The sequence below is a fragment of the Cucumis sativus genome, chromosome 5, assembly GCF_000004075.3.
Source record: "Cucumis sativus cultivar 9930 chromosome 5, Cucumber_9930_V3, whole genome shotgun sequence".
Lineage (NCBI taxonomy): Eukaryota > Viridiplantae > Streptophyta > Magnoliopsida > Cucurbitales > Cucurbitaceae > Cucumis > Cucumis sativus.
The window spans coordinates 19,851,021-19,995,199 of NC_026659.2; the positions used below are offsets into that span (position 1 = coordinate 19,851,021).

General features: G+C 32.7%; 9 protein-coding genes and 3 long non-coding RNA genes across 20 annotated transcripts; 6 read left to right on the forward strand and 6 right to left on the reverse strand.

The window, feature by feature from the left end:
• The first annotated feature begins 1,863 nt into the window (after nucleotides 1-1,863).
• LOC101222479 (protein PXR1) lies at nucleotides 1,864-2,683 on the forward strand. The gene has a single exon (XM_004143713.3). The coding sequence runs from the start codon at nucleotides 1,932-1,934 to the stop codon at nucleotides 2,505-2,507; it is 576 nt and encodes a 191-aa protein (XP_004143761.1). The 5' UTR covers nucleotides 1,864-1,931; the 3' UTR covers nucleotides 2,508-2,683.
• A 1,964-nt stretch (nucleotides 2,684-4,647) lies between these two features.
• Nucleotides 4,648-19,562, reverse strand: LOC101222242 (probable alpha-mannosidase At5g13980). Its single transcript, XM_004143712.3, has 28 exons — nucleotides 19,100-19,562; nucleotides 18,901-18,984; nucleotides 18,147-18,235; nucleotides 17,841-18,015; nucleotides 17,581-17,700; nucleotides 17,306-17,389; nucleotides 17,131-17,202; nucleotides 16,146-16,259; nucleotides 13,887-13,987; nucleotides 13,713-13,806; nucleotides 13,455-13,622; nucleotides 13,279-13,368; nucleotides 12,612-12,677; nucleotides 12,440-12,496; nucleotides 10,901-11,120; nucleotides 10,666-10,802; nucleotides 9,948-10,019; nucleotides 9,781-9,840; nucleotides 9,628-9,699; nucleotides 8,643-8,690; nucleotides 8,357-8,476; nucleotides 8,108-8,173; nucleotides 7,204-7,316; nucleotides 6,893-6,977; nucleotides 5,762-5,968; nucleotides 5,612-5,659; nucleotides 5,260-5,328; nucleotides 4,648-5,176 (listed from the first exon to the last, which is right to left on the reverse strand). Exons 1-28 carry the CDS (start codon nucleotides 19,301-19,303, stop codon nucleotides 4,949-4,951), a joined length of 3,063 nt encoding a protein of 1,020 aa, XP_004143760.1. The 5' UTR covers nucleotides 19,304-19,562; the 3' UTR covers nucleotides 4,648-4,948.
• Nucleotides 19,563-23,302: 3,740 nt separating this feature from the next.
• On the forward strand, nucleotides 23,303-31,490 carry LOC116403656. The gene is made up of 3 exons (XR_004216408.1): nucleotides 23,303-23,458; nucleotides 29,517-29,586; nucleotides 30,847-31,490. It is a non-coding gene; the product is annotated as an uncharacterized LOC116403656 (long non-coding RNA).
• A 738-nt stretch (nucleotides 31,491-32,228) lies between these two features.
• On the reverse strand, nucleotides 32,229-36,641 carry LOC116404028. 2 transcript variants are annotated; one of them, XR_004216961.1, is made up of 6 exons: nucleotides 36,620-36,639; nucleotides 36,222-36,292; nucleotides 36,060-36,105; nucleotides 35,057-35,123; nucleotides 33,350-33,454; nucleotides 32,229-32,267 (listed from the first exon to the last, which is right to left on the reverse strand). It is a non-coding gene; the product is annotated as an uncharacterized LOC116404028 (long non-coding RNA). The 2 variants fall into 2 exon arrangements; XR_004216960.1 differs by lacking the exon at nucleotides 32,229-32,267 and having other exon boundaries at nucleotides 33,393-33,454; nucleotides 36,620-36,641.
• Nucleotides 36,642-41,789: 5,148 nt separating this feature from the next.
• On the forward strand, nucleotides 41,790-43,749 carry LOC116403776. The gene is made up of 2 exons (XR_004216605.1): nucleotides 41,790-42,384; nucleotides 43,586-43,749. It is a non-coding gene; the product is annotated as an uncharacterized LOC116403776 (long non-coding RNA).
• Nucleotides 43,750-50,183: 6,434 nt separating this feature from the next.
• LOC101222717 (cytochrome b-c1 complex subunit Rieske-4, mitochondrial) lies at nucleotides 50,184-53,979 on the forward strand. The gene is made up of 2 exons (XM_004143714.3): nucleotides 50,184-50,511; nucleotides 53,066-53,979. The coding sequence occupies exons 1-2, from the start codon at nucleotides 50,331-50,333 to the stop codon at nucleotides 53,707-53,709; spliced, it is 825 nt and encodes a 274-aa protein (XP_004143762.1). The 5' UTR covers nucleotides 50,184-50,330; the 3' UTR covers nucleotides 53,710-53,979.
• Nucleotides 53,980-59,196: 5,217 nt separating this feature from the next.
• Nucleotides 59,197-62,833, forward strand: LOC101222955 (cytochrome b-c1 complex subunit Rieske-4, mitochondrial). Its single transcript, XM_004143715.3, has 2 exons — nucleotides 59,197-59,552; nucleotides 61,984-62,833. The coding sequence occupies exons 1-2, from the start codon at nucleotides 59,372-59,374 to the stop codon at nucleotides 62,625-62,627; spliced, it is 825 nt and encodes a 274-aa protein (XP_004143763.1). The 5' UTR covers nucleotides 59,197-59,371; the 3' UTR covers nucleotides 62,628-62,833.
• Nucleotides 62,834-62,908: 75 nt separating this feature from the next.
• On the reverse strand, nucleotides 62,909-65,748 carry LOC101223187 (protein COFACTOR ASSEMBLY OF COMPLEX C SUBUNIT B CCB1, chloroplastic). Its single transcript, XM_004143716.3, has 4 exons — nucleotides 65,331-65,748; nucleotides 65,112-65,236; nucleotides 64,845-64,997; nucleotides 62,909-63,269 (listed from the first exon to the last, which is right to left on the reverse strand). The coding sequence occupies exons 1-4, from the start codon at nucleotides 65,631-65,633 to the stop codon at nucleotides 63,083-63,085; spliced, it is 768 nt and encodes a 255-aa protein (XP_004143764.1). The 5' UTR covers nucleotides 65,634-65,748; the 3' UTR covers nucleotides 62,909-63,082.
• A 3,561-nt stretch (nucleotides 65,749-69,309) lies between these two features.
• Nucleotides 69,310-77,966, forward strand: LOC101215764 (hypothetical protein). The gene is made up of 10 exons (XM_011656970.2): nucleotides 69,310-69,604; nucleotides 70,529-70,910; nucleotides 71,013-71,152; nucleotides 71,743-71,856; nucleotides 72,027-72,110; nucleotides 72,660-72,830; nucleotides 73,061-73,211; nucleotides 75,382-75,524; nucleotides 75,611-75,734; nucleotides 75,904-77,966. The coding sequence occupies exons 2-10, from the start codon at nucleotides 70,593-70,595 to the stop codon at nucleotides 77,482-77,484; spliced, it is 2,826 nt and encodes a 941-aa protein (XP_011655272.1). The 5' UTR covers nucleotides 69,310-69,604; nucleotides 70,529-70,592; the 3' UTR covers nucleotides 77,485-77,966.
• Nucleotides 77,967-80,941: 2,975 nt separating this feature from the next.
• On the reverse strand, nucleotides 80,942-84,956 carry LOC101202920 (LRR receptor-like serine/threonine-protein kinase RPK2). Its single transcript, XM_004143717.3, has one exon. The coding sequence runs from the start codon at nucleotides 84,575-84,577 to the stop codon at nucleotides 81,452-81,454; it is 3,126 nt and encodes a 1,041-aa protein (XP_004143765.1). The 5' UTR covers nucleotides 84,578-84,956; the 3' UTR covers nucleotides 80,942-81,451.
• A 23,328-nt stretch (nucleotides 84,957-108,284) lies between these two features.
• Nucleotides 108,285-114,275, reverse strand: LOC101203154 (rRNA-processing protein UTP23 homolog). 8 transcript variants are annotated; one of them, XM_031886337.1, is made up of 9 exons: nucleotides 113,897-114,270; nucleotides 113,691-113,774; nucleotides 112,148-112,245; nucleotides 111,387-111,577; nucleotides 111,232-111,312; nucleotides 110,941-111,061; nucleotides 109,973-110,263; nucleotides 109,239-109,304; nucleotides 108,285-108,777 (listed from the first exon to the last, which is right to left on the reverse strand). In XM_031886337.1, the coding sequence occupies exons 4-9, from the start codon at nucleotides 111,575-111,577 to the stop codon at nucleotides 108,685-108,687; spliced, it is 843 nt and encodes a 280-aa protein (XP_031742197.1). In that variant the 5' UTR covers nucleotides 112,148-112,245; nucleotides 113,691-113,774; nucleotides 113,897-114,270; the 3' UTR covers nucleotides 108,285-108,684. The 8 variants fall into 8 exon arrangements, with proteins under 8 accessions (XP_031742197.1, XP_031742195.1, XP_011655274.1 ...); XM_031886335.1 differs by having other exon boundaries at nucleotides 113,691-113,794; XM_011656972.2 differs by lacking the exon at nucleotides 112,148-112,245 and having other exon boundaries at nucleotides 113,691-113,794; nucleotides 113,897-114,029; nucleotides 114,106-114,267.
• Nucleotides 114,276-126,992: 12,717 nt separating this feature from the next.
• Nucleotides 126,993-131,660, reverse strand: LOC101203399 (proline-rich receptor-like protein kinase PERK10). Its single transcript, XM_004143719.3, has 8 exons — nucleotides 130,390-131,660; nucleotides 129,755-129,980; nucleotides 129,445-129,653; nucleotides 128,710-128,836; nucleotides 128,529-128,600; nucleotides 128,193-128,379; nucleotides 127,974-128,106; nucleotides 126,993-127,571 (listed from the first exon to the last, which is right to left on the reverse strand). The coding sequence occupies exons 2-8, from the start codon at nucleotides 129,900-129,902 to the stop codon at nucleotides 127,308-127,310; spliced, it is 1,140 nt and encodes a 379-aa protein (XP_004143767.1). The 5' UTR covers nucleotides 129,903-129,980; nucleotides 130,390-131,660; the 3' UTR covers nucleotides 126,993-127,307.
• Between the last annotated feature and the right edge of the window lie 12,519 nt (nucleotides 131,661-144,179).

Genomic DNA, 144,179 nt, shown 5'->3' on the forward strand with positions numbered 1-144,179 from the left:
TTTAGAACTACTAATACTCAACTTAACTATTCAAACCTCAGTATCGTTGTCAAACAAATAATGCATTTGAAGGGAGCAAATTAATGCAAAAGAATTCTACAGGAAATGTGTTATAACTTTAAACCTATCATTTGAGGAACACAGTTAAAACCATATTTTAATCACTGATTAAAAGTCAATCAAATCTTTGATTTTACTGTCATCGAAATTTCCATAGCATCACAAAAATGATTTTCAGGATTCTCTTCAGAACTTTACCATATTGTTTTTAATTCTTAATTCTTAATTTATAGTTAGTTTTTTCTGGTTTGGATGATCTTTTAGATTATGTTAATTTATAAGTACATAAAAGGAGCAATACAGACAAAGTGAGAAAAGAATGGTACACCAAAATTTGTGAGATGGAGAAGATTTTGAATAAACAATGTGATTGGAGGAAAAACAAAGATAGCGAAAGCCATTGTTGATATTTAAAAACGACACAAAAAATGGATGAATGCAAAGGAGAAAAGGTGTTTGGGATAACATTTAAAGCAATCAACCAAAATCTTTGTTGAAAACTTGTTGCCACCAATTAAATAAGGAAAATGGTAATTGATTTTTACCCATATTATATTAATTAAGTGTGTAATCACCCAAGTTAATATACCATACATATACCAAAATTATCATATAATAGGCTTCTACCATTGCTATAATTTATCATTGTCTATAGTTATATGATTTGTCACTGAGTACTTTTAGAACTTGATCTATAGTTTACCATATTTACAATTTTTTTGCATTTTGTTGTATTTAACATATACTTTGAGTTTAATTGTTATATTTACAATATCAATAATGAAAATAAATACTCAAATCATTGAGATTGAATTGAAACCTTTGTTTTTTTAGTCCAACCAGATTGTAACTTCTTACCCATTAGCAATATGAAAATCATGAGTATAAAATTGTTAGAAAGCAAGTTTAATTTTTTATTTTTCAAAAACATTAGATGGTTATCAATTGAGCCTAACTATAAATACTTAAAAGGCCTTACAAATTTGTAAGGTAATTAGAATAGATAACACTTTTATGACCGAGGTTTAAGTGTATAATAAATTTTATAAGTGAAACTATATCATTAGTAAACGTCTATCAGTGATGGACTACAAAGTATATTTGAAATACATTTTAAATACTTTCCTTTTGAAAATAAGTCATTTTAAAACAAATATAAGTGTTTTGCAAATAGTTTTTCTCTAGTCAATCAAAATGAATCTTATATTGATAATAATTTTTATGAGCGATATAATATTTTACTTTAGACTAAACTTTAGGGACAGTTGTAAATATTGTTACTATTCGCACACATATATAAATATATATGTATATATATGAATACTTTTTTTTTTAAATTATAAAAATAACAAAATTTTTCAAAATTCTAATCTAGTATCGTTTTACGAATATAGTCTTAATTTTAGTTATATTTCAAGGAAGTAGTTGCAAATTTAGCAATTAGATTCAAAATAATTAAATATATAACAACATTTAAATTTTTTTGTAAATATAGCAAAATTTGTCAAATTCTATCAATGATAGAAGTCTATCACTGATAGAGCATGTTGTAAATATTGGTCTATCACTAATAAACTGATCTATCAGTAATAATTTTGCTATATTTATAATTTTTTTAAATGTTGCTATATCGCTCGATATTATTTGTAAATATTATTTGTAAAATGAGTTTGATTACGATAACCCTATTTCAAATGTAAAGGTATTGAGTCCAATAGTATTGATATAAAAGGCTCATTGAATTTTGGAAGCGAGCCCAATTGTTTTGGCCCATTATGTATAATATAAATAGGATAAAAGCGCCCTCATAAATTTCCTTTTTCACTCTCAGCAGCTTCAAGCTCTGAAACCCTAATCCCCAAATCTCTTCCATGGCGTGCACAATCGACTTCCGCCGCCTGGATGAGGGCTTTGGTGGAAAAACCTATAAGAGAAAGCGTGAAGAAGCTGAGAAAAGCCTCATCATCACTGAATCTGAAAATGCCGACACCGGAATGGAGATTGACGACTCACTTCCACCACCACCTGCCAAGCGATCCGCTATTCCTTCGTCGGAAAATCCTGATAAACCGACTTACGGAAACCCCACGTACGACGGCGTGATCGGGGGAAAAGTCTCCGGACGGAAGTGGAAACAGGCGCGGAAGCACAGGACGTCGGCTATGCAGGTGAGCCGTAAAGGCACGACGTTCGAGGAGAGGGAGAGGCAGAAGATGATTAAGGCGGCGTTTAAGGAACGGAAGGAGGAATTGAAGGAGCAGATTAGGTTAAATAAGGTGGAGAAGAGAAAGAAGAGGGAGGAGAGAGAGAAGAAGAAGAAGGAAAACATATTGAGATCTGGAACTAAGCTACAAAAGATTACAAATCCCAAAACGCTGAAGAAGATTGCTAAGTCTAAGCAAAAGAAGCTCCTCAAGGTTGTTCCTGAGGATTACATCAAAAAATAGGTCCGTCGCTTTTGTTCTAAGGTTTTCCCACCATCTTTAAATAGATTTATCAGTTTTGAATCTTGGAATTTTGACTGTAATCATAAAAATGTTAGCATAACAATATTAAAATTTTTGATTAAACATCTTATTCCGATCATTTATAAGGCACAGCGATGGTACGTAATCTTAATGTTCGATGTTTCCGTAGTTCTCATTCGTTTTCTCACCATATAAAATTGGGTAGCAATTGGGTGTATAAAAGTTTGAAGAAAACTATGAAAGAGAGTTCATAGCTCATCGCATGTGATCATTAGGAAGTTTAAATCTTCACTTTGAAAAAACATAGATTAGACAAATAAATTTGAGCAACTGGGTTCATCATTTAGTGGGGACTTTTGTATTCAAACTCATTTGTTTTTTCAACAATGATTTCGTTTTGTTAGAATTTTACTGTCCTTTTTTTTCCTGAAAGAATATTTGAATTCACATCTTTTGAAGGCCAATGCTTATGCTTATGGCTAAGGCTAAAGGCTAAAGGCTGAAGGCCAATGCTTCCGTGAGGGGATGTGGGATTGGGTGACACCTACTATCTTTACCCTAACAATATTAACAATATTATGACGTTTATTGTTATTAACACTAAAATGTGATAGATTCGTTGGCCACATTTACGACAATAAACTATCAGGTTAGCATTTCTTTTATGCACCGTTTCTTCGCCATTTCTTTGGCTCATTTAGGTGGATAATTGTTTCTTCTCTCATAAAAAAAATCTCATTCTCGTCACCATTGAAGCCCGCAATTTTGATTACATATGTGTCAAAAACGACCTTACCGTGAAGATAAAGAAGTAATGAAAGTTTAGTTGATCTACATGTGACTTAAATAGTAAGTGAAAATTTAAAAGTTATTGGAAATACTGTAAATTGATACAGTTACTAAGGTTTATTCAACAATCTTGAAGTTTATAAATGAGAATTTATATTTGCTAAAAATTAAAGTAAGTGGAAAAAAATGAAAGTTATATATCATTAACTAGTAAAGAACGGCTAGATATTGCTTCATATGGATGCAAATGTATGGAGTAATTAATGTTTGGAAGTTAAATATTCATTCGAAATGACTACTCAACTTAGCAAGGAAGTTTAAATAATGTACTTGTTGAGCAAAATTGGTGGTGATTATAATTTGGTTGGATGGTGGTGATTATAATTTGGTTGGATTTTAGATAATCAAGTTTTTTTATACCCAACTAAATTCGTAAGTAGACCCAAATCCATCGGTTAGGTTTTTTTATATTCAATTAAATGCGGGGTTAGGTTTTTTTATATTCAATTAAATGCGTAAACAGATCCAAATTCGTAGATAGACCCAAATCCATCAATCAAGTTTTTTTTTTATATCCAATTAAATGCGTAAATAGACCAAAATTTATTCAGAGTCCATGAAAATTCTTTATAAGTATATTTAGGGAATCTTGGAATTGAAAGAAGAATTTAAAAGAATTGAAGATTCAACTTTCAAGATGTGCAAGTTTGTATTAATCTTGAGATCAATGTGCAAGTTCGTATTTGAGATAAATATCTTCAAAAAGACTTAAGACTTGGAAATTAAACTTTTTCTTACATTTTAGAAGATTAAAGTTTAAATCGACTTGTAACTACAACATCAAGTTCTAATTAGAGAGAAAATAAGTAAATACATTTATTTGAAATCTCATGTTATATTAATAGTTAATTAAAAGTTAAAACGCACCTAAAATGACAATAATGGGCTTGGGGTGTTTTCCACATGTTGGTTATTACTCTATCATACAAAATTTATATTAGAGACTAAATTCTAATTAATAAACTTAGACCCTAACTGTCTCCATATCAAAAATTCAATTTAAGCATATAATGTTTATCGAGATTAAGTAAAATGCAACTTTAAAAGTGTGTTACTTTATAATATATTAGAAAAATCTATTAATCTTATTATGAATGTATTTACATTTTAAAGTATTTGTGCAGTTATAACTGAAAAATTAATAATTTCAAAATAATGTGCAATTAATTTTAAAAAAGAATCAAAATGTGTATTCTTTTATCAAATCAGTTCATAATGTTTTTTCTGTTTTTTCTATGGTAATTTAACCTAAGTATAAAGATTGTTAATATAGGGCAACCCAAACACAATTTAAGCATTTATGAAGATCGAATCAAATATCAATCATCAAACAGTTTCTATCTGCATTATATACAGGATTGAAGCATCTAATACATTACACTCTCTAATCATCAACATGAACATGAACATGAACTCGAACTCGACCATAAAATTAAGGTTAACCTCTCAAATTATTCATATAAGTGTTCTTTTTCTTTTTATTTTTCTTCCATTCAATTGGAAGAAACTGAAAGGCTAACCCCAATTATGAGATAATAGAAAATAAAAAGAACTTACTTGAGAGTTAATTGTTAGGCATCAAAAAGCAGTTTGCGATTGAACTTCTCACCCAAGTCAATGAGAAAGGTTCGAATTTCCATAGGAGAGAGTTCCACCACCAACTTTTTAGGATCGACAGGGCCTCCTCTCTTAGCTTTAATTTCATTTGAACTATTCTCTACCTTCCACACCTTCCTTTTCTTCTCCATATCTGTTCTTTTTTGATTTGCAGACAAGTTCATTTCTGTTACCTTCTTGATCTGAAATGGAGGGGAGAATTAGAAGTTATGAAAAGAGAAGCCGAATGATTAGCAGCTAGTTTTGAAGTATTTGTTGTTCTTACCTCCTTCCCTGGAAATAGCTTCCTTAGTTCTACTCTAGTATTCACTGAATATTCCTTTTCCTCTCCAGTCTTTGCAATTCCAAAAGAACCGCATATTAGTACTTTGGGTAAAGAAGATTGATTGTTTGATGACGATTGAAACATACAGCAGGTTTTCTAAAACTTTGCAGCTCAGATAGAAGATTATATTGTTTCCATGCTCTCTTAAAAGTAGCATGGATACGTTCAACAGTGCTAATAAATGAACTTCAACATCATAATCTAGATGCAGAGCACTGAAAAAGGAATACTTATATATGGTATTTCATTAAGAGAAAGTGGAACTACTTCTTGAGCATGGATAGATTAGCACCTCATATAGATGAGCCAATCGAAGCAGAATGTTTCCATCGTGAAGTTCCTGTTTAAAATTAAAGGAACGATAAAAGAAAAGGTCACAAATGGAAAAAGAAAAAGAAAAAGAAAACCATCAAGTTTAAAGAGGTTAAAAAAAGGATTGCACCTGTAAAGTTATCACAGCAACATTTTTGGGTAAACTGTATGAGGAATCAATTCCGGAGAAAGTAAGTTTGTGAGAATTTGCCCAATTATCTCCGTCCTGTTCAGCAAAGGCTAGGAGAAGTGGAGAATAAATCTCCTGACCAAAAGAACGTCTCCATTTTGCACCTTCCCCTAAAGGGTCAATTCTGTAGTACAATTTTCCTTGAATCTGCACACCACAATGCAAAATGTGAGAACAGGGCAGCAAGCAGAGAGGAAGAGGGAAAAGAGGGAAAAGAGGGAAAATGAATACGAGAAGAATATATGAGACAGATTGTGGGTGATGGGAGAACAAGAATGGTTTTTTGGTTTTTGGTCTTGATCCAAAATCCATTAGCCATCGAGAGGGGTAGGAGAGAAAAATGAAGTACAAGTAGTCTTACTAGAGTTACAAAGAAAAATGGGATAGTTACAAATTTAGCAATTACATTCAAAATAATTAAGTATATAGCAACAAGCAACATTTTAAAAAATTTGTAAATATAGCAAAATTTGTCAAATTCTATCAGTGATATAAGTGTATCACTGATAGACTATGTTGCAAATATTGGTCTATCATTGATAGACCATACGAAGTCTATCAGCGATACAAGTACCTTAGTGATAGTTTTGCTATATTTGCAATTTTTTTAAAATGGTGCTATATCCTTAATTATTATTCCTAAAATGGTCATCAATTGCAATTTCTCAAGAAAAATCCATGTTTCTTATAAAAAAAATTTACATCAAAATATTGAGAAAAAAAGTCAGATTAACAGAGATAAAAATGTGAGTTCACTTGAAGCAAACCAACTAAGCGCATGCTGAGAATGTCTTGTGCAGTTTTTCCTGTAGTTTTCTTATTTCGTGCAATTGATTCTCTTTTTCTCTCTAAGAAACAATTAAACAGTTTCATGATCAGAAGAAATTAGCAAGCCTGATCGGCACTAATATCTAACATGAACTAACACTACCATTTCAAAGCAAAGTTGATCTGTACAGAAACTGCAGACCCCAACCCCAGCTTCAATTCCGCATATAGGAGGATAAAGAAGAAAAGAAAAAAAAGCTATAAGTGCCATAGATTTTGAAGAGTTAGGTGCAGGGCACTTACGATTAGTCCTTTGCAGTCATTATTAACACAAACTGTTTCATTTAAAGCCTCATCAACACCTCTGGAATCATCTAGTAACAGCCTCCTATTTAGTAAAAAACAATATAAATTAGGACGGACAACATATGCATAAAGAAAAAATTCACCAGTGCCAATTAGCTATCTTGTGAATTTTGATTATATCAACCAACAACCAAGTCAATTATCGAAGCACATAGACAAACCTCCGGCAGGCTGCTCTTAGCATGTTTAAAAAGGAGCAGAAGGAACTATACATTTTCGGAAAAAAGAATATATATATAACCATGCACCTGTGAAGCATCAACTCTAACTGCCCATCAACTAGGCTGGATCCCCCAACAGCACGATCCACCAAAACTGAAAATTCTTTCTCATTGTCTTGTGTATAGATCCCAAGATTTATCTGAAACAACATTTCCACGTAATTAAACAACTATAGAATTCAATGTTAACGTGGGACTAAGAAGCAACGGGAATAAGATAAGAAATCATGTTCATCTAGTAAGTGTGAAATTCGTGGATTCTTTTGAAGGAATTGCCTTAACTTACATATACACTTTCATTTTCACTATGTGGGGTAGAGATTCAAGCCTTTGACATATATGTGGAGAATAAAATAACTTAACAATTAAGTTAGTTTAGGTTGGTTACACATTCATTAGCACATTATAAGGTACCTAAATAAGTATATCAGTATGGTATTAGTAAGGGGTATAAGGGAAATTAGTAGGAAGTTAGTTACTGAATCTTGTTATAAATAGAGAGAGAATGAGTGCGTGAAGGTAGTCATTAGTCAAGTGGTTAAGGCTTGGGTTAGTGTATGCTCAAGAGAGGGGTTCCCAAGTGCCTTGAACTTGGTTTATCTTATATTTCTTCATAGTCATGTTTCAATATATTCAGACCTTGTTCATTTTAGGAAGTATCCTAACGCACATATTTGCTATGTGGGTCCTCTTGAGATGGTGGCCACCCCAGAAGGGATGGCCCATCTTTCAAACCCTTATCTTGCTTGGAAGATAAAGTGCCAATGGTTTGAAGAAATCTTCTAACAAAGACTGAGAAAGGTTTCAGAAAAAATCACTCATTGTTTTTCTATTCATTCTGAGTTGTTACAATAAAGATTGCCATAAAATGGATAGAGTTGTTACAGAAGAAAATGCTCCAAAAAGGCTACAGGGACATAAATACACTTACTGGATAATAATTTCCTGCAACAGGCTGGTTCACTTCCAGATTCCAGTCATCTCTATAGTCACGAATCTGCAAAATAATAATAATAATAATAATAATCAGATGGTATAAATCAGAGGCCCATATCAACTCATCAAGGAAATCATCACATCCAAATGATGGCCAAGTAATTACAACGCAAAGAAAATTCTTACATTGAGACAACGTCAATTCTAAAGTTTAATAAAGTAAAAAAGAAATAGGTCGACATACCCTTTTGATGAAATCTCTACCGTTGGAATCTGTATAAAATATTTTGTTGGTTTTCATAGTAGTAGTAATTTGAGTTACTATTTCTTTGCCAACTCCATCATCAATAGGTACGGGCCCAACCTAAAAGCCACATATAGTCAGCACCAGGAGTGGTACTAAATGCAGAAATTCCACTAAGACGGATGTTTGTGGGGGTGGGGCGGAAGGAATAAGATAAATAGTGGAAACAAATTGGAGAGAGGTGCTTATATCTAAATAAGAGTATAAAAGAGCGTGATAAGCTTACAGTAAATTCTACTTCAACGTGCTCTTTTTCCTTTTGAAGTCTGGTAACCTGGAAATGTCAAAATAACAATAACTGAACATCTCATTCCCCGTGTATACCAAACATATGATGACTTACGGTCTAGGGCTTCAATTTTACAACAACGAGATTGTGAGTGACCCAAGAGAACTTTTCTCAGTTGTGCAATTCTTAAACCACTTGACCAAAACAATGATTCAGCGAATACAGCAAATCTTCTTGTACCTTTCACAACTTTCTTATCTCATTTATCTTTTTGGTTCTTGAGTCTAGAGATATATTTTATTAATTATTCTCTTTCTACTCCAGATAATTGCTGATTTTTTTTTTTTTTTTTTGTAACTCAGGGTCATATGTTCACTATTTATTTTCATGAAATTCAGTATATTATTTAATTTAACAAAATTAAAAGGCACCAGGATTTGGAAGAATACAAGAAGAAAATACTAACCATGACAGTTAACCAACCAAATCCCATATCAAATCTTGCCAAAAGAACTACTTCCCAGCATAATTTTATAAAAAAGAACAACGTTGTACTTATTTCTAGAAGTGAAGGTAAATAGTAATACTAATACAAAGCCCACCTATTTAATAGAAATAAGAAAAAGAAAAACTAACATAATTTTATTATTCTCATCAATATGGACAGCCAAAATTCTCAGCAATATGAAGAATATTACCTGACTTTTTGTTTTGTTATGTTTTTTTATTTTGATAAAAAGGGGGAAAAAATGAAAGAATACTAGAGCTATAAAAAAATAAGTAAGCCCACAAAAGGAAGCAATCCTGAAGGAAGGGGATTCGATCAAGCAAAATAAGACCTTACAAATAACTATAAAAAGAATCTGTCATTGACGCCCTGAAAAAACAAAAACGTAGCCATAAAGGGCCAAATACTAAAGATTTCCTGTCCATCCCTCAGAAAGTTCTATTATTTCTTCCAGCCCACATTAAAGAATATTACCTGAGATATCCAGGGATTTATCTGTTGATGTACTTCTTCAATCAAAGGTCCTCGCATAACTGTCAAGGGAATCTGAAAATTTGAAGAAAAGTTTTTTAATTCATGAGACTTGTGACTGATGTTAAAGCCCACGTTCTCGGTGAGAAAACATACCTGCTTACTGGGTGCTATGGGAAATGTCCCATTTGGACGGAATATATAAGCTCCAGCATTCTGAAAATATTATCAACTCAATATTGCGAAATTTGTATAACAAATAACAATTTTCAAGTTAGAACATTAAACAGCTGAAACAAACATTTTGAAATAACAGAATCTACCTGCGGAGCTTTGTCATGTCTTCCATCATATCCTGGATAGTAGCTGTATGATTGATCAACCAATTCATTAACCTTCAATTATTAAAAATAGGTATGTCAGCCACATAAGCTCACCGGTTCTTCCATTCTTTCTTCAGTTTTGTTTTTTTAAAAGGCTGAAAATGAAGGACAATTTGGAGTGTTGCACAAGATTATTATTAAAAAAAAAAAAAAAAAAAAAACTCCTATAGTTATCAAAGAAAACATTTCGGCTTGTCCTAATGAAGAAATGACGACAAGGATGGATTGATGCTTTCTGCATTTTGTGATGCAAGCTCTTCAGGAGCAGCAGTTGAAGGAGAAAGCTAAATCTCTTTGGCAAAAAATGGTCAGACAAATTGATACTTTTCTGAGCATGAAGAGAAGTTTTAAGCAATTTAGTGGACATACTTGATCTTTTATTTAGCATCCAGATGGAGTACATTGTCTAAATAATTTTATTAGAAGTCGACTAGAAGAGTTCCATGTAATTTGTCAGTCTTGCAGCAGGATTAAACAGTTGTAAGTTGGTTCAAGAGAAAAACAAAGAAAGAAAAGCTGTTCTCTTATTACACATTTGTCACCTACTGGAAAAACCTGCTATTCGGTCACACATTTCACGGCTAAAAATAAAGAATCCAAGAGTTAAGAACTTCAGCATCAAATAATATTGAAAATTAATGTTGGCTAGATTACATACCGAACTCTTGCTGTTGCCATAAATAATTTTTCCTTGATCCGAAGAAAATTTAAGCTGAAGGTCTCCGTTACCAACTTGAAATGTGGATAATTCAGCACTTGGAAATATATGAATGGACGATTTTATTGAATTAACGCCTGCATCAAAGAAGTAACAGTGAATGACATAAGTTCCAGTGTTCCAACTACCACCTTCAATTTTGTTCAAACGTGAAATAACCCCCATATAAGCTGACCTGCCTTCCTGGAGATTGAGATTATATATGTACTGAAGCCCAATGGTGGAACTGAAACTGGAAATGCAAGCCAAAATTTTGGAGTTGCAGTAGGTACGTAGCCTAAGTAGGCCTTTACATGATAATTTCTCAAGCGCATGCTTGCATCACCAAGAGGAAGGAGCTGTGACTCGATTACTTTCCCTTCAGAATCTTTAACCGCAACATCTTCACTGATGACCTGTAGCCAATAAATTGGTCAATACATTTAATTGGAAAAGAAATTAGGTGGTACAACCGCCAACAAGGTGCAGGTCTTGTAGAGTAAAAGGCCATATATCGTCACAAGGCAAGTATTCACATTCAATGGACTATAAGAGAGGATAAATGTCAGAAAGATCGATGGTTATCAAGATGTGGATAATAAAACATTTTAAGATAAAAGAAGATATTAAGGAAGTACAAAAGATTTACACAATCGTTATAACATAATGAACCCTACATGATATTGAACTCTTGCCAGAGTGGAATACAGAAATGTTAGTGATACATAATTAAATTTACCTTCACCCATAAGCTTAAGCTTTTTGGTCAATGAATGATTAAAGATCTCTGATACCATCTTAAATCACAAATCAAAAGCTTAAGCTTTAAGTGAAGGTAAATTTAATTATACATCATTGACACTCCCCTCATTTGTGGCCTTGAAATATTTGAAAAACCCAATAAATGGAAATCAATTTTAATTAGGGAGGAAACGACAGTGCAAGGGCTTAAATAGAGAACCTTTCTGGATTACTTGCTCTATACAATGATGATTTTATATAATATATTGAATAAATCAAAAGTGTACATAATAACCTATTGCATTGGTGAATAAATAGAGACCAAAATACTAATAAAGGAAAAATGTAAATATGGAAAATATTAAATAAGAATAAACCAATAAACCCTAATTTCCTTTAACAAGAAGAAACCATTAAAAAGAGAGATGTATCAACATTCAAGAACATGTTTCAATGATAAAATCCCACTCATATTGGTGTAGTGATACTGTGATAGATGGTGACATTTGCAGAAAACATCGTGGATCATCCATCTAATTCCATAATTGGTCCATTGCTTCACTATTCAAGAATGGACCATAAATACATCCAATATCATGCACAAGCCAAAAACGAGCCATTACTTCCCTGCTATGAATGCAATTGCACCGTCCATTAACACATCCAAACAAAAAAGAACAAAAAACGGGGAAAAAAGAAGAATGGCTGATGACATGCATAAAAACCCTCCGGTGAGATGTAGTCCCTTGTTAAATTTCACCTATCCTTCAGCCTCGGTGTGTAAAGCATTTTGTAATTAACCCTTTAATTCTTATTTTTTGCTTGAACCCCTGTTAAGTCAAAGTCAATTGGTCTCTTTCTGTTTTTTTTTCCTTTTTTTTTTGGCGTTCCCCTTAATTCCTTCCATCTTAACAAAAGTTTGGTTTTTCATTTGAAACAAATGTTCAAGTAGAGTAAAAAACTACAGCAGTCTGAGAAATTTGGTGGCACTCACAGGTATACGTATGATATCATTCCTAGTCCATCCAAGAGAGTTGTAGATAACAACAACCTAAACATGGTTAAGAAACACAAAAATAGATTAGATTGTGGATTAAACATCACAGAACAGAGCCTTTTCTATTTAAGAAAAACACTAGAATATGGAATTTTAACAAGTCCCGTACCAAATCTTTTCCCTGAGATAGATCAAGTTCTGATGCAGGGCAGTAGCTTATATTCAGAAGGGGGCACTAGAAAACCAGAGAGAAACAAACTCAGTTAACAAGTCAAAACCACTCTATCATGACTAATGATATAACTTGATCTGCTAAATAGAGATGAGCTAGAGAGCTATGATGAAACAGATTTGTCTGCTAATTTGTTTTACGATAGACTTAAGTTTAACAGGAACACCCTCAATTTAATTCTACACAAATACTTCAGTGGAAAGTTCCTCAATCATACTTATAACTAACTGAAGGTCCATAAACAGTTGAAATCAGTTGAAAACTATCAATGAAGAACAAATTATCGATTTCATTTTAGGAACATTTATGGTGAGCCTTGAAATTTTGGACAACAACCATTTTAGCTACCATCAGAATTTATTACTTTCTTTTTATTCGATGTACTGCAAATATTGACCTCTGAAAATATGCCTTAGAGCAGAATTCTTATCCTTCCTCTATGGTCTCTTTTCTCACTTTACTTTCTCTAGATGCCAGATTTTCTTTCTCGATAGTTTTCCCCAATTTTTCATGCTTAATCATCCAAGTTTCTGAACCAACAGCCAGAAGCCATCATAATTTTCAAAACAACAAATAAGGCTTCTAAGGTGCTTTTGATCATTACCTGTTGGAACTTTGTGGTCGGGTTACCACATTCAGAATACGGAGTGGACTCCACTAAGCAAGCAAGTGCAGATGCCGCTAACTTCTCAGCCTGCAGAAATGCAGTTGAGTAGATCAGTTAATAAAAAAATAAGCTCAAACGTATAAAGTATTTCTCGAACAAAACCAATACTGCACCTCCTTATAGCCTATCCACAGACGTTTTGCATAATCATTTGCCACATGTTGCTTTTCTGTACCGGTAACGGCATCGTGATGTTGAGCAATTGCTAAGGCATCAGCCAAATAATCTGTATTTGGCCCTGCGCTACTCCTTCCAATGAAGAACTCCAGTTGTCTTGCTGCCTGATGACCCATCAGAACATTATGGTCACAACTTATGTTAAACTCATAGATCTGTAGAAGTAAATGTAGGCAAAGCTACATCGCAGATACCAGATAATAACCACTCATCATTCTGACAAAGTACTTGATGGATGGCCTACTTGTGAAATATCCTGTCCAGTAAGCATTTACACGATCTGCATAGCTGATATAAAAAATCTTCAACTTTAAGAGATTGAATTTGAGAACATAGACTCCTTATACCTTAACTTCAATCAAACTTACGGAAAAAAGTCATCAGTCTTGACTGGCCAAAAACTATTTGTAGCATATTTCGCAGAAGTGTAAACAGATGGAGTAGAGTACAATGCATTCACACGTCCATCCTGTAGTTGTACAATATGAAATCAGTAACAGAAAAACTTAAAAAAATAGTCAAAATGGTTATATATTTCCAGAATAATACCTATAGCACTCACACGCTCACCATGGAACAGTACAAATATGAAATCAGTATGAGAAAAACTATAAAGCCCTTTTGAACTCAAGGACATAGTTGCACAACTACAACCTACAGAACAAATCCAAGTAAAGTCATATCCCAAAATAATGCCAACAAACTGTTAACAATTGCCAAATTTCTAACAAACAAGCTTTATTTTTATTCCATTTTATGAACTTTTTATGAGAAACAAATAAAAATGCCATCCAATGAAGACGAACAGAAAAGGGATGATGGATAAGGCATCACTCAGAATGGCTGAAAGAACTTACAATAAGGTCTGTGAATAGGTATTAATCTAAGAGGGAAAATCTTAGTTACAAAATATACAATCTTTCCCTCCTCCTAATAGGCTATTCTACCTTCTTTTACTACTCTCCACCCCCAACACTTATTCCTCCTATCTCCAGTCAGATGGCAGAGACCCTTCCTGGATATTGAACCTTGCAAACTATTAAATGGACCCACAATACTTATTGCTCCAACATTAGCCCCTTCAATCCCATGGTAGATACCCTTGTTCTCTGAAAACCAACCACAACCAGAGTCTTTGGGAACTATTTCACTCATTGAGCCACCCACCATTGAAGACATATCACCAATCTTCTGACAGTATTGCCCCCACCCCTTTTGAGTTTGGCCTCTGCATTTCATAGTCCCATTTCATTAGAAGGGCAAAAAAGGATTGACAAGGAAGCTAAAAAACCAAATAGCGGAACCAATTACCCAAAAACCAGAAACTCTTTTCTTCCTTAACTATGATAATTTCCCGTGAAGGTTTTAGGGATGGCTCTTCGAGCCATTGAGGAAATCCTTCCCTCGTTCACGGTCTTGATTCAAAAGAAGAGATTAATTTTATAATCCTTTCAGAAAAAAAAAAAAAAGCTAAGTAGCACTGAGAATTTCTTATTAAATCTGTTCAGAGCTCCTCTTGCATTGAACAAAAGCTTAAATAATGGAGTGTTCCCTTGAAAGCTTAAACAATCAACTAAATACCCTTCAAGCACACCTCAGATTCATTCCGTTCAATTGAAGGCAAATAGGTTTCCCGTTCTTGGAGGAGCATGGAAATCTAGCGTGTGGAAACTATTGATGGAAATTTAGAAACATCAGCCATTCTTTGATGATCCAATTGCTTTAGCGAAGTTAGATAGGATGTCAACACATTCTCCAGAAGAGTGACTAATAAAGACTTTAAAGAGGTTGTCGATCAATCTTCCCTTCTAAAAAGAAATTTTGGTTTATTCAAGAAAGATCTATTTGATTTGGTTTATTCAAGAAAGATCTATTTGGAGGATGAAATATATATATATATATCACTCGCAACTTATTGCTATGACTATGTGAACGAAATGAACAAAAAAGGCAAACTGATCAGGAAGAAATAGATGCATTCTAGGTCACTGTGAGCACCCAAGAACTGACTTCCTAATTGCTTGTGATTGAACTCTTACAGGGAGAAAATCAGCCACTTTGGAAGTCCATTTTCTTGGGGATAAAACCAATGTAGGTCTCATTGATCACAAGATTCTCAAGAAAGTTCAGCAGATCTTAAGGAGGACTATTTTGAAAGTATATTCCAGCATTTTCTTTTAGCTATTCTGCAAAATAATCATCTATCCCTAAGACTTATAGAGCCAACTAGCAATGATTGTTCAGATCTCCAACTTAGAGGGTCTTTCAAGTTGAAATATATTTTGATCAGAAAACAATACATTAATGTCAACTGCTTTGACTGAGGTTCTCACCTCCCTATTTTGGATCTCATAAATCAGACCTCATGGAACATTTTGTGGAGAAGTAAAGAGTAAGAGGTCTAAACATGGTCACATTTGTCCCATGAACTGTGCGACAAGATGAAACTTCCAAAAGCAATCTACCAATAATTACCAATTAGAGAAGACATACCACAAGATCACAAGACAACCATATAAGCACAAGGAACTTTAAATTTAATAGTAAGAATCACCCTATAATATAAAATCGCAACTTATAATAGTTTAAAATCTAACTAAAAGATGTCTCAATACAACTCATACTACCTTGTTCACGTAATGAATGAGCTTGTCCAACTGCCTGAACCAGGTGTGTGCATATTGATATTTGAAATCAGTTCCCATTGTCCACATTATATGATTTGTTCGAGTTATCTTTGCCTGAGAATCCAGAATGATCACCATCAATTAATAGGAACTCTTAAACAAAAAGGAATTCAGCTTACAGCTTGCATGCACCCTCAAACAAGCAAAATCTTGAAGGTGTACTCAAGTCAGAGAAAGATAATTATTTTTTTTGCTTGTCTTCCTTTCTCTCTCTCTCTCTCTCTTTTTGGGATAAGAAATAAATTTCAACCCTTCCTTTTTCACTAGAGGGAAGGTTCAAGAGGACCTTCCCAAACGTTGAACAAGGAACAAAAGAAATGACAGTGCCTACTTTGGATCTCGGAAATCCTATGGTTCCATAAGGAACTAACGAAATGACAATCCCAAAATAATGCTGCATTTATTAAACTATATTACTTATTAATTTTTTTGGCTAATATATTTTTCACAATTATTTTGCTGAGCTTTTATATTTAAATTAATTGTATTAAGAAAAAGTTTAATAGGATTTGAAGTAAAATTAGAAGCTTGGTTTCGTTGTGACCTTGTGGGTCAATAAAATATTGCATGTACATGTTTTGTAAAATGGACATATTACATGAAAGACTGTGTGCTTAATGATTGGGATTTAATAATCAACATAAATCAAAAGAAAGTATTGCAATATAATTTAATGACACGTTAGCATTCAACTTGTACTGAAGGGGAAAGTTACGTTAATACAAGAAAATTGTAGAAAACAATGCTAAATCTTCATTCAACTGTAATCAATGACTTTTAACGCAAATGTCTATAACAATTGTAAGATTTGTAACATTCTTGATAATACCACATAGTCTAATTTTCCGCACTATAAAGAGTTAATATCGCATAGTCTACATAAAGAGGTTAATCCAAATAAACAAAGTTGACTTTAATTGTTTACCTGCGCTACTGCAGCAGCAACAAAATCATTCACTCGATCTTGAACATTGTAATCAAACAAGTTAATATCATCCTTCATATCAGAAATGAAATTTGGTATCACAATTATCAACTATTATAATAAACAAATAATTAACCAAATATGGAAATCAAGGGGATAAAAAATAAAAGATTACTTGAACTATTGGGGAAGCATCATTAACTTCAAAGTAAAAACCAGATGGAGGTTCATAGTTCTCAGGGAAAGCACCAGCAAAAATCTGCAAGGATCAAAATGGTAATCACAAAGATGAAGCAACCTGACATCCTTCAAATGGATTTTAAAGAAAACAAAATAAAATAAGATTGAAAACATGTCGTGAACAGTAGATTCTCATTATATCTGTACAGTTAGCAACTTGTCCAAATTATCATTTGCTGGTTTACATGCCAACTGCTATCATAATTTTACCTGAGCAGATGAACCAAGGCTTTTAGATCCCTGCCAAACAACTTCAAGACTCTTCTCAATTTTACGCTTGGCCCTGTCTTGGTAATCTATCCGACCGAAGAAAAATGAATCGAATCCAACCTAAAGTAACATTAACTTGTCAATAATTCATACAGTATTTATTGAAGCTTCCCTTTGAAAAGTATCTCTACTTGTACTGTGATGTAAATGTTCTTTGCTGCCACAAAAAGAATTTCAAGATCAAAAGAAGTGTAGCTTACTTCTGCTCCCAGTAGGTAAGCCTGCACGGCAGAATGACCAAATGGATCAATTTGCCAACCAACTGTGGGAGTAACATCAAATTCCTCCTTTATAAACCTATGCCCAAGGGTTGTTTGATCAATCATATCAATGTAGTGGGTTGTTGCCTCATCATGCATACACATGCCTCCATTACTACATTGGAAAATTAAGTTTAAGACTTCAAAATGGAATGGTAATATCAAATATTTACATTGAAAATGTAGTAGAAACCATCAACAATAAGCTCGTGAGATTAATATGGACACAAAAAGCAATAGCTATACATGAATTCTAATTGACCCGAGTTAACTAGTTTCCTGACTACATCCTGAACAGTCTCACTCTGATCTCTCCACCATCTTTGGAAAAATGCCTGCAGTACAAAGACAAGTAAAAGTGTAAATATTAGCATGCAGAAGATGGACTATAGTACGAACATGAACTATATTTTTTAAAAATTCCCAGAATAAGAAACATGAGTTTATCATGTGTTTAACAAATGGTCCAGTTACCTACCACCGTGCCAGTCTTGATAATAACGACCATGAATTTTACTTGTGACATAAGATTTGATTAGAAAAGTACACTAATACCTAATACCCCCAATCACTATTTGTAGGCAATAACGCACTTCAGCAATCCACTTGATAAATCTAGAGAAAAATGGTTCTTGATTTCCCCAGACATTGTCACAAAATAAAAATAATTCATAATCTCTTACACACTTACAAGTTGGTAGAATACGGAAGAAATAAAAACCCTTACAATCAATAACTTTTCTATCAACATTAAACATCGAGATTCATCCTGTAGCAACAGTAATCAAGAAAAAGACAGGCAATAAAAAAAAAAAAATGCCACCAAATAAAGCGTTAGTTTTCAACAGCTGAAGAGCTAAAAGAAAATGTCTCAACGACATCCTCTTTCTTTCGCACTATTGATACTTTTCCAATGTCATGGATTATTTCCTCAAAACCCCAAAAAAAATATCATCCTGATACTAATTTGCAGAACTAGAAGAAAGAAGAAACAACGCACCTGCTCGACATATATAAATTTTCGATTCTTGTCAGCCAGTAACGCAGAAACCATAGAATCCAACACATTCTGCACGCAAGCTCCCTGCGTTGACAAAAAAAAAAAAAAAAAACGGGGGTCAAATTTCGAAACGAAAAAAAAAAGAAGAAAAAAACCATTTCACGATCATTTCAAACGGAGAGACAGAAAAGAAACAAACCTGAATAGAGTTATTAGAGCCAACATAATACTGATCAACCGTCTTCAACCATCCAACATCATCATGCGTATGCGCGACCAAGTGGACATTAAGCTTCTCAGGAACAAGAGTCTGAGAGGTATTATACACCATAAACTTGGACTCAGCGCCAAAAAGCACGGATAGAAGAATCGCAAGGAAAAACAAGCGAAGTGTGGTGGCCATTAAGCCCAATTAAAAACTCAAAAACAGAAAATAAAGAAGATCTCAGGAGTGACACTTTCAGTTAAATTGAAGAAACAGGAGCAGTGAAGCTGGATTTGAAGTGCATTTCGAGAGAGCGTAATGGGTTGAAAAGTGAGTAGAAATGGGGGAAGTTGAGTGGAGGTTGCTTTGGAGTAGAGATACAGATTGTTTTCACTGATGACTTCGATGGATAGAGGGAGAGGGTGAGGGAGGGCCCCGAAGGAGATGATCGAGATTGAATTAGATAAATACTATCCATTTTTCCAAAGAAAAGAAAAAGAAATTTGTTTATCATTTATTTTTTTGCTTTTCTTTCCATTTTAAAATAACCTTTTTAGATAATATTCGGTATCGGGAGGATGCGACCGATATTCACTAGAAAAGTTGTAAGAACTAAAAGATGAAAGTTTTATTATTTCCTTACATTTTTATGTAAAAGTAAACTATAATTAAAAAGTTCGTTGATTCCACGTGGAAATTGCAGCTTTAATTTTTTTTTTAAAGGACAATGGCAGCTTTTATTCAAAACGCACAAAACATAAACATTTTATCAACTATCCAAATTTTAAATAAGAAAAATTTTAAGTGTGGAGCATAGTTGCTGTGTTCTAGATACTGTTGTTCTACTTTGAAACCAATTTCAATACAACTCTTATTGTAGATGCTATCCAAGGTTAATACAACTTCTCTCCATTAGATATTGAGTAGAGGTCTGCAATTAGATTAGATAAAGTTTTTGCTCATAATCACAAAACAAGATCGATAGAGAGAATGATAAGATAAATTTTTAGATGAATTCATGTTTTAAAAAATTTTAATTTAACAATAATTAATTAACATATTACAAATAAAAAGAAATAAATTTATTTTTAGAAATTTAATTAAAGTATTATAAATCAAAAGAAATAAAATTATTGTATAAGTTCTTAGAATAATTCTCTCTGTATACTAACATTTCCACTTCTAAATTCTCCAATGTGGGACAAGGGGATAGGAAAAACAGTGTTTTCTCTCGTGCCTTTTGTAAGCCTTGGGACATGGGGTCACTCTCAATAGTTCCACACAAATGACCTACACACATCAAAATAAAAGATAGGAGGAAGAAAATGATAATGAGCCAGGGAATGATAGTAAACTTAAGCATCAATATCTTGAGGTTTGAACTGATGTGTAATGAAGTAGAACAACAAATGTATTTACACAAGTTACCTCTCAAACTTTGTAAATTTAGGTTGAAACCCCCAAAACATGTTCCAATCCTTTTGATTTTTCTCTTGATTTTGGGTTAATGTGTCAATTTTTATTTGAGCTATTCACATGAAAGCTTGAGTCGTCGTGAATGCTTTAGAAAGGGACCCTTGAACACTTTCATAGAAGACAACCCACACATTCAATTTCATGTTATATGTTACATCAAGTCTATCACAATAGACCACTCAAAACTGAGCTATGAACACTTTACAGATTATCCATCAAGTTTAAATAGACCACCACTCAAAATAAGGGTTATGGATCACTCACAAATTATCCATCAGATTTGGTTTTGTAGAGCACCCAAATGAAGGACTATAGATCACACTAAGGGTGTGTTTGGGCCACTAGTAGAAAAGTGGTCTACGACGACAGTTATTTACTGTCGTAAACGAAATTCGCGACAATTATTTTCAGTCATAGAAGCGGGAGTCATGGAAAGTCCTTCGATGACAGTTTTTAAAAACTGTCGCAATAAGTTATTTTATGACATGAAATAAATGTCGTTAATCAAAATTCAACGACGTCAAATAACTGTCATATTTTATTTTATTACAACAAATAACTATCATCATTTGTGTATTAATGACAATTAAATAAATGTCGCGAATTCATTTATTGTGACATTTTTTAATTGTCATGAATATGTTAATCGCGATAGTTTTTTTTTTTTGTATAAAAATGTCATTGTTTTGCTATTGACGACATTTTTTTTTCTGTCACATATAGGGCAATCGTGACAATTTATTTTATTAAACAACTGTCATCATTTTCGGATTGACAACAATTAATAACTGTCACAAATTCATTTATTACGTCATTTATTTTATGTTGCAAATTTCTCAATTTACTACCGTTTTTTCCTATTCTCCTTGTCGCTCCACCATTACACGAACCATTTGAATGACAATAATGTAGCTGAGAATGACAATTTTGAATTTATAATATTGACACCCATATAGAAAAAAGTAGCCAACACTTTAATATATATTCGATATAATACAATTTATAATATTCGTACATTTCCAATCAAGTGTCAACAATTTACAAGTACGGAATCCCAACCCTTAATCAAAAAATATTTTAAATAGCATTAGAATACATCTAACAAGATTTTTTGCAGAAGCATAAACGACCAACCGAGAATGTTCGTCTCTGAAAATGTTCTTTGAAAGAAAACTCATGAAGTTGTCGACTCCGGTTGAACCTACAAAGACAACATGAATATAAGCATCCATAACACATACATTTGTGAACCAACATTACCACAACAAAGAAGAAAATGGAGGACTACCATGTAGTAATGTGAATGTAAAAGAAACATTATATATATTATGAATCTTGTTTCTAATCAAGAACTTATTTCCTAACCATGTACTTGATGAGCGTTTGTAGAATTTAATATCAGCAACCAAAATCTATAAACTAATTCAAGATAGAGCGAGCTTATGTTGTAAAAGAACACCTTAGAATAAATATAATAGAGGAACATATGAATTTCAACACACATGACAAAGTAAACTTTTTGAAGGCAGGAATCCTATATAAAATTCCCTAAACCTTGGAGTCGTCTCCCAATTTCTTTTCACTACTACAAAATCTACTTTACTTGACACTATGTACTTTTACATACTTGACATTTTTATTAAAAAAACGTCAAGTAATGATCATTTCAAAAGAAAAGCGTCAAGTATAGTTTAAAAAAGGGGAAACTTTCACGAAAGTTTTCAAACTATTTTACATTAGTTTTTACTTGACGTTTTTTTCGCGTCAAGTATAAGAGAGATTTTACTTGACGTTTTATTCGCATCAAGTATAACGAACTTTTACTTGACGAGAACAAAATGTCAAGTATAACGAACTTTTACTTGACATGAACAAAACGTCAAATATAACGAACTTTTACTTGACGCGAACAAAACATCAAGTATAGTTTGAATACAGCAAAATTTCATGAAATTTTGAATTATTTTACGTTAGCTTTTACTTGACGTTTTTTTCCACGTCAAGTATAATGCATAATTTACTTGACGGTCTTTTAGTGTCAAGTATAATGCAACTTTTACTTGACATCTTTTTCATGTCAAGTATAAAAATATAAAAATACTTTTTATTTCCCTCTTTTAAATTTTTTTAGTTGGATTTCTACCAACGTTTATTTTAATTTATGGTCAAGTATCATGTGTGGATAAATATTTTAAACATTTGTCGACTTAATTTACGTGGCGAAAGATCCCACGCCTTTTAGACATATTTATGCCAACGTAATTTACGTGACGAAAGACCCTAAATTTTTTATATGCATTTATGACGACTCAAAATTTATACATATGACAACGAAAATAACATGAGCATATGTTTTTTTTAAAAAAATATATATAATTTCAGTTTTTTATGTTCTTTAAAAAAAAAAAAAACATAATCATTTTTTTATGTTTTTTTTTTAAAAAAACATAATTTCTTTTTTACTTCTTCCTCATTTTTTACTATTTCCCTCCAACATTTCCCTCCCACTTTTCTCTCTACCATACAACATTTCCCCCCAATTTGCCGCCTCCTCTTCTCACAGAACGCAACCCAACCACTATCCTTCCGATTTCCCTCTTCCTCTTCTCACAACCTACCATCTGAACGCCGCCACTACCCTTTCTCGATTTCCCTCTTCCTCTTATCGCAACCCACCATGCAAATGTCGCCGCTATCCTCCCCATTTCCCTCTTTCTCTTCTCGCAACCCACCATTCGAACGTCGCTGCTACTTGCTACCATCTGAATGTCGCCGAACGCCACTGCTATCTGCTAGCATCTGAACGTCGTTGGAGGCCGCCACTCCTTTGCTCACCAAACTCGTCGTAAGTGCTCCATTCGTTGCAGCTCACCCTAAGTAAGTTTAACTTTAGTTTATTTATCAAGATTTCAAAGCCTCCAACATTTTGCTTGATTGTATAAGATATTGATATAGATTAGTATATTGTTATTCTGTGTGAAACCAAGGTTAATGTATTCCTATAATTGAATTGTATTTTTTTTCAAGATTACTTTGCTATATGTTTTTTAAGATTACATTGTGTGTGTGGAAGGATATGCTGAAGAATATTCCCTCATATTGTTTATTGACCAAAGTTGTGTATTTATACAAGGGTAATTACCCAAATTAACCAAGCCTACTTTATTTACATTAACATCATTACCCAAATTAACTAAGCCTAATTTATTTACATTAATACCCTCCCTCAAACTCAAGGTGGTAGAGTAGCGATCAACTTGAGTTTGGTAAGTAAGTGACAAAATCGATTAGATGGCAAGGCTTTGGTGAAGATATCCGCAGGTTGTTCAATAGTAGAAACAGAACGTAAGAGGAGGGTGTTGCTTAAGAGGTGGTGACGAACAAAGTGACAGTCATTTTCAATGTGTTTTGTACGTTCATGAAACACATCATTGTGAGCAATCTGAATGGCACTACGATTGTCACAATGGAGGAGGGTAGGACCCTGTTGAGGGACACCCATATCGGCAAGGAGCCACCGAAGCCATATAAGTTCAGATGTAGCATCGGCCAGAGCACGATATTCAGATTCCGTACTGGAACGAGATATAACACTTTGTTTCTTACTACGCCATGAGATGAGAGAATCACCTAAGTAAAAACAGTATCCTGTAGTGGATCGTCGATCAGTAGGATCCCCCGCCCAATCAACATCAGAATATCCCGACAACACAAGGGAAGACTGAGATGAGAATTGAAGACCATGTCCCAAGGTGCCTTTGACATAGCGAAGTATGCGTAGAACAGCAGTGAAATGAATTGTTCGAGGAGCAGCCATAAATTGACTGACAATATGAACAGCATATGCAATATCTGGGCGAGTTACTGTTAGGTATATAAGACTGCCAACAAGTTGCCGATACAAGCTTGCATCGTCAAGAGGAACACCATCAAACGGAGTTAGATGGACATGAGGATCTAACGGTGTTGAAGATGTGGTGGAGTCTGTAATTCCTGAGCGTGCTATTAGATCAGATGCATATTTCGCTTGAGATAACAGATAACCATCTGAACGGTGAGAGACTTCAAGACCGAGAAAGTAATTGAGAGATCCAAGGTCTTTCATCTCAAAATGTTGACCAAGATATTGTTGTAGGTCGGATATGGCCTGTTGATCATTACCAGTAATAATCATATCATCAACATAAAGAAGGAGAAGAACAATACCATGAGTTGTCTGTCGTGTAAAAAGGGCATTGTCGTGAGAGCTGGAGGTAAATCCAAGTTGAGTAATGGTGGAGCTAAACGTGGCAAACCAAGCTCGTGGAGCCTGTTTTAGACCGTATAGAGCGCGACGAAGGAGACACACCTTGTTGGGAGGAGGAGAAGTTCCCTGAGGTGGCTTCATATACACTTCTTCAGATAGGTTGCCGTTAAGAAATGCATTTTTGACATCCATCTGAAAAAGAGGCCACTGTTTGGCAGCAGCAACAGCTAACAAGCTGCGAACAGATGTCATCCGGGCAACAGGGGCAAATGTTTCTTCATAGTCAATCCCATATTCTTGTGAGTATCCTTTTGCAACAAGCCGAGCTTTATAACGTTCAATAGTTCCATCAGAGTGAGTTTTGATTTTGTAAATCCATTTGCAACCAATGGGTCTTTTACCGGGAGGTAAATCAACATAGTCCCAAGTGTGCGTCTTTTCAAGAGCCTGTAATTCTTCATCCATTGCTTTCTGCCATACTGGGTTAATACTGGCCTCTTGATAAGAGGTGGGTTCAACAAGGGAAACAATGGTAGAAAAACAATGGTAATCAGTGAGATGAGGGGGAGGTTCTCTTACCCGGGTAGAGCGACGAAGAGGAGTAGCAGGTGGCGATTCAGGAACATCATCGGAGACAGACGGTGGATCCAGATTTGCAGTAGCAGGTGAAGATTGTGCAAGCTCAGTATCCAAGGTGGGTTCAGAGAGAGGAAAAAGGTCAACAGATGTGTTTGTAAAGAAAGATTGAGGACTAGAGAAGGAGGTGTGGAAGGAGGACAAACGAGAGAACATAGTGTGTTCCCAAAAAGTGACATGCCGAGATATCCGGAGTCGGTTGGAAAGAGGGTCCCAACAACGAAATCCTTTGTGTTCGGTGCCATAGCCAAGGAAGCAACAGAGACGGGCACGTGGTTCAAGTTTATTGTGTTCATGAGGATGTAACAGAACGAAGCAGGCACTACCAAAAACTTTGAGTTTAGAATAGTCGGGAGAAATACCATATAGTTTTTCGAACGGAGAGGTATTTTGAAGGACAGAGGAAGGGAGACGATTGATTGTATATACTGATGTAAGGGCAGCTTCACCCCAGAATTTTTCTGGACAAGAGGCAGAAAGAAGGAGGGCACGTACTGAGTCAAGAATGTGACGATGTTTGCGCTCAGCACGTCCATTTTGTTGAGAGGTATGAGGGCAAGAGCGCTGAACAATAGTGCCCTGTTGGGAAAGAAAAGAAAGAAGGATGGAATCTTTATATTCCAAAGCATTATCAGTGCGAAGAATTTTGATGGGAGAGGAAAATTGAGTGCGAATCATGTTAGCAAACTCAATATATGTGCGAGATAATTCAGAACGATGTTTTAGAAAGTAAATCCATGTAAATCGAGAGTAGTCATCAATGAATAAAACATAGTAGCGATAACCATGAACAGTAGTAATTGGGGCAGGACCCCAAATATCAGAATGCACTAAATCAAAAGGTTTATCACAATTAGAGATGGATTGAGAAAAAGATAAGGCAGGTTGTTTAGCAAGTTTACAATTCAAACAATTAAAAGGAACAAATTTAGTAAGATTAGTCAAATTGTTAACAGAAATTAAATGACGAAGTTTTTCAGAGGAAGCATGACCAAGACGAAGATGCCACTGATATGTGTCAGAATCAGTGACCGAAGCAGAGATGGAAGAAGGAGATGAAATCCGAAGTGATGTGAGCTCAAACAATCTTCCCACTTTGCGACCCGTTCCAATCGTCTGTCCCGTCTGCGGATCCTGAACCTGACAACCATTGGGAGAAAATGAAACATTTAAGCCCAGATCACATAATTGACCAACAGACACTAGATTAAAGGTCAGGTTAGGAACACAGTAAGTATGGGGAAGATGTACACTGGGAGTATCAATGGTACCAGTATGAGAGATGTTCATACAATTACCATCAGCAGCATAAATAGGAGGTAAAGATTTTGTAGGGCTAGAAGTAGACATAAGAGAAGAGTCAGAGGTCATATGATTACAACAGGCAGAATCAAGAAGCCATCGATTACCTGATGAAACAGCCAGAGCGGAGGATGATGAAATTAGTTGATTCAATAAGCTCTGAAGATCACTTATCTGAATGAGGGATGAATCATCCGAGGTCGCAGCAACAACAGATGAGGAACCATGTTTGGTAAAAATTTTCTCTTTTGTGGAAGTGCTAGGAGGTCGGGGTGGTCTGGTAGGGCAGTTATCCAGAATGTGGCCATGTTTATGGCAGTACCTGCACTCTATTTTAGGACAGTTACTAAATTTGTGACCAGAGAGCTTACAATTCTTACAAAACATATTTGCGGCTCTGTTGGGAGTGTATGTGCTAGCAAGGACAACATCAGATTGTTTAGTAGAGTTGATGCCAAGACGCTTTTCTTCAAACAGAATTTCTTGAATAGCTGCATCTAATGAGGGTAAGGGATTCCGGTGTAGTAAAGCAGCTCTAACAGATTCATATTCTGGACGTAATCCCATAAGGACTTTAATAAGGCGAAGATGATCTTTGCTGATGTTCGCTTGGTCAAGTTGAGTCCAAATGGGTTGAAGAACTGCCAAATATTCATTAACAGACTGACCAGAATCTTGATTTAGATTTACAAGTGTACTGTGCAGTTGGTAATAATGGGCTAAACCAATAGACTTGAAGCGTGTAGACAAAAAATCCCATAATATTTTAGCATCATCAAAGGCATCAAACTGTGCATGTATAGCGGGAATAGAGGTGTTACCAAGCCAGGTGATAATTTGATGATTTTTACTGTCCCAATCTTCGAGACGTTCAATGAATGTGTTATCCCCTTCCTTTGCAGTTGGTTTGGTGATGTCGCCAGTTACAATGCGCCATAGTTTTCTTCCAATAAGAAAACTTTTCATTTGATTTGCCCATGTGATATAATTTGTACCATCAAGTATGGTAGAAATGGGTCTAAAGATATGGTCTCTCTCCATTTTGATTTGGGGTTAACAATGCGGATTTTCGGCCGAGTTTTGACTGATTCGTGACTGGATTCGTCAGATCTGGGTTTCACTGTATTGGGCGACTGGATTCAGGGGTGCACGGCTGGGTTGCGGCGACTGGATTCAGGGGTGCACGGCTGGGAACGGAGACAAAAAAAAAACTTGAAGACAAACGGCTGAAAGATTCGTCAGATCTGAAGACAAACGGTTGAAGGATTCTGATCATTCTCGACGTCTCCGACCATCTCCGCTCATTCCTGGTCTCGTTTCCACTCACCCCCGTGTCCTGTAAGTGACTTCCTTAGGGGACTTGGCTTAAGCTTGAAGAGAGAGTGGTTGGATGCCTGTATCCGCTCTCTACAAGGGTCTGTACCAGGTTTCTTCAGCCTCAACCATTCGGAGAAAGGAAAGCTGTGTTTCGAGCAGTTTTTGGTTTCTGATATGAATTATGTGGGTGCTGGTGTCCTGCCTGAAAATGTTGTTCGTCGTCGTCGGAATCGGGAACTTGGACGGGTTCAGAAACGTTGGGATTCGTCAGATCTGGTGGGCGGCGTCGGACGGTAGACGTCGTCTTGCACTCACGGCTGGAAGAGAAGTCGCGTGCGGCTTGGAACGACAGAGGAAGACTGGTGCTTCGCGGATGGAGACGAATCGGAGCGGAAACGGACACCTGCGATGCCGAGGCTGCGACTAATCGGCGCGACGCCGATGCTGTGGTGGAATGGCTGGAGACAGATCGGAGCTGTCTGCGAGGCGCGCCACGTCGATGCTGTGGTGGAGGGGCTGGAGACAGATCGGAGCTGTCTGCGAGGCGCGAGGCGCGATGAGGATGACGATGACGGAACGGCTGCGAGGCGCGATGAGGATGACGGAGACGGTTCGAGACGTCTGCGATGCGCGATGAGGATTCGGGATGGAGACTCACGGGTGGTTGGCGGCGGCGGCGGCGGAGATGAAGTCTGAAAACCCTAGCTCTGATACCATGTGGAAGGATATGCTGAAGAATATTCCCTCATATTGTTTATTGACCAAAGTTGTGTATTTATACAAGGGTAATTACCCAAATTAACCAAGCCTACTTTATTTACATTAACATCATTACCCAAATTAACTAAGCCTAATTTATTTACATTAATAGTGTGCAAGGATATATCGATTTTGCAAAGCTATAGTTTTTCTAATTTTCTTTCTTCACTACTAATTGGAAACATTATTTGTATTCCCATACTTTGAATTTTTTGAAGAACATAACTTGGTTATGATATTTGATGTCTAGTAAATTAGTGATTTGAAGCACAGAAGCCCTGAGTCGTGTCAGTTTGTTTTGTTTATTTGTTTTTCTTTTAAATTATATTCTTTATTCTTTTAGAAACCAAGCAACAATAAAGTCATAGTTTGCGACGAGAAATTGAAGAACATATTTGGAGGGAAAAATGAGGTTGGATTTTTGGAGATTGTAGGTTTGATAAGTACTCCACACTTTCTATAATTATTCAAAGTATGGAAGATAAACATAATATGGACCTTCTTTTTAGTCCATGAAGATTAACTTTTTGTTTTGTACAAGGGAAGAGTACTAACTATTGCTATTGGAAAATGTTTGCTTGGTTCTAAAATCTTGGTTTGTTCCATTCAACGTGACTAACAATTTTTAATATGTAGGATGAATTTATTTTTCATGTATTTTGTTACATAACTTAGGTTCACTCGTGAGGGATTAATATCAAGCTAGTGGATGAATACTTATTGGATCTTGAAAGGAGATTTAAAGGTATAGATGTTTACATCTTTAACTAGCCCTTCTTTTTTTTCTTCTTTTTTTGTGCTTTTAACTACCCTTCTTAACAATGTTAATTGTTCCAAATTAAGCAATCGGTTATATTTCTCTCATAAGTAAAAGACATTTTAAGTTGTTGTGTTAATTAGGGTCATGGCTTTTTAGATTTTCTTGGCAGATGATGCAAAAGCCTATAGAATACTAGAATTCACATCTTATATTTTATTGGTTGCTATTAGTTGGACTGGTCATTAATTGTTGCATAAGACAGATTTATCTTGTACAACCTTTCTAGATCTTGTACGAATTTTCTCAATTTGCTACACGAACTTTAGAATTTTTGTCGATTGGAGTTCTTTTGCTTGTTTGATTATTTGATCGACTAGTTATTTTGTTTTTCACATTTTGAATTGTTTTGTAATGAAGGCAAAAAGGTGAATTAATAGTTTTGAGTAGATATGGTTTCCTTCAAAATGATTGACCGCAAGAGTGAGTTTAAATTTTCTCTTAAGGATATATTATTTTTTTTATTTTGTTTAGTGGATCGGTTTCATATTTGAAATATTTAGTTATTGGTTTAGGGTTAAGCTACTTGGTTAGTACAATCTTATTGGTTTATTTTGTTTGTTTTTTGGTATTTAGAATGATTAGGACAGAGTGTTGTTCGTTTAAGGGGTTGAATATTGTGAATCGGGCTTTAGTCATTAATCGTTATGTAATTACGATGTTAATCTAGTAGTTTTGCTTCTCATCTTTGCCTCGATACTTGGAGTTTCATTATGGTCATCAACTCATTCACTTAGTTTAGAGTGTAGTTATGTGAGCCCTAGGTTTCTTAGAGATTATGTGTTGCATATTTTGTTAGGATTTCTACGTCTACGCTTAGCAATGCTCATGCATAAAAGAGAGAAGGTACGTGATTTTTTCTAATCATTTTGTTTCTTATATGAATTGTTTTAGTAATGGCATTAATGATAAATTTGGCTTAAGACTACGAGGATTTGTGCTCATTTTTTGGTTTGTGCTCATTTTCAAATCCATAAAATAAGTGCATTAAGAATTTTTATAAATGGTTATATATATTATTTAACTAATTAAACTTGTTGATTTAGTGGTGATCCAATATTTGAGCCATGAAATTAATAGTGTTTAGACTAGATTTGTGTTCAAGTATGTGAATTATCATCACTTGTTGTGGCTGAGAGAAAAATGCAATGATCCTTTCTCTTGAATCTTGATTGTTGTATTGTGTAGGAAGAGAAGGCTATTGATCGTGGAATTCTTTCCTTGCTCCAACCTGCAACTTTGGTTCGAACTTTTGGACAAAGGAACCATGTTTGCTTGAACGAGGGTCCATCATTGTTCCTCCATACTGTCCTCCCTAGAAAATGAAAACCCACCTAATCCCCCTTGAAACTCCTTGCTCTATCATCGTCTATTTTCGTGGATTGTTTTATGATGTTAACAATGACCCAGAAGGTGGTTATTACATAAGGTGCATGTTGGTTATGTCATTATTAGTTTTTTACATTCCTAGAATAGAACAGGGTTGAATACAACACTAATAGGGTATAGAAGTTTGACTTTGTTGTGTTTTGACAATTTAATTGAACCTACAGAGGTGCAAGAGCAGTTGTGTGGGAGAACTTGAAAAACAATCCTCTCTTTAATATCTTTACCGACCATCCAACGACGTATTATGAAGATATGCACAGGGAAATATTTTGTTTATGTCCTCTTGGACATCTCTATCGACCATCCAACGACATATTATGAAGATAGCTATTATTATTGATTTAGAACATGCCACATATAGTAAATTTTAGCTAACTATATTGGATTGAAATTGTGTAATTGTTGATGACATTGTTGAGATTAATGAAATTATTGTTGGTTTATTAATTATACTAAATTATTCATCATTTTTTTGTTGTAAATCTACTAGTTGAATAATTTATTTTGTTGATGGATCTGTTTTATTGAAATGAATGTACCTAATGCAAGAAATGAAAAATTGTGTATTAAATATATTAATAAATGATATACTTAACATTAAATACATGTCAAATATACTATTTCACTTGAATTAAATATAAAAATTTACTTGATGGATAAATAGTGTCAAGTATACTATCTTACTTGATGGGTAAATAGTGTCAAGTATATTATCTTATTTGACATGTAAATAGTGTCAAGTATATAATCTTACTTGACGTACAAAAACCGTCAATTATAGGACTTTATTTGACACGTAAAATGCGTCATTTATATGACCTTACTTGACACGTAATAAGCGTCCAATGCGATAGATTACTTGACGTTAATACAATGTCAAGTAAATGTATACTTAACATTTTTTTAGTGTCAAGTAATGCGACTATACTTGACAGTCGATTACTTGACGCTTTTAAAAACGTCAAGTATACGTTTACTTGACAATGTATTCACGTCAAGTAAACCAATTTTTGTAGTAGTGTTTTTAAGTTTCCGAATCCAAAACAATGCAATTTAAATTTTTTGAAGAGAATTATTAGTGACGTAAACGAATAAATATAAGTGATATAAGAATTTTTAGGGATATAAGCATTTAAGAATACCTCCATCTCCATTTTTTATGAAGTTAATCTTGCCACAACAACTGCAGCAGCCTCTTGATCAAACCTTTGCACCAATTCCTGAAATCAATGCCTCAAATATTTAGCTTTTCCCCAACATCGAGATAGAGAAAGAGAACCAACCAGAGAATTCATCTGTTTGTATTGGCTTCTCATTATTCATGGAGACAAAAGGAGACAAATACAGAGAGTTCAAGTGTGTGTGTATGTGTGCATAAAGCACTAGATAGGGTTGAGGTTTAGGGCACATCAAACCAATATATATACAACCACTCTTGAATATTTTTCATGAATAGAAATGATGGTGTTCATTTGTATGTGCAAAATGTCAATTGCAAAATGTCAACCATGAAATATATAATCCTGTTCTCACAAGTAATTCCCACAAACTAATTTTTCCTAGTTACTTGAGTTGAGGTTTCTTCAGACATATACACGATGGAAGAAGTGAGATGAGATCGAAGCTTAGCATGACAAGCAGATAAGCAAGAAGTGAGATGAGATCGAAGCTTCAAGTATAAGAATGCAAAGCACTCTCTCACCCCTGTTTCTTGCAATAAAACTCTCAAAATTAAATATAGTAACAAACATTAGCTATTCTTTGGTTAACTCTTCTCCGATGAAATTTAGTTTATTATCCCATTGTAAATACTAGCTCTGAGAATCTGTACATACTCTACTCTTAAGTTAAAACCTATTACATTGAAAAATGTGAGATCGACCAAAGAAGAAGTTTCCTCCTCCCTAGGCTTACTGCACTGTTGTCCATGGTAAGAAAGGTACTTCAAAAAGAAAATGTCCAAGGTATGCAAATTTCATCAATGAAAAGTTCACAATGTTTAAAGTAGAGCAAAATGACCATTTGTAGTCCTTAAAGTTGGGTCGTTCCTAGTCCTTACAACAAAAATACTACGACAATACATGTATGACAATTTGTAGTCCTTAAAGTTGAACAATTTGACATATCCTTAAGGGACCAAAGAAACGTAGTTAGAAAAACTTAATAAGAATGAGAATAAATACAAGTAAGGAGGGTGGTATTGTCCCAAATTCCCACAACTCTTCTCAAACCTTCAAAATTCTATGGAAACTCATCAATAAACAATAGAGCTTTAGGTAAACTTTTGAAATTGGAAACTTACCATGGCTCTATTCGGTGCAAGTCCACATACTTTACTTTTTTTTACCTTTGAGTTAAACAAACAATAGAGCTTTAGGTAGACTTTTGAAATTGGAAACTCATCAACCTAGCCATATAATTAAAGATCAAATTTGCTTTAACAAAACGTACGTTGAAGTCCTTTCAACCCGATTAAAAAAAAAAAAAACAGATAAGTCTAACACTTTAACAAATTTCTAGTGCATATTATGCATCTCAATTGATCACAACAAAATAAGATTGAACATAAATACCCATAAGTAATACCTTTTCAATATTGCATTTTCATAAAACTTACAAGGGTGAGTATATAAATTATACCACCAATACTTATCTAGAAAGTCTAGTAGAGCAGATAGCTAAATAAGATTTGAATTTGTAGCTAAATTTAAAACACGAAAACTATAGTCTCTGCAATACAATAGCAATAGCAAAATTATCAACATAGTGCAGCAAGTATCTCTGATATAATTTAATTAAGCATGTATTGCTAATACAGTAATACTAAATATGGAAAATATCTAGAATCCCATAGCATACAACACCAAATTTTATATGTTGTAAACAAAAGGACATGGTGTCTTCATGAGAATAAACTAGAGTAACAGTGCCTCATGTAAAATTATATCAAAACCTCACATACCAGACAAATATATCCTTGATAAAAATAGAAATTAGAAACTAAAAAATGTTGTTTAAATCCAAGTTATAAATGAAAACTAATGAAATCCACAGCTAATAACAATATAAAAATGCTTAACTAGATACAAATAAGTTCTTTCTGTTGTCTAACTCTAAAACAACAAATACTCATCATTACCTCTGAATATCCCTGCAGCTGGTACAACATTCAAAAATGTTTCAATAGCTCCCAACACATAACTGAACCACCAAATTGAGGAGAAGACAGAAGTTAAGATACACAGAAGTAGTGCACATTTTGACTTAAAAAAATAAAACACAACAAAAACGCTGCTGGACAATGAAAGAATGATAAGACAAAAACTTGGTGGTTAGAATTTATATGCTCGCCTTTGTAAAAACTTGTTAATTCAACCATTTCTTCTTGAAGGTGAAGACAATACTAAAGAAATGATTATGAACCTAACCTAAATTAAATGCCCCAAACTAAAAACGATATGGTTATAATGGGGGCTAATTCTAAATCTTTTCAAATCCCTTCCCTTCACTCTTCTTTACTAATACAAAGAGTTTATAATATTTTAATCTACTGTTGATCATTAAACCAAGATATATATATACACACCTTATATAGGACATTATGTAATGGGACAATGAAGAATAAGTTCAATAAACTTTAATGTACTTCAATCTACCATAAACTTGAGTTCACTCAAAACCTTTAAGAAAATGGACAAATAGAAATATAATCAAGCAAACATAATCATTTTGTTAGGTACATGCAAGATAAACTATTCCACACCAACATATATAATCAGTATACAAATGAAATCTTTGAGTTTCACAAGCTAAACTCAATTTAAACTTTGAACTAACAAGTCCAAACAATTTTCATTGTAATTCAATAGTTAAAAACGTACCTTGGAGTCTTTCCAACCCTATCAAAAAAACATATAAGTCTAGCACTTTAACAAATTTCTAGTGCATATTATACATCTCAATTGATCACAACAAAATAAGATTGAACATAAATACTCATAAGTAATACCTTTTCAATGTTGCATTTTCATAAAAATTCAACAAGCATTGTCACTCTCTCGAGGATTCTTCAAGCCCTAAGTATGAAAAAATGTTCAATGATTAAATCATACTCCATTTACATGACAATTTGACAAAGTTGAGTTGATAACTCTCATAAAGCCCTTAATTCCCCCTCCCCCAATTTCCAACACTATTGTTGGAAAGGAACAACAAGATATTTCAAAGTAAGGAAAGAACTACTATGGAGATTTTGGATGATATTAATTCAAGCAAACGTTGATGTACTACTAATATACCATACTAACTAGACTAAAACACTTTCAACGAGACTAAAATTATACAAAATATACTTTAAACCACAATAGTTGAATATGTATTTTGGTAGGGAGGTAGACACTACTTACTTGAACAAATAACGACAATGTCCTTGAAGTAAGAGAACTTTCAACGAGACTAGAATTATACAAAATATACTTTAAACCACAATAGTTGAATATGTATTTTGGTAGGGAGGTAGACACTACTTACTTGAACAAATAACGACAATATCCTTGAAGTAAGAGAACTTTCTGCTAATCCTCAATTCAATCAATTATTCAAAATGTCATAAGGTAGTCATAGGAAGAAAATATGTTTAAAAACGTTGATAAAAAGTAGAGGTAAAAAAAGTGTATAGGCTTAAATTTCAAAAACTTAAAGCCAAAAATCAAATAGATAACATACAGAAATTCTCTTAGAAAGTGTATAGGCTTAAATTTCAACATACACATTCATACATTTCCCATGTGTATAACATACATCGCGGTTTATGTTTCAAGCAGAGGGTGTATTTCGACATTTTCAAATTTACTCCTCTTGGAAAGATCTAGCATGGTAAGTGGCAAATAAAATTCTACCATACAAAATAAATCTTAATTCACCATCATTTTTTTGTCTTTCCTTTCAATATAGAACATGTAGTAATTTTTGTTGCTACTATCCTTATTGTAAGAAAAGGAGAGAGAACATACCTATAATTATCAATAATCACTTCCCTCTATCCTTCAATCAAAGCAACTCAATAGCAACCATAAACAAAATATCAATAGAAAAATCAAAAGTAATAAAATTCAATTGGAAAATGCATAGACAAACAAAAAGACCCTACACACCATAAAAGTTTAAAATCTCACATTTCATTTTTCATTCTCTTTTTCTCAAAGCTTCAGCCCATAGCCATGACATCTCCCTTGGCCTTGATTTCCTAATTCGAGCGAACAAAAATCAATCAAAAATCAACCAAATGCTTCATTGAGGCATTTCATCAAACACATTGTAAGCTACCAAAATGTTTCATCACATAGCCAATCAAAAAGAAAAAATGTAGATTCAAATTAGAAAAATGATTGTAAACAACAATATTGAATAGGATGGTAGACAAAACAAACACATATCTCATATAAAAGCAAAACCATGAGGGATGTTTTTCATAAAAAGAACCATCAATATATCACATTGTGGGTAAAATGAAAGCATTTGAAGTTAATATATTGTATAAATACAAACAATAGAAATAATGGTTGAGATTCACCAGTGAGTTCAGCGGTGCAAGGGGTGTTGAGTGGTTGCGTCGGCTGAAAGAGAGAAAGAGAGGGATTTCGCGCGTTGTTGACCAAAAGTCTAGTCTTTTCTGACGTGCGTGAGAGAGGGAGAGAGATGGTTAGCGGAAGGGAGGAAAAATCGAAGAGGGGCGACGTGTGGATCTTCCACAAAGAAGAAGAAGAGAAGAAGAAGAGAAGAAGAAGAGGAGGAGGAGGAGGTAAAGAAAGAGTTTTGGAAATGTTTTATTTTAATAAATAAATTATTTAATGTTTTTAGAAGTAGGAAAAAATCTGATTTTAATAAATCTTTTATTTAAAATAAATTTTATTTTAATAAATTAAATAAAATATTTTTTTGTAACTTTTATGACACCAAATAACTGTCGCGGAAAGTAAAATCTGAAAAATTCCGTCTTTTCCCGCCAAAAACGCAGTTTTTTAGCTTTTGTGACAGTTTTTTCTCTTCTCCTTTCAATTTGGGACGTATACAACTGTCATAGTAGATCACTTTTGTACTAGTGGGGGAAGGGTTAGGTTATAGAGGGTTAGAGTTATGATAAACTTAGTGTTATGATAAACTTAGGATTATGATAAGATGTGTTTGGGGAAAAGGTTATGGAGAAAGTGTTATGATAAGATGTGTTTGAGGGAAGGGTTATGTGGGTAGCGTTATGATAATGTTATAATAAGATATGTTTGAGGGAAGGGTTATATGGGTAGTGTTATGAAGTTTTTTATTTTTTATTTTTTTAAATTCATATTATAGATCCAATACACAAATTTTTATACTTAATTTCCTCAATCGTCTTAGTTTTCGTAAAATAATTTGCCTAAATTTCTTTAAGTACGACGCTCATTTTCAACATTTGTTTTAGTAATCCTTACTTGTGAATAAATTTGTTTTTTTTAAAAAAATTCACATTCTAAATCTAATACACAAATTTCGTGTATTTAATTTACCAAATTGTTGTAGTTTTCGTAAAATAATTTGCTTTAATTTCTTTAAATACAATGTTCATTTTTCAACCTTTGTAGAATTTGTTTTTTTTTAAAAAATCATATTCTAAATCCATTTACACAAATTTCGTATATTTAATTTACCAAATTATCATCCTAGTTTTCGTAAACAAAATTCCTTCATTCCTTTAAATATGACGATCATTTTCAATCTTTTTTATGTAGTCGTTAGGTGCGAATATTTTTATTTTTTAATTCATATTCTAAATTTAATAACACAAATTTTGTATATTTAATGTACCAAATTATCCTAGTTTTTGTAAAATAACCTGTCTTAATTTATTTAACTACGATGTTTATTTTCAACATTTTGTAAGTATACGTTACGTACTTACAAAACATGTAAAGAAGTGTAAATTACGTACTTGGTAATTTTAATAAATTGGTTTTTATGAATGCGACACGCAACCCATAAACATGTAAAGAAGTGTAAATAACCATTGAAATTACCAAGTCCTGAAAACAGAAAAAAACAATCATGGCTTTTACCAACTCTAGTTTTGTTTTCTGGTGAGAAATTACAATGAATCTAGTTTTAGGCTTCTCTTCAATTTATTTTAGGCTACTTTTAAAATATCAACTTTAATTTAACGGTGATTTATATACCTTCAAAATATTTATTTTAGTCTTTCGACAATAATTATTGGGTAAAAAAAGGATGAACCTACCATCTCTATAACAAAAGATTGTTATGTTAATTTAACAAAACTTAATTTAATAACCAAAATAACATTATGAAAGTGGCAAAATATAGACAAACCACCTCTAGATTTGTTGAAATTACGGCCCCACTAATTTTTAATTTAATCAAATAGTCCTTATAGTTTGCTAATTGTTGTAATCAATTTATTGTAATTTGTTAAAATTGTACCTTTTTTTTTTTTTTTATTGAATTGACATTCCTTAGATATTTAAGCTAATTAACAAAATACAATAAGGTTGAGATTGATATCAAAATCTTAATTTCACAAATATATTGATATGAATTCTGACATAGAGTTGATGGAAGGTAATTAAATTAAAATTTTAATTGTGTAATTTACAATAAATTATTTAATGAAGAGTACAGAAAAGAATTAAAATTTTAATAATGTAATTGTACCAAATTTATAACTTAAAAATGAGTGTTTTTAAAATAAAAAGACTATAATTAACACAACTGATAAGTATATAGAAACTATAAATGAGAAAAAAAATAGTATTTAAACTTAAATGAATTAATTATAAATGAGGGAGAGTTGAGAAAGGGTTGTGAAGAGTTGAATAAGGGTTAAGGGTTGAGGGGAGAGGTTAGGGGTAAAACTAAGGTTATGGTAACTCTTCCCCCAAACACACCCTAAGGGTTTGAGTCCCATATCAATTGAGATTCTAAGATTACTCCACTTATTAAGGCTGTAGTGAGATCATCTACTAAATTCCTCTAAGACCTCACACACTCCAAGGAGATGATTTCTTCTTCAACAACTATTTCATGGCTCCATGTCTTAGTCGAAAATGTCATTTTTTACATTGTACACTTGTTCTTGACAATACCTATAACAACATGTGAATCGCAATGCATAGATATTGATATAGATGTCCTTCATAGTGGAATGTCTCCTAGTAGACTTCTTAGTGACTCTGCTTCTTGTTCAGCTAGTTGAAGTGTTATAAACCATGACTCCATGGTGATCATGATATACATGTTTGATTAGCTATTTTCATAAAATGACTTCTTTCTTAGTATAAATATGTATCCACTAGTTGAGCTCATTTCACCATTATCTATTACCTACCTTGCATCAAATATCCTTCTAACACTTCATAATTTTTTTTTTTGAAATGCCAACAAAAGTTCATTGCATCTACCTTAGCAAATAACGAAGTGTTGTCCAATGAACTTTATCAAGATTATGAATATATCTATTCAATCTACCCACAACATATGCAATATCAAGTCTAGTATAATTCATTAAAAACATAACAATACTAATTATATTTGTATATCCAGATTGCGAGATACTTTCGCACTATTAATCTTAAGACTCGTGTTTGGATCATAGACTGTGTTCTTACAAGAGTAAAATCAAAGCTTTGAATCTCTTTAACAATTTTGAAATATCGTGTGATTGATAAAAAGAGAAATCATTTTTAGTTTTTCTTATTTTAAGACCACGTATCGCATTAATCTCACCTAAATCTTTCATTTCAAAATTGTGAGGATGTAAATATGTCGGTGTTATTAATTATATCTATGTTTATACAAAAATCAACATATCATCGACATACAAACATATTGATATGAAAACCCAAGATTTGAAAATTAGGAATCCAATCGGTAAATCCCTAATATCAAATTAAATTCTAAAATCTTCAAATCAATTTGACAACAACCCAACGGAATGAGTTAGAATTGGTTTACCCTTTGATCGAAGACCAATATATAGATAAGGAGAACTAGTTCTTCACTCCAAATTCAAATACTCATAAGCAAGGTGATCAAACTTATCCAAATGTTCTTGACATGCAATCTTGAGCCAATAATAGCAAAAATATAGTGACGAGACTTTGTATCTACTGGAGAATTTCTATTGCTAGAAAGCCCTAAACTTCAATTATAAAAAACTTTCTTGAAACAACCTAAATGCAAGGCTTAAATAGCCTTCCAATAAAAATCCTAATAAATTGTGAAAAGACTAAATTAGCCATACTAAATATGATTAAAAATGATAAAACTGGAAAATATTAAAATTACATCATAATTACTAAATATAATTTAATTGATAATTTTTTATTTGTTCGGTTCATATCATCGTCTCATTCTTTTGATTGATCGAATTCAAATCAAACCTTGTAATGCAGTTTTGAAGTCATGAGTTGCCAAAGAGTAATTGGTTCCCTCATGTAGCGTCAACTAACTCAAATATTGCATCTCTATATTCACTCAACAATTTTATCACTTAATGACATAAAACTATATGCAACACTATTATTTGTATATCCAATAGAAACACAATCAAAAGTTGTAGATCCAATCATAGGTTTTTTGACTTATGAATATGCTACCTTGGCTAATGTCACACCTTCACTCGGAACACATCCCTCCTTCGCGTTCCAAGACATGGAAGCAACTTGAGCAACTTCAATGCCTCCAACGAAGTGTCAGAACATTCGAACTTAATCTTAGCTTCTTACTTGAAGCTTACTGAAGGAGAATGTCGAAACGCCTAATTCTTAAGACTTAAAAACTTGTCATATGACATAAGAATGCAACACTTACGAATTAGAGAAAACTTAACAAATTTATTCATTCCTTAACAAACTTAGTATAATTACAAGGTTATGATTTAAAAACTTAAAACTTTTGAACTTAAACTCCAATGCCTTATCCAACTTTTAATTCCTCACATAACGCAATGGCTCCCATTTTCTCCCAACCTACTCGATTTCACTTACCCGAGGAAAGAAAAACTTAAGAAGTAAGCCTATTGCTTAGTGATTGACATTTTAAGAAAAACTTTGAGTCATACAAGTACATGCATAAATTTATTATGCAAAATCAATTTCATAACACTTCATCATGCGTTAAAAACATTAAACACCACATTAGCCTCTACTTATTCATTTTGTCAAGAGATTAAACCATCCCCACTTACAGACTATTGTAACAACACATTTCATCAATGTCATTAGAGATTTACATGTTTATTTAAGAAAAATTTCATATATTCATAATTTTTTAATTTAAATTACAAGGATAAAAAAAATATACTTTACATATTCCTCTTTATATACATAGAATATAAAATAAATACATAGTATATTTTTTCTAAACTTAGAGTGTATTTGGGTTTCGACTTTCTAAATGTTTAAATAAGTGTTTATACGAGCAAAATAACTAAGAGAATGAAAATATAATTTGAGTTTTAAAATACACATAAATATTACACATGTTTTTCAAACATAACAAAATAAGTAAAAATATTTACAAATGTAGCGAAGTTTCATTGTCTATCAAACGATAAAACATCTATCATTGTCTATCGCTAATGTCATTTTGTTAAATAATTTGTTAGGGGCTGTTTGGGCCCCGGGTAATTACTGCGGGCTTGGGTTATAATAACCCAAACCCACGTTTGGGGCCCGTATAATGGAAACCCTAGTTTTAGGGTTTCCATTATGCGTCTTCACTTCATCTTCCATTCGTTTTTCTCTCCGGTTTACTTCCTCTCAACGCGTCTTCATCCTTCGCAACTCGTCTTCAATCTCTGTACACTACTCGTCCTTTAAGCCGTTTAATCCTTCCAATCGAAATCATCCCCTCTCTTCAATCCTTGTAACGACATTGATTTTTCTTTCATTTCGAAAATTTTTTTTCCCTTTTTTCGTCAACTCACCTTCAACATATTCCGGTTTAGGTTTGGCCGTCGTTTTCTTCTCAGCAATTTTTACTTCTTCTATCTTCCTTTCTCTCACACTCTTCGTCCTCCCAGTTATCGTTAGGCTTCGCTCACCGTGTTGCCTTCGAAACAAATGGGTCTTCTTTCGGTTTCGTTGATCGGCTGTGTTTTACATTTTGCCTCCGAAACCTTTTCGTTATTGGTGAACATGCAATCCAACTCGGTTTTCCCCTTTCAGAAGACCTTGCCGCTTGGACTCCCACTTGCCGATCATGTAATTTTTTTCCCTCTGATTTGGACACATTCTAAACCACGAATACTATCTGCAGTTGGGATGTTCGAGCAAGGTATGGTCCGAGGTAAGTGGTTGGATTTCGAGTTTCTTTCTTTGCCGATGATGAGGATTAGGGTTATGCACTGTTTGAATAATTTTTTTTTCTGATTAGTTCGTTTCTGTGCATAATTATTTGTAATCGTTTTTGTTTTTTACTTCTATTGTTTTTCATATTCGGTCATCCCAATCTGTTTACTTTCGACGTTTTTTATTACAATTGTTCCTGTAGTTTTTTGAAGTCAGTTCTGTGTATGTGTATCTGTGAAAATTTTTGTCTATGTGCTTCAACATATATCCCTGTCTATGTGAAAATTTTTGTTGGTTTCACTTTGTAATCTGAACATATTTTGTACCATTTTTTTAATATTATCCCTCATAAATATGTTGACATATTTATTTCATTTGGAACTTTGACTAACTATGTTGACACTGCCCGTTTACTTGCAATCAATATGACTTATGAATTTGCTTTGCTGACAAGTCTTTTCTCTTTACTTGCAAGCAACTGTTCTGTTTCTTTCTCTTTATTTCTAAGCAAATCTCACTCATCCATCCATAAACTGCACTGTCTGTGTTCATTTCATTTTTTGGTTATTTATTTGTCTACTCATAGGTTATCTTTATCTTAGTTGTAGGTTTTGACCATTTGCTTCCCTTTTCTGTACACTTATGTAATTTGCAGAGATTCTTTTTTTTTTTTTTTGTTTGAGTGAATAAAGACATACTTTATTCACTCCCTTTGTTGTATTTTATTGTGTTGTTTTCCTTGCTTTCTCCTCTGTGCTTTCTTTATTTGGTATGTAACTTAACTTTGTTTTCTTCTTTTCAACTTCTATTTCGCCTTTTTTTTTCTTTTGCCATATCTATGTTAAGTAGATTCGCTTATGTTTAAAGCATATTTGTGTCGATGTTTTATGCTTATTTGGTTGCATTTGTATAGCTATATATGTTTTGTTGCACATCCTATTGTTGCTTCTTTTTGTATTATTGTTTGTAATAGTTGATCCAGTTCGTTACATCGAACGGATTCAATTCCTCTGAGGCACAACGTTTTTTTAAATAACATGGCCTAAATTGCTCATTCATTTTAATCAATCTTCTTTTTTCAATTTCACCTTGACATTCGTCCAAACAATACGGTATGTAATCAATACACCTCATCCTTATACTATTTGTACTTGTACTTTTCTTATGTCGGTACACTAATTTCATTTCTTTATTTGCAGGATATCTGACTTCCTACTTCGTTCGTTAGAGGTACGAGGCATTGGAGCTTTATATTGTACTACTTTATTTTCAAGTATTGTCAGTTAATACTTTTGCATTCTTCTATATTGTACTTCGGACTTTAGTCAGTATATTTGGTAATAAAGAATTCTATTTTTTTTCATGATTCCAAATGTAACTGTAATTTTTTACTTGAAACTTTGTTTCGGTTTAAAAAAAGGTCTTCATTTTTAAAATTTTGACTATACAAAGTGTATACCCACACAACCATATTAGTAGTATGAAACTGGAAAGATCGTTTGAATCTATTCAAATTGAAAAAGTTGTTTTTCCAATAACTATTTAAAAAAATTTGCATAAAAAATGCTATTTTTGGTTAACAAAGCCTATTGTGAACATCAAATCTCATTTTCTAGAATTTTATTACTTTTTTTTTTCGTACCAAGGTTATGTAATTTTACCATCAATTTCTATTTGAGAAAACGTGTATAATTTGTTATAAAATAAATACAATGACATCAACATTTGTAAAAAGAATACATTTCCAACTGAAAATAAACAAAATTTTCACGGGCATTTATATGCAATTGTAAACAAATACATTTCCAACCGGAAATTTTCAAGAACATTTGTAAGCAATTGAAAGTCTTTTCTGAAAATTTGGAAGAAATAATTTTTAAAAAAAAGATAAAGAGAAAATATGGCTGAAACAAATTTTAAAATAAAAGGAAAAATAATAACACTTTCGATATTAGCCAACTAATAGACCACATCGTACTTCTTTTTAAAAATATAGCCAACTGTTTTCTTTCGATATTAGTCACACTTTTTAAATTGAACAACATGAATCTGGAACAGTTTGTTTTGGTTTACGGTTCGAACATACTCATACTAGTAACATATTGTTGATCCATAAGTTCATTTTACATAAGTATATGTTAGAAGTACATAAATATTTATATTAATGTATGCATTTAAGGTATACTAGCATTACAGTGCTAAAAATAGATTGTGTGGTTTGTAGGCGCTACCCTGAAATGGATAACCAAAACATTCGCACTATACTAGCTGTCTTCACATCCACCCATAATCAATTAATACTGCTATTGGATGCACTAATGAATGACAATAAGCGGGTGACCCATATACCGTACGAATTTAGGCATCAAATTAGACAACTTTCATACTTCCGTATGATACACTCCTCCGACCTCGTTTGTCGTGAAAGTACCAGAATGGACAGACGAACTTTTCCCATTCTATGTGACTTACTGAGGACGATTGTTGGTCTAACGTCGACCGAAATCGTCGATGTCGAGGAGATGGTCGCCATGTTTTTGCATATTTTGGCCCACGATGTGAAGAATAGAGTCATCCAGCGGGATTTCGTGCGATCAGGAGAGACTGTTTCCTGTCACTTTAACCTCGTACTGTTGGCGGTGTTGCGATTGCACGATGAGTTGTTGAAGAAACCTCAGCCAGTGACTACCACATGCACTGATTCACGATGGAGTTGCTTCGAGGTCCGCATATTACTATATCATGTTACTTATCAATCACCACGTCCAATGACTAACTGGGTGGTATTTCATTCTGCAGAATTGCCTTGGGGCATTGGATGGCACGTATATCAAGGTGAACGTGCCGCAAACCGATAGGCCTAGGTATAGAACACGTAAGGGAGAAGTTGCAACAAACGTCCTCGGTGTGTGTGATACGAAAGGCGACTTCGTCTTCGTATTGGCTGGTTGAGAAGGATTCGCAGCAGATTCGCACATTCTTCGAGATGCTATTGCACGACCAAATGGGCTGCATGTTCATCAGGGTAATCAAATGTTTTATGCCTCGAACATATACTTCCTACAACGTCAATCAAATTAGGTCGATCTGACGCATTCGTCACAGATTATTACTATCTATGTGATGTCGGATATCCCAATGCAGAGGGATTTCAAGCTCCCTATAGAGGACAAAGATACCACTTGCAAGAGTGGCGAGGAGTGGGAAATGCCCCTGCCACCGCGAAAGAGTACTTCAACATGAAACATTCTACCGCTAGGAATGTTATTGAACGAGCGTTCGAGTTGTTGAAGGGTCGATGAGCAATCCTTCGAGGGAAATCGTACTATCCCGTGCAAATTCAATGTCGAACAATTCTAGCGTGTTGCCTACTACACAATCTCATCAACCGCGAGATGACGAATGTCGATTTCGTTGACGAAGGAGACTCCACGTACGCCACGATTGAAGGTGATGACATTCAGTTCGTGGAGAACTCAAACGAATGGACGCAGTGGAGGGATGATTTGGCCCCATAGATGTTCAAAGAATGGCAGTTGCATAACGAATAGGCTTTCGTGTTAATTTTGTATTCTTGTACTTGTATTTAGTTACTATTGGGTGTGTCTTCCTGTACGCTTAAATGTATGCATGCAGTATCAAAAACGAATTTGACAATTTTGCCTTCTTGTGTATTTTAATAATTATTCCTTCCTGTTTATTAAAGATACTTAAACAAATGCATGGTTGTATGGTTGTTAGTATGGCAAGTTCATCACGTGCTCCTAAGCATGTATGGACGAAGGAGGAGGAGGCAACCCTCGTCGAGTGTATGGTCGAGTTAGTGTCCGCTGGTGGATGGAAGTCAGCCAATGGCACATTCAGACCTGGGTATCTGGCACAACTTCTGCGAATGATGGCTGCGAAGTTGCCGGGATGCAATGTACATGCGACCACAGTGATCGACTGCCGCATAAAGACGTTGAAGCGCTCATACCAGGCAATCGCAGAAATGCGAGGCCCGTCATGCAGTGGGTTTGGTTGGAATGACGATGCGAAACGTATAATTGTACACTGATGTAATTTTTACTTCAATATGAAACAAGTCTAATATTTGATTTTTCTTTCCTATGCAGACTCATCCTGCAGCGAAGGGGCTGCTAAATAAGCCTTTCCCATATTACAACGAGTTGGCGTATGTATTCGGGAAAGATCATACAACGGGCGCCCATGCAAAGACCTTTGCCGATGTCGGATCCAACGTTCCTCCTGGGTCTGAGGAATTTCCTCCAGTGGATCTCAATGATATAGAAATTCCTTCCATGTCCAGCCATAAGTTTAACATGTCACAAGACGACATCGCACGACCAAGTTGAGGAACCGATAGTAGGACGACTTCAAGTGGCTCGAAGCGTAGGTGGGGAGGGCAGACTTCGAAAACAGCTGATGTGATTAAGGATGCCATGGCTCTTCGAATTGACTAGCTGAGACTCATTGCAGAGTGGCCGCGGTTGGCACTGGAGGATGAAAGTAGGGTTCGTAGAGAGGTGGTTCGCGCATTGCGTGCCATACTTGAGCTCAATAGGTTGGACAAGGCTCAATGTAATCGAATACTAATGAACAATTTAACGGACATGAAGGGTTTCCTCGAAGTGTCAATGAGATATATATAAATAATTAAAAAAATTGTCTAACTATATAACAATGAGAGAGACCAAGAATGTGACCGACCTGCACATATTAAAAAAATTGTCCAACTATATAACAATGAGAGAGACCAAGAATGTGACCAGCCTGCACCTTTAGTTACTTCGTTTCAAACAATAGAGTTAACGGTATAAGTATGACTATATTTGTTTGAGTTCCTTTAAAACTAAACATAACAACAAGACTCAAAATAGAGGATGAAACATTTCGGTAAGAATAATAAAGTATTTGCATTGAATCATAACAACAATCATTCTTATAAAAAAAAATTAAATATTTGTGTTCGTTTAGTTCCTTTGTTTCACAACATCCGAATAAATTTGAATTTCAAATACCATAATAACACGAGTACACATTCCTAGGTTATCTTAAATTTCTACTAAAGTAGAACATAAAACTTTAATTGTTTTATGTTATCAGATTGATACAAGGAGGAGGAGAATGAATATAATATTTGTAGTTTAGCAACTTTGTGTGATCTCAAAGGCTTTACTTATGTGTTGTTTGAGTTGTGTGTCATTGTTAGACTTCAGAACAGATTCAATATAATTACATTAGCTTTTCAAATTTGTACAAATTTTCATTTGGAAAAAAAAAATCTTGATATGTAAAACATGTCAAAAATTAACTCAATTGTCAATTTTTAAGCGCCAATAAAAGTTTTCATTTAACGGGTAATAAGTGTTAAGGTTAAATATTCTATATGAATAATACACATCAAGAATAAACAAATTTGACACATAAAACATGTCATCTGATTTTATATATTACTTGACATTTATAAAGTGTAGGGCCAAAAAGAATAAATTAATTAAGAATTTTGAATTTAATTATCTTGATTTCATTTTAGTTATCTAAAATTATTGGGTGTTATTTTGGATATGTGATTTATAATTGATATTTTCGTGGAATTAGAATTAATTTAGAATTGATGCTTAAATTTTGGGTCATAATTTCAAAGAAAATCATGGGCATATATACTACAGACGATGAGTGGAAGTCTGCTTTCAAATAAATCAGTTCTTCAAGTGCACCTAATGTTCCTATCATGATTTACTGATGTTTATGGAGCATAATAGTATTTCTTAGTTGAAGCTTGTTTGGCATTGTTGTACAGACAACTATGCAAGACATCAAAACAAAGTGTTCGTGAAATTGTTGACCATTGATACTTTTATAAATATAGGCTTGAAAACAATTTCTAATGGTGGCTTCGTAGATTAGAAGTGTCAACGAACATCAACTAGTTGGAAAACCCTATTGTTCACGGTAAGTTGTTTGAACTTAATTTAGATTAACCAATATTTTTTGTACGAATAATTATAGTTAATTATAAATCTAAATATTGATTGAATGGAGAGATTAATTTTGTGTGACTAGGTTAGTTACACTTGTCGTGTGTCAGTATATGTACATGTTTGACCTTCTTCAACATGACCATATATGTGAATGTCGTGCATGAATATTGTGTTTCATATTATTTGTTTTGATATAATATGTTATGTTTCAAATTATTTAGGAGTCATACAAAAATGTTACGAATGGTTTGCCCAATTTCTGTAACAACAGTCAAGACATACGATAAACAATTAGTTGTCTCATATGTTTTCACATTGGTGAGTGACATAATCCTAATAGAATCATCAAGACAATTTGGTCTCAGACAAAATGTTCCACCAAATTGTAATATTGAGCCATTGTTATATGATATTGACTTGAGAACTACGAATTGGTCGGAAAAAGTTGCACATTTGGTGATATGATGGCTAAATCGCAGAAGACTTATTGTTATGGGGCTTACAATTGTTCAATTTGATATGGATGTAACTCGGAAATAGATCAATTGGTATAAAAATATTACGAGGCTCTACATTTTAGATCGGAAGGTGATCCAGTACATATTTATATATTGAATTTTTAATATGAATTTATTTTGAATATTTTATAATTTATTTAAATATTTCACAGAGATCAAATAATAGTAGACTTCGTGATATACCCATTGTATCAAGTGCAAGAGGCTGAGTTTAATGGAGTTGACCATTACATGGAATAAAGTGTCTCATGTGACACAAACACAAAATGACCATTACATGGAATAAAGTGTCCCATTATACGATTTATTATGATTGAAGGGTTGGTCAATTGTCACACTTCAAATAAGATATTACAATTTAGAGGTTGGTTCATCATCGTCAAACTTTGAAACAAAATATAACGATTTAGGAATCGACCAATCATCTTCATACATGCATCGACACAATGCGGTTGTAGAGAGCATAACGAATATTTATACAATGAAGCGCCTACAGAGGTATGTAAACAACAAGAGGAACAAAAACAATCATAGAATTAAGATGGACTAAAGCATTAGAATTTAGAGTCGATGATAACAACCAACTCGAAATCAACGACATCCAAGTCGTGCAACACGTAGTTTTTCTTTTAATTTTTAAATTAATAAGAACTATTAAATTGTTGTAATAATACAAACATTCTAATTTGTGTTTAATTATTTTTCAAGTATAACAAATTACTAAAAAAATGAGTAAATGTCTAAGAAATTAATTCAGTATAAATAAGATGAATTACAATTGCAAATTTTCAACTACAAAATCAATATTTCACCTAAATTGATAATCAATATTTTACTAATTAAAAAACATATTATACATAAAAAATAAAATTAGAAAAAAATTTATATAAATGACTTACCAATTAATTTAAGTTAGAAATTTAAAATAAATATAATATTAATTTTTAAAAAGTAAATTACAATATGAATTAGGAAAAAAAATACAACACTTAGTCCATTAAATTTTAAAAAAGAAAAATAAGGTGAACGAGTTTTTCACTTAAAAACATTATATTATAAAATATAGCGATATATTATAAATGTAGATATAACTCTTATTCAAATTAATTTCTTATTATTTAGTTTGTTATTGTTATTATTTATTTTATAACACATTATATTTTGTTAAATAGTTTCCAAAGTATAATGTCATTAATTAGTTTTATCAATTTTTCCTTTTTTCAACCTAAACTTTAGTAATAAAAGATTTTTTAAGAAGGAAAAAAAATTGAAGAAAAAGAAGAAAAGGAAAGGAAAGGAAAGGAAAGGTGAAAAACAACTTAACGATGGCCGAAGAAGCAAAAACAAAAATTGAGGTCAAATAGACGAGTCTTGTACCCTATGCGTTTCTTCTTCTGAGTTCTCGTTATCCCTCCCAAACTCAAACCTGAAGCCTTACGAAGATGTTGAGGGTTGCTGCTCGAAGGCTCTCGTCACTCTCTTCTTCGCATTTCAGGCCTACAATTGCTTCTTCTTTGCCCCTTTCTCACAACATCATTGATTCCACTGATTCCAATGATTTCAGATCCGCTGGATTCTTCCACACTTTTCCCATCCGACCTCACTTTGATCGCAACTCTAGAGGTTATCTTCTTACTTCTTTATTTCTTAATTCCTGCTCCTTCTTCATTAGTTTCCTTTTTTTAGGGTTTGTTTTTTCTAGCGACGCGATGCGATTCCTTTTTCGCTCTTTTAGAGCGCAAAATCATATCTGGATTGCACTTGCTATTGCCGCGTTATAGGTTTTCATCTTTGTTGTTCTACTGTTCGATCTCTATTTTATTATTTTGATTCATGTTTTTTGTATATTGGTTTCTCGTTTTGTAAATAATTTCAATTTGTGAACAAGTTGTTTTCTGGTACTTTTGTGGCGTTTTAACGATATCAATCTTCACCGAACAATCGCTTCTTCTTCTTCTCCTTTCGTTTCTAAATCTTCCACTGTGAAATGTTTCTTCATCCCAAAAAAAACTTCTACCATTTCAGCTCATACTTTTAACTTTATTTTGATCTTTTATGTTATATCTACTTCAAACTACGTGATATCATTCATATGCTATATTGCCGAGAATTATTCTGTTAGTACAGAAGTTTTTGTGTGAATTGGTCGGTGGGATTATATGTTACTTTAATTCCATATTTTATGTGCTTAGAAAATTTTGAATTGGTTCTGGTGAAAGCCCACCAATATCAATATGAGGTATTTCGATTAGCAGATTTATTTTAGTTTTTCTTTTATTTGGCTGTTCGTTGGGTATAATTTATTGTTGTTGAAAGAGTGTTGTTAGATGTTTAAGCCATTGTCTTCCCTGTGTAGAGTGTTTATGTTATTATCGGGAAGAATTTTGATCAATTTTCTGAATTTGAATACACTATCAATAAAGTTTGCTAACAGTATTTTACCGTTTTGTTGCAAGAAATAATGTAGTACGAGTATAAGAATAGACGAACTAGGCTATAATTGCAAACTAACTTCTTATATACCACAAGGAAGTGACTGGAATTGCTATAATTACAAAATAACTTCTTATGTACCATAAAGAAGAAGTGATTGGAGAATTCCAGACACTGGGTAGACTTTTGAGAAAGATGCCTTCGGTAATGGGTCCTTTTTGTTGTCTCCTTTGTGGGAAGGCGGAGAAAAACCTAGATCACCTTCTGGGAGTGTTAGTATGCTAGTTATGTGAGAAATTTCTATTTTAGGACTTTGATTTTGTGTTAGCTCACCAGAGGGATATTTGTATTGTGATTGGAGAGTTCCTTCATCCACCTTTCAAAGAGAAAGGCTGTTTTTGTGGTTTGTGGGTGTGTTCGTTTTGCTGTGGGATCTTCGGGGGAAGAGGAAAAACGTGTTTAGAGTTGTAGATTGGGTCGCTATTGAGGTTTGATCCTTGGTGAGGTTCCATGTTACTCGTTGGGTTTCAGTTTTGAAGAATTTTTATAATTGTTCTCTAGGCAAGATCTTACTTAGTTGTGGGGTTGGAGTTTTTCCTGTGGGTTTTGGTTTTTTTTATGCACTTGTATTCTCTAGTTTTTTTTCTCAATGAAAGCAGGTGTTTCTATAAAAAAGGAATATCTTTTTACAATATGGTATTGTAGTGTTTCAATTAGATGGTGACATATTTCACTTCTAATTAAAAACTTTGTACACTCTGTTGTTCAACTTGTTTTTTTATTCATTCCTTCCTTCAATTTAAAGAAGGTTCATTCATTGTACAGTCGCACAGAAAATACAGATCCCTATTTCTATCGTTTTACATTCATTTGAAATACTGACCCTGGACACCCCAAAGAAGATGTATTTGTATATTGTTACAAAAGAACCGAAAAGTGTAGGAGTTATCTTTAAAGACCTGGTTTCTCCTTCCAGGTTCCACCCATTTGTCTCTAAAAAAAATTAATCCTCCCCCTACTTTTAGTTTTAGTCTTGAAGTTAATTTGAAGAAAAACACGCTAGTTCTTGCAACGTCGAAACAAGGTCTGCCTTTCATTTTGATGGATGGAAAGTCCTCCCTAAAGGCTCACACCCGTGAATATTAAAGACAATCCTGCTCCATTGGCCCTGAAGTTAAATCTATTCGAACTCAGTTGAAAATTCTTAAGATTTGTTCTAGAAATTTGGGATAACAAGAACAATTACACAACCTGGCTTGAACAGGGTCTGTTCTACAGGTTGTACATCTGTATCTTTGAGTTCTAAGGATAACAAAAACAATTACAGAATACTTTTGTTATCTTGAGAATTTGTCTTCTATGCCTCTTTGATGATTGGTTTGTATTCTTCTGCAAAATTGACTGGCCATTGTGGCTGAAGTTTTTATTTCTGGATGCTTTATACAAATTAGTTGTGTATGCACAACTAATTTCTGGATATTTTATACATGTATTACTGCTCTAGAAGTTGTCAAAACTTTAATCCTGCATATAGGTTATAGCGACAAAATCGTTCATCACTAAATTTTGTACCAATAAGCAGGCAACATAAATTTAAGGAAGAGTGCATTCTGGCTAAGGTGATTGATCTGGGTGATTGCGTTCAGTTATATTTGTAACTCAGTCCTTTTATTATGACTATTGAGTGATTTTTCCTTTCTCCTATGGTGAAGTTTTATGATTTTATACAAATATCTCTTTGCAGGTTTCGCGTCTGATGCATTGACTTCAACAAAGGAAAACAACTTAGTTCCAGATGTTCCTGCTACTATAGCAGCCGTTAAGAACCCTACTTCAAAGATAGTCTATGACGAATACAATCATGAGCGATTTCCACCGGGTGACCCCAGCAAGCGTGCGTTTGCTTACTTCGTCTTGTCAGGTGGTCGGTTTGTCTATGCTTCTTTGATCCGTCTCCTTGTTCTCAAGTTTGTTCTTAGCATGTCTGCCAGTAAGGACGTTCTAGCCCTTGCCTCGCTTGAGGTCGACCTCTCTAGCATTGAGCCTGGTGCTACTGTGACGGTTAAGTGGCGTGGAAAACCAGTATTCATCAGAAGACGAACGGAGGAGGATATTAAGTTAGCCAACAGCGTCGATATTGGAACTCTTCGTGACCCTCAACAGGATGGGGAGAGAGTTAAAGATCCAGAATGGCTTGTTGTGGTTGGCGTCTGCACGCATCTTGGTTGCATTCCCTTGCCCAATGCTGGTGATTTTGGTGGGTGGTTCTGTCCGTGCCATGGTTCCCACTACGATGTGTCCGGTAGGATCCGTAAAGGACCAGCACCCTACAATTTGGAGGTACCTACTTACACCTTTTTGGAAGATAACAAGCTTTTGATTGGTTAAGATGAGAAGAAGAAATGAAGCTCTTTTTTCAGGGTTTGTGTAGTAGTGATTTTGAAACCTTCATCAAATGATAATGTCGAAGATTTATTGCAGACATAATTTTATTATTTTATTTCTTTGAGTTCATCTTTTTCTTTATGCAATGAGAATACTGTAACACTCCCGTATCTTGGTGCATTAATGTATCTGAATAAGTTGCTTCACAATGGGTGGTTGCCCCATTAAGTGATTGGAGACCATCTTTTTTATTATGGATGCTAAATTGCTTTATTTACTTTTTGCTTTTTATAATTGGTAGCAATTTATAGGTACATTTGAGCATCTTGATAAAAACATATATGGGGTATACATGTCACATATGAATTGCCAATGCTCTGTAGATGTGTTTGAGTAATGCCAAAGCTCTTTTGAAAATAAAATGAAGGTTAGAATTTTAATGTCAAGAAATTCAGAATCTTTTTGTATCCAATGGAAATAAAGATAGCATTGGAAATACCAAGAGATACACTGGAAATAGCAACGATACTAAAAGTTAGTAGTCCAGTGTGTGATAATAGTCCAATCTTGTCTTTTCTCAAATTCATTATTTGTCATTTTTAAGTTCTGTGGGAATATTGTAATTTTGGAATTTTATGGTTTAAAAGAGAGTATCTATGAGAATATATATATAAATATACAATTTGTCTTGAACAAAAAGTAAGAGTATTAGTGCAAATGCGAATGTTGGAAGTTCAATATAACATTTATTAATAGTATGGATGTTTTTAAATGTTTTTTTTAATGATTTAAAGGTATTTATTTTTTAAACTTTTGAAAGGTTATGAACATGTTTTAAAGAAAATAGTAATTGTTTTCATCCTCCCAAATGAATAGCAAGGAGTATTTTCAGACTCTTTATAAAGATGGTATATTTGAAACTTTAAAAGTAAGGTATTTCTTTTTTTGCACAAATGATATAATTTAGGGTATTCAAAGAATAAGTAGATGACATTGATCGTAGTTTGTTGTCGATAGTTTTTGTCTGAAGAGTCGTTCTAGAGATAGTTTTTTTTTTTTTTCATTAAATAACATTATTTTTATTTCTAAAAATTTATAGAATTAATTAGGGACTAAATTAAACTTAGAGGACTTAATCATAGAATTTGAAATTTAGGATTAAAGTGACATATTCTCCAAATCACATAAAAAAGTAATTTGATAAGATCATAATTGAACAAACATATAGCATCGACTCAAGAGGAACTTTTAGGCGTAATGGCCCTTTAATAGGCTCTTTGTCAGCCCACTCTTTTGGTCTGACCTCCAAACTTGAGTACAAGTGTGATGGGAAGCCAACTACATTTTAATGGTTAAGTTAGTGTATAGTTTAATTGAATACATATAGTAAAATTAGAGTTTTTGATCGTTTGGAATTTTCTTATTTTTCTATCTCTTTTGGGTTGTCGAATAAAACTATTTATGATGTTCTTCCTCTGACTTATAGTTATGTGTAGCATTGACGATATAAAAAATGGTGGCAGTCCTTGAGCTTGCCGAGTGATAGGGTCGAGCTCGGTTAAGTTATTTCCAGTTTTTTAGCTTTTTTTTGGCGTTCGAAATCTAAGGGTCTGAATTTTCCTTTTGTTACACGTTGTTTTCATGTCCCATCCCAATTTTCCTTGGCTTGCGTCTTGCATGGGAAATTCCTCAATCGATATTATAAATATCATATTATTTAACTTTAAAAACGAAAAAAAAAGTATGAAATTTGGAGTAGTGTTTATTTAGTTAATGAAGTTTCGTACTTGGAATTATAGTTGTCGAAGTTTGGAAAATTTCTTAATGGTTACTAAAGTCGTCATTAGTTGACTAACGAAATAATGACATGGCTAATTGAATTATGATTATATGGCAACAATTTTAATATGCTAAGCCCGTTGTTTTCTTCAAGAGTCAAGTAAAGACTTATTGATGTTAAGAACTATTTATATTTTTTTCCTCGAACTTTGAGGATTATAAAATGTTTACTTCGAAATCTAGAGACCAAATACACACATTTAGGCCACATTTATCAATCCGTAATAAAACGTACGGTGTAATCGTAATAAGATTCCATTGATAAATCGATTGTAATAGAACTCAATCACAAACATAATCAAATTGTATTTGATCACTTTTACCTAAATATTTTCCAAATAAAATATGTCTTCTTACCTTTATTGTTTAGTGTCAATCAACAACGATAACTATACAACTATAATTGTGACATTTTCATGATTCTCTAGTTGTAATAGTAACATTAACGGTAATGAAAGTGATATCTCCAAATAAGTTTCAACCGCATTTGAATTGAGCACCATTTGTTGCTTTGCAATTTGATTACAAATTTGGAAGTAGACACCATATCTCATTACGTTTATAGAACACTGATAAACAACAAACGAAATCAAATAGTCCACATTTTCATATTACATTTAATTGTGATAAACATATCCTTAACAATAAAAAAAATTTATACTTCGAATCAACTATTCAATAGCATTAAAATAAAAAAAATTTAGGAAAGGAAGAAAAAACATAACGATGATAGAAGAAACGTTCAATTGGAAAATTATCAAAAATAGGATTATTTTTAGAGATATAAAGAATTTTGGGATGAGTTTTTTTTTTTTTTTAAAAAAGATTTTTTAGGACAAATAAGCAAATGAAAAGTCTATATTGTCCTTAAGTTAAAAAAAACCCATAAAAAAACTTCATTCAATTTTTCTCCTTCTTTCTCACTTTTGTGAAGTCTCTTCGAATATCCACACATTCATTTGTGAGTTTGGACCTTAAGGAGTATCCATGTTTTGGAGAGAGAGAAAATAGGCAAAACTTACTTTGTTGATATCTCCACACGTCGTCTATCTGATCTTTTTTGTTTAAAACGGTCGGATTTAATTACTAGCAATTTTTTTTTATTGTTTCGTCATAAATTCATTACCATTGCAAGGCTCCCTCATCCGCTATATATAATATGTGCCTTCCCTTCTCATTTTATTATACATCAAAAACACTCATTCTGTTTTTCTTCTTTTTGAGTTTGTTGAGCAACTAAGCATCTAGTGAGTGTTGGTATACCAGTTGGTTCCAGTGTAGTTTCTACCAATGAATTAGAGATTGTTTTATCATGAAGACGACGAGACACTGCACATCTGTTTGCACATCCAAGTAGAGTTGCGAAACGTCTTAAAGAGAGTGAGATCCACGACTCAGACATTTTGTTAATGTGTTTCTGTTTTGTGGGTTTTCCTACTACGATGCTTAGCTCTACCGAAGTACAACAATAAAAATTGAAGGTAACCTCATTTGGTAGTGCATGAACCATCGGATGAAGTTGGCCACTTCAACACCAACAACAATGGTTTTGACGACTTGGATGCAACTATTTTATTTCTTTATTTTTGCTTTATTTTAGATTTTCATATCCAATTTTTTAAATCTAAAATTATTTTAACAGAATCATGTAACAATCTAAAAAAAGAATATCCATCTTCCACGTGAATAACCTAAAACAAATATATAATTGATTTGGAGTTGAGTATTTCAAATTTGGACAATGCAAGATATTTGTGAGATGTGTACGAGATGAGTTGGGTCGCGAGATTAAAAAAAATAGCTAAAAATAACTCCATCAAACATGTTGTAAGATCACCTTAAGTCATCTAAAACAAGTATATAATGGATTTGGAATTGGGTATTTCAAATTTGAACATTGTATAAGATGTCGACTAGACTAAAAAAATAGCTAAAATTGAAATCAAAGAGGTTGTAAAATCACCCTACATTACCTAAAACAAGTATATAATTGATGTGGAGTTGAGTATTTCAATTTTGGATGTTGTAAGATATTTGTGAGATGTGTGAAATTAAAAATATTAGCTAAAAAAACTCCATTGAACATGTAAAATCATCACAAATGACCTAAAACAAGTATATAATTGATTTGAAGTTGGATATTTCAAATTTGGACACCGTGAGGTATTTGCTAGGTGTGCATAAGATGTTTGGGAGATACAAGAGCAGTGGCTAAAACTTCCTAAAACATATGGAAGCACCATAAATCACACCAAAGTACACAATTAATTTAAGATTAAACATTTGAAGTTTGGAAGCTGGGTGATGTTTGCGAGATTAAAAAAAGTAACAAAATACTTGCTAAAATATGTGTAAAACGACCCTAAATCACTCAAAACAATTATAAAATTGATTTTGAATTGTACATTTAAGGTTTAAATGTTTCATCAAGAGGAGAACAAAAATGACTTAACTCAACCCAACATCAAAGATTAAGGGGCGTTCGAGGGACAATGTGGGTTATTATAATACGTAGTTATTATCTTGTAAGAGTCTATGAGTTATTATAGTCCGTGTTTTTGGCGTGTAGACTATCATAGTTTTGATTAATTAAGTTGTTCATTTAATAAATTTAACTACAATATTCATATATGACTATTAACAAGTTTAACAAATAGATAAAATAATTTTTCATGGAAAAAAGGGCGAGAAAGTATATTTTAAAAAGTATTATTATAATTAAACTAAAAGTGTATTTGGAATGACTTACAAAAAGGTTTTTCATTTTATTTTTATTTAAACACTTTTGATAAAAACTTCTTAAAATAAAAACACATTTTAAAAATATATGTATATACAAGTTTCTGTTGTTTGTTATATATACTAAAAATGTTTTTCTTAAAAATTTTTAAGATTGATAAGTGGTGACGGTTGCTGAAGTTGGTTGTCGAAAGTTCACCGATATAGTCATTAGAGGTGGTGGTCGAAGATTGGCCGCTAACAATCACTGGTGAATTGCCTAAACCCTAAAAATGTTTTATTAGAAAACTTTAGTTTGATTGGTGGCAACGATCGCCAAAATTGGTTGTCAGAAGTTCGTCGGTGGAGTCACCAAAGGTGATGGTCAAAGACTGGCCAACGATCATTGAAGATTAGCCTAAAACCTAAAAAATTTTAATAAATGTTTTTACCAAAATTTTTCAAGGTATGATCGGTGGCAATCAGAAATTGGTTGGCAACAATCGCCAGAGTTGGTTGTCGAAAGTTTGCTAGTAGAGTAATCGGAGTGATGATCACTAGGTGGTGTCCAAAAGTTGGTTGATGAACTTTTTAACTCTTGAAACAAATTCCTCTAGGGTTAAAGAATAGTAATGAGATATGAGTTATTTTAGATCATAAACGTCAATTAAAACTAAACATTTCCCTAAAGAATAGGTGGACTAATAGCTCACTTTACTCCTAGCCTCGAACAATTGTGAACATGACTAATAAAGAGCTTGTTCAAGAGTGGATAAAAATTATGGTTGAGAAGTTAATAGAGTAAATAATTTGTGAATTTTGTATATATATTTTAAAAAAAATTAAATTCAAAAGAGAAAAAAATAAAAATAAAGAAGAATTGAAGGGAAGGGCATTTTGGAATATTAACACCCAAAATTGTACTAAAACTTAATCTCTAGTTTTTGAATACGGACGACCTAAAACCCTCAAAATTCAACTATTTTTTTTCCTTTTGGTAATTTCCTAAACAAGTTGTGAGGTTATAGATACGAGTCTTGCGCCCTATGCGTCTCTTCTTCTGAGTTTTCGTTGTCCCTCCAAAATCCAAACCTGAAGCTTGGCGAAGATGTTGAGGATTGCAGCTCGAAGGCTCTCGTCACTCTCTTCTTCGCATTTCAGGCCCACCATTGCTTCTTCTTTCCCCGCTTCTCACAACATCATTGATTCCACTGATTCCAATGATTTCAGATCCGCTGGATTCTTCAACACTTTTCCCATCCGATCTCAATTTGATCGCCACTCTAGAGGTTTTCTTCTTACCTCTTTATTTCTTCATTCATTGCCTTTTCTTTTAGGGTTTTTTTTTTTTTTTTTTTCTGGCGATGCGATGCGATTCCTTTTTCCCTCTTTTAGCCCGCCAAATCAGTATCTGGATTGCACTTGCTGTTGCCGCGTTATTGATATTCGTAATTGTTGATCTACTGTTCGATCTCTTTTGGTTATTATGATTCATGGTTTTTGTATATTGGTTTCTCGTTTTGTAAATAATTTCAATTTGTGAACAGGTTGTTTTCTGGTACTTTTGGGGCATTTTAACGATATCAATCTTCACCCAAACAATCGCTTCTTCTTCTTATTCTTTCGTTTCTAAATCTTCCACTGTGAAATGTTTCTTCTTTTTTTTTAAAAAATAAAATCTACTATTTCAGCTCATACTTTTAACATTATTTTGATCTTTCATGATATATCTACTTGAAACTACGTGATAGCATTCATATGCTATAGTACAGAAGTTTTTGTGTGAATTGGTCAGTGGGATCATATCTTACTTTAATTCCATATTTTATGTGCTTAGAAAATTTTGAATTGGTTCTGGTGAAAGCTCACCAGTATCAATATGAGGTATTTCGAATAGCAGATTTATTATAGTTCTTTTTTTTGGGCTGTTCGTTAGGTATAATTTATTGTTGTTGTTATCCACAATGTCTAAGCCATTCTCTTCCCCGTGTAGAGTGTTCATGTTATTATCAGGAAGAATTTTGATCAATTTCCTGAATTTGAATATACTATCAATAAAATTTGCTAACAGTATTTTACCTTTTTGTTGTACGAAATAATGTAGTATGAGCATAAGAATAAACGAACTAGACTATAATTACAAAATAACTTCTTCTTATGCACCATAAACAAAAAATGATTGGAGAATTCCAGACAATGGATAGACTTTTGAGAAAGATGCCTTCGATAATGGGTCCTTTCTGTTGTGTCCTTTGTCAGAAGGTGGAGGAAAACCTAGATCACTTTCTGGGAGTGTTAGTATGCGAGTTATGTGTGAAATTGCTTGTTTAGGAGTTTGATTTTGTGTTAGCTCACCAGAGGGATATTTGTATGGTGATTGGAGAGTTCCTCCTTCATCCACTTTTCAAAGAGAAAGGCTGTCTTCTGTGGTTTGTGGGTGTGTTCGGTTTTTTGTGGGATCTTTGGGGGAAGAGGAAAAACAAAGTGTTTAGAGTTGTAGATTGGGTCGCTAGTCAGGTTTTGTCCTTGATGTGGTTCCATGTTTCTTGTTGGGCTTCACTTTTGAAGAATTTTTATAATTTTTCTCTAGGAATGAACTTACTTAGTTGTGGGGTTGTAGTTTTTCCTGTGGGTTTGGGTTTTTCGTATGCACTTGTATTCTCTCATTTTTTTTCTCTCAATGAAAGCAGGTGTTTCTATAATAAAAGGGATTTCTGTTTACAACATAGGATTGTAGAGTGTTTCAATTAGATGGTGACATATTTCTCTTCTAATTAAAAACTTTGTACAATCTGTTGTTCAACTCGTTCTTTTTATTTATTCTTTCCTTCTATTGAAAAAAGGTTCGTTCATTGTACAGTCGCACAGAAAATACAGAACCCTATTTATATCGTTTTACATTCGTTTGAAATACTGACCTTGGACACCCCAAAGAAGATGTATTTGTACATTGGTACAAAAGAATCGAAAAGTGTAGGAGTTATCTTCATAGACCTGGTTTCTTTCCTTCCAGGTTCCACTCATTTGTCTCCAAAAAAATTAATCCTGCCTCTACTTTTAGTTTTAGTTTTGAAGTTAATTTGAAGAAAAACACACTAGTTCTTGCAATGTCAAAACAATGTAGATACACATTTTGGTGGATGGAAAGTCCTCCCGTTCACACCCATGAATGTTAAAGATAGTCCTGTTCCATGGGCCCTGAAGTTAAATCTATTCAAACTCGTGTTGAAAGTTCTTAAGATTTGCTCTAGAAATTAGGGAATAACAGGAACAATTATAGAATACTTTCGTTATCTTGAGAATTTGTCTTCTATGCCTCTGTGATGGTTGGTTTGTAATACTCTTTTACAAAATTGACTGGCCGTTGTAACTGAACTTTTTGTTTCTGGATATTTTATATGCACAACTAATTTATAAATATTCCTCTGTATATGCACATGGCTTGTTATGAAGTTTTACTCCCTGCCTTTTTATGAAAGTCGAGGATAGAAATATTGGTTACGAATCTATTGGCATATTGGAAATGGTTTAGAGGCATGCTTTTCTGGTCGAGCATTCTATAATTTGGTTTTATATCTAATACTAATTATTATAAATAACAATAGTAATCAAAGGCAATTATATGGTTATTGTTTGGAATCTGTCTTTGACAGTTATTGTTTAGAGGTTGTGCATGAGCTTCTCAATTTATAATTTGTGCAATGGAAATGGCTCTGCTAGGTTTTGCTTCTGATGCATTGGCCTCAACCAAGGATGATGGCTTAATTCTGGATATCCCTGCAACTGTAGCTGCCGTTAAGAACCCTTCTTCAAAGATAGTTTATGACGATTACAATCATGAGCGATTTCCTCCAGGTGACCCCAGCAAGCGTGCATTTGCTTATTTTGTATTATCAGGTGGTCGGTTTGTCTACGCTTCTTTGATTCGTCTCCTTGTTCTCAAGTTTGTCCTCAGCATGTCAGCCAGTAAGGATGTTCTTGCTCTGGCCTCACTTGAGGTTGACCTTTCAAGCATCGAACCTGGTTCTACGGTGACAGTTAAGTGGCGTGGAAAGCCAGTATTCATCAGGCGGCGAACTGAGGACGATATTAAGTTAGCAAATAGTGTGGATATTGGATCTCTTCGTGACCCACAGCAGGATGAAGAGAGAGTTAAAGATCCAGAATGGCTTGTTGTAGTTGGAGTCTGCACACATCTTGGCTGCATTCCCTTGCCAAATGCTGGTGACTACGGAGGGTGGTTTTGTCCATGCCATGGTTCTCATTACGATGTCTCTGGCAGAATCCGTAAAGGGCCAGCACCCTACAATTTGGAGGTACCTACCTACAGCTTTTTGGAAGGGAACAAGCTTTTGATCGGTTAAGAAACCAATCTCTACTTTTTGAGGTAATACCGAGGTTCAAGTCCTTCAATTCTCAATTCTTATTTAAAGCAGATAAAAGTTGGAAGACATATTTTGTTTCTTCTTTACTCCTTTGAGATTTTAGAAAAAAAGCTTTATGCAGTGAGAAAACACTGTAACTGTAACATTTGCTTGGTTCATGAATGAATCTGAATAATTTTTCTGAATGAGTGGAAGTTATTAGATTAGAAGATACCACCCTCCTAGGAGTGGACAAAACAAAAAAAAAAAAATTGAGAACATGTTCAAATTTTGATGTATTTGTATGATTCATATGTTGAAAATTGTTGTACTTTCCAGAATCTGGACTGTGATTTTGAGTTTTTGGAACAAGAATATACGGACTCATGAAGATGCCTTCAACTATGGTAAAGCAGGAAAGAAAAAAAAGGGAAAAGAAAAAGAGAAACTAATAATTATTGTTCAAAAATACCTTTGACATAAACCATGCCTTTCTCACTCAACTTAAGCTCCTTTCTCATTTGGTCTATCTGTTGGTCATCTCCTTGAACAACAATCTCTCCCAACCTTCCATCTTCTCCAACTATCATTTTAACTTTGATTTCTTCCTTTCTTGATGCTTTTACCCAGTAATATGCTCCACTGCAGTTTTTAAAGAGTTTGGGGTTAGCTTTTTTTATGGTATTCTCTTGTTAATCATCTCAATCTTCAATTTTATTTTCGAAACTAAACCTTTTTTTAATGGTTGTTACTATTTGGTTCTCTTGGGCGTTCTTGTAATTGAAGCTTATTTATTCATATCTCTATATTGTTTCTTTTGTTTTTTTTTTTACTTTACACTTTTGGAATCCTTTTTTAATATTAAAAACAAAGAATCTGAAGTACTGTTAATGATATTATGAAGGTGTTGTTATAAAAAGATTAAAGTTAGTATCTTCTAAGGTTATAATCTAATGCTATTTTGTAAATAGAACTAAAAGTTAAATTAGAAGCGAATTTGCTCTTTATTTAAAAGTACCTATAACTTTCAATATAATCTTTGGTCTTTCAATATAAATTTCAAAACTAATTTTGAGATGGAATCAATTGGGACTTGAGAATAACCTAAAGTAAACAATGTGATTAGTCCCAATTTTTGTTCTGAAATTGCAGCATGATTTTCGTAAAATAGCTAAGGAATAATATTTGCATCTTTGAGAAAAGATATTGGAATAAACGGTTGTTGAGGTTATTATTAATTTAGTTTCCAAAAATAGCAAAATAAGCAGGATCGTTAATTTAGTTCTAAGAAAGATACATGAACAAATAGTAGCAAGTGAGAAACAAAATCAATTATTACGTCAGGAAGACTGGCCTAGAAATTTCTTTTTTAACTAAAGAGGCGTACATAAATTCTGAAATTTATGATTTTGTTTCTAGTTTTCTATAAATTTATACTGTTTTCTCCTGAAGTTTTTATTTTAAAAAGTTACTAAAACTCCTATTTAATTTTTTTAAAAAATAACACTATATAGATATTTTTCAAATTCCACCCGTATAAATAAATATATACGCTTAACTTTTAAGAATTAATATTATCAAACTATTTTAATCTTAGTGATAAGCACAATAAACTAAAAAACTGAGTTGACCAACAAAAACCGACCGAATCAAAGGTGGTGGGTTGGAAAAAAGAAGGGACTTCAAGTGTCTAAAAGCTTAAATGGATATAAACTTAGTCGATTTGTATTTCTTTATGGTTGGGTTGGTTTGAACATTTACTAAACCGACCATAGTCGGTTAAATACTTGTTTGTCAGGTAAACTGATTCTGACCATTACTCACACCTACTTAATCTTATAATTTTCATATACGATTATTTTTAAATATAGTAAAATAAGTAACTTATTTATCAGTATAACAAAATTTTGTATTATATTGATAGATGTTTATTTCGGTTGATTACAAAGTAAAATTTTGCTACATTTTAAATATTTTCAATCTTTTATTATTGAAAAATATTTCATCCGTTTAAGATTTGGTTGATGGTTAGGAAAATGATTGTAAAAGATAAAAGAAATCAAATTTGAAATTTAGTTATAAGAGTATCAAGTGAGGAATGCGTTTTGGAGTGGGTGATAACCAACTTCATCTATTGAGCTTAGTCCATCAAAATATGCGTTAATGGTGAAACTTGAAGAACGAAGAAGGAAAGAGAAAGTAGAGAGTGAGACTTACGCCAGGGGACTCAAGCTGCTCAGCCAAAACCAATTGTTGCCAAAATCTGGATATGTTATGGTCAGAACAAGTCCCACACTGGCCAAGCTAATGCACGTACAGAATGTCAATAATGCCGCTTGTCCTCGACTCGGAACCATCGTTCCTTCAAACCTTGACAATTTAACCATCAATCGCAACTAATTCAACTCAAAAAAGAAAAAAAAAAAGAAAGAAAAAAAAGAACAAGGAAAAGAATCACAAAATTTTTCCAATTCCCAATCTTACGTTATGGTTTCACCTCTATCAGTGACTTGAAAATTATTCCGAGTGAAGAACGACAAGATCTCTCCAGCAATCTGATTCGGCTCCTTCTTCGACCCATCTTCGCTAACGAACGTCTTCTTCACAACCTTATCGATTCGATTTTCAACGAATTACGCCTAACACAAACAGAGGAGAATAACAGAGCGATGGTGATTGGAATTGATGAATTTATAAACTAACCTTGGACTTGACGGATCGTTTGATAAGAGACCATAAGCCAGGGACGGAGATGACGAAGAGGCCGAGAGAAGTGTAGTAACTAGCCATGGAATAGCCGACAGACTCAGCGAGGAGGAAGGCGGAGTTGTTGTGGTCTTGGAGAGCGACGAGCGGCTCCGCACTGACTCTGACGGTAACCGATCTGTGAGGCTTGAAATGAGTGCGAGGTCGGGCGAAGCATGGGCGTGGAGATAGGTCTATGGCGGAGAAGGAGTTGGAAGGGAGAGGATAGAGATGAGATGATGGTAGAAGCTTGGCCGCCATTAATGTGGAACAGAGAAGAGAGAGAGAGATTTTGAGGAAGAAGAAGAAGAAGAAGAAAAGAGGCAGAGCCACAGCCACAGCCACAGCCACAGCCACAAGAAAGAAGAAAAAGATAAAAGCATTGATTTTGGTTTGCTTGTGGAGTGAAAAATCACTCTATACGGCATCTTGTGGTTGCCGTTTACTCCTAAATTGGCTCACTTGGATTGCACTTTCATGTTTGAGCCGACTTCTAATTTTTGTTTTTGCTTGGTTTCTGAATTCTAATTTACACTAATTTGTAATCATTTGCTTTTTTCAATTTTAGCTATACTACTTTTCAATTGGTAACAAACTTAACATTTCCATCACATTTGTTGTCAATTTTGATTATGTAACTATAAGAACTCTTAAGTAGTTTAGGGAACAAATTGAGTTCACATGTGATGTGACAATACATTTCTTTCAAAAACGAGGTGGAGTTTGTTGTTGAAAATATCAAGTTATTGGCTTTTTGGATGGTGGAGAGGTCTTCTTTTATCAAACCATTATTTAGCACAAGTCGTTGCTTAAATAGTTATGGTGGAGGCATTCTTCTTCCTACACCTTATTCTATATGGTTTGTTAAAATGATGTCAAATGATTTAGTTCTATTATTTTACTTTGTTTTTGTTTTTCTAAAAAAAACTCACAACAATTAGCGAAAATAAAAGCTACTTTTTATAATTAAGGTATTGTTTAGTAACTATTTGGTTCTTAGTTTTTGTATTTTAACATTAACCATATAACACATTATATTCTTCTATGTCTCTATGTTTCTTTACGTGTTATTTAATTTCTATCCATATTTTCAAAAACCAAACTAAAATGTAAAACTAAAAATTGAAAGAAATAGTAACCATTTTAAAAACTTGAAACGAAAGAAACACATAACTTTTAACAACTAAAAATAAAAAATAAAAATGTATAACGCTATAGACCCAAGATTTGGAATTTGGATTCAATATGTTAACCATAGTAACACATTCTTCAATGTTTCTATAAGTTATAGTTTTAAATTATTTTAAGTTTTTGTTAACTATACTTTCGTATTTTCAAGATCCATTAAAATAGTTTCAACGTACTATTCTAAATCAAAACACTGATAATTTTTAACATGCATTTCCAAAATGCTCAAAATTTACCTTGGAATTTAGATTTGGGTGATTTGAAATGAAGTTTTCTACTTTTGATGCACACAAAACGTGGAGATTTGAAATCAATTATGATTTGAAATCTTGTTTCTCTTTAAGAAAGAAAATTCCAAATACAATTTAACAGAAATTGTTGGGTATTTCTTGACATACCTTTGACCAATGATTTTGTTGTTTATTTAGGATAACAAAGTGTAGCAACCATTTGGGCTCATAACTGCTTAGGTTCAATGTTTGTAATGGTCAAACTAATGCTTGTCACAAGATATCACCATTTATCTAGGTGCTTTAGTATACGCCCATCTATTCAAATCTTAAATGTCTCACCTTTATGGCATGTTCATTTCTATAGAGCAACTTGTAAGCTTCTTAGTTCGACTTATGAGATCCTCAACTGTCCTCTATAACTCGAGCTAGGAGCTCCTAAGCTCTTCTATAAAGAGCGACCTTGCACTCCTCAACTCTCTTTTATAAAGAGACCTCTAAGCTCACCAGTTATAGCTCAACCTATGAGCTCCTCAACTTTTCTCTATAGGTCAACCTCTAGGCTCTCTCATGAGCTTATCTTTGAGTTCTCTCTAAGCCTTCTCTCAGCTCGCCTCGACAACTTGACCTATGAGCTCTCTCAGTCCGCCTCTAAGTTTTCTCTTAAACTCTCTCTTTTAGGATTTTGTGAACTAGCCTTCAACTCGATCGACTCATGAGCTGTCTCTTATGCTTCTCTGAGTTTACTCTCTAAGTTTTCTTCGGGCTTCTAAGAGGTTTTGACCTAATGGGCTCATTGAGCTCTCTCTAAGCTTGCTTAAGCTCTCCAAGCTCTTCTGTCTAAAATCCACACCCAACAAATACATCAACCAAAATTTTACCATGCTAGCAAGTCATTGGACTTCAATTTGTGTTTAAATACAAAAAGATATGTGTATATATATATAAATTGAAGATATAGAATCTTACTAAACATAAAATCATCAGTCACAAGTCTATTGATTTCTTAAAAAATGTTGAAAATGTCTAAGAACTATATGAAAAAATCTATTATACACTTTAGGGAGCCATTAGAAAAAAAAAATGTTTAAAGACCTATAAGATGCTTTTAAAGTTTTAGCAAAGACATACCTAAAAGTTTTAGGTACGAAATTTGTAAGTTAGTTCTCTTTTCTTTCCTATTAACATTAAATGGACAAACTTCTTCTAAACTTTAATCTAAAATAGTAAAAATAAATGACCAAAAATCCTTTCTACACGGTTCACACATGAAGAAAAATGGAGATAAACACTATGAAATGAGTTATTTGGTGGTCACCCAACCCTAGTTGACTTTGGATCTCTAGATCTAAGTTTAATAGGCAAACTAGTTGAATAATTTTTAGTTGACAAGCTAAGAAACTTATAGTTTCTATCCATTTCTATTACGTTGTAGAGTGTATGACATGTTACGTTAATGTTATGTCGACAATATCTTGTTTTACTAGAGAAGTATGACAAAATACACTTAAATAATATTATCTATGTAAGAGTACTAGAAGTGTGGTTGCTTCGTCTATATGAACTTTCTAAATAGTTTATGTTCTCTTCGAACCTCTTATGAATTCATGATTTTGTCTTAGACCATAATGGACAGAACTGTATATATAGAACTAAAAAATATCATGAGTTGTTTGTGATATCTTTGTCACAATTCACCAATAAGAATGATTGTTCAAATGCTTGATCTCACTGTTTATTTGGTAAAATTCGGTAAATGTTCAAACACTCGGGAAAGTTCAACTATAGCAAACTCCTCTCCAAATGCACATCTTCGTTCATTTGCTCTTAACAGTTTTTGTTTTGATTTTTTTCTTATTTTCTTTCATATGGGAGACTGTTGGATATTTATATTGTAGTGAAAGAAAATGAAACATTTTGGATAGACTAAATTAATTGTTAGAAATCTCAAACTGAATTGAAACAATAAAATTAGATGATGTTTTATTTTCAAAATTAACGAACATAGGAGTTAAATTTATAGTTTCTTCAATATGAATGAGTTATGTTTGATTTTGGCTGAGTTAAGTCGAAAAGAAGTATCCAATAATTTTACTAGATCCAAGTAGTTTAAGACTTCATTCTACCATAATCAGTTATTGTATAATGTGTCAAGGTCGAGCCTAAGACGGATGAGTTCGCATATAATCGTTATAGCTTGCTTATAGTTCATGTAGAGCAAATAATTGTATTTAACACCGCGCTGGTCAGATTCATGCTTCAACTACTTTTTGAATCTCCACGAGATTTCAACGTTTTTATAAGTTTTTTTTTTGTGACAAAAATGAAGAAATGGAATGTTAATAGGAGTAAAAAGGTAAGGTTGTATGAATCTTCTACCCCAATTGTATTTATTAAACAACAAACAAATTAATCCAAACCTAAAAACTAAAAAAAGTATTGACATAAAAGTAAAGCGAAGCCGAGCCGAGAAGAGAAGTGGCTAATGTGAAATATACGCACGAGTTAACGGTTCCGAAGGACGTCTGATCTCTTAGCCTTCTCCCTCTCTCTCTCCCTCTCTCTTCTGTGAATGGGCATTGGGTCTCTGTTTCAGTGCCTCTCTCTCTCTCTCTCTCTCGTTCTCTTCAACTTCAGCCTCCACAATCTTTCCCATAAACGCCAAACCCTATCTCTCACTCTCTTTACCCTCCACTTATCATCGATTACGTTCCCCTTTTCTTTTCTTCTCAAATTTCTCTCCCATTCTTCACTCCCAATTCTTCTACTCTTCCATTTTTTTCCACCCATTCAATCTTCGTTTTAATCTTCTAGGTATTCCCTTTCTTTCTTAATTGCTTCGATTATATGGGTTTTTTTTTTTTTTTTAAATTCTGGGCTCTCTCTTTTTCTTGTTTTTGCTTTAATTGCATTGCTGTCTGCCTCTTTTGCCGATTTTTCTATTCCTCTACTTTGCGTGGTGTGTGGGAATTTGTTTATCTGTTTTGTGTTTTTTCATGTAGAAGAGAGGGAGAGGATTTTTTGGTTTGTTATTTGTTAGGTTATTGTTTTTTTTGCTTGATGGGCTTGTTTGGTGGTGTTTAAGTAATCATTTTTTTATTTGTTACTGGGCGTGTTGGATGGTTTATGTTTTGTGTTGAATCATTACTACTGTTCACTACTTAATTAACTAAAACTTGAATTCAATTCTTTATGTTGTTAACTCTACTCAATACTCTCACATTTGGGTTACTGAAAAATGCATGTTGAATAATTTTAAAGTTTCCATGTTTGTTCAAGTGATTTTGTTCTTGGTATGCACTCAATACTTGCTTGCAATATAACCGTTGTGATTGACATGAACTTCCTCGAATAAAGTGATTTATCCCCTTTTTTGGGTACTGACAATTGGATAGTCTGGTCATTATTTAATCCTCGATGTAGAATTTAAAATTAATGGGGTTAATTGGCTGCTTGAAATAGGATCTTTCGTTTTAGCAGCGAATAGAACTTCAAAAATGTTCTTGATTTTGAATTTCTGATTTTCCACTTAAGGTCGTTTGTGGCTGTCTTTAATATGTTCTCTCTATGACATGGGAGATGTTATGCAAGTATACTCTTCGTGTTAGTTAATAAAGGATAATATGATTTTGGGAATGATTTTAAAGCCTTATCCCTGACATTGGTTTCTGATACTGGTCGCTAAAGCTTGATGATTTTCTAGTGTTGGAATTCTCATTAATTGATTTCTTTTCTTAGGCCTCTCATAGAAATTATTGCAGCACTATCTATGTGATAGTATGTTGTGTTTGATTCTTCATTGATGGCGGCCAATCAAAGGAGAAAAAGATTGAGTTCTGCCAGTGTAGTTGGTTACAGTTCGAGAGAACCATATAGAGTGAGAAAAAAGAATTTAGCATTGCCATACGGCGATGCAAACTTAAGATCCCATATAACTCTGGTATGGGATGGGAGTAAAAGAAGAGTTGTTTCTAAAAGAGAACAAATTGGCATAAGTTGGAGAAAATTGAGACCATTTGTTGATTCCGTCTCCAATGAACAAACTATCTTAGCTGACGTTTTTGATGTCCCTCGTCAGATTTTTGAGTTGGAAGATTTGTCAGAAGTTCTTTCACTTGAGGTACCAACATTTTTATGGATAGCCCTTGTTATTTGTATCAAAGTTATCACTTTCCCTTTTTCATTAAATTTTTTTATTGCTCTGGCCTTGAACTTTTTGCAGGTTTGGCAGACACATCTTTCGGAAAATGAAAGGAACAATCTTCGGAAGTTCCTTCCTGGAGAACAAGAAAATGAGATAGATGTACTAGGAGCCTTGTTTTCTGGGAATAATTTTCACTTTGGAAATCCCCTTGTTCAATGGCAAGTATCCCCCCCTTCTCCCTTTAGAAGTTTATAATAGTATTTTCTGCACGATATTTTTTTAGCTAATCTAAAGAAGAGTGTTAATTGATATAGTTATGGAAGTTCAGTGTTTAAATTGATACAATAATTAGGGGTTAAATTGATAAACTTTCTGTTTCTTATAAAAGAAGATATACGACCCAAAGTTTAGGGGTGTAAATTTAAAGTTTCCCCATTTATTTTTTAATATGAAAAAGATAACACTTTCTTTCCATTGATATTTTAAAATTTAATATTGGTTCCTAATTATGATATTACTTCCCTTTGATATTTGCTTCTAATAAAAAAGAAAGAGAGGGTACTGGGCTGATAAAGAAGAGCCTCAAATTGTAGGTTCTTTAAGTTTTAACGTTAAATTTGTTTCAGTTTCTACTTATTGAAGTTTGGAATTGTTTTTCTCTTCTTCTTTATCATTATTTTGTGATTACTTTATTTCCATCAGAATTGTGGCAAGAGATGGACTTCGTGTGTTAAATCAATTTTTTTTTTGGAGAAAAAGTGAAGGCTACAAAATAACTGTTAATTTATCCATATATATGTATTTTCAGGGAGTCTTCACTTTGCTCTGGTGCCCTTCACCCTGATGCAGTTCTTCAACATGAACAGCGCTTAAGAGGAGATAAAAAAACATATTCCCGTGAGTTACAGAAGTATCATAATAAGTAAGAAGTGTATTTAGTTCAATCTGTTAAATTGCCATTTATGACTTGATGATTCAACAATCTATCTTTTTTAACTATTTGAAATATCACTGTTTCTATAAACCTTTGCCTTTCAGTGGTCTTTACTCTAATTGAAACATGTTGCTAATATTAGTTCCTACTTCTGGCAGTATGATTGGTTATCTGCAGAAACTGAAGGATAGATGTGCGAATTGCAAAGATCCAGAGAAAGAAATCATACATCAAACGTGGAGGTGATACCTTTTCTTTTGCCTTTTTTCAAACATGTAATTCCTGACCTTCTGCTGCCAATAGACTTTGGACATCAGCTTGGACAATATCCTGCTTGTTACTGTAATGAAGGAAATTTATAGCTGGGTGCTAGCATATAAAACTGCTTTAAATCTTTTTTCTTCCTGTTTTCGTTGATAAATTTCAACTTGAGTGTCATTTTAGTGGTGAGTATTTGTCAATTGACTAACCTTGAAAATAGATTGTTGGCTTATCTTTGAAATATTTCTTTTACAAATCTTCCTTAAATATCTTTATTTTTTTATTGATGGTCAAGATTAGCGTTCAATAATTAATTTGGAACAGGAAGAAGTTAATTAGCAAATATTTGATTTAGACCCTGTCAAGTGTTGATTTTGTCACTCCTCTGTTAAATTAGTGCTTCAGTTGTCTTTTTCCTTTCTTTTTTTTCGATCTTTTTTTTTTTTGGGGGGGGGGGGGGGGGGGGGGGTCTTTTCTTTGATCATGAAATAAAATGAAGCAAATCAAAATGAAAAGTGTACTTTAAGCAGGTCAAGAAATTCAGAAAATAGAGTTTCCACCTTAGTGAATGTGTCCAGATTTGACCATCATGAGGACAATGCTATAGCTACATCTGAGTCTGGTTCGTGGGCTGCAGAGGAGAAAGCATGCAGTAGCGATAACCAGACTTCATTCATGAAGGGTAGAGAACATTCAGAAAGGTAACTTAACTTGTATCCATAAATTTTTATAAGTGGACACTTGTCTGATTTATCCACCGTTCCTTTTAGTTACAGATAGTTTCTTTAAGGTATTACCGAGGCTTTTTGCTATAAGTTGTGAATAGGTAGTATAGGCGCACATCATTTTTTCCTCAATTATCTATGTTCGATAGGCGGATTCAATTGGGATTTTGTTCTGTTGACTATATATTAGTTTTTATGGCCAACAGGATGTGCAATGAAGGATATAAGCGAGAAAGATGTAGAAATTCATCAAGTGCTTTAGATGACATGCTTAATGTGGGTACTAGACCTGAGGACAAGCTACAAAAGCGCAACATTCAGTGTAGTGATGGCTCTAAATATATGTCATATCTCAAGGTTAGATGATGTTTTTTTCTTATTATTATTTATTCTCCGACGGGAAACATCAACAGCTTCATGTTTTATGAATTTTATTATGTGTTGGAGCAAATGCTGACACTTGTTAAGCATTATAGACATGTACTAGAAACTTGTAACCTGAGTTGAAGAACTGCTGGATACTTGAATTGGATTGTTCAAACATTTATTTATACTTTCTACACAATAGACATTAAAGTATCGGAGAAGAATAATAAAAAGAGTTAAATATTAAAGTCGTGGTTTAAAAATTGAATAGGATGAGAAAGAATTTAAAATATCAAACTTGTGTTTGAAAAATTGAATAGGTTGAGAAAGTGTTGCTTCTTTTTCATTGTATCAATGAAAAGTTTTGTTTCTTGTCGAGAGAAAGCTCTGACTCGTGGTTATTCAAAACATTATCTTTGCCTAATAAGCTTTTTGTATAAAAGACTAAAATATAATATTTTTTAATCCCCATTTGTGAATGGCTCTTCGTTGCCTTCTTTTTGCTTCCTGAAGATGAAGAAAGTTAAAGTCCTCTGGTATAATTCTATATGAGTAATTCTTTAGAGCATTTGAATATTAGTATTAAGAGTTTTGGTTGCTCTTTTTGGAGGTTTTGTTTTAGGAGTTCTGTACTTAATCTCTGTTTATATGTATAAATGGATCCTCTGCATTCCCCAGCAAGCTTTTGCCAGTTGGCCTTCCCTTTTCTTTTATTATGATGTAGTAAGAGTAGGGTACAATAGGGTATTATGGTAAAATCATTTAATTGATTTGGATTGGGATTAGTTTCTATAATTGATTAGAATTAGGATTATTTTCCTTGGTTTATTGGGATTAGAATTAGTTTCTTTGATTTCTTAGGAATAGGATTGGTTTGCTTTCCAATTCTCCGTAAATAGAGAGATTATCTCCTTGTTTTAGGAACTTTTGATCATTAATAAAGTTTTCTATTGATATTTATCATATTAATTATTGACTAAGTTTTGGTTTCTCAATTAAAGAAATTGCTGTTGGTAAGAATAAAGTTTATAGCCTGTTTCAAACAGCCCCATAGGATAAAAATCAAAATGGATCTGCACGGTAATCTGCAAATTGTCTCATTAAAATGGCTGTTGGAATGCAAGTAGTCGAATGACAGAACTCTAGTGGTAAGGAGAGCCAGAGTAAAGCTGGAAATGGCTTGAGAAAATGATTTTATCCAAGTATGCAGGGTAATGTGACAGATTTACCTCTTGAACTTGAAAGTTGTACGATTATTAGCCAAGTGGTCTTGGCAGAACTGTTTAGATTGCATAACTTGAATTGGGAATTGGCTTCATACACATGACTTGGGTGGGGGTGATCGTGGATAGAGGATGACAATGAAAAATGTAAAACATAGGTTGTTAGGAAGTTGTGGTATGTGCAGGAAATGAGCACATTGCTTCCCTAGGTTCATGTTAGAACACTTGCTAACAAAAACAAGATCTTAATTTGTTATAATGAACTATAAGAAAATACAAGATAAACCCAAGTATAAGGCACTTGGAACCTCCCTCTTGAGTACTCTCACCTAAGTCCTAAATCACTCTACAGTACCTCTCTCACTTACCCTCCCTCCATTTATAACAAGATGTAACTACCCTAGTAACCACACTTACATTCGTACGTACATACGTACGTACATATATATATACATACATATGAATGTACATACACACACACATATATAAAAGATGTATATTTCTTTTGTTTTTTCTTTTACAATTTCGAGTAAAAGAGACTGTAGAATTGTAGATTAATTAATAGTTTTGTTTCTAGATTTGGTCATTGAATGTTAAACACATAAAATTTAGGGTCACATTTTCTTATGTTACTTGGCTTCTTTCTTGATTTGCTCTTTAAGTTTAAGCATATATCTGGATACACGTCAAGACTTTTGCCACGGTCTTGTTGATCTTGTCATAGAATTACAATCTGCGTATCGTGATTCTATATAATCCTTGATTTGTTGAGGTGAATTTAACACGTCTTTTATTTTGATGATTAAAATGTAATGGTTGAATACACCTCATAAAAGTATGGTCATTTTCTCTTTATGTTTCTGGTTCTCTTATTGAAAAGAGGCAAGTTTGGGTTTCTGGTAGATTTTTGACATTGATATCTTGTTCCCACGCTCCAGATTAGCAAGAAGCAGCATGACCTTGTGAAGAATATGAAGCAATCTGGATCTCTGGACCAAGTTTTAGGTGACATTCAAGCTTTTAATGTACAACCGTACCAAGTATTTGTAGAGGAAGAACAGAAAAAGTTGCATGAGCACTGGTGAGAGAATATTTTAAGTAACATTTACTTTTACAGCATCGAAAGTTTCATGCTCCCCTCATACAATAGTTTTTTTCTTGGTATAGGCTGCAATTATCAAAAGTTCATCTTCCAGTTGCGTATGCCAATTGGAGACAGATTCATTTACAGAGACGGCAAATAATCAAGGCCTTGGAGCAAGACCTGAAAGATAGACAAACACAGCTGATGGTGCTTAACAATTCCACTTCTGTTTTTCTTCTCTCTCATAATTTTCTCTCTTTATAGTGTTTGTTCATCGTTGTATGCAATATATCTGGTTCTTATTTTACCAATTTTTTTTTTGGGTTCCTTCTGTAACATTCTCTTTTTAACGTTTTACCTGCAATTGAGGGTTTAGGATGTGGACACTGAAAGCCATGACAGCATGCTTCGAGGTCAAATGGATGCTGAAGAAACAGATCAAATGGATATGGAAGAAACAGGAAATGAGTCTATTGAAAAATCAATTTCAGGTTCCCAAAGTAGTCAGTCCTCAGAGCAGGCCAATGGTGGACTGGAGACCGACAGCAGTTCAAATCCCAAAAACCATGATGTCTCAAATTCTTGTGATACTAATCTCAAAGATTCTGGAATATCAAGAAACATGGATGCTATAGAAAGCTCAGCCAGCCAGGGAGAGGCCCTACTTTCTATTGGTGATGTCCGTCCAGGACCAGGGATGCCAAAGAATTATTACAGCTCTTCTACCAGCCATGATTATGCGGCATCTATAAGTAATTTGTCTCTTGCAAATTCTCATGCTGACAATGAGCAAAAAACAAGAGTTTTCAATGTCGATCCTGAAATGCCTGTCAGAGGTGTTGCTAAAAGTTTGTTGCATAGTCAGTCAGACAATGACGCTTGTGTGAAACATGGCTTACATGGCAGGGATATTGGAAAAATTTTGTTGCCTAGACAATCAGATAATGGCGCTTTTGTGGAACCTGATTTGCATAGCCGAGACATTGGAAAAAGTTCATTACAAAGACGATCAGATGTTGACACCTTTACTTATGAAAATGAAGGTAAAGATATTAGAAAAGCTTTGTTACATAGACAACCAGAGGATGACACCTTTAGTTCTTATGAAGATCAAGGTAAAGATATTGAAAAACATTTGTTACATAGGCAACCAGACGACGGTGTCTTTAGTTATGAAAATCAAGGTAAAGATGAGTTGCTTCATTCTGTATTTAAGAGACAGGGAGCTATGTCTTTCCATCATCACAAGGAAAGGCACCCATGTTTAGATTTTCAGCCATCAAACAATGACTTGATAGAAGAGAGTCAGTATTCTAGACATTTCCAGGAGCAGCCAAATTTATCCATGCCTTTGCAGCAAAGGCAGAAGGAAGACGACCAAGTATACATTCAACATGCCGTTCCAGAGAATATTTACCCTGATGGCAACAGATATCTGATTCCTCCATCTCAGCAACAGTTATTACCCTCGGTTGGAATGCAGGACTGGGCTGCTAACTCGGTTCGTTTGTCTTCTCATATCCATTCTCATTCTCATCCTATAAATGGTGGATGTTTATTAAGCGAGAACTGGTTTTCGAGCGAGCATCAAGTCCGTGATGGGTTTACAGGGTCAGATGGTGTTAGCGTTATAGTCCCAAATCCAAGCATTGGAAGTGGAAGCAACAGCGCAGATCAAACCTTATTCAGTGTTCTATCTCAGGGCAATCAATTTCGTTCCCCTTTCCATTCAATGGGCTCGAACGGCCAATTCATTTCCCCAAGGAACTATGGAATGTTGCGCGAAGGAAATCCCATGATCGGTAACGTTCTACCAGAAACATCCAACCCAATTAATAATTACTTGGGAGGGCATGAAATAGCATCTCAGGGTATGAGCTGGGTAGGGATGAGGCATCAAGGTTCCAATTTGACTGATCCAATGGAGAAACCATATTTGAGATCATGGAATCAATGAAGAAGAAAGCTATGGTCACTTAGTTTTGCAATAAGAGACAAAGTTGTGAATTTTGTTTTGGAGTGAGGACTGAAAAGAATGGAACGAAAAAAAGAAACTTTGTGGATGCTTCAAACAGAGGCTAGTTTTGTGCATCAAAGATATACATACCCAATTGATACAAGAACAGAAGCAACACAACACCATGTATATATATCTAGATGTTAGATGAGCAGCTGGAAGAGAAGAAATTTTAAATGATGAAAATAGAACCAGGCAAAAAAAAATTACTTTTTTGCTGGCAAGGTACATTTTTTTTGTAGCTTTGTTCTTTATTTTAAAATTTAAACCTTCCCCTGTGTTCTGTTGCTTAGAAAAGATAAAATTTCAATAATTTTGGAGGCTTTACAAAGCCATCTATCTGAGGCCAATGCTTTAGAAGAGATCATTCTCCTGATTTTTATTTTATTTTGTTATTTTGTTAAAGTTATTGATTAATTTGATAAGTAGAGCCTCATGGGATGGTGATGGTGCTAATAACTAATAACTGACTTCTTTTTTTCTTTCCATCTCAATACTTTTGATTTTTTTTTTTCATTTTTATCTTTGTATTTTCGAAATGTTCATTTTGGGTTTTATACTTTCAACTTGGTTTATTGGTCCTTAAACTTTCAAAGTCACAATTTTGTTTGTTCTATTTTAGTACAAATGAAAATGAAGATGAAGGACCAAAATGGTCATTTTTTAAAAGTAGAAGAATTAAAATAAACGTTAGTAAAAGTACATACATAGATCCAAATGAAACTAAACTATCAAGATCAAAAATATTGAAATCAAAATGAATCTATTTAATTTTTTTTTTCAGTACGAAGAAGATGCTAATGTCTTGAGGCAAACTAACCCCACAAGTTTCAATTTCATCTATTCATTTCAAATTTTTGAAAAACAAATGGCTTTGGAAAAAAAATGAAACTACTCTTTAAAAAATAGCAAAATTTTCAATTGAGATAGTTGGATGGTTTTGGTGTATTTTATAATTAGTTCCATATTTTGCTATCTTTAAAAATGTTCGTTTTAAAATCTTGTTTTCATTTTTTAAACTTAGGTATTTTTTTATTTTTACTAAACGAGCCTTAACAAACAAATACAAAATAGGAAAATGGGATGAAATGACAAATTTAGAGGGGTGTTCTTGGTTTTTGGCAAAAAAAACCAAATTTATTTAGCTTTATAGCAATTCAGGTCACGTGCACATGTCATGTTTTATCAATATACTTGATTTGACCTTGATATATGGTCGGATGTCTGATTTTTCTATTACTCTTTAATTTATTTGAATATAGTGTAAGTGAAATCATCTTAAACGAGATCATGCATCAATTATCTATAAATATATTTATAAGAAGTATCCGATATGTTTCAAACTTAATTGACTCCCATTCATTTTTGAATTCTAGATTGACTTGATTTTACCAAATCATTAACTCACTTCAAGATTTGATTTGGATATATATATACATATAAAGATCCCATTTTTTATTTTTTTATTTATCAATTTGGTTTATTTTGCTTTTTTTTGTTTTTTTAAATATAAAAAGATATCATTAACGAATTTTTACTAAAAATAGTAAATATTTGGTTTGTTTGTTTGATTTGTTTTTTCTGTTTTAAATACGAAGATATCTAAAGCATATAAGAGATATATCATGTCTTCCCATATTATGTGTTAAATACTGTATAATTTAAAATACAAGAGATGTGATTTACGAGATTTGAAATACATTTTCAAATAAGGTATTTTGATATATTATGGATTTTTTAAATGTGATTTCTTCCCTTTCTTTTCCATTTTCCATCCATTGGGTAACACATTTCACAAATATGATCCAAAACTTACTAAACATTTTGTTGGACTATTTTCAATTAAATTTCTTTGTAATGAATTTAAAATTGTTTCCAAATTAAATTAAAGCCAAAATTGCTTTAATGTTTTCTTACTATTTTGTGGATAGGAACTCATAATTTGGTCTTCATTGTAGATGAAAATTTAAACTTTTGTTTTAATATTTTCATATTATTATCTTTTTTAATTCAAAGAAATCTTCGATCTCAGACCAAAATTGTTCTAATAATTATTTTTTAAAAAAAATTATTTAAAATTATTCAAAATATTTAGAAATATGGAAAAATTTTACTTTTATGTCAAAAATTATAAAATCACACAAAAGGATCGCATTGTCTTTCATAGTAATTACTACTTTTGTTTAGTTAAATCCTTTAATTTTTTGTATTTTCTCTACACAAAATTATTTTTTAAGAATGTCAATTCTTTCAAGAATTTATTTTCTTTCTTCTTTCACACGTGCATCTCATATGTACATTAGAATAATCAATGCACTAAATCGATTTGTGTAATCAACTCCACCATGAAAATAAATGCATCCAATTAATATCTATTGCATCATATCTAAAAGAGTCGCATTCCGTTAACATCAATTACACTTATTTAACATTTAACCTGAGGCTATATGTTTTAAATATATGGACTTATTCTGTGAACTAAAAGTTGGAAAGTCTTCTTCACTATCTTTCAAATGAACGCCACCCAAAAATCACAACATTGGACGAAAGACAATACGTAAATTTATGAAGTCCAATACGTAAATTTATGAAAAGTAAAGGATAAAAGAAGCATATAAAGATTCTTCCCACATAGTCATATATATATATATATAGTTAACTTTATATTTGGATAGATTGAAGAAGGATGATACTTCTCTTATGCATACTTGCACATTAATAGGTTAAATGATATACTTTCAAGATTTTACTGTTGATCTTATAAGTTCTATTATTTGCTATCCATTAACACTTTTGGGTATAGGTTTTGAAAACATATTTATAAAGATCATTAGTGTTATTATTTTAACTAATTCATATACTAAATTTAAAATTTATTGATAAGATTGTGAAGTTAGTATTTGTTAATAAGTGAGTGTTGGAAAGCAGCTGGTGAAAAATTAAAATCAATGAGTGGGACATCTTTTTTCTTTATAGTATTTATGCTTTTTAAATGTGGAAATTGAATGGTATGAACGTTAAGACTTACATTTGAATTTTCATCTTTTAAGTTTTGAATTTTAATGAAATATTTTAGGGTTGTGGTTTCAAAAGTTAAATGTTGCTCACTTGATGCACCACTTTATGTGATTTGTGATTTGTGATTTGTTAGCTGAAATGTCATTATGTATTGGAATTCTACTATCCTTATCCCCACAAAAACGGAAGCAACTTAATCAAACACTGTTTTTCTTTTTGAAACTTTTCACACTCACTCATCATTTACTCAAAGAAAACAGCCAGATATGATATGATGATGCACTTTTTACTATTTCTCACAAAAACAAAAGCATCTACTGGATTCCTAATGCCTACAGATACTCCAAATTTAGCATTAACTTTTTCATACAAAACCCAATAACACAGAAAAGCATTTTGATTATATGCACACTTGTAGGTCCCTTCCTTAATCCTTTGTATGTAAAACAATAATTAAATAACACCAAAGTGGGACAAAACAATCAAAAACTTACATAACAAACTTATAATTCTAACTCATAATGCCTTTCAACTTCAGCGTTTACTCTTTCAAATCACTACAAATAAAACCTTACAATTAAGTTTGAGCTTTGGTTACAATGATTTCAACTTGGAGGTATAATCATACTAAATGCTATATAGTCATTTAATCAAGGGTGATTTTTTTGCAGTTTTCTCATGGCTAATACTAGAAAGTGTGCTCAGGGTTAGTAGTTTTTCTATATTTTAGGATTAATTATAAAACTAAGGAGAGAAAGTTCCATTGAAGGTAGAGATTTGAGAAATGAACCTGGGAGAAAAAAGAATTCATCTCATTATGTACGATTGGTTATATTGTAGGCAATGTTGAGTCAGCAGCCAGTTTGAAGGGTCAGTGATCCAAAAGAATTTACAACTGTTTCAGTGTCTCCACGACTTGCTTCATTGACGGTCGAAGTGCCAGAGTTTCAACTGTGCAATTAGACGCAAGTTTTAACATTCCAAGTAAGTGTTCCTTAGGTCCCATTTCTCGAAGTTCAGGAGTGAAAAGCTCAGAAGAACGACCTTCCTTGATCAGCATATTTGCCCATGTAACAATGTTAAATCCATTCCCAAAGTCGGAAAAGGATCGATCAAGGGATCTTTTTCCAGAAAGCAACTCTAGTAGCACAACTCCAAAGCTATAAACATCGGCTTTATCCGAGACCCGACATGTTGTAGCATATTCTGGTGCAACATATCCAAATGTTCCTGCCACATCTGTTGTGGCATGAGTCTCTGAAACCTCAAGAAGCCTTGCTAACCCAAAATCCGATATGTAGGTGTTGTGGTCTTCATCAAGCAGGATGTTACTAGGTTTGATATCTCTATGAACAATCCTAGGATCACAGGAGTAATGAAGGTATGCAAGAGCTCTCGCTATGTCCAAAGCGATCTTGTGGATAACCGAGTGCTTGACATGTTTGCAAGATTTTTCATGGATGAAAGTCTCAAGGTTCCCACCAGAAAGATAGTTGTAAACTAAGAACATTTCAGCCTCTCCGACGTAGTACCCGAGAAGAGTTACGAGGTTTTTGTGTCGTATTCTTCCTAATGTTCGAATCTCTGCGTCGAATTGTTGAATCCCTCCTTGAAACCTACCAATGGACAATCTCTTTACAGCAACCAGGAAACCTGAGGGCAGTTCAGCTTTGTATGTTGATCCGAAGCCACCTGTACCGATTAGGTAACGAAGGCTGAAATTTTCGGTAGCTCGGACTACATTATCATAATTCAGATCGGAAGGAGCATCTGAGAAAGTAACCACTTGTTTCTTTTTTAACCTATTTTGTTTACCAAGCCTTCTCTTAACAATGATGATGACAGCTATCATTAAGAGTAAGCAAATTAGTGTTGAGGAAGCAGCTACAGCGATTACCATGGACATAAACTTTCTTCGTCTCTTCCACTTCTCAACATCAAGAGGAACTGGAAGTCCAGCAGGGGAATCAGAGTATGAATCTGGGCATGGATGAAGAAACTTATTCCCACCAAAGTAAATGCAGTCAAACGTGTGGTGAAGATGAGGAATGTGGCCAGAAAGGTTGTTAAAAGACACATCTAATTTAGTGAGATGTGAGAGTGCAGAGAAAGATTCTGGTATTTCCCCAGTTAACCTGTTATGATCAAGCAACAGAATCTCAAGTCTCGAAGCATATGACAAGCTGTCCGGGATAAAGCCAGTAAACAAGTTTCGAGAAAGATCTAAACTCAAGAGAGAAGTCAATTGACTAAGTCGAGATGGAATCTCTCCAGTCAAATTGTTTCCCCCCAAAAGCATCCATTTCAAAGTTTGCAAATTCCCCAACTGATCAGGTAAAACTCCACACAATCTATTCCCTCTCAAGTCAAGACGACGAAGCATCTGCAATTCACCAATTCGAGATCCAATCGAGTTATCTAGTTCATTGCTTGCTGCCTCAAACTCAATTAATTGTCGACAATGGAGAAAAAATGCATCAGAAATCTCACCTGATACTAAGTTTGAACTCAAGTTAACCAAAACACCTTTCATATCGTTACAATGCGAGATCAGATCAATGGGAAGTGGTCCATTGAACTTGTTGCTATTAAGAAGCAGTTTGTACGAGAACTTAATGCCATTAGCCAAAAGCTCTTCTCCCACTTTGACTGAAGCTAATGAGCCACTAAACCTATTCCAGCTAAAATCATGAGCAATTAGGAGATTATCATTTAGTCTCGTGAAATCCCAAACAGGAAAATTTAAGTAAGAATTCCAATCGTCTTCCTGATCAGATAACATGGGAATCAAGTTCGTACAAAAACTGTCTTTCTCAAATCTGGGAAGAACACCAGAAATTTTGTTCTGGCTAACATTGAAATACGCCATACATGAAACTCGAAGCTGGGAAGGAAGGTTACCTTGAAGCTTGTTTGAAGATAAATCCAAGTAAGTTAGATTCGCACATTTCCGAATCGATTCGGGTATGGTACCAGTGATATAATTTTGCCCTAAATTAAGAACTTTAAGCGAGCATAAAGAATTCCAATTAGTCGGCAATCTTCCATTAAAATTCCCTCTGGGTGCCCACAAAACTTGTAGACTTGGAAGCAATAACAACCCAGAAGGAATACCTCCATTGAAGGCGTTGAATTCTCCTCTTAAACTATCGTTATCGGGATTGATATCGTTCAAATTCGTTAACACGATCTGTGACAACTTCCGGCAATTACCAAGCTCTTTTGGAATCGAATCAGTAAGGCTATTCCTAGAAACATCAAGAATTCTGAGTTCTGATATTTGGCCGATCTCAGCCGGAATTTTCCCCTCTAATATATTCCCATCGAGTAACAGAGTCCTGAGTTTCCAACATTGTCCAATCTCCGCTGGAATGTTACCAGTCAGAAAATTATGCGAAAGCCTCAAATGATTCAAAGCACCACATCTATTATCAACAACTTGAATATTACCAGATAATTGATTGTACGACAAATCAATTACTTCTAATTTTCCCGAACCAATCAATTTACTCGGAACCCAACCCGAAACCGAGTTATCAGACAAATTAAGCAAGCGGAGAGATGGAAGTGAGCTTATCTGATTCGGAATCTCACCAGAGAAGTTGTTCCCCTGAAGCTCAAGAATCTCTAACGACTGAAGCTTACCAACAGTCCCGGGAATCTCCCCGTACATCAAATTATTGGGAAGCGACAAAACACGAAGCTGAACAAGATTTCCAATCGACGGATTCAACGTCCCAGCCAGAAAAGAACCCTCCGCCAGAACACCACCAATAATACCTCCACTAATATTCAGCGCCACTACTCTATCCGTACCACCATTACCGCAAGTAACACCAAACCAATCGCAGTGAGAAACCGACAAATTCCAACTACGAAGAACATGAGAAGCACCGAAAGAAATGGAGCTTTTAAACATGAGTAGCGACATTGCATCGTCGGAAAGGGCGGCGGCGGTAGGGGAAAAAGAGAAGGAGAGAGAGAAGAAGAAGAACCATGAAAGAGAGGAAGACATGGAGGGAGAGAGGGAGAAAGAAACAAGTCCGGGAAGGAGAGAATATTCCGATGAGGGTAGGTAGGGGCGGAGAGAGGGAAAAAGGGAGTTAGAAATGGTGGAAGATGTGGTTAGGTGGGGGTGTTTGTATTGGAATGGAAGGGAATGATTGATGGAAAATGGAAAAGAAGAAAAGAATTATGGAAATGAAAAAGGGAGAAAATGGAAGAAAGTGTAGAAAGGGAAAAATGGAGTAATTTCAGTGAAACAGAGAAATGAAGGAAGAAGGAAGAAGAAGAAGAAGAAGAAGAAGAAGAAGAAGAAGAAGAAGAAGAAGACAAAAGCAAGCGGCGTAAGGTAAGGATCGAGAACTCTACTCTACGTTGCGCTGTTTATTCACATGCATAATATTATTATTTTTATCACTTTCTCTACAATAATATATATATATATATATATATGATAAATACTTTGGTATATTCTTTTTCTTTTTTGCGTAGAGAGCCGGAATGCAATCAACGTTACAATTAGACCTTTAGGATATCTAACTTTCAAAATGATAAAAACAATCAAGAAAAGAACCATCAAAACTTCAAACAAAAATACCCAAAATGAAATTTGACCTTCATTCTTCTCTCCTTCTCTAACTATATATAAGTTTATTTAATTTAACTACCACTTCATGTAATTTCTCCTAAACTCTAAAAACAGAAACATGAAATTTATACATTTCAATCATAAAAAACACAACTTCTGCTTTTGAGACCTAATATATTTGGACTTCAAAATTAGGCATAATCTGAGGAGGGCTAAACTCCCTTTTTGTTTTGTAATATTAGGGTTTTGTAAAATTTAAATACATTTGTAAATTTTATCCTTGTAAGAGTGGTTGAATTTGATTGAGAAAGCTATTAATATTAGAGAATCAATTAAATTAAAGGTGACAATTTGATCTCATAGTTGAGGTATAACTTCAAAGTTGGTAAGGTTTTGAAGAGGGTGAAAATTTGACACATTTGGTGGTGACTAATTATCATATTGATAGCTACACATCTAAACATATATATATATATTAATTCCTTTGCATCTACCAAAATATATAGATTTTTTCTTGCTACATAATTCAATTAGATTTAAACTATAAAACAAGAATATAGTTATAAATTTTACCATATAGAAGAATGTTTGTTTTTTAAATTTTATCTCTAATATATTTGAGATCAATTAGCATTTTAGCACATATAAATTTCATTCAAACGAGTTGATGATAGTGGTTGGAGCTTAGAGCTATAGTCGAAGGTGGTCACTAGATGCTGATTGTGGACAACAGTGGTTAAAGTTGATCAACTATAAAGATTTTTCAAATCAATTATATAGTTTCTTGTGATCTATTGAACCTAAAAATTATCTATTATATATAACAAAAAATGTGTTTTCTAAAGTTAATTTTAGATTATGAGTACTAAATAATGTAAATTTTAAAAAACCAAAGTTTAAAATATTTTTATTGTATCCAGATTTTGATATTAAAATATTAAAACAACAAATTAATAAGCTATAATTTTAAATAACTGGTAACATTTTCTAATTACAAATACTATATTACTTGAGTTTGGTTCAATTTAACAACTTGTGTTTAGTTAAAGTAAAAATAAATAAAAAAAATAAAAAAGGCTAATTATTGCAACAACTAAAATGTTAAGAAACTCAAATGTTTAAGGTTTTATTTGAAACTTATTTGTTTCTTAAAATTTAAGTCAATAAGAGTAATGATTTTTGAGACCATTGGTCCTCAGATTTTCCTTTTTAGATTGATTGAGTTTGTAGGACACTTGGTTTGTTTAGGATGAATAAAAATGATTATATTGATTTAATGCGATGACAAACACAGATAAAATAAGAGAACAAAAAAACCAAATGATTATGCAATGATCACGTGTAAAAATTCTACCAGAGACTCAAACATGAAAGACAAAATATGTAGACCTCATTAAATAATGATTGTGTTTTTGGGCCTCGTTAGGTAACTATTTTGTTTTTTCTTCCTTGTTATTTAGAAGATTCTACCAATACGAGTTTTTTTCAGCATGTTTTATGCTTTCAACATGGAGGTAAAACTTTGAAGTTTTTGTGATTGAGCTACATCTTTTAGGGATGGTTGATTTCCATAAGTTATGATAAATCTCCCCATCAACAATGTTTATCTCCAAGTGGTTGCTGTTAAAAATAGCATGTTTAATGGAAGCAATCGAGAAGCAGCCATTGGTGTTCAAGTTTCAAAGAGGAATGCCTTTTCCAGGATCGGTTAGAGGGGGAAGAGAGATTTTTAAATCATCCCAAAGAGTCTCTTCCACACTCCTTAGTGGTCTTCTAGGATAAAGATTCTAGTCCGATTTATCAATATTCCACATGTTTGATATAGAATTTTCCTTTTTGGTGGTGAGAGCATACAATCTTGAGTTGTATTGTGAGAGAGGGTTGTGTTCATGCCAGAGACTGTGCCAAAAGGAGAGAGAATCATCCCTTTTTATCTTTCATTTGATAAGTGGAAGGACCCATTCAACTCCTTTGATGATAGATCTCCATGGAGCTTTTGAGCTACTAAATTTGTCTTTAGTAGGAATTTTTTCCATATGTGATTGTTCATACTTTGCGATGATAACACGTTTCCAGAGAGGAATTTTTTACTCACAAAATCTCCTGAGCCACTTACACAAGAGAGCAAAGTTTGTACTAATAGCACTATTCATTCCAAGACCTCCTTTACTGATGGGAGACGTAACAATTGACCATTTGATGAGGTGTATGTTTTTCTTTTTGTATGTGTTTCTCCATAGGAAGTTCCTTCATATTTTTTCAACGTCTTTGTAAACCGAATTGGAGGCTTTGAATACAGAGAAATAATAGTTTGGGATACTGGATAGCGTGACATTTATGAGAGTAATTTTGCCACCTCTAGACAGACTAGCATACTTTCGGCTGCTGATTTTCTTCTGTATTTTTTATGTAGTCTCCGACCAGAAACTTCTAGAGAGAGGTTTTCCTCCCAAAGGCACTCCCAAATATTGAATTGGAAGGAATTTTGTGGATATACCCCATTTTTCTGCAACACAATTTGTTCTTTGTGCATTAGAGTTGATGAAAGATATGATGGATTTGTGGAGGTTTACATTGAGCCCGGAAACCAATTCAAAGAGACGTATAACATTTTTCACGTTGTCGATTGTATCGTCGTCATCTTCCATAAATAGTAAGATGTCATCAACAAAAAGGAGGTGAGTGATATTATCCCCATTAATTCTAAACACCATTGATTTTATTTTGTTTCTCCAAATAGTTGAGAAGAGTGTTGAGATAATCCATGGCAAGGACAAAAATAAAGGGTGAGATGGGATCCCCTTGTCGAATACCCCTGTTAGGTTTAGTTTTTCCTCTACGTTTGCCATTGACAAGGATGGAATACTGAACGCTTGAAACACAAGCTTTAATCCATTTTCGCCATTTTAGGGGGAAGCCTTTTTTCAGTAGCATAAAATCAATGAAGTTCCAGTTTATTTTATCAAACGCTTTCTCAATGTCTAGCATGATCACATACCCTTTGACTTTCTTTATTTTTCAATAATCCACTGCTTCATTTGCAACCAAAATAGCATCAGAGATTTGTCTTCCGCAGACGAAAGCTAATTGATTTTGGGAGAACTATTTTGAACCTTTCTTATATAGAGCAGTAGTAAGGCTAATGGGTCTATAATCAGAAGGGACATAGATAAAATCACAACCCATGGTAAAAGCATTGAATTTCTTCATACTTGATGCTGCTAAGATTTTTGGAGTAGACTCAGATTGCCATTTAACTACATTAAAGTCCCTTCCCATGATCCATCTTGGTAGGTAGATAGATTTAATCTCATCAAGCTCGACCCAAAAATCCCCTATATTTTCTCTCTTAGCCAGCCCATAAACTGCAGTGAGCCACCAATTAGTGTTATTGATGTCATTAGGGTAGGATATTTCAATGGAGATGGAGTAGTTCTTCACAATATGATCAACCACTCTGTATCTCATGTCATCCCACATAATAAGAATCATATCTGAACTACCAACAGCCGGTGAACATCTCATGTCATCCTACATAATAAGAATCATATATGAACTACCAACAGCTGGTGAACAGTGCCATTTAACACTAATTGAACTCCAGAGTGATTTTATGATTTGAGTTGTGATATTTTGTAATTTAGTTTCAACAAGAATCACAAAGTCTAGAATGCAAACAAAAAGCAAACGTTTTATTTGTGCTCTTTTTTAGGGAGAACTTAACCCTCTAGTATTGACATACAACTTTCATGGAGAACTAGTTTGCCCCATTTAATACAGATTCACATCATTAGAAACATCATTAACATTTATATCATTGTTATCAAATTCAACATTAACATTTGCAGCAAGTTTCAAATTGTTGTTCTTCAGCTATGCCATCAGTTTCTTCTTGAAAGCATCTTCTTCATTTTTCTGTTCTATGTCTTCCATTCTGACTTCTTCCTTGTCACTGATCATCATGGGACCAACACTATCCTTGACGATATCAAATTGAGTTGGTGAGGGAGCGTGGCTCATTGGGGAGAAAATTGATGGGCTTGAGATAGCCACGTCGGTGATGGGTGGGAGTGAGCCCAAATCAATTGAGAGATTAATTCCTGACATGTCAAGGATCTCAGTCTTAGTTTGTACCTTATTTCCACGGTCCTTTTCTGGGCTTTTTAGCTGGGCCCATTGGCTTTTGTGGATTCTTTACTCGGTAAATTTGTTTTCCCTTTTTCTTCAAATTGTCTAGGCTTCTCGGGCAAACTTTTTGAGTGTTCTCAACTGAGCTCCTAATTCTTATGGACTTGAGGGGCACCCTTCTTGGGTCAAAGAAATAAATTTTATTCTTTGGGGAAGTAAATGAAACTTTCCTTTTTGAATTGATGTAAGACCGTTGCTTTGAAGTTTCCCCCTTGTATAACTTCTTCTCCTTTTTTCTTTCAAAGGGAGTCTTAGTCTTATCATTTGAGTTGCTCTGACTTCTCCCACTACTGTCACTGTTGCCGTCATAATTTAAATTTCTCATCATTATATCCAATTTTTTAATTATATTTGGGCTGGAACTATTCCGATGAGCTTTTTTTTGCCTGCCTTCTTCTTTAGTGCTTTCTGGTGAAGTCTAGCTTGCATGTACTGCTACATTTTCAATAAACTGATACTGTTCACAATCTGGTTTGAATTCATCAAAGTTTTTTGCTGCTTCACTAGTGAAAGTGCCATGGATTTTTGGGTTTCTTTCCTTGATCCATTTTCCTTCAGCTTGGACAATGGTCTGTATTGTGAAATGGTTGCCTTCTTCATCACCCACTCTGTATCTCTGGTTATTCTAGCAACTTCCACAAAACCACCACAAACTTCTCCAATTTGATAAAAAGACGAGTAATTCCATGCATGTAGGGGAATACCTTTGAATTTGACCCAACCGACATAGCTCGACAGGACCTTTGGTGTAGCATGTTTGCTTATGTTCCATGCCTCAAATTTGACATAGAATTTCCCTATCGTTGTCCATCCTCTGTTCTTACATAATAGGTTTACCATATTTTTTTCTTCAAGAAAAACCATAGCCTTTTCTGCATGAAAGAGTTTATAGGTAATATTTAGATGATCCAGCTGTTCTTGGAGTTTCTCCATGATTTTCTTCCAGTCGTCATGAAAGCATCTCTTTGTGATCACTTCAGTCTTGCTCCAGTCAAAAGTTTCAAATTTCCTTGCAGTTGTATCTTCCTTCTTCTTTTCTTTTGTGTCAGCATTGTATGAATTAGGAGAGTCAGAGTTGGATAGGCTACCTTTAGTCAACACTTCAACATATGTGTGACGAGGGTTATCAAAATCAGTTGATGAACTATAAGAGTAAGCTTTTGGACCCCTGACACTTGGATTTGTCTGTGGGCTTCTTTTTTGGGGTGCTTCCTTCCTTAGTGACAACACTTCTGTGAACTGGGCCCAACCTTGTTTGTCTCTTCCTTCAATGACCAATATACAACATTTTCGACCTTTGTCGTCTACTCGAAAAAATTCAGCTAGATATCCTTTTCTATTGTGTGTCTTTTGGACCCACAAGCAGTAGTCGCCAAATCCTTTTTTCAAGAAGAACCTTGTCGTTCTAGGCATTTTCAGCAGTGTGTTGAAAGTGGTCTTTAGCCAATCTAAAGATTCTAGCGTGGCAATAATGGAAAAGGATTTATAGGGTCCCATTTATGTTATGAGAATTTTCAGCTCTCTTGACCGATTGTCAACAGTAAGCACAAAATCCTTATTTTCAATGGAGCAAGAACGGGGGAGTTGTCACAGGAGAGCCATTTTGTTTTGAAGATAGCACAACAGATGGGTATAGTGATAAAGAAAGTAAAGAGAAGGAAGAGTTGATGTACCTTTATGAGATAGTAAGTAGATTTGTCTGGGGGGAAGAAAGATCTGATGAAGTAAATGCAGTAATTATGCTAAAATCTTACAAAAGAAGTTCAACAGGCGTTAAAGGTGGTGCTATATTTCTAGGGGATCGTAAACGGCGGTGCAATGGCCAAGGAGTTTTAGAGAGAGTGTCATTTCATATTTGTGAGTTACTTATTAAGTTTTTCTTAATTATGCTTTTAAGTTCTCAAGTACTCTGAATGTCTCTCATTCATATGTGAAATTGATTCATTCATGTTCATTTCCTAAATTGTCACAATGTTATAATTTTAGACAAACACTTGAATTTTAATTTTATCCAAATTATATTTAAAAAAGAAGCTTTTACGACAAAACTTAAATATGGTAGAAAATGAATAAAAAAGAAATAAAATCAAATTTATAATAGGCCATAATATTTCATTATGTTCTCAATAGGAACGTAGGATTGATTTTTGTTGTTAACGTCAGCATTCTCTGTGATGACGTGTGAAAGTGATGTTATGGAGTAGGGTTTGGTTTAGGTATCTTTTTTTTCTTTTTAAAATCTAACTTTTGTTAATAAAAAATTGCTTTAATTAAGTTTATCAATTAATTTCTAAGGAATAATATTATTATATACTAACTACTTACTAACTAGTTCAACTCGTAGTTAAAAAAGGAAAAAAAATTAACATAGAAAACTGCACATTTCTTAAACAATAATAAGAAGAAGACATAGAAACTTGACCCAATACAAATGCACATGAAATACCAAAGTTTTGAAATTACATTTGTAAATAAGCATCCACATTTCTATTGAAGTTTCTATGTAAAGTTTGATGCAATCATTTTAATAATATATTCTAAAAGTACGACCTTTTTCATAAATGAAAAGTCACACGATTAACTTTATCCTACCTACACATTAACTAAGCCTTATATACAAAGGGTCGCCAAATAAAGAATGAATAAAAGAATCGAAGGTGGTTAGTCAAACATAAAGAAAGGTTTGATCAGTGTCTGTTTGAGAAAAATCTAAATCGACGACATTTTCTAAAGATCTCAAAAGTTTAAATCGATCTAAATCAACCAATTGACCGACCGTGTTTGTACTTTTTCTAGGTCAGGATCAAGTTGAACATTTTCTAAATTGGGCCATAGTTGGTTCAGTGTGAATTTGTTTGGAAAATCGACTCCAACCAACCGATATTCATCCTACCTAGCTAGCAATTGAAATTAAGAGAATAACCCTTTGAATATGTGAACCCCTACATTCTTAATCACTAAAATGACTCTCAAACTAATATGATTTTAATTCTAAAGATTGGGTTAGACACTAATTACCTTTAGATCACAATATCTTGAAACAATAACACACAAGCTCTTTGCCGTAAGATTCAAACACTCACAGATAGGACGATTAATCAGCTAATTAAAAAACAAACACAAACACTAAAATTTAAGGCATCATTAAAAGAAAAATCCTTTAAACAACCTAATAGCTAATATATTTCTAGAAATCTAGAATGATATGTTTTAGTTTGAAATTGAAGCATGATTCCAAGGTGAAAAATGCTTATAAAAATTATATAGATATATTAATATTTCTTGAATATACAATATAATTTAACAAACATAAAAAATCAGAAACAATAGCTTAGCTCCTATTAGAATAATAAGATTTTATATATATATATATATATATAAAAGTCAAGTTAAATGAGTTATAGCTTGCACAAACTTTTAGAATAACAACATTATGTATTACAAATAAAACAATTTAAAAGCACCTATAAGAAAAGATTAAAAAGTAGATTATGCAAGATAATATGTACGAAGTTTCATACGAAGTGAATTGAGAATTAGATAGCAAATGAGGAGGAACTCTTTGATAACGATATATCTTAGAATGACAACCACATGGGTCGACCAACGGTAAAAAAGGAGACATAATCTTAATAACTAACTAAAAGATCTCATGTATTCAATCCATGATCGCAAAAAAAAAAAAAAATGTCTTCATCACCTAGGAATTAATTTCTTAGGGGTGTTTGGAGGAAGGAAAGAAAAAGACTATATACTCCTTCCCATATTTCCAAACAAAGATTAATTAGGGAGAAATGAATAAATTTATTCTCCCTTAATCGTCCTCTTTCTTAAATAAATACAATCCCATTAAACTTTTCTCTTTTATCAAAATATAAATGCATTTTTCTTAATAATTATATTTTAACAAATATAATTATCTTTTCATTTTTCATAACAATTTTATATATATATCCACATATACATATAATTATCAAAATTTCTAACAAAATTTTACTTTTAAATTTAATTAAATAAACCTCCAAAATTATTTAATTACATTCAAATTTAACAACACTACAAATTAAATTTACTGATTAATTAAATATTCAACACACAAGTATTTCAAGTATTTAATTAATTTTAATCGCACAAAACTACAAATATTTATTCAATTCAATGATAGTCTGTTAGTTTCAACTGCATGAACCATTTTTATTTTGGTTTTCATTGTTTTTTATTATTATTAGTGTTTTGCATTATCCTGATGTACGACGTAATTGACATCATCATTTAATTGCATTCCAAATAAAAAAAAATTCATATTTCATTTCGTCTCAATGCTATTATGTTCATTCTCATTTGTTTAAATCGATTGTTAACGATATGAAATTTCCCAATACTGCACTTACAACATCAATTTTAGAAAATTGATATAACTTCTTTCACACGTAACGCATCAATTAATTTATTGGAACGAAAAGTTTGCGTACAAAACGTTTAAAATTGACATTGTATTAAAAAACTAATGGAACATGTTTTTCAACAAAAAATATAAATTTCGGTAAATTAACAATATGAATATTTGTGTATTGGATTTACTATACAATTTTTCTAAAAAAAAATACAAGAGTATGAATTAAAAAAAAAACAAATAATAAACTTTTTTTTCATAATCCTTTCCACTTTGAAAATGCAACAAAAAAGAAAGAAAAAAAGAGTATATTTTTTAATGTATTAGACTTACCGATCAAATTGAACTACAAATTAAAGACCAATGAAAAAATAAATAATACATTTTCTTTGTGAATTGGATTTACGGTACAAATTTTAAAACCATATTTTACACAAAGCAAAAAAAAAAAAATTAATACAATTTTTTTTGTTTATTAGATTTAATATAAAAAAAGGAAAAAAACTACTATACAAAGAAAAAAAAAACTTCACTTTTGAAAGTATATTAGGTCTACGTTACAAGCAAAAAAACATATTTATACAAAATAACAAAAAAAAATTAATACAAACTTTTGCTATATTTGGATTACGGTACAACTTTATTTTGTACTGGTTCAAAAAATATTAGCACATTTTTCATTTTGTACCGATTCAAAGAAAAAGAAGAATTTCATATTCATAAAAAAAGAATTAGTTTTTTTGATACAATTTTTTTTACACAAATTAAAAAAATACAATTTTTTAATCATATTTCTTCCTCAAAAATTATAAATAATATTTATTCATTTCCTTCCATTTTTCTTTCCTTCCTCCAAACTCCCTCGTACAAATTATTTGGACACTCAAATGTTATAGAATTGTCGAGATGTACAAAACGATCCAAATATTCACAAATATATATATATAAAAAAAGTCTTCAAATTAGCTCAAGCATCAGAATAAGCTAAAAGAATTAAATACATGTTGTTAACGATATATCGTACTATTTTTCTCTCTAAATTATATATTATTGTGTGGATGAATTAAAAATGATAAAGTTGATATTAAATTTAGAAGAGATATAAATGATACACGAGTTGTAATAAAATAAGTTTGGATATATTATTTAATTTTTCTTTGATATTAAAAAAGGTCCGGAAGAAATCTCAAACTCCAAAACATGAAAACACAGTTCCCAACCAATAAGTTTTTGCTTTTAACTTGAATATGGGTTGAAGAAAAGACATAATATACATGAATCTCAATTTTGATGAACTAACAAAACAATCATTTTGGTAAATTTAAAAAAGAAAAAAGATTATTTGAGTATATTGTATAGGAAGTAAAATTGTTTAAAGTAGGCAATTTTTTTGATATTATGATAATGATGGTAGGAGATGATTGTATGATAATCACTTGTGGGTGTTGTCCTTTTATGTGAAGTGCAATCGATAGGCTTTAGAGAAATAGAGATATCACATCAAGGAACAAGGAGGCAGGAATCCAGCTGAATGTCTGTCAAATGTCACTACTGATCTCACTTTCTCACTCTTTTTTTTTACATATTATTTATATTTGAAGTATATATATATATATATATTAAAATGGAATTATGGGTTTTCGTAAAATCATTTCAACGATAATAATCAAAATTGATCGATCTTCATTTGATCAATTTCATCTATTTGAAACACATGTCAACTTTAAATTAGTCTCAAATTCAATTATTTATATTTTTTGTTATTAATTTGACAAATGATGCGACAATTTGTGGTTGGTCAAAACTTTCTTATTTAATATATATTTACTTATTTATTTGATTCTTTTGTTTTTTTTTTGTTTTTGAGAAAATTCATCAAAATTGATATTTTATTTATACTTTTATCAACGTTTTCACAATCTATTTGTTTTAAACCTTCATTGTTTTTGAATTTTAAATAACAAAACTCTTAAAAAATATTTACTAATATAAAAAAAGTAACACAATTTAACTTTGTCGATTTTGGTTGATTTGGAATTTAAAAATAAAGCTTCTTTATTCTTTTAATAAAGAAATATTTTTTATTTCTAATATTTACATTAAAGTCCGAGTGATCCATGAATCCAAATGCATTGAAAGAAAGTTTAATATATAGTAAACATTTTCTGTTTTACAACTAGTACCATTTCATAAAGTTAAAAGAAAATACCAAGCTTAGAGGCAAAGGAAGACCCACATTAAGTTAATTACCATATGAACAAACGCTACTAAACTTTCACAAAATCTTTATAATTTTAAAGAGACAAAATAACTAAAATAAAACTCCAACGATAGAGACATTTTCTAACCTATACACTCATCCTTGCTCGATTGAAACTAATGTAATTATAATTATACCATAATTTACATAAAATATTAGAGAAACAACAACTACAAAAAGAGGAGGATGAACTTCTACTTTTCTAAACTTAGGTCTAAGATTGGAAGAGAAAGAACGAATGGTGCTACCAAAAAGATATTGTTAGTGAGTAATATAAATTCAGCTTTAGAAATTAAAGTGTATATATTTTTTTTTTTTTTTTTGCTAATGAATATATTTATGCCACATGAACAACTTTAAAAATATATATAGTTAATATTTAAACCACATCTACATGAAAATAATAATAATAATAATAACTATAACAATTCTACATAAGTAAAAGCTAATGGCATGGACCAAAAGCGTTAAAAGTTGGGATAAAACAAGAGACTATGTCAAAACCTCAATGATCAATTCATTGGTGTTTTCTCTATTTTCAAGTGCTTTTAAGTTAGAGGAATTTTCAAGCATTTATTAATTATCATAGAAACTTTTGCGAAAAGTATGTTTAATGAAATTGTCCTTTTTTTAGTTAAGAAAAATATTAATCAGCCAAAATTATGAACTGAAGATAATTCATGATGAATAGGTTTAATTTCACAAAAGTTAAAGATAGTTCCCAAAAGTCAAAAAGATCAAAAAAATCTTTGAACATCTTAACCTATTTCTCCATGCCTTTTGTCAAATAGTTTTGATTAAAATTTTGAAATTTATAAAGAGAATAAAAATGGTACAAAAATTTAACTAAAACATCAAGGTCATTTGATGGTTATTATACATCTTGAATGGTTGTCCTTTTTCTTAGAATTAGGTTTGTCATCCACTTATTTTATTTTTCAAATAAAAGACGTGTTATGGATGAGTAAAGTTACAAATCTACTATTTTCTCGAGAATTTTGAATCATTGGTACAAAACCCGAGAAAAAAGAAAAAGATAATAGAAAATGAGAAGGGTCGGAATCACACATACAATCTAATTCTAATGTGCTATTACCACATTTAGCATCCCAATTCATATTTGACTTTTTCATTTTTTGAAAAAGAACTTTAATTTCTTCCCCCTTGTAAATTTCAAGTTCTTATCCTTTTTCTATTCCTTTTCAATCTTCCCCATTCACCCAATCTTACCCTAAATTCAATAGTTGAAGTTTCAAAATAAACCAATATGCATGCATGAATAATAATCCTCCTACCCAAATAGAACTTGATTAAGAAAGAATTTTCTCGTGTTATATTTCAATATATTTAAGATGAATAATACAAATAATCATTTAGATAGTGGGCAAACAAAATCTCTAACATATTTGTAAGTAGAGAAAATTAAATAAGGAACTAATTAGTTGCAAGAGAAAATATTAAGTGTGAGAATAAGTTGATGAACCAATTTGAATGGGGAATGTTAGCAACCACTCTTGAGACATTCAAAAACAGAAATTCAACAACTTAGTCTTCCCTTCTTCCTTGATCTCCAAAGACACTAAGAAGGTATATATATTTGGTATATACAACATTAAGCGTTTGATGTTTCTAAAAAATAAACTATAGTATAATTGATAAGTGCATAAACAAAATAAATTGTGTAATATTATCGTCTTATGCATGGCAGTGATATATGCTATACATATTTATAGTTTCTATTATATTTGTAAACAAATACAAATTAATTATGGTATATGTGTTGTATATATTTACGATCTCAACCTATAAAGGTGGCAAGTTTTAGCTACAAATATATGAGAAAATAAACAAGGAATCCATTAGTTAACATTATTTTGCATTAAGTGAATGTAAACTAAAATTGACAAAGATTGAAAATTATATCAATAGGGAAAGAATTAAATATCAACAGATAATGTATTGATGACATTTTTTTAAAAATACTTGTACAATTAATAAGTAAAAAAAATGTACAAGAATTCATATATGCATGTCAAAAAAATTGATAAACTAATTACAAAATATTGCAAAAAAAATTCAAATGAACTATATACCATTTGATATTTAGCATTCGAGAACTTGAAACCATCAAGTTTCAAGACGACTAAACGACTAAAGTGCTTCAGTATTTGACTCTTGATAGCTTAAATCTTTAGAACTTCATCACTTTGCCTTCAATTCTCCTCCTCCAAATGAAAGGGAAAATCATTTATTTAAAGATGGTTCTTATGGGTTTTAAGTGGCCTTGAGTCCAATTGTCTGATGGGCTTGAACTCGGACTTGAACTCAATGTCTCTTTGATCCAAATTTCTACGATGAACTTAAATTGGGATAGACATAAGTCATTGAGGTGATAAGAAGAATGACAAATTATGAGGTTTACTTTGGATAAATAATAAAATTATTTTTAAATTGTTAGAATAGCAAAATAGAAAAATTTGAAGAAAAAAATAGACGTAGCAATGTCTTAAATGCCCATCCTATGTGAAAAACTTGAAACTAAATACAATTGTTCAATAAACCCCAAATACTCTATAATTAAATAAAACATCCCACACATGTTTAAAACATATGAAAAATCTAATTTCCTCCCAAAAACTAAAAAATAACACATATCAACATAGAAGCTCTACCTAAGCTCTGCAAACGTTCCACATCTCCTTCAAATCGTGCAAGCATTGAAAACTTTCCATTATTTTCACGTTTTGAAATCCTAGAAAATTTTGAAAGGTCTTCCGTCCGCTTGAGTTCCACACCTCCAAACTCGTTCGTTTGCTATCTTCAGCGTTTGTTCCACCGAAAACCTTCAACTTCTTCATACATGCCCTAGCATTTTCGTTCGTTTGCTCCACTTCTTCATATGTGCCCTAACTACATCCCTTAACTTTGTTGGCTTGAAATTCTTCCATTCCACCTAGCATTTCCATTTGTTAGCTCCATTGAAAAGGATTTTTTATTGCATTCGTCCCCTTTCTTCTCTCCCGTGAACAGGTGAGCTTCTTCAATGAATTTTTTTCCTCCATATTTCTTCTTTCTGTTCGTTTGCGCTCTGATTGTTGTTTTTGTTTGTTTTCTTCCTATTTCTTCTTTATGTTCAATGAATTTTTTTCTTCCAATTATACTTCTTCATCCAGGCATGCACAACAATGTTAATTGGAAATTGTTTAGTTTTTTAAAAGTTTCCATTGAAGGTGTGAAAAAGAAAAGTAAATTGAATGATATTTTTTTCTTATTAATTATAGGCTATATAGATAGATAGGTTTAAGAATATTTTTATTTTTTATGTGTTTATTTAATTATCGTTTAAAATTATATTAACAAAATATCAAGATAAGCCCTTCAATTTAGGAACAACAAACAAGATTTGATTTGTATTGTTTTTTCTTTTTAAATAACGTTTATTATAGCAAATTTAAAGATTAAAAGGAGAAGGGTGAAGGAAGAACAAGAACCATTGACAGGTTACGATCTACTGGAGGATTCAAAATCTTTCAAGTTCTTCCAACGAGGTAGTAATGTATATTTTTTCAATTATAAACAAGTTGTAAATTCTTTAACTTATTGTATGACTAATTACAAGGGAGACCAGAATATATGATGGCCAAGGGATCAAGAAGCAAGCACGAAAATTCAAAAAACATAAGAAAACAAGGGAGGAACGAACCTCCAAGGGAAGATCCTGCTCTACAGAAAAAGCAAAGAATAAAAAGGCTGGTAAAATGTCTTATTAACATTTCTTTTCAAATTAATACAATTACGTTTTTAATGTTGTGGCCTGTGTAGGTTTCTAAAATGCAAATTATGAGAAGGAAACATGAAGAAGATAAAGAAGAAGAGATTGAAGAAAAGGGATGTCTGGTATATTGTTGTACTTCAATTCATAAAATATACCATATTGTCTAAATTCATAATATAACCTTAGCACATGAAAATAATGAAAGTGAAGAAGACCAGCAAAGAGAGGAAGATAAAGACGGAGAAGGCAAGCAAAGACAACAATAAATGAAGAATCCAGTTCATCCACAAAAGAGACAAGAGAACAAAATGAGGGATCCATGGATAATAAAAGGAGTAAAAAGAGTACAAAAAAGGAAAAGAAGGAAACAATATATGAAATTCGATAACTGCAACCATACCATTTTTATGGATTTTCTCTATAACGGCAACATTTTTAGAACATAGGTGAAGACTACTAAGAAGGAAACAAAGGAAAAAGAAGATAGAAGACGAAAAGGGAACACCGATGAAATAAGAAAAGACTGAATTTATGAATTTATATGATATGGTGGTAATTACACTGTATTTGTGATACAATCCATCCTATAATGGTATGAAGCTAGTCTAATTGAATTAGAGGGTATTTGTATTATGTTTTGAAGTGTGATGCATTATCAATTATGATACTCTAAACTATGTGTAGATTTAGACTATAAATACACATTTGTCAGGTCTGTTGTATATGATGCAATCGATTATATATGCCACACCATTTTCTTTCTTTTGGATTGTTTTTCATATATTTCACGTAATTTAATAATTTTTTTATATATTGAAAGTTAATTTGTAAATTTTTTTTATATATACTTATTATATTTAATCAACTTTGCATTGATTTACATATATCGAAAGTTAATTTGTAAAATCTTACCGTGGCTGAAATTTTTTTTATTTAAATAAATCATTATATTACCTTTGAATATTTAACACAATATTATATAACAATGTATTGTGTGCATATTTTACATTGTATCTTAATTTTGTAATAAATTTTACATTGTGAAAGTACAAATTTATATCAAAGAAAAAGAAGAGACTGAATGAGGATAGAACAAGGATTAAAGAAAATAAATAAATAAATAAAACTTTAAGGAAGAAAAAAATAAGTGGAGAGAGAGAAAATAGAGAGAACTTCAAATAGATCACTAAGAGACTGAATGAGATATATATATACTTTATAGTATATCATATACTTTATAATATATCATATATTATGTCTATCATACTTGTAGCTACACTTTGTAATATTTAAAACATATGACGATATTATTTAAAAAGTCAAAATGGAGAAGAAAGGAGGGGAAAACAAATATGCAAAGATGTCTATAAGATAGAGATTTTATAATGAATAACCTTTTTCGCATAAAATAATAAATATATAGAAATTTCTTAAACAATTTGTAAATCTAGCAAATTTTGTATTCTTTTTTAAATTATTCCAAAATTACCCTTGTTTTAAAAGAAATCTCCACAATTTTCTCTTTCTCCACAATTTTTTCTCATTCTCCACAATTTTCTCCATTTTTCATCTTCAAAGTCGTTTTTTTCATTCTCCATATTCACCGTCTTTTTCTCCCTTTCCATCTTTACCATTGTTTCTTCTCCATCTTCTTTGTGATTTCTCATATTTTAAGATCATTTCTTCTCTTCACGATTTTCTTTCATCTCAGTTTGATATTTTTTTAGATGTGATTCTTCCCTAAAATTTTACTTCATCCAATTTTTACAATTTGATTTAATTTCATCACTTGATTTTGGTCAATTCAATTGATTTTACCAATATTTTATATTTAAAAATGTGTTTAATTTCACTTGTATTGTACTTTATTAGTTTGAGGATTCATAGAAATTGAGCATATTAAGAATTTTTCTATCACTTCTGTCGCGATGTGATCGTTACGCGGAGCGGTCGACCTCCCGTTTATTTAATTTTAATAAATAGTTTTGGAGTCGCCACCAACCATATTAGAAAAAAAAAAAAATGGTCTGCGTACATTCGAGATTTAAGTTCGGGAGTCAGTTGTGTGTAGGGAAGGTGTTAGCACTCTACGACACCCAAAAAATGGTTACCCAATTTTATCTTTTAAATTAAATTATAGAGGTTCACAAAACAAAGTTTTTATTTAGGTTTTGTTTAAATGTCCCATGTTTATCAATTCATGTCGAAGAAAGTAAAACCTAAGCATGAATTGATGATTACAGGTGGCATAGGAGCCATTAGAAAAATTAAGTTTATTTTTGTTTTAAAAGATTTTTATTCACCTTAAGAATATTAAGATACAAAAACTTGATATTTTAATCTCTATCATAGGTGTTTAATGAGAAATTTCATGTATCTAGAATTAATAAATTCATAGAAAACACTACTCAGTCTCATTTAAAATATGAAATATGTTTATTTAAAAATAATCTATTAATTAAATTTTAAACGAAAAAATTTCATGTATTTATGGAATTTAAATTATAAAATTCATAAAAAAACAATACTTTCTCCAATTTATATTTTTATATTTCAATTGGAAAATGAATAATAACAATGAGCAAAACATTATGAAATTTAAAAAATACTTAAAGGGATATGTTGAGATAAAATAAATGCATAAAACAAATACATGATAATGTAAGCAATATGCAAAATGTACAAGATGATTAATTAATACAGAGTGATTCAAAATAATTAATTAATTCAAAACATGTAAAATAATTAATTAATTCAAAAGAATGCAAAATAATTAATTAATTCAAAAGGATCCAAAATAATTAATTAATTTAGAAAGGAGAAAAATAATTAATTAATGCAGAAATAGGCAAATTAATTAGTTATGCCAGACCAAAGTAATAAATAATTAAACGGGTGAAATAATAATTTACTGCATAGTGTCAAAGTAGGTTTAATGCAAGATGCCAATAAATAATCACAGTAGTCAATTGATGTCAAATAATTTTAGTGATTAATTAATTAATACAGAATACAAATAATTTGAATGAGTAATTGACATAAGAGGCCAAATGAGTGCCAAAATAATTTAACAATATGCAAATAATTAGCTCACAATGGAGGATGCCAAAAATTTAAACTGTCAAATACATTGTGCTAAATAATTAATCATGCAGAGTATGTCAAATGAATAGTTATTTTCAAATGCATAATTAACATATATGCCAAATTGATAATTATTAAAGCAAGATACCAAATGGATACACAATTAAATCAGGATACCAAATGGATACACAATTAAATCAGTATGCCAAATGGGTGTCAAATGAGTGTTAAATAATTAAGACATCAATCAAATAATTAACAAATCATTTAATTAATTAACTAAATGAAATAATTAACATAGCATATGGATGTCAAATAATTCAAATAATCAATCCAGTAGCCAAATGGATGCCAAATAATTAAACAGATGCAAAAAAACTAATTAATGAGCGCAACGCATCAATCAAATAGTCAAATTGGTGTTAAATTAATTAACTAGATGCAGAACTCAATCAAAATAGTCCAATGGCCAAATGGATGTCAAATAATTAACGACGATACAAAAAATTAACACAGACGAAATAATTAACATAGCATTGCCAGTATGCTAATTAATTAACCAAATGAAATAATTAATAGCAGCCAAATCAGATAATTAACTCACAACATTCAAATAAGTGCCAAATAATTAAACGGATGCAGAACTCAACCATGAGAATAGTCAAATGACCAAATAGATGTGCAGAAATAAGTGTAATCAGATGCAAAATAAACACTAATTAATTAGGGAAACAATCAAAGAGTCAAATGGGAGCCAAATGATTCAAATGATGCAAATAATTAAAAGATATGAAATGAGTGTCAAATGATTAACCCAACAATGAGTGATTTAAATGAATAATTAAGACAGCACCCAAATGGGTGCCAAATAATTAAGCCAATATCATCAACTTGAATAAAAAAAAAGAACTTACAAGATCTGCCTTGAATGCAAAATGTTATGGGTTGATCCTCTTCACCTCTTCCAAAAAAATTTCTTTTACGTGTCTCTCATCTCTATCAAATAATCCTCCTAGCAAAAGAAGTTCCCCGACAATTGAACCTTCTCATTCTCTTTTTATAGGGAAATGTCTCATTTTTTTTAGATAGAAGGGAGTAGGTTTAGATAGTGAAATGGAGTACAACAGAGAAATGGGGAAAAGGTGGAAGAGTGGGAGATTGGGAGAAAGTGGGAGGGTTGTAACCGAGGAAAACGGGGGATGGTTGAGAAAAATAGGGAGAAGGAAAAAAAATCTTTACTTTTAATTTTAATTTCAAATATGTTTTTATTTTTGTTTTTGTTTCAAAACATAAATTTAAAAATTAAGATTTAAATTTTAGAATTTAAATTTAAATTCACATTCAAATTCTTTTAAAAAAATAATAAATAAATAAATGAAAAAAAAAGGCAGAACAAAATACGGTATCTACAACTTCTATAATTTTAGGTTAAAAGAAATTGAGATTTTTTTTCCTAAAAATATTGATGAATACAAGTTATCACTAATAGATTATTAGTTCGATTAGTTAATATGAGCATAGTGACATTAGTCTATCATTGATAGACCTATATCCTAGTGCAACACTAATATCCTAGGTTATCATGAGAGTAGTTTGTCAATTATAGACTTGTATCCTAGTCCATCACTAATAGTAGTCTATCAATGATAGACTCTTATCCTAATCCATAAGTGATATTAGTCTATTAATGATCGATTCTTATCTTAGTCCATCACTAATAGTAGTCTATCAATGATAGACTCGTCTCCTAGATCATCACTGATATTAAATCCTATCCTAGACCATCACTAATATCCTAAGTTATCATTGATAGTAGTATATCAATAATAGATATGTATCCTAGTCCATCACTGATAGTAGTCTATCAATGATAGATTTGTATCCTAGTCCATCACTGATAGTAGTCTATCAATAATAGACTTGTATCCTAGGTCATCACTAATATTAGTCAATCAGTGATAGACTCTATATTTTATAATGCTATGAGTGTAACACTAGGATGATAAACTGTATATATATATTGCAACGATTTAGAATTATGATTAATCAATGTTATGTGTGTAATACTACCTCTATTCTCACACATTTTTAAATATAAAAATACTAGTAAAATCAATTGAATTGAACAAAATAAACCTAGAGTGATGAAATTAAATCAAATTGTAAAAATTGGATGAAGTAAAATTTTAGGGAAGAATCACCTAAAAAATATATCAAAGTGAGATGGAAGAAAATCGCGGAGAGAAGAAATGATCTTAAAATAGGAGAAAATCACAAAAAAGATGAAGAAGAAACGATGGTGAAGATGGAGAAGGAAGAAAAAACGGTGAAGATGGAGAATGAAGAAAATGGTGAAGATGAAAAATGAAGAAAATCGTGGAGAATGAGAGAAAATTGTGAAGAATGAGAGAAAATTGTGGAGAAAAAGAAAATCTTTAAAGAAAATCGGAATACGAAGAAAGTGGAAGATGGAAGACAATAAATAAAGTGTATTTGGGGGTATTTTCGTATTTTACCTTGAAATTTAATTAAAATTTGCCATACTTGCAATTCTTTTACAAATTTGCTATATCCTTAATTAATTTGTAGTAATTTGCTATACCCACACTCACCCCTATAAGATAATTATTGCTAGTGATATTTTATAAATATTGTATAATATATGATATATTATGTGTTTGCTACTTCATGATATATTATGTGTTTGCTGTTTAATGATATATTTTGTGTGTGATGCTTAATGCTTAATGCTTAATGATATTTAATATATACTGTAACATATATGAAACATTATGTGTCTACTACTTAATTATATAATATGTGTGCGATGCTTGATGCTTGATGCTTGATGCTTAATGCTTAATGATATATGATATATACTGTAAACTACATGACATTTTTATGTTGTACGTTCGTAATTTAAATAAGAAAGGGAAAATATGTTGATTATATACTTTATACTATAATTCACAATTTAAGAAACAAAATTAATAACATGAAAAAATTAGTTGAAGGAGATGATCAGAATATGTATTTGCTATACTTTTTATTGACCGAAAACTTAAACGAAAAATTAAACCAGAATTATATATGACAAATATTACATAAACGTGAAGGAGAAAGAAATATGCACTCACCATATATACTTGAAGGAGATGAGTGGAATAAGAAAAATAGAACAAAGTGATAGATTGAAAAGATAGGACGACTAAATTGATCGGTGAACGGCGCCAGAAAGGTGGAAGAAGAATGTGAAATTCGGATGCCGGATGAAATTCAATAAATATAATTTTATTCATTTTGAATTCATCCAATAAATATAATTTTATTCATTTTGAAGAAATTATTTGATATATTATTACCATATTTGACTCAATTTTATACTATATTAAAATTGGATCTCTCATAAATGATATCTTATTATGAAATGAAAATAAAAATCCGAATTATTTATTACTAGGTATTATAAAATAGATAATAAATATTATATTATATTATATTATATATATTTCTAAAAATAAATATTATTTATAATTGATGTGAATGATAAAATAGTCACTAAAAATCATGAAATATTAATTAAAAAAATGAATGAAATTTTGAGAGATATCATATCAAAAGTAGGCGATTTCTTTAAATAGTTCTAATATCAATTGTATCTCTTGAGCTTGAAAATAAATCCGCCTAAAATATATATCTCATTGATAGTCATCGCATCCTATCGGTAAATAACCAAATAACTTGAAAGACACGTACATTTAAAATAACCCTAAACCCTAAACCCTAAATATCAAAACCAAAGTTGGTAAAAACAGTTATTCAATCAATAATGCAAATAAAAGCACATAATCAAGATTATAACGAAGAGAGAATGTAATCGTGCTTTGTTTCTTTTAAATTGAGGTCTGTCTTTCAAATTATTTGGAATGTTCTTCTTTTTCTTTTTCAAAACCTGTATGTTTAAATTTTGATCTCCCAAATCTTCATCTTCATTAGTTTTCTCAACTTCCACTGCATACTTCATTTTTTCCTTCAATAATTCACGTTCGGCCTCAGACATGTACATTCTTTTTTCTTCTAAAGACTTAACAAACAGTCGTTGCATGAAATACTATGTACAAACAGTCGTTGCAGTGGCGGATTATGGAAGATTACATAAAAAAGTTACCAATTAGGTGGTAATATGGCTAGATGTACCAAGAAGCAGCGGCGGATTTAGTATGGGCCCAAGGGGGCTCGAGCCCCTCTCAACTTTATTGTTTTTATATAATATTAAACAAAACCAGTTAATACTTAATATTTGTAGACAGTTTAGTGGTAACTATGCTTTTCTGAATCCGCCACTGCCAAGAAGGCCCAAAAAAATCAATAAGTTAGAAAAATAAAATTTTAAACTAAATCTCGATATCGGCCTTTCCGAGATGGGCCAAGGAAAAAGTATTTGAACAATTTTTTAAAAAGTGGACCTATTTTTTGCGCGGAAAACTCATATACGTTATTTCTTACATCTTCCCAATTATTCACTTCACATCTTTTTACTTCTCTCTCTATAAAGTTTGCTACATTCTTTGTGAGGCTAAATTATAGAAAATGTCCCTCAATTTGTGGCTTGTATTAACAATATACTTAATCCTTCCAAAGTTTTCAAAGTTTAAAAAATGTTCTTAAACTCTCGAAAAGTGTTAAAGGTATTGTTATCATTCATTTTAGTTGAAAATCCTAAAAGTTTTGTATTTAAAACATCATACCATTTAAAAGTTTCATAAATACCCATAAACTAAAAAAAATATTGAAAAAATACTCTCATCAATCCAATTCTCATCGAAATTCTTAGCACTCAAAATAAAAACTATGGTTAAAAATTAAAATTTTAAGTTAAAACTATAGTTTTAAATTTATTTAACCATTGAACATAAACCCTTATCATAAATACCATTATTGTTACATTTTTTTTTTGTTTTTATTGTTACCTTTATCATAATTTTCTATCCAAAAGGAACTGTAAATGTAATTTTAAACCATTTTATAAAGTTTTAAGAATATTATTGAAAGTTTTGGGGTGGAGTATTTTTAACTCAAACTATTATGAGTTCCTTTTTTTGTTTTATTTTTTGTAATTTAACCTTTTTGTCACTCTAATCTTTTACATTTTTAAATAAAATATGGTACAACTTTTCCAATGTATTTTCTCAACTTTCTTCATTTCTAACCAAATAATCATTTTTCTAATACTTTTTTCAAGAATGAATGCAATATTCATTATATACTACCTTTTTCTACACAAGCAATTCCATCATCAAATAACTAAATAACTTAAAACACACTTACATTCAGAACGATTGTATATCATCCACAAAAGAGTAAAATTGGCATTTATCATAAATATAAAGGTAAAATTGCTATACAAAACTTCTCCCAAATAGATTACCAATAAAATATAATTATATCTTGTATTCTATTTGAAGATGAAAGCTCTTCAATAACAGTTATCTCAATTGTAGAAAGAAAGTGTTCCTTTAACAGTAAATACCTTTGAAAACACACAATAAATTGGACAATCGCCTCACCATTTAACTTAATAAATTGCACAAATGGAAGAAACATATAAACTAACCGGCGAAATTATCTCCTTTGCTTCTGCATAATTGATTAAACACGTTGACTAAGTATTTTTTGAGTTCGAAGAAATAGATCTTCAAAACTTTGATCACTTGAGATCAAGGGTAGCTCAAGTACTTTCAAATCCTCAGCTAAGAAGTTAAGACCAAATCATTCTACCATTTGCCTCACAACAACAAAATTTCCCAAGGCACAACAAAAAAAGAGCCTAACTATGACATGACCGTCTCTGTAGGTGCTTTAGCCTTTCGCGATCGCTTTCGTTTCCGTGTACGCTTTTGAGCCACACTATCATCATCCTTCTTCTGATGCACAAAAAAGAAAGTAATTCAATCCCAACCACAAACACATGTATATGTTCATATAAATATAGGATGATAATTGTAATGTGTTTAGAGTAGCAAGATGTAACTAAAGAAAAAAATAACAAAAAAATTTGCATTCCCGGGAGTATATCATCGGGGAAAATGAATCTTTACGAACTTTCTAAGAAGTCACTCTCAAAGAAAAATTACTAGACTATTAGCCTTGTTTAATAATAACCATTTTATTTTATGTTTTATGGTTTTTAATAATAAGCTTACAAACACTTCTTCTATAGCTTTCTTGTGTTATTACTCACTTCTTAAACATGTTTTCTTAAGACTTCCTTATATTCGGCCAAGAATTCTCATTTCAACATTTCATACTAAAATGTCACTTTGATCATCTTATTTTTTAGAATATACTACTAGACATTCAGAAGCACTGTAAATGAAAATATTACCTTCTCTGAAACTGGATGTGGACTTGGTTTAACCTTTTTCTTCAAACATGAAAGAGGGTTTGGACCCTACAAAATGAAAGTGCATTCATAAATCAAGAAAACTAGTTTGCGTGATATTCATGTAACAATTGAAACCAAGAACAGACTAGCACCATAAACAATAAATAGCATTGTCTCATTGTACATTTTATTAGGGCACACTAGAGTGATTTCATAAATCGTTAAAATTACCTTTGTCATATTACAAGTCACTCTTGATCATACATTTAATCACTCAATGTTTGATTTTACACTTTCAAACCTAATTTTCATGCAATCAAAATTTTGTGGATTACTAACAGAATGTTTCGAAGTAATTTTGAACATAAAGAAAGTACTTCGAAGTAATTTTAAACATAAAGAAAGTAAACGAAAAGCAAAGACAAACAAAGAAACAATCTCAACCAAATGGTAGTCCAAGAACTACCTACAAAAAAAGACACCACACCAACAAAGAAAAGCTTTCTTTGGGTGCAAAGCCTTTTGTTATCAAACTAGAGTCCTAGGCACACTAGCCTAAACAACACCTAATCATTATTATTACTATTTTCCATGGTTTTCAAAATGGAAAGCAAAAGATGTGACCAAAATATCAAGACCAAAGTTAGTAAAAAAAAGTTAGTCAATCAATAATGCAAATAAAAGCACAAAATCAAGATTATAATAAAGAGAGAATGTAATTGTGGAGTTAATACCTTTGCTTTGTTTCTTTTAAATTGAGGTCGGTCTTTCAAATTACTTGGAATGTTCTTCTTTTTCTTTTTCAAAACCAGTGTGTCTAAATTTTGATCTTCCAAATCTTCATCTTCATTAGTTTTCTCAGCTTCCACTACATACTTCGTTTTTTTCTTCAATAAATCACGTTCCACCTCAGACACGTGCATTCTTTTTTCTTCTAAAGACTTGACAAACTGCCGTTGCACATCAGAGGGTTGCTCCATGAAAAGTGCATTTCTCAGACCAAATATGAGTGGGACTCCAGGTATCTGGTAACATATAAACATATAAATAAAAGAAATTACAGGTAGACATGGCAGCAAGTTGAAGATTTCAACACTTCATAAATTCATATAACAAAAAAAAACGATGGCCAACAATAACACAAATTACCAATTTGGATTTACATAATTTGAACTTGAGAGAATTTAAAATAAACTGCATATGTTAGAAAAGCAAAACCAACCTGGCATATAATAAGAAAACATATATTTTTTAGGTAAGAAAACGGAGCTTTCATTTAATAAAAAGGTCCCAAAACAGAAACAACAAGGAAGTCCAAACCAATATCACAATTACAAAAAGGCCTAGCAATCAGTGCCTAAAAGGAGACATTTAACTGCACCAACTTCTAAACCTCATCACACGGCATCACCGCACTAAAGATTCTATTCCTCCTCTTGAGCCAAACACCCCAGAAAATGAACAAGAAAAACAAAACTGCAGACCACAGAACTTTTCCATTCTAGATTATGAACTGTTTATCAACAGAAAGGTTGCATATAATAATAAGAAGAAGAAAACATAAATTAGAAACATTTCATAACCTAGGTCAGAATTGATCATAAGATGCAAAGTGAAACAATCGAATTTGAAACAAACAAAAAGTGTTCAAGTGTAATGGAAAACTAATATTTGCGTGTATCAATCCATGAAATACACAAACCTGTTGAAGTTGCTTCCTAAGATTAGTATCTTGAGTGGCAACAAAAAAATGCTCAGGATTTGATTCACCGATCACATCAAGTATGCATGCCTCAGCACTCTTTCTTTTTTCATGGTCGCATCTAAAACCATAGTGTAACTTCAAATCAGAAAAAAGGTTGAATAAGCAAATAATTCAACTTCCTCATATCAATAAATGCTAATACCATAAGAATGTGACAAACTTAAGATACTAGTCACCATGAAGCGAAATTATTCAAATTCAAGGATGAAAAAAAAGCCTGTGGTAGACCTTGCAGTGAACAGCTGACTAGCTGCCTCAAAAGCTCCCGAGTAGGATTGGCCAAGAGCCTTCAACTCTAAGAGTACACATCTGCAAATCAAAACTATGAGATAATAAAAATAACAAGTCAAATGTTTATGATTCAGTCAATAAAAAGAACAAACCTGGTGGTGAAAAGCTTTACTCTATCACCAACGGTTTTAGCAACAGCTTCATCAGCCGGCATTATCTGATTGGAGAGAAGATGGTTCACAAAAGTTCCATCGCAAAAGATTTTAAAAGGTGGCCTGAATCCACAGCATGTAGTGTAGAATCTCACAGCTCTCCGTTGCCGCTTTTGTTTTTTGATTCTCATCTACAAAAAAAAAACAACAAATAAAAGATTAACATGATATGCAAATTTGAAATAACTTTATCAGCACAAAAAAAAAACCAAGAAATTTGAAATAAATTTGAATTTGAATTTAAATCTAGTTTTTTTCTAAAGGAAAAAAACAAATTAGGGCACATTTGGATTGACTTTCCAAGTATTTATAAACTTTTTTTTGTAGTTATAAACACTTAGAAAGTCGATCCAAACACTCGCTTAATCTGATGTATCCTTGTGTTGTTCAAACCAACTGTGTGTGGCTTCGACTTTTTAGTCTTTGGTTGTTTTAAAAGATTGGTTATAGCCTTTCCATGTTCCTTTAGTTAATAAGCAGATTTTTGAGATATTATTCATTAGAACTTCTTTCCAAACACATCCCCATAACCAACTGTAACTAGTTTTTTAAGATAGCCTTTAAAATAAAAATAATCCCAACTCATAAATCCATATTGAGAATATTCATCTCCATAGAGTTGATCAACTTATTGCCCATGCAAGAGAGAGCATACTATCCATAGCACCCTAAGCCCAAGATTCAGAATCTAGATTTGGTACCTAATGGACCCACATTCCCCCGCATTGCCTGCAACCTGGCTATGCTACCATAACAACTCTTGATAGTTGAAAAAGTTGCATTTATCCTTCTTTCTTCCCTAATGAACAAAATGTGAGCACTTAAGACAAAAGATCAGGACGTAAGAAAACCATGTCAAACAGTTCATGTATCGACTTGATATTCAACTCTGTTAGAACTGATTTATAATCAGCCTTATTAATGCAAGTGCTTTATTCTCAAGTTCATCTCTTGTGCTAGAGATCATATTGAAAAGTTAACTTATTTGACCTTAACACCCATAGAACTGAATCTTCACTTTGAACTAGATTACATCCACCTTTAAATCAAATTGATGGCTTCACTAGTTTCATGTTCTAATTTGTGCGCCAAAATGAAAGTCTCTTAAACCTTGTTGATACCTTCAATAACTGACTTTTTAATAACAAACCCTAACCTTCCATTTCAATAGCTTCTAAAAGACTGTTGTTACTTACTTACAACTCCACCTAAAAGATTTTTTTTCCTTCAACTACTCTATAATTTGAAGCTTACCAAACACACCTCCAACACTTGATTGTTACTGCTTAATCTTTATTTTAAGAAGAAGATTCTCAGGCTAAGGTTGGGTTCCATGACCAATAGCCTAAGCAAGTTAGTTATTGAACCAACACATGTGAAGATCCAAAGTTCCAAGAAGTAACCAGATTACTTATACCGACTTCAAACAGATCCAAATCCCATGTTAGAAAGTCAAACTAAACTTATGTACTGGTAGTCTCAAAACATTAATTTCCTTCATCTTCTCAAAATAATAAAATCTTTTCTAGATACTTTTTCTTTTCCTCATAGATATTTGGTAAGACAGAAAAACTCAAGAAGCTTTCTTTTTCACTTTATGTCTAAGGCCCCTTTTTCAAACTACTTAGCTTCCCTCCTTCATCACAGTAACTAAACTAGGTAGTTTTAAAAGAGCTTCTTCACGTTAAGTACACATTAACTTCAAAGAAACTCCAGTGCTGGGTCAGGCTGTGCATTCATACTAATGAACATGTATACTATAATTGATCTTCGATGGTCATCTAAGTGAATAATCTATCCCATTCTATCACACATAACTGGTGGCTGGAAGGCACAGAATGATACATTGTGGTGAACGTGAACCCACCCATCGGCTCACAGTCATAATGTGGTAGTGAACCCAACGATTTACAGTCATACATGATAGCATTAACTGATAGGAGGGTAGATCATCACGAACTTAACTAACATGCAACATATTTTCAACGGGAACCATGTCATAAATCAAAGTTCACACCTACATATTACTCATTCCCTTCATACATCGTAGCAACCATCATGATTTCATACTACATACATTTTACTGTAATACATAGAGTTCAACATGCTCATAACAATCTTCTCATCCACACTAACATAGCCAATTATCTCAAACATCACATGGCATGCTTCTACAACCTATACGGCGTAACAATTTATCTAAACTAGGATGCTAAAAAATATTCCGGTAGTAAACTTACTTACCTCGAGACTGAGCCCAAAAAGCAAGCAAATTTATTCCCAAGTCAATTACCCCCAACGTTTGCCAAATCCGAAATTTCACCGAAGCTGCGAATGCAGAAACCAACCTAAATATAAACCACATTTAAGGGTTTAACACAAAATTACAACAATATAACCAAGTCCAAAAGAGTTCTAAAACTTTAGAATCTCAACAAAATGTAGAAAACCTGATCTTTAATCTGTTGGACAGAAGCTTCTATCCCTCAAGACTTTAAAGCCAGCCCCAATAATCAAGATTAAGGCAGACGATCGACGGTGTGGCTGACGACCACGGGCAGCGGCGCGACTGGACGTGGATGGCTGCGAGGGAGAAACTAGATACAGAGAGGGAGAGAGAAATCTAGGGAATAAAGAGAGAAAGAGACGGTGCTGTCACCAGGGTGCGGAGGCGCGGGCTGCAAATGTTCGGTAGCAGACGGAGACGGAGGCCCGATGGGTGGCGGACGGTGATCGGTGCTGGACAACGAGGGGGATGGGTTCCAAGAAGGAAACCTAAATTTAAATTTTCTTTCCTTTTTATCTAAATCTGGATTTAATTTATCTTTTTTTTTTTTTTTTTTGCGATTAAATTATAAAAAATCTCATGAACTTTATAGTTTGGTAAAAAATGTTCATAAAATTTAGTCCATACCCACTTGTCATCTTCTTAATCATCCAACATCCTTCCCATCTATTTTAAATAGATCATCTTTCACTTGTAACTAATTCACCACATGCTTCTCATTTTTGCTAGGTTTAAGTGGATTTGTAAAGACATGCGAGAGATTATATTTTCTCGATTTTTGCATTTTCTTTGTGCCTCCTCTTTATACCACATTATCAGCATGAGGTCCGGTCGCCTTCTATGTCGAAGATAGGTTTTAACGCGATACGTCAGTTTTCCTCTATTTGTTACAATTAATAAAATAAATATTATTTTGCATATTTAATATACATTAAATTTCTAATATAGTTATAATATTTTATGATAGTGTTTTCATGATAAATCTTACAAAGCTAGTATTTTGAACTCATTTCATGTTTTTTTGTTCGCGAAAAAAATAACAAGTTGTTAATAAAAAATCACGAATTTCGACCAACTTGAACAACACAATTTTCTGAAACGAATGCTGTGAATTTTAATCGTGGATGAGGTCATGGTCATGGTCATGGTCGAGGTAGAAACCATGGAAGAGGAAGAAATAATTATTATTTCCATGGTGCTCGTTCTTATAATCTAAATGTCAAAAGAATCACACGGAACGATGATCATAATGGAAAAGTTCCACAAAATAAGAATTCAAAGAGTGATGAAGAAATAAGCTACTGATGTTGTATGACTGGACATTGGTCATGTGTTTATTGTACATCGAAACACTTAGTTGATATATATCAAACTTCCTTAGAGAAGAAAAAAATGGAAAAATGTATAAGTCAATTGTAACTATCAAGATAATGATATATTCAATCCATCCAACACGACTAATTTGAATATGGCAGATTTCTTTGAAACTTCTGAAGAGAAAATCGATACAATTTGTGGAACAACAAGTATTTATTTTAACTTTAAAATATCTAGAATAATCTTTCTTTTTTTTTTCTTTTTTTTTTTTGTTATATTTCTTCATATTTTGCTTTTATTAATCTTAAACCTTATACATTCCATGTATATTTTACTTATTGTAATTGTTTACTTTTAAAGAGGAAATACGAGTCATTTTCATATGTTGGGTGATTCAGAAATGAACAAAGAATATCTACGTTTGGCTAACAGTGCAACTACACATATAATACTTGCAAATACAAAATACTTTTTCAAAAACTGATAATATTGGAAGCAAAAGCCGATACAATATCAGGTTCTGCAAACCTAATTAAAAGGTTTGAAAAGGCAAATATTATTTGCCTAAAGTAACAAAATTCACAATTGATAATGCATTATTCTCTAGTCAATCAAAGATAAACTTAATTAAGTTTTAAAGGGTTATTATATTGAGACTAGTAGAAAGAAAGGAATATAATATCTTTATGTTTTTTCTACGGTCTCAAATGAAAAATATATATTATAAAAGTTGTTTTGCTTTATCTTTTGGATTATATTATATTTATATACGAGTAATTGAAATATATGCAGCAATCAACTTGAAGTTCATGAATCCAGACATATTTGCAATTCATAATCGATTGGGTTTAGGATCTATAAAAATGAGAAAAATTATTGAAAACTCACATGGACATCCATTCAATCTAATGAATTATCGTGTGATGCTTGCTCTCAAGACAAATTAATAATTAGACCATCACCAGCTAAAGTGGGAACCAAATCATCTATATTTTCAGAAAGAATTCATGATGATATTTGTAGACTCATTAACCCAACCAAGTCAATTGTTTAAGTATTTTATGGTCTTAATAGACGCATTCCAGTAGATGGTCGCATGTGTGCTTATTATTAGGTCGAAATCTTGCATTTGCAAAAGTACTTGCTCAAATAATTAAGTTAAGAGCACAATTTACTGATTACACAATTAACACTACAAGAAATCAGGAGTTTCCCGACGCAGGAAAACTCGTCGGGAAACATGATGTCAGTAGAAGCCAATGTTTTCCGACTCAACTTGGTGCACGTTGGGGGAAGGTATTTCTCCCGACGCAGACACATTAGCGTCGAAACTGGCTGTAATAGGTTTAGGGTTCCTCCGACGCGGTGCGAGGTATGTCAGGAAATGGGTCACTATTTTCGACGTGGAAAGTGTAGCATTAGAAGAGGGTGAACAATTAATTGTATCGTTTGGCCTTCCTCTGACATGGTGTCATATGCGTCGAGAAATGTGCACCTATTCCTAACGTCTATTGTGCTACGTTAGAGGAAGGGCAGATCATTAATTGTACGTTACACATTCCTCCGACGTGGTGTCAGCAATGTTGGAAATAGGTTTAGAGATTTCTGACGTGTCACTAATCACGTCAAGAATAGATTTAGGGATTTCCGACGTGTCACTAATTGCGTCGGGAATAGGGTGCTATTTATGATGTTTTCGTTGTGCGTTGAGAGTTCTCCGTCTTTTTAACTCCATTCTTTACAGAATGGAAACAGAAAAGGGAAAGAAAACTGAAAGAGGGAGACCGAGAGGGAGATCAAGAAGAAGAGGCATTCATCGCCGTTGTCGTCTCCGTTACGGTCGTCGCCACCATTGTCGTCGTCGTTGATAAGGGGTTTAGTTTAGTTATTGTTTTGTTTTAGTTAATTAGTTTTAATATTTAGATTTCAAATTAGTTTTAGGTTTTAGATTTTAGGTTTCAAATTATTTTAGTATTTAGATTTTGAATTAGTGATAGGTTTTAGTATTGAAATTGAATTTGAAGTGTTGTTAGGATTTTGAATTAGTTGTAGGTTTTAGGCATTTGAATTTGAAGTGTTGAAATTGAAATTGAAGTGTTGAATGTTGAGATTGAAGTGTTGAAGTTTAGATTGAAGTGTTGAAATTGAGATTGAAGATGAGTTTGAATTTCAATTTGAATTTAGGAATTAATGGAAGGTATTTTTTTAAAAAGAAAAATGTAGGAACTCCCGACACACTAACATGTGCGTCGTGAGTTCCGCGACATCTTCCGATGCTATATTGACAGCATCCTTTGACGTTCATACAACGTCAAAAGATGTTTAGGAATTTCTGACGCATAACTTGTTGTGTGTCAGAAATTTCTCTCCCGACACATTTGCCCCGACGCATATTTATGCTTTGGAAAAAGCTTTTCTGACGGCTTTTTCGATGCATTTCATATATCACCCGACGATTTTATGCGTCGGGAGAGCCCCCTTTCTTGTAGTGTAAAAACATTTGACTTAATAATACTTGTGAATTTACATCACAAACATTTGATAATTATTGTATGTCTATTGGGATAAGTGTTGAACATTTTCTAGCTCACGTTCATACACAAAATGATTTAGCAAAATCCTTTATAAAACTGCACTTAATTGCTAGACCATTATTTATGAGAGCTAAACTTCCTACGTCTGTATGAGGACATGCTATTTTGCATACTACGTCACTTTTGCGTATTAGGCCAACAACTTATCACAAAGTACTCGTCATTACAATTAGCATATGGCCATGAGACAAATATTTCTCATTTAAGAATTTATGGATGTACAGTATATGTTCTAATTGCTCCACCACAACATACTAAGATGGGTCCTAGGAGGTTGGGAATATATGTTAGATTTGATTCCTCATCAATTATTTAATATCTTGAACCCTTGATGGGTGATATATTTACTGCACAATTTGTTGGTTGTCATTTTAATGAGACAGATTTTTCAACATTAGGGGGAGGAATTCAAAAGTTAAAAAAATAAATTACATGGAATGTATCATTATTGTCTCGATCCTCATAGACATAAATGTGAACTTGAAGTCCATAAAATAATTCATTTGAAAAATATACCAAATTGGTTACTGGATGTATTTGTAGATGCAAAGAAAGAAATTAAATCACATATATCAGCTGCAAGTGTCCCATAAAAAATTGATATCTCAACACAACAAGTTGTCATTAATAATTTGGAACATGCTAGAAGCGTGGTAGACTAGTAGGTTCTAAAGATAAAAATTCTCGAAAAATAAGTTGAGCCAATAACTTGATTAAGGATATGAATGTTCCAGAAGAAATCCAAAATTTGACTTCTGAAAAAAATATCAAAAAAGATAAAAACAACTAAGGATAATAATGAGATTTCGATAAATTGTGTCATGACAGGAAAAAGATGGAATTGAACTAATGTAGTTGTTGACAACATTTTTTAAGGGGATTAGAGCCCTTTGAAACAGAAGAATTTACAAAAGCATTCCTCAATTTAATTTGAGATCCTAAAAATACAGTACATTGGCAATTACATAAGCAAATTTTCTAAAGGCTAAGCATGCTAATTAAAATTAAAGATTGCAGAGAACAAACTTACGTCGTTGACGACTCTAGATCTTTCAAACACCAAACTTGGAGACCTCTCTGGGTTGAGATTTTGGTTTGTGGAACCAACATTTGAAAGAGGAAAAACGGAAGAGAAGAAAATTGAAAGAATTTCTTTTTCAGTATGCAAAGTATAGTTCTGTTTTGAAACTATCCTCCTCGTTATGCAGATTCCTCCTCCTCTTCAAACGGAAGAAGGAAAAAGTTGAGAGAAAATGGAAACGTGGACCATGTTCCCTATTAATTTAAAAAATAAAAATAAGTAATTAAATCATATTTATTTCATTTAAATCATATTTAAACAACTCTCACATAATCTGTAGTTTTATTTTAATTAATTTAACTAAATCAAATTAAACTACACTATTAATTAATTCTCAAATTAATTAATTGCTAAACTAAATTTCTCATATTTAATTTAATCAAAATTTGAATCATATTTAAATATAAATTTCTCTCATAATATATTGTTTTAACGCGTATCATATACATATTAAATTTTAACCTAATGAATCTAATTCACATTAAATTAATATTTGATCTCTCATAAATTAATTTTGAATTATATCCAAAATTAAGTTTATATAATAAAATTTAATTAAAATATAAATTTTATATTATAAGGTATCTATCCAGGGTACATACATCTCTGTCGAGCATCGAAAGATTGTCTTTTATAGGACCCACAAGCTCAAGGATAGAATCGTGGTCTGACACAAGAGTAAGCTGATATATAATAAAGCTTAATTAAAATATAAATTTTATATTATAATGTATCACCATACAATATATTAATTACCAAAGTAAATTTGAACGTTTCAAATTGCAACCAATATAAATAAATCTCATTACCCTTTACGAGCTAGGAAGAGGACCTAATGAGCCTACGTATCAGAAGCTACAACGATATAAAATTGATTGGCTAAACTCATTAACTACATTAATCAATATTCGTTAACTGTGTGTACACTCCACTAAAGACTCACAATTGAACTCTTCTCACTGTAGATATATTTCTATATATGTCCATAGATATAGACGAGTAACAATAAGTTAGTCCTTCATGAGTGTTCATAACGGCAGATAGGTCAAATTATTGTTTTACTCCTAGGTTACTTCAAGTCCTTAAATATCAGTGCTCCTCTAGCGAACAACTTGTTTTATAGTCCAACCAATAAACAGAAACTCCTCCTGTGCCATAGAGAGTGTAGGGTCTTTGTTCAGGTCCCGGAGACACCATTTAAGGGAACACTTATCTACTTACCCTAAAGTCGGGAAGGAGTGAATTCCATTTTGTGTGATAGTACTTCCAGTTCCCTACTCAGTTTTGTCCCTAAAATGATAAGCATATTGAGTTGAAGATTTGACCACTCTCACCCGTACAAATCAAAGGAAAATCCCTCACGAACAGAAGTTCGTAATAAAGTCATGATTAAGACTAAGTTACCTAAGTCATCCTAATGAAATAGAAATTTAACTAGTTGATGGAGTTACATCTAGTGGTTACTATTTCGTGGTCTGGTCTTATGCAAACTCATTGCATAGGATACTCTCACTCGCTTGTCACCTACATGAACAAGTTAGATCATTGCGTTTGTATCAAATACAAATTGAGTCGTATTCATAGTGTTGTCAGGATAATGTATCCAACTTTATTCCTATACTATAGGCCCTTTAAGTTTTTCTCAAACATTGATCCCTATATGTCTCTACATACTGTGCAAGACCGATCAAACAACTTAGACTGTTAGTTTATTGAATATAGGTTATTGATAGACAAAACTAATAATATAATCAATAACACGTATTGAAATTATAATAATAACACTTTATTAATAACAATCAATGGATTATATTTACTATCTACGAGTTTTAGGACATAAAACCCAACAATTTTTTTCATATAATGTTGCTCTTGATACTATATCAGAAAATGAAGATCCTGAATCAAAATTTGCTGAAAAATGTCGACAAAGAAAATATTGGTTTTGTGGAAAGAAACAATTGGGGCAGAATTAAATTTACTTTTCAAAATGTCAGTTTTTGGACCAATAGCCCAAACACCAGATGTCAAATCTCTAGAATATAAATGAGTATTTGTAAGGAAAAGAAATGAAGATAATGAGATCATAAGATATAGAGCAAGATTAGTTGCACAAGGCTTTTCACAAAGACTTGGTATTTATTATGAGGAGACATATTCTTCGGTGGTAGATGCAATCACATTAAGATTTTTAATCAGTCTGACTGTATATAAAAATATGGACATGCATCTTTCTTATGGATGTAGTCACAACATATTTATATAGATCTTTTGATAATGATATTTATATGAAAGTCCCATAATGATTTAAGATATCTGAAACATATAAATCAAGTTCTCAAGAACTATGCTTAATAAAGTTACAAAGATCAGTATATTGATTGAAACAATCAGAATGAATGTGGTACAATAGTTTGAGTGAATATTTGTTGAAAAAAGATATCAAAATAATCCAATAAGTTGATGCATTTTTATAAAGAAGTCACAATGATGATTTTCTATTATAACTGTATATGTTGATGATTAATATAATTGAAACTTCTTAACAACTTTTAAAAGCAATAGAATATCTTCATAAAGAATTCGAGATGAAATACCTCATAAAAAGATAAATTTTCCTCGGTTTGCAAATTGAGCATTTAGCAGATGAGATATTTGTTCATTAACCAACTTATACAGGAAAAAAATTGAAAAGATTTTATATGGATAAAGTACATCCATTGAACATTCTAATGCAAGTTCGTTCACTTGATTTGAAGAAAGATATATTTCGACCTCTATATAATAATGAAGAACTTTTTGGTCCAGAAGTACCATATCTTAGTGCAATTGGTGCATTTATGTATCTTGCTAATAATACAAGATCATATATTGCTACTATAAAATCTTTTATCTGTAATTAGGTCATAACTTTTGAATCAAGTGGTTGTTTTAGGCACATGACCACTCATTTTCTTCATTTTCTCATCCTCTATTCATTTACAATATTGTTTTTGAGGTTTTACCATCACTTTGGAGAGGTTTCTTGGGTTAATTAAGGTCTCCACCAAAAGAAATTTTCTTGACAGGGATGACATTTTAGAGCTTTCAAAGAGTGGATGATCAAGAAAATCGTTGGAGGGTGATACTGCAAGGCAGTAATCAAGAGTTCAACTTGCTTCTCTTCCTCTTTTTAGGCTTATTTTCTTTGAATTTTGGATATTTTGTGATATGAACCAAGAAATTATAATTGAATCAAATGAAGAAGTTGAAGAGATGCAATGTTTGGAAGTTGAAAAGTTATTTGGACAACCCAAAAGTCTTAAAATTAAATGTTTATTAAGAAATTATGTATTTATTTAATGTTAATTATGTGTTTTCATTTATTATAGTAGTTGAAAGAGCATAAAATTAAATGTTGCAACATTTTCCTTTAGTATTTAATTAGTAAAATAGGGTTGTAATTTTCACATTTAAAAGAAGAATTTGGATGAATGAAATCTGAAAAATTTTAAAATGTAGAATTTTGTTCTTGTGTTTTCTTGTGAAAGAATCCACAAATATTTAGAGCATTCAAGTGAGAATTGATCTGTTTTGCTTATGGAGTGCTTTGGAGATCGAGGGTTGATGAGAGTTTCTAACTTTGTCTGGACTTCGGTTTCTTAGATCACCTAAGTAATTAACTTGAACCTAGCCTATCTTAGCTGTTCAAATCAAATTGGTATTGGAGTTGTTGGGGTTGTGTTCTTTGGTTTTTGTTTTTCAACATGATTCTTAGATCTAATGTGCCCAAGGAATTCTTATCATTTGCATCTTTGTAACCTATAAAGGTGTAAATGTGTTGGGTTGGAAGACATTCTTAACCCCACACAAAATTTTAGGTTGATTGGATTGTCAACCCGAATAACCCGAATTAAGTTTTCAATTCAACCGAACCTAACCCAACTCATAAAATATGGGTTGGGTTGTCAAATTGTATTATTATGTGTCTTTTCATTTCTAAATTTTAATGTTTGTAAATGAAAATCATCAAGCATAAATCAAATATGTTTCACATCAAGATATGCAAAAAAAAAAAAAAACTCTAAGAATTCTTAAGATTATTTAACTTTTATTAAATAAATAAATAAATAGTAGTAAACACATATATATATATATATATATATATATATATATACACTATATTATATTAATTATATATATATATATATATATATATATATATATATATATATATATATACACTATATTATATTAATCGAGTTGGGTTAGTTTGGGTTGACCTGAATTTTTCAACCCTTCAACCTGAGACCCAATCCAACAAAAATAAAATAATAAAAAATTTCAACCCAACCCGACGGTTACTTGATAACGTGTGGAAACGACCGTTATTATAGTCTGTTTTATTAAAACAATGAAGTTAAAACACCTAAGGGATGCTCAGAACACGTAACTTATGTTGTAAATATATATATATATATATATATTTAGAAATATGGGTTACATAAATGGCATTCCTATTTTATGTGTTTAACATGTTCAAATGCAGAACAAGCGGGTAAAAGTAAAAGGAGCAATTTGCATGTGACATCTCGCACAAGGGCAATGCGATGGATCATACTTGACAACTAACAGCCTTAGGCAATGAACCTAAAAATATCGTGCTAGGAAAGCTCACAAAACGAAAAGAATGGTAGTTGGAGTGATATGACTTGACAAAATCAGAGGAGCAGAGTTTTCTCGCTGAAAAATCAGTTTGTACAAGCACTTTATTCCCACCGAGAGAAGGGGGGCCCGAATAGGCCCGAAGCCTAAGGGGTCAAAGAGAGACTAAAAAATGACGGGAGAAAATTACAGAGAGAGAGAGAGAGCTTGAACAAGATACCGGGAGATTAAACAGTTGTGATAAAAGAAAAGATTATTTGTGTTGATCTCCTAACTTGTAGCAACATTTTTCCATTCTTCTATCTTTCCATTTTGTTATTTCATCGTAGTATATGTACTGACAAGGAGGTTACTTTGGCTTGGCATTTTGGTTTGTTCTTGAGACTTTGGTTAGGCAAGATGATGAAGAGGTGGAGTCGATCAAGTGGATTCCAAGTGTCCTTGCATGCTTAATTTAAATTTTGGTTGAAGGAGGAGTCAATAAAGTTTCATGCAAGTTTCAATATATATAGTCACTTGGGATAAACATTCCTCCCAAAATTTCCGCGCATTTTGGTTGTATTTAGTCCCAAAAGTTCATAAATTGAATTTATTTTATATTTTGGGGCTGCCGGTTTAATTTGGTAAATGAACGATTTAGTTTGAGTTGAAACAAGTGATGACGGTTAGAATTTAGGTGATTTTGAGCAAGGTGGACTTCCAGAGGCCTGTAGAGTTCATCCATTGGAATTTGAAGTTGAAATTTTGAGATAAGAAATTTAAGTTAATTTGAAAAACTTTTGTAGAAGGAAATATTTTCATTTGAGTCATGGATTTTAAGATGTAAAGCTCTAAAGTAGAAGTAGGGTTTTGGCTAAGAATGATTTTCTAGGTAGTAGAGGTTAGTGACTGAGCCTAAGAGGTTAGCGAGGCGTGTTGGACGTGCGTTTTGGACACAATAAGGTTTTTTAGGCCTTTCGAATTGTGTTGGGTGCAAGGCATGTCGTGTGAAATGTAGGGCCTGCATGATGGCCGAGCAAGTTGCATGAGGTGCACACGAGAAGGGTGGCATGTGTGTGAGGCGCACACGGAAAACCTTTTAAGAGGTTAGTACGCAGGCACTAGTGCACGACCAACACCTTGCCGCCCACTCCTTGCGCGCCAATCATGCCATTTTGGTATGTATGAGCTATCTTTGATATTTTGAGAAATTTTAAGTAAAGTTATGATGTTTTTATGATAAGAGAGAATTAAATGAAATTATTTTCCATTATTTTAGGACAAGAAGAAATAGAACGAGCTTATCGACCAAGGGTTTGAACTACTCTTGTGTAAGTGATAAAATGAGTTTGAAGTTGATTTCTAAATCTGATTATTTATCAAATGTTCTAAAGAAAATTTGACGTTTTAGTGTCGAGTTTACTGATTTACAAGCATGCTTTAGAAAGTATTAAAGTATGTTATTTAGAAATGATTCCAAAGCATGTAATGTATTTATTCTAAAGTTTATTAATGTTTACAAACCCATGATTTACGAGCATGTTTGAGTTCTGAAATAGAAATGTTATTATGATAGAGAGTTATTTAAAAGCATGAGATAAAAGAGTATTTTGAAACATAGACACTATGCAGTTTAAAGAAATGTTTAAGATTATATATTTATGTATAGTTTATGATTGGTTTATGAAAAGATTAAATTATATTTGTTTTAAAGTATGTTTTACAAAATTATCACTCATTGGGCCATTTAGCTCACCATTTCTAAATGTTTTTCCCTCTTTTCAAGTACAGATTGTGGATCTCCATATGCTTAACATACTGCTACCAAACCAACTTAGTTTTCATGCAAGGATATTGTCTTGTTTTAAGTTATTTTATAATTGTTAAAATATTCATATCTTCGAGTTAATTCAATTTTCATATTAAGTTTTATAAAGATATTCATACGGGTACACTACAGTTTAAAGTATTTCAAGTTTAAAGTCTTTCTCTGTTAAAACGTTTCATGTATTTATGTCAATGGTCAGTTGAGGTTGTTTCTAAGACAAATGGCTTCGGCTGACTTCACGCCACGTCTCGGGACGAGCAAGCAGGTGCTCGGGACGAGGTGGGATAGGGACAATGATAAGAATCGTGATGTTTCATACAGACCAATTACAAAATCGAAAACATCAAAGATGAACCAATCATCTTAATTCCACGTGTCATATGTTAATACAATAGACGAAGGACCATTTGGAGTATTTAGTGTGAATGTTTTCTCGATTGAAGCAGACTATGGGGTACGTATTAAGCTTCCATGAATCCAACACTTCGAAGGCCTCATAATTTAGTCAATATCACATTTTTATTGTATTTCCATTTGTTTTAATTTGACAAGTTAAAGTAACTATCATTAATATGTTTGTATTAATAATGGTGGTTGGAAGATAGATAGAAAGTTTAGTTAATATTTTATTTTGATCTTTGGTATTTTTACTAAATAGGACAAGATCTCTACAAAGCTATATAATGCCTTTATCCTTCCATTTATGAAAAACGAGACTTTTGATGGATGCAATTTGAAATCTTATTTTGAGACTTTTCCCTTAATTTTCTTTTTTAGAAATTTCTTGAAGAACTTGAAAGTCCATTTTTTTAATTTGAAATCATATGTTTTGTTGATGAAGGTTTCTAACCTTGTCCAATCCTTAGCTTGGTTTCTAAGATCACTTAAGTAATTTGAATCTATCTTAGAGATTGAAACCAAATTGGTTTTGGAATTGTTGGAATGAATTGTGTTCTTTGGGTCTTGTTTTTCAATATGGTTCTTAGATACAATCGGGCAGTTGTCTATGTTTGTATCTTACCATGAGTTGCTAAGTTCAAAGTTGTCTTTAGGGTTTTTTTTATGCAGTCTTTAATTGTTGCAAACTTTGTTTTGTTAATTGTTTCTTAGATTTGATGAATGCATAAACTATTTTAGCATGTGTCAATCTTAACGGTTTTGAATGATTCTTACCTAATGTCTTGGTTGAGAGAAAGTGTGTTACGTTAGTTCTAATACGCAAAACGGATGGTCAATTATGCATGAAAATGATAGAAGATGAACAGAGAGATCAATGATGACGAATTTCAGTGCTGCTACAACTACAAGAGTTAGAAAAGAATGAAGCTCAAAAGTGCATATACATGAATGTTCAACTCAATAGTAAGCATAAAATCAATCTAAGGTCAAAACAATAACCAAATGTGTCTTTGTCTAATAAGAAGATTAATATTGAAAGAAAAAAAAGATAATGCATATGTGCTCTCTATCTCTCTACCACACAAATTTTATTATTTTAAGTAAAATTTCATTTTAATTATATTATTACCTTAGGTGTGTGCTTGCTTGCACGTATTAGTAACCCAAATTAATTAGAAAAGATACACAAAGCTCTTGCTGAAGGGGAAAGGAATTGCTCACAAACATCATCAACCATAAAATAGAAAGAAAAACAAAAGAATAAGAAACCCCTATTTTAATAAGTATGATATAAAATTACACTTTGATTAAAGAATGTTCATAATGATTTGAAGCCATAGACTATCTCACATGCTAGGTTGGTAAAGTTCTTAAGACATGCCTTATTTAAAAGAAAATATATTGTAGAAGCGAGTAATTAAAAAGAAAAAAAGGCACACCAACCTCACCACTTCACTTCCATATGAACAATCAACAATCATTAACAACATTTACTTTAAATACACAAAAGAAAAAAAATATTGATAAAAAGAATGATTCAGCTGTTTCTTTTTTTTCTTTTTTTTATACACTTACAACAGCTGAGGTCTCTTGCTCTCTCTGATGTGGAGGGGAAAAAAAGTGAATTGAATATTTAAAAAATAAAAATAAAAAAATAATTAAGAAACTAAAAAGGATCTTATTACACATATACCACACTTTTGGCTAACAAACAAGCCTTCGCTTTCCTTTTTTACTTTGTGGTTTTGAACAACTGACTCCCAAGAGTAACAGTTGGGCTTCCTTCTCCCATCACTGTTGTTAAGTTCATCTCTTTCTCCAGTATCCTTTCCAGCTCTGTCACCACGTAGCTCATCACTGGACGCCTCTCGCTTGAATATTCGACGCATTGAAGTATCAAATCCATTAGTTCACCCATACCTTCCTCAGTGAAGCTCTTCCCTAACCTTGGATCCGTAATGCTACCAATATCGCTCTTTCTCTGATTGTTTTGTATCTTCCAAATAGGTACGGAAATGGATACAGTTTCAGAATGGTAAGCTAGAACAAGAATGTACTATGTGCACATCTCAAATGCCAGATACTAGACCTATGTGAAGTAATAGGGTAATAATGCCTAAATTACTCGTATTGCTTCCCTGAGATGGGAGTTGTATCGAGAAAAGTAAACCATGTCCTGAAGTTACCTAAAACAATGTCTCTAATTTAGAGCAAGACATGATCAGCTAGTTGCTAATATAGTTTCAATTCTGAACCGTTAGAACTTAGGAGTATAAACAAACTAGACTCTTCAGAAAGTACATTTTACATCTGAACATATATATCCCAATTTGTTCCAGAGGATTTCTCAAAATGTTTGACTGTAAGCATTTGGGTTGAAAAAAGAAAAACTACTTACCCAGTCCACCAGAGTATAATTGGGATTGGAAACAGGTGCATCAGTCGCTTTTTGACCGCTTACCAACTCCAAAAGGAATACGCCGAAACTATATACGTCACTTTTCTCGGAAAATTGTCGAAACTCTTTTACCCTACAAAAGGAGATGGAAGATGAAGAATACAATAGAATAGAACATGCAGTGTTGATGGCAATTGTGGAAAGTTTTAGAATCAGTACTCAGGTGCAAGAAATATCTCATCTGCTGTTGCTCGGGACGATGATTCTGAAACGTCAAATCTTCGCATGACATTGTGAAGTCCTGCATCTGCCACTTTAGCTATAAAATTCTCATCTACAAGAACGTTGGATGTCTTGAAGTTTCTGTGTGTCAAACGAGGGCTCATGGAGTGAAGATGTGACAGACCTACATATGATAAAATCAGCTCAGGTAACTGAAGGACGAGTTGCTTGAAAGCATTCACAGGTAAGAATTTGGTTTCACCATTGATATATTTGATGGTTAGTCAATCTACAAGAGATGCAAATAAATGCTCACTGTTTGCAGAGGTTCACCTTTAGCTGCCCCCAGAGCTATTGAGAGTCTGATCTTGAACTCCAGCTTCTCAGCCGAACGCTGCTCAGTGCCTGCAAATATCCGTGCTCTTTCAGAGTGAGTTTGGAGTGACTTTTGAGAAATAGTTCTTTCTTATTTGAGGGAACCGTAATCTCACAAGCCAGAAGGATGGACCATTACCATATATGTGGCTAGAAACACTTCCGTTGGGTATATAATCAAAGATGAGAAACTGTAGATTATTTTCCTGGCAGTAGCCCAAAAGAGTCACGAGATTTCGATGCTGAATAGACGAGAGGTAGTGTACCTGATAGTAAATGAAGTAAATTAGATTAAAACATGAATTCAACATAGATGCAAGTACCATCCTATCCAACAACATGAAACGAAGTCAATTACTGAGCAGCAAGGCAGAATGAGCACTGAACAAAATATGTGGTGATGATCAAGTGATACTCTTGGTTTACCATCAATCAATGCATCATGATTTCAAAACAAAATACAGGTGAAGTGGTATGCAATTCATATGTCGAGTTAAGCTGAAACTTTAGCGACCTCATTTGAAACGGATCCACTCAGCTTAATAGATTGTACCTACCCATTCTAAAATTCAACAGGTAACGGTCCAAAATAATGGGATCACACACTCAGTGAAGAACGAAATAGATACTAGCATACATTATAAAATCATTACATTCTTCGCTATACAAACGCAAGTGGAGTTTGAATATATTGACTCAAGAACTTCAAAAATCATTTGAAAGCGGGCAGAATGGTTAAGATATTTGTGAGGATCCCGTGTAATCCTCTAACGTTTCCATTTATGCTCAAATTATGCATCTTTATATGGGATATATAGCAATGTTGGGGACCTGAAATATAACCAATTTCATCAAGACAATAAATGAATATTACCTCATCTACGAAATCCTGACTAGGCGCTCCATGCCGCTTTTTTATAGCGACGAACATTCCATCCTGAAGCATACCCTTATAGACCTCCCCAAATTTCCCTTCTCCAATCAAGTTCTTGTCGCTGAAATCATTAGTGGCCAACACCAACTCTGCCATCTCAAAACGCCTAGCATCTCGTAGAGTCAATTCAATACCAACATGCCTTCCCACTACAAGTAATCATAAACACAACCAGCTGATGATCATCCTTCAGAAAAAAAGAAATATGCAAGCTAATCTATAACTCCAACAACGATGATGAAAACAATACCTTGAACAGATGGATCAGAAGAGCCAGTCTCGGAAGTTCTTGCAGTGTTTCTCGAGCGTGCTAAGAATCTTAAAAGTATAATAATCAATCCCACCAATGCCACGGCTCCTGCAGAACCTCCTAATATTGCTGCAAGAACCTTTGACATCTCATGTGGGTTCTTCCCTTCACCCTTGATGCTTTTTTACAGTATAACAACTACTATACACACTATTATACATTGAATCTGAAAACAAAAATACAACACTCATATTAGGTACAATCATGGAGCAAATATTGAACAAATTGCCACAAGTCAAAAGGTTCCATTGGTTCATGATCCGTTTTCATTTCCATATTAGCCAAAAACAATGTGGTTATTACTTCTTCTCCAAAACAATTACTGAAACAAGTTAAACAATTCTGAATTCCATCCCTTCATACACAATTTTTTAGATCACAAACCAAACCGGGGAGCGTGGCACCTACCCAAGTGTATGATATGAAAGCAATTCTTACAGTCAACTACAAGAATGAAGTTCAATCTATAGATCTTCATCCTCTTCCCCCCCGTTTTCTCTCTAATGATCATTTAAATTCAGCAAGAAGAGGAAGAACAGATTGAAGACTAACACACATCATCGTGAACTTCAAACCTGAAATCGTGAAGAAAGTAATAAGGATGAGGCAGATCTTTTGAAGTCTTAGCGTCATTTGACAATCAGCAATTGCAGAACTCTTCTCCTTCCAGTGGTGTGTAAAGAATATGAAATTCAACCCACATTCCAAAAACAGATGAAGAGTCTTCTAACCAAAAACGGGGTGTAACAATACTATTATTATCAAAAGAACTCAAAAATCACAAAAATGGAATCCGATCATCAACTTCCTGCAAATGCTGAAGTTGAAATCGAATAAGAAGAAGAAGAAGAAGAAGACGAAATCGGCTAAAGAGCAGCAGAAAGAAACAGTGGGAGAGAACTTTTTGGTTAAATTAATACGAAATGCATCATTGGATACAGACAATGCCGACAGAAAGTGACCTCGCGCCGACAACAACTTCTCAGAGTTTTATTGCTTCGTATTCCCCTCCACCAAACCAACCCAATTTCAAAACCATCTGAACCCTCAAAAGAAAAATCAATATATACCCACAAAGAAACTCGATTTAAAATCAGATTAAAAATCCGCCTACCCTTTTAACGGAACAATCAGATGAACTAAACCCATGTGGAAAAAAACTCGAATTGAAGTAAGAAAAAGGGATTAATATCAATAACAACAAAAGAGTAATAATGTAGCTTGACAGAGAAAGACAGATAGTGAGAGAGAGAGAGAGAAGGAAATTCAATTTAATCTACTAGACTCAACTCAAAACCTCAAAACCTCAAAACCCCAATTCAAAAAATTCAACACCAATGGAGAAAAAGAAACCGAAACCCCATTTCATAATACAATCAAAGGAACAAACCCCATGTGGACAAAACTCAAATGGAAGGAAGAAAAAAACGATCAATGATCAATAACAACCAAAAAAGCAAAAGAGAGAGAGAGAGAGTAAGAGAGAGTAAGAGAGAAAAACAAAAAGGGGAAGTGAAATTAAACTTATAGGAATTAAAATTTTGATATATATAATGTAAATGTGTGGGCTGTAAAGCAGCAAAATAGTGTTGTCTGGTACTGCAAGTTGAAAGGAATAGGTGGGTTCATTTTGGTGTGTATTGTACAGAGCATCTTGGCTGTGTTCAAATTACAGAGCTTCAAAAACACCAAACAAATTCAACCCCAGAAACCCAAGAAAGAACCCATAATAAATTTTTTTAAAAAGCAAAACAGAATAATCAAATCATTCAAATCATTACCCATATTCCAGCTTGCCCCCTCTTTTCATGAGATTTTTATAAATTAAACACAAGAACATCAACAACAACAACAACAACAAAAAAAAAAAAAAAAAAAAAAAAGAGGAGAGAGGGAAAAAAAGGGAGATTCGAAGCAGTGGCAATGTGGGGTTTGCGATCCCCACCAGCCAGCTATGTTGACATTGCTTCTTCCAACTGACATATTTTAAAAAGAAAAAAGAAAAAGAAAAATTTAGGGTTCAGAGGAAAAAAACAGTGGAAAATTATATGGGAATAAACGAGAGAAAGGAACAAGGAAGAGAATATGCAGCAGGTTAAAAACATCCAAATACTTCCGTTTTATTTTTATTTTGTAGATATTAAATAAATTTGTGAGAATCAGACTGTTGTGTCTTTGGATTTTTGTATTTTTGTATTTAAACTCTTCAGAAAAGGCGATTTATATTACGAGGATGAGTGGATGATGACACACCACAAAGATCCAATGTTTCTTCCACAGTAAGAGAGTGAAACACAATGGGTATATGTGAACACTCAAAAACTATCTTTATTTTCTTTTTATTTACCCTTAATGACTTGCTTTCACAAATGAAAAATAAACTTAACTTTTTGTTTATTTATGTCATCCGCCCTAAAATTGTCATTCAAAAATAATTAAAACAGGTATATTATTCTAAGTTTAAATCTTTTCTTATCGTCTTATTCTTTCGATTCTATTTCTTTTACCCATTTCAAAAATCCGACGTTCAAAGATTGAATTGAGCCACTAGAGAACTAATCCATAATGACCTCTTTTGAAAAATTTATTGGTCTCGTCCTAAATGACCCAATTGCCTTTCCCCTATTTGTAGAACTCCCCTAGGTCTACTTCTTTCTCGGTCTTGGATTGGTTTTTTAGATTAGGCAACTCTATTGGTTTTACTTTACTTTCATAAAATTACTTGTAACATTATATAAAATACTTTTAAAAGCTTTTTATATGAGGTAAGAAGACTAAGGGTTAATTGGATAATTAGGCAATTAGGTAATATTCTAGGTTAATTCCCTTTTTACCCCAAATTGTAATAGAACTCTATAAATAAGAGTCTTCTCCTCTTTTATGAAGCATATTATTTATTCTAATAAAAATCTATAACCTTGGTTTTTGGGGGATTTCTCCTTGAGGTTACTTAGGCTACATCAATATAAGTTTAGATTATATTTGTAACTTAATGAACATGTACTATAAATTTTCAGGTCACTGATTTAATCCTATTACCTCATACACTGTTAAAAGAAAGTTTTAACTATACTTTCAAAACTTTAATGGAGTGCTTGGGGTGCATAGTGAGTTAGTATAATGTGGGTTATAATAGTATAATGTGGGTTATAATAGTTTGTACTTGAGGTATAGAGTATTGTAGTCTATGTTTAGGGTGCAGAGTAATTATAAGCTGAATTATTATAATATGTGTTTGTGGTGCATATTATTATAATATGAGTTATAAAAACTAGGCTTATTGTCCAACCATGAAATGTAAAACATGTGCGAATACACATGATTTACTAATGTACACGATACATTAAAAAAAACAGTCATCTGAAAAATGAAAAAAAGCACTACATACTTTGAATACTTTATTCTTAATTTGTTGCCCATTACTAGATTTTTGTAATCGACAATCATGACATGAGTGGGATTAGTTTTTTAGAATGGGATTGTTGCCATTAAATATTAACATAGCTAGAATTGGATCATTCATAAAAAAAATATCACGTTAAAATCAACCCAGATTAAGGGGGTGAGTGTAACGCCCGAAGTCCAAGATTCATAATTTGGATCCCCAACATTCCCCTACATCCCCTACGACCTGGCAACATCATCATTACTTGTCTTGAAAGTTGTCTCCACAAACCAACATGAGTCCGTTCAGCATGCTTAACTTTGGAGTTTATATGATCGAGTCACCGAAAAAGAAGGTGCATCTTGTTGGTATATGTATTAACTTTTAATTCTTTTAAATCTTTCATTTACCTTACTTTCATGTCCTCAAGATTCCTCTCATTCAGATGTGATATCGGTTCATTCATGTCTCCCTCCTAAACTCAATGAGTTACAGGGGTTAAAAGGATTTTGCTCCATTGAATTGGTAATTACATTCACATTACAATTACATGCACATAATGTAACTAAAAGAACTACATCTTTAGACAATTGATACCTAAATTACAACAACACAAAAAGAAAGGAAAAAAAAACTCTCTTCACATACAATAAAACAAAAAAAAACATATTTGAATTTTTACAACAAAAATTTCTTCTTTTCCCTTCTTTTATGTTGGTGAAAAAATAACAATATTAAAATGTATTGGCCAAAAATAGAAAAAAGTTGTGATGTCATAAGTAGAATAAGAATAAGATAGTTAAAACAGTTACATTCTACCTGTTTTTGTAACAACTTTCCTATAACTTCCTTCTCAAGATGCTTAATAAATATCTCATCTCTTGGCCTTTGAAGGTAGAGAATTAATTTCAAAAAATATATCCAACTTTGAATTACATCAAAGTGGTATCAGAGCAGCCTCGATCCTTTGGAAGAAATGGCTGGCTGGATAGCAAGAAACCCTGTTATGGGGGATGATCGTGAGCAAGAAGAAGTGAAGGAAACCATCGCCCTCTCATCAAGGACATCTTCGATTTGCTTGCTGGCCATCGAAAATTCTTTGGAAGATCTTAACGACAAGTTTGATATAATGATGGGTAACCTCGAAACACTGAATCGAAGAGTAGCAAATATGCCAACGCCGCTACAAATTGAAGCAAATGTTTTGAACGGCTACAATTTTGATGACAGAAGAGGCCAACGAGCAAGAGGAAATCAGAGGAACTTCAATAATTAGCGTGACATCCGTGGTGTTGGAATTCATAAGGCTGAAAGAAACCATAAGAAAGAAGATTTGGGGCTCAAGAAAGAAGGAGACCAATCCAAGATTATCTAGAACCTCTTCCAAGAAACCAAGACTACTACCAAGAACTTTAAGATTGGAGTTCTACTGATGATGAATGGCAAGAACAGACAGTAAGTGATCATAACAAAAGGTTTTGACCACATGCTGATGGTAGGAGAGAAAAAATCAGCAGTTGGTATAGACAAGAAAATCAATTGTACTTCCATAAACAACGTTGGAACTCTGATTCAGCAGAAGAATTTCAACATTCAAATTTTTTACATACTCGATTTTTTCAAAGAACCTATCAACATCCAAGTTGAAAAATGATTCTAGTGACTTCGATGATGTTTCTAAAATCATTTGAGACAAAATAAGAAGGTGACAATATCAAAAAATGACTCAACGATCCAATCAAACCCATTTTCCAAAAAATCAACGTTCATTGGAGAAAATGACTCAACATGTAGGTCAACCTTCAATTTATTTGTAAGAGTCCAAGAACAAATTGGTTTCATATACAGAAGAAAAGACAAAAAATCACACTTGGAAAATTTTCAAATAGAAAAACATGAAGATGAAATTGAAGAACAAGAATTTGAAACTGTTGACTTGGAAGTTGTCACAAGTGAAGAAAAATCCAATAAAGAAGATGAAAAAGAAGTATCAAATACCAAGCAAAAGATCAACGACACATTGGTTGCTGTGAAAATGAACATTCAAACCGTCGAAGAACTTGAAGCGAATAATAAAGAAAATGTGATTCTGGAAGGATTTTCTTCAAAAGTTAATTCTTATGAAATTGGTTCTTTGAAGATGGCTTTAAATGAGATTGAATGGAACGTCTTTTTCGAGTTTTTGGCTGATGGAGAGATTCATCTTTTAGTGGCCATATTTAATTTTTTGTCTCGATTTTATCCCTTCGATCACAATATTTTTGTCCAAAATCTAGGAGGTTGCTTTGGTCATACTCCATTGCGCCAGATGGATTTCAGCTTTCTTGACAAACTCGTGACGAGTTTGATGCTAGAGGGTGGAATGATGTAATAAGTAGAATAAGAATAAGATAGTTAAAATAGTTAACCGTTCTAACTATTTTTGTAACAACTTTCCTATAAATACCTTGTAACAATTTCTCAAGATTCTTAATAAATACCTCATTTCTTAGCTTTTGAAGGCAGAGAATTCATTTGGAAAAATATATTCAACTTTGAATTACATCAAGTTGGGTCTTCACTCAAAGTTTGAGAACGTGTAATCCTCCTTATTCTACCTCCTTGAAATTTTGATAATTTTTTGCCACTCATTGATATTATTATTACATCTGTACCCTTCACACCTTTCACTATATAAACCCATTCTCCCACTCTTTTTTCTTCACAACAAAAATCCTCTCTTTCTCTCATATCCTTTTTCTACACAAAAAGAAAAACTTTCAGTATTTATTTCTCTATTTTTTTTGTTCTCGAGTGCAGTAAGTGTTTTTTCTTGAGTATTGGTATTTCGATGGGCCCAAGTGTTGTTTTCACTAATGTAGAAGGTTGTTTTATCATGGAGACGCGACAAGGCTGTAACAACTGCTAACATCTAGAGAAGAGATGTGAAACGTCTTAAAGAAAGTGAGTTTCACGACTCAGCCCAACAATTGATGAGTCTATGCTTTGCAGGTTTATCGTTCTAACGAAGTGTTCCAGCAAAGCAATTTCAACAATTTAACGCGTCCAACTGCTACCATGGCTGATCCATTCCACTTTGCAGGAGCCCACATCAAACTTTGAAAGTAGAAGATGCAATTTTCCTTAACCCAAGGTTGCCACTGCATGCACCATCGAAGAGCCAAAAGTTCCTAAGACTAATCCCACTAGGGAGTAACTCCAAGCTCACAAGACATGGGCAGAGTCAGATTTTATTTATAAACATCTCATACTTAATGGACTTACTAATGAACTCTATGGTTACTACATTACTATGTCTATGACGAAGGAAATTTGGGATGTGTTGCAAAAGAAGTACGACATTGACAAAGCTGCATCTAAGAAGTATGCAGTAAGCCAATACTTGCGGTACCAGGTGGTTGACGACAGATCAGTAGAAGCCCAATCATATGAACTGCAGAAGATTGTCCACGAAATAATTAGTGAAGGTGTTCCTTTAGATGAGCAATTTTAAGTTGTTATTATTGATAAACTACCTCCACTGTGGAAGGACTTTAAAAATACCCTGAGGCATAAAATGAAGGAGTTTTCTTTGAAGAACCTGATCATCCAGATGCGAATTGAGGAGGAGACCCGCAAGCATGACCAGAAGGAGGAGGAGGTGAAACCAGACCTGAAGCCTAAAGAGAATAAAATGAAGGTTAATAATAGAGATCTCAACAGCCAGAAGAACTCTCAGAAATCTCATTTCAGAAATATGGTACAAATTATGTGTTATAATTGTAATAAACTTCAACAATTAGCTAGAAATTGTAGAAATAGGAATCGCCATGCTGCATAGGCGAACATGGTAGAAGAAAAATTAGTAGCTATGATCACATCAATAAATGTGATCGGGGGGTCTGAAGGTTCGTGGCTAGACATTAATGCATCAAGTCATGTTTGTCATGACCTTAGTTTATTTAGAAAATATAACAAAACTAAGGACAAAAATATTCTTATGGGGATCACCACACAACCAAAGTAGTTGGGATTGGGGAAGTGGAGTTGAAGTTCACCTCCGGCAAGACACTCATTCTAAAGGAAGTCTTGCACACTCCTGAAATTCGAAAGAACCTAGTCTTGGACTATCTTCTCAACAAGGCGGGCTTCACTCAAACTATAGGATCTAACCTCTCTACTTCTCAACAAGGCGAACAATAGATGAGATGTTCAAATTAAATCTTGATATGAATAAAAAAAAGTATTTTCTACTTGCATGTTGTCTTCCTTTAATATTTGGCATGCTAGGTTTTGTCATGTGAACAAAAGATTAATTAGCAACATGAGTAGGTTAAACATGATTCCGAAGTTATCTATGCATGAATTTGAAAAATATGCATGTTGTAGTCAAACTAAGATAAGTAAAACTTTGCATAAATACGTAACTAGAGTATCTGAGCCTCAAGAGTTAATTCATTCTGATTTATGTGAGCTTGATGACATGTTGACTAGAGATAGCAAAAGATATGTCATAACGTTTATCGATGACTGTTTTGATTTTACTTTTATTTACTTGCTTAAAAAAATGTCTTTGACATGTTTAGGGTGTTTGTAACTGAGGTAGGAAATCAATTTAGTAAAAAGGTTAAGAGACTTCGTAGTGATAGAGGAACCAAATATGATTTAGTTGCCTTTAATGAGTTCTACAACTCAAAAGAAATAATTTATAAGAAAATTGTGTCTTACTCTCCTAAAATGAATAGAAAAGCTGAAAGGAAGAATAGAACTTTAACCGAGTTAGTAGTTGCTATTCTTCTTGAGTTAGGAGTAGCATCATCCTAGTGGGGTAAAATAATTAAGACTATAAACTATGTCCTTAATAGGATTCCCAAATCAAATAACTCAATCTCACCTTACGAAGTCCTTAAGAATAAAGCATCAAACCTCTCTTATCTCAGAACTTGTGGTTGCCTAGCTTATGTTAGAATTTATGTTCCTAAGAGAAGAAAGCTAGCTAGTAGAGCCTATAAGTGTATCTTTATAGAATACTCTAAATCTAGTAAAGCATAAAGGTTCTATGACTTAGATAATAAGGTAATCATAGAATCAAATGATGTAGACTTCTTTGAAGATAGATTTCCTTTTAAATTTAGGAATAGTGGAGGCCCAGTTAGTCAAACTAGTAGGGGCTCAAGTTCTAGTAGCTTACCTTTAATTAGGATTCAATCCCAAGATAAGGAATTAGATCTAGAACCTAGAAGAAACAAGAGAGTAAAAATAGCCAACGACTTTGGAGAAGACTTCAAAATGTACAATGTGGAAGAAGATCCTAAAGATCTAATTGAAGCCTTTTCCTTAGTTGATGCCAACTTATGGCAGAAAGCTAATAATGATGAAATAGATTCTCTTGAATCAAATAGAACTTGACACTTAGTTGACCTTCCCCCTAACTACAAAGCAATAGGCTACAAGTGAGTTTTAAGAAAGAAACTCAATCCTAATGGATCAACTGATAAGTATAAGGCTAAGTTAATAACAAAAGGTTTTAGGCAAAGGAAAAACATAGACTTCTTTGACACATTCTCCCCAGTAACTAGAATCGCCTCAATTAGAGTCATGTTTGCAACTGCTGCCTTGAATAATCTCTTGGTACATCAAATGGATGTTAAGACTATGCTCCTAAATGGTGATTTAGAAAAAGAGATCTATAAGAAACAATCAGGAGGTTTCAGAGTCCGTGGTCAAGAATTTAAGGTTTGTAAGTTAGATAAATCCCTAGCTCTGTCGCCTAAAACAACCTTCTAAGCAATGGCATGAAAAGTTTGATAATCTAATCATGTCTAAAGGATTCAAAGTTAACAAAAGTGATAAATGCATCTACTATAAGTTCGAGAATGGCTTATGCACTATTGTATGCTTATATGTAGATGACAAGTTAATCTTTGGATCAAACTTGAATGTCATAAATGATGTAAAATCAATGTTGTGTGCAGATTTTGACATGAAAGACTTAGGAGAAGCTAATGTAATCTTGGGTATTAAGATCACTCAGTCTGAAATAGGAATTTTTTTGGACCAATCCTCCTTATATAGAGAAAATTCTCAAGAAATATAACTACTTTGAAAGTAAACCAACTTGTACACCTTATAATCTGTATGTTAAGTTGTTGAAGAATATTACTGACAGTGTTAATCAATCAGAGTATGCGAGCATCATAGGTAGTTTGAGATATGTTGTCGATTGCACTAGACCAAACATAGCTTATGTTGTAGGGTTACTATGTAGGTTTACTAGTAGACCTAGCCTAGAACACTGGAGAGGCGTAGAAACAGTCATGAAATACCTTAAAAAAAACAAGAATCTAAGATTACATTAACAAAAGTTTCCCACTATTCTAGAAGTGTACAGTGATGTTGATTGGAACTTCCTCTCAGATGACTCAAATGCTACAAGTGGCTATGTTTTAATATAGCATGGGGGATTGTTGCTTGGAAATCCAAGAAACAGACTATTTTAGTTCAATCTACGATGGAGTCAGAGATGATAGCACTGGCTACTGCTAGTGAAGAAGCAAGTTGACTACAAAGCTTACTATTAGATATTCCCACATGGAAAAGACCAATACCAGCCATACCGATCCATTACGATAGTACTGCAGCTATCACAAAAGTTCATAACGGTTATTACAATGGCAAGAGATGACAAATACGCCATAAGCACAGTACCATTAGAGAGTTTCTCACTAGTGGAGCAGTTGTAGTGTATCACGTACAGACTGATGATAACTTGGTTGATCCTTTGACAAAAGGACTAGCTAGAGAGAAAGTTTTCGAAACCTCAAAAAGAGTGAGACTCAAACCTATAGAAAAAAGGAATTGCTTGTGAGAAAAACCTAACTTGAAAGACTGAAGATCCCAAGAACAAGTTTAATGGGTAATAACTAATCACAAGTGATATGAAGAGAATCATGCTAGAACACCTAGGATTTTCATTCTTATGATTATCATGACATCCTGAAGCGAAAGAAAATGCTAAACTTAGTTCTTAATGAGTTCTATACTTGATATCAAGTGAGGCACCTAGTTATAAGAGTACTTCTGATAAATTCACCTTTGTGGATGTGGAAGTGAGAGCCATTTCCTATGGAAGTTTAGGCAAATTCTCTAGAGCGTCCACTAAACTAGGATATCTGGGTGATGCCTTTGCACATGCATTTTAGAACTTCACTCGAATAATGCTTTGTGTGCAATGTGACAAGAGGTAAAGTTCAAAACCAAGAGTTACTTTACAATATTTTGATAATTGTCACTACGTAAATGTTCAAGTTGTAAGACACCATTGCTTAAGCATAATATTACATAGATAGACACTACTCGACGAAAATATATTCATAATTTTTTCAAGTGAGGGATTGTTGATGAATAAATAATAATAATAAAATATTAAAATGTATCAGCAAAAAATAGAAAATAGTTTAGTCTTCACTCAAAGGTTGAGATCGTGTAATCCTTCCTATTCCGCCTCGTTGAAAATTTAAACAATTTTTTGATGCACATTGATATTATTATTACACCTCTACTCCTCACACCTTCCACTATATTTACCCATTCTCCCCCTCTCTTTTCTTCACAACAAAAATCATGTCTTTCTCTCGTATCCTTCTTCTACACAAAAAGAAAAACTTTTAGTATTTATTTCTCTTTTTTTTCTTTTTCTTTTGTTCCTGAGCATAGTAAGTGTTTTTTCTTGAGTGTTGGTATTCTAGTGCGTTTAAGTGTTGTTTTCACCGATGTAGAAGTTTGTTTATCTTGGGTAGGCAAGAGGGCTATAACAACTACTAGCACCTAGAGAAGAGTCGTCAAACGTCTTAACGAAAGCGAGTTCGTGACTTACCCCAACAATTGACAAGTTTATATTTAGCAGGATTTGTCATTCTAACAAAGTGTTCCAGCAAAGCGATTTCAACATTTTCAAATTCAAACATCAACATTCTTCTCTTATCATCACCTTCAATGGCTTTATCCAACACCACAACTTTCTTGTACTTAACATCCATCTTCTACACAGCAAACTCCTTAGGCAACATTAGCCTTCTATTGCCACAAGATTGTCCACAAATACAATCCAACAAAAGTTGTCAATGCCTTACATCCAGTCCCAAAAATCGTGGTTGCTACCACTTTCATCAAGCAATTCTTCCCCTCCTCTATAACATCACTTTTCGGTTCTGACTCCCTCGCAACAACAATTGTCTTTGGATCGAGTGGCTGTGAATGCATCCAATTTGGTGTGCTCTTGACCTTGAAGCTCCATGAATAAACCAAACATAGCTAGAATTAGTTCCCTTTTGATGAACTCAAACTCACTAACATTTTCTGGTTTCTCTTCAAATTTGAGATAAATTAATTGGGTATGAAAGCAATGGCGCAAATGGTCTTTGATGTCCACGAAGCGTTTGGAAAATTGACTAGACCCCACCTCGTAATGTATCCAAACGTGTAAATTCTTAATGTATCCAAGTGTGTAAATTCCTAATTTTCCTTCTAATTGCCTAGACCCCACCTCGTATAAACTAGGTACTAGTGGTGATCACACATACTTGCCCCACTAACACGTTAGGCCTAAAGGCTAGGACAATAGAAAGAAATTTTCGAAAAGGAAACAAGAAGGAGACCATAAAGGAAAGAAGTAGACTGCAAAGGAAAAACAAGGAAGAATTTTACAGGAAAGGAGGGTATTTTTGTCCTTTTAAAAATAATTAACAAAATGAAAGAAATTAATTAAAAAGATTTCCATGTTTGCAAGATGTAAAAAAGAGATGACAGCTGTTTATTATTTCTAAATTTTACTAACCTATGGTATATTTTTCTCTATTAAATTTATAGGAATTATATGTTGTAAATGATGTCACTACGTGTTCTTTAAATTTTTATACACCACTTGTAATGTAATTTCTATCTGTTTTAAAATAAAATCCCCAACAGTGGTTTTGAAAGAAATTTTCAAGTTTAATAATAAAAATAAAAGGAGTAGTTGCATCCTTAGCCAATTTTTTTTTTATAACTAAATTAGGTCCATATCAGTTGAATGTTTAAATTACAAAAATGACAAATTTAAACAATGGAGTGTGAATTTATTTTGATATTTTGTCATTTAATTATCTTCTTATTGTCATCTGATTACTTCATATTTTTTAGCGTGTATAATTGTTATCTTCTATTGATTGTTATCTGAGTTCGTTTATTGCTATATGATTGTTATCTTTAAGTGATTAGTATCTAATTGTTGTTAATTAATATTTTATATTAATGATTATTTGATTGTCTTACTATATACATTGCTATGTAAGTATGTCAGTTTAATGACATAGGGAAGATACGTATCTGAAACAAAATCAACATAAAAACTAAATAAATAAATATTAACCACAATGTTATTTAAGAAATTTGATAGCAAATTAGGAAAATTTATTAAATCTAGCTTAAAAATTAAAAAAACAAAGGCATCTTCATCTTTGCTTGGCATATACTGCAAACCCTCACCAATATTTCTTTCGTCAACCAACACTTTGTGACGGTCACCACTCTACCACTGCTTCAGTTAACTATCATTGTTCTACTTGTTGTCGGTCAATGTTATAGCACTTCCACGACACGTTTGCTCACTACTTTCTCTTACAAGAATAACCAATGTCGTCAACTTGTAACCTTCGTTAGCAGTGACGGATCCAGAAATTTTATATAGGAGACAATACATAATAAATATACTAAAAAAGTTTTAAAAAAATATATTAATAGTTTCAAAGATTAATTAATTTAATACGTATTACAATTGTCCTCTAGGAGTTTTCGTGTTTTGAAATCGATACATGATAAGTTTATTATATAATTTATCCAATAAATCTTTCTCAATATAAGCTATAAGACAATCATACATTCATTGATCTCTCATTCAATTACGCAGTCGAGTCTTCAGAATACTCATAGCAGAAAATGTTCTCTTTACCGTAGCGGTTACAATCGATAAAATCAATGTCAACGTGAGCAATTTATAAACTAATTGGTAGACCTTATCTCTTTTCATAACGATCATTTTCACTGCAAGATCACCAATAATGCTTTTTAGTTCAACAAACTCTGAACGCGTACAGAGTTCAATAGATGAAAACTTTTAAATATTTAATTTATTTATATAAGTTTCTGAACTTATAGGTTATTGATTTATTCACTATCTTTTTAGTAGTTTAATTTGAATATAAAAAAAAATGAATGTTTAATGATATACTCGATAAAAAAGAATTCAAATCTTATGTGTAGTCAAGTACTCGTTGATTGGAAGAGATGTTAAAGGTTTAAGCAGTACAGCATAATACATACAAACATAAGTAATTTAACTTTATTTTTTGAAAATGGGTCACCCATTTTCCAACTTTCTTGCATCTAAGTGATTTGCATGGATTTGTATGAAAGGGTTTTTGTTGGATGTAGAATTTGACAGCTAGAGGATTTCAAACATGAACAAAAATGGTCCATTTTTAAATGAACGTTGTAATTAGAAAGTATAAAGACAAATGAGAATTGTGAAATTATAATAATGGAATAACAATCTAGAAGACACACAGATAGTTGGATTTAATTATTAATAATAAGTTATGATGTTTATGAGAGTGTTGGCACATTTGACATTGTAGCTAATTAATGTTAATTATTTAGAGAGAGAGAAATTGTAACAAAAAAAAAAAGGTTTGAAATATATAAGTTAAATCATGATGTGCAATCAAAATCTTTTGAAGATTGAGACACATGAACAAAAGAAACTCCATATTAGAAACATGAGAAAGACACTTCATTAACCTATACATATTCTCATTTTTTATTTCACAAAGTTATAAATGAAAAATGAAAATCAGTTGCTATTGGAAGGGGAAATTATAACCCATTTTTACTATTTTCATCTAATCATTCCTAAATATGAAAGGTTCAAACTACAAACTTCTCTGTTAAGATTAGAAACAAAAT

Bases quoted from the DNA above. Each gene is read 5' to 3' on its own strand.
- LOC101222479 (XM_004143713.3), top strand. From the start codon at position 1,932: ATGGCGTGCACAATCGACTTCCGCCGCCTGGATGAGGGCTTTGGTGGA.
- LOC101222242 (XM_004143712.3), bottom strand. From the start codon at position 19,303: ATGGCCACCACACTTCGCTTGTTTTTCCTTGCGATTCTTCTATCCGTG. The intron at 17,390-17,580 runs GTAAAATTATGA...TGATCCTTGCAG, and splicing joins GCCTTGGTTCATCTGCTCAG to ATTTTTGCTGGTGCTTTCCC. The intron at 16,260-17,130 runs GTAAACAATTAA...CTGGATTCTCAG, and splicing joins TTGCTGCTGCAGTAGCGCAG to GCAAAGATAACTCGAACAAA.
- LOC101222717 (XM_004143714.3), top strand. From the start codon at position 50,331: ATGTTGAGGGTTGCTGCTCGAAGGCTCTCGTCACTCTCTTCTTCGCAT. The intron at 50,512-53,065 runs GTTATCTTCTTA...ATCTCTTTGCAG, and splicing joins CTTTGATCGCAACTCTAGAG to GTTTCGCGTCTGATGCATTG.
- LOC101222955 (XM_004143715.3), top strand. From the start codon at position 59,372: ATGTTGAGGATTGCAGCTCGAAGGCTCTCGTCACTCTCTTCTTCGCAT. The intron at 59,553-61,983 runs GTTTTCTTCTTA...TGGCTCTGCTAG, and splicing joins ATTTGATCGCCACTCTAGAG to GTTTTGCTTCTGATGCATTG.
- LOC101223187 (XM_004143716.3), bottom strand. From the start codon at position 65,633: ATGGCGGCCAAGCTTCTACCATCATCTCATCTCTATCCTCTCCCTTCC. The intron at 65,237-65,330 runs GTTAGTTTATAA...CGAATCGATAAG, and splicing joins AACGATCCGTCAAGTCCAAG to GTTGTGAAGAAGACGTTCGT. The intron at 64,998-65,111 runs GTAAGATTGGGA...TAAATTGTCAAG, and splicing joins GATAGAGGTGAAACCATAAC to GTTTGAAGGAACGATGGTTC.
- LOC101215764 (XM_011656970.2), top strand. From the start codon at position 70,593: ATGGCGGCCAATCAAAGGAGAAAAAGATTGAGTTCTGCCAGTGTAGTT. The intron at 72,111-72,659 runs GTGATACCTTTT...TACTTTAAGCAG, and splicing joins ATCATACATCAAACGTGGAG to GTCAAGAAATTCAGAAAATA. The intron at 75,735-75,903 runs GTGCTTAACAAT...TTGAGGGTTTAG, and splicing joins ATAGACAAACACAGCTGATG to GATGTGGACACTGAAAGCCA.
- LOC101202920 (XM_004143717.3), bottom strand. From the start codon at position 84,577: ATGTCTTCCTCTCTTTCATGGTTCTTCTTCTTCTCTCTCTCCTTCTCT.
- LOC101203154 (XM_031886337.1), bottom strand. From the start codon at position 111,577: ATGAGAATCAAAAAACAAAAGCGGCAACGGAGAGCTGTGAGATTCTAC. The intron at 111,313-111,386 runs GTTTGTTCTTTT...TTTGATTTGCAG, and splicing joins GTAAAGCTTTTCACCACCAG to ATGTGTACTCTTAGAGTTGA. The intron at 108,778-109,238 runs GTAATATTTTCA...TTTGTGCATCAG, and splicing joins CACATCCAGTTTCAGAGAAG to AAGAAGGATGATGATAGTGT.
- LOC101203399 (XM_004143719.3), bottom strand. From the start codon at position 129,902: ATGTCAAAGGTTCTTGCAGCAATATTAGGAGGTTCTGCAGGAGCCGTG. The intron at 129,654-129,754 runs GTATTGTTTTCA...GATTACTTGTAG, and splicing joins TTCTGATCCATCTGTTCAAG to TGGGAAGGCATGTTGGTATT. The intron at 128,837-129,444 runs GTAATATTCATT...ATTTACTATCAG, and splicing joins GTCAGGATTTCGTAGATGAG to GTACACTACCTCTCGTCTAT.